The following is a 144,179-nucleotide window of genomic DNA, read 5'->3' as shown; positions in this document are numbered from 1 at the left end:
GGCACAAAAATCATGGAAAAGTTCAGGGAGGAGACTGGATGTGATATGTCTATTTTTGACATCACTATTGGGTCACTATCATGAAATCTTCACAAATAATTAATTCTAAATCATAAAATGTGTTATGTGTTTGCTAAATCAAAAATAATTATGTTATTCCAAAACCACTTTCAGCATTGTAGTTTCGTAAGGCTTGTGCTTTCATAATGCGTGTCCTGTACTGCCTTGAAAAGTCATGAATTTTGGTTTAAATTACAAACATTTCATAAATAAATGTGGAATGTATTGTTAATTGAAATTCAAAGAGAAAGTGACCATCCAAACTTGTTAAAGACAGGCATTCAAGAAGGAAGCAATATATCAGATCAATAATGGGTGTTTGGAGGCCAATGGAAGTACTATGACTACCACAAACAAAATTGATGGATACAAATGAAAACCCAGCCCATCCCCAACATGCCATTAAACCTAGAATCCGTACCCTAAAAACCCAACCTGAATTACCTTAAACCCCAAACAGTACCCTTAAACCCAACAAACACGTACCCTTAAAGCCTAACTACTTGTACCCTTAAACCCTAACACGTACCCTTAACCTCCAAAACGCAGGACTAACCTTAAACCCCAACACTTACCCTTAAACCCAAACATGTACCTTTAAAATTCCCAACAAGTTAGCCCTAACCTTTAAACCCAAACCCAACCTACCTGTACCCTTCCTTAACCCCCAACATGTAGGCCCTGGTCCCCAAACTATATGTACCTATATGTCCAACAAGCCAGACCTACCCTTTAAACCCAAACCCAACCTGTAGGCCTACCCTTAAACCCCAACACGTAGGTACCATTATTCCCCAAACTGCACCTTTAAACCCCAACACGTAGGCCAAGGCCTATCCTTAAACCCAACCTGAACTGCCTTGAACCCCAACCAGTCCCTGAAACCCAACATACAAACATGTACCCTTAAAGCCCAACCGCATGTACCCTTAAACCCCGACACGTACCCTTAACCCCCAAACGTAGGCATACCCTTAGAGCCCAACATTTACCCTTAAACCCCAACATGTACGTGTACCTTAAAAACTCCCACAAGTCAGACCTGCCCTTTAAACCCAAACCCAACCTGTAGGCCTACCCTTCCCTAAACCCCAACATGTAGGCCCTTGTCCCCAAACTGTAGACCTATACGTAGGCATAACCCCAACATATGTACCTTTAAAACTCTAACCTAAAGTCAGGCTTGCCTTTAAAACCCAAACCCAACCTGTAGGCCTACCCTTAAACCCCAATATGAAGGCCCTGCCCTAAATCCCCAACCTGTACCTGTAGCTGTAAACCACAACACATGCCCTTAAACCCCATGACATCTACGAAACTCCAACATGTACCCTTTAAACTCCAAACCAACCCCTGAAACCCATGTAGGGCCGCGTACCTTTAAAATGCCCCCATCCATTACCTGACACACAATGACAGGCCAGATCATTTTGGAATTTGGAAACCGCATAGGCTTAATTCTGTGGCATAGTTTAAAAAACACAGAAATATTGTCTAAAACGTGACAACAGCGAGCAGGAAATTGTGCATACTATTTGCCACCGTTTTTCTATTGTTTTTCTGTGCCTTTTATGAAGTATAATATTGCAAGATGCCCAAAACACACGTGCCTCCTATTTTTCTGTAGGCCAATGCTCTTTAGCCTGGCTTCAACATTTTGTTTGAGCTTGGTCATATCAAGACCCAAGCGTGTCTCGCACGGAACGACCATTTAAACAAACAAACGAAAGTAGGCCTAAATATTATACCACCTATGGTTAGAATTTTCTTTGGATGTGGGGATCCAAATTTACAAAAAGTGAGCGTCAATGAAATTGCGACCCCCCCTCACCGATAGGCCTACACCTACTTACCCCTACGCTAAAATTTTATTGAAATCAGTCTTTTTGAATAAAATAAACACACTATCTGTGGTCATTTGTGACTCTCTATATTTTGGTCATCAATTTGTTTTTCTTTAAAACCTCCCCCGCCCCCCCCCCTCCGTATAATTGGGACCCACCCCCTTTCCGAAGAAAATGAGAGCCCCCTAAGCCCTAAACACAGATCCCATGCAAGTATCAATCCGGAGCAGACGCCAGTACCAATCTGTTAAATACAGCCTTGGATACCTTCATCAAATGAACGGGTTATTTTCTCCTAACATTATGCAAATACGAAAATACCAACATGCAAATTAACCTCAATGCACACCGAGTGTATATAAGTACTATCACCATGATATCATAGTATACTACGACTCTGTCACGGTCAAAACGTGATGAACCACTGGTTTTTCATGGCAACGGGATCATCGCGCAGCATCGGTGAACATGGTGAATAAGATCTGAAAGTGAGATTCGTCAAAAGAACATTATTAAAATCGGACCGAACGCTAATAGAGCAATAGAAACACTTGCATGGTTCAAACCAGTGAGCTGTGGTTTGAAAAGAGGTCTTATCGTATAATTGCTTGAGATATTAGGGATTATAATGTATAAACTACGAATAAAAGTAATTATTAGGGATTATTGCATAAACTACGAATAATATATAAACTACGGACATAGGTGTCTGTTTCAATAATTTTGTTTCCTTCAGTGTTTTTATGTGCCCACCATTATTGTTCACTGCTTTACAGTGGCGTTGCATGCTCTGCATGCTCTGACTAGGCGTCAGATCTTTCCTTGATCAATCTGGTTCCACTCTCTGAGAAGAAGTCTTCCAAACCGTTCAACAAACAATGTTTCAGCAAATTTATATTTTTAATAGATACAATTGTGCATTTTGCCATTTGGATCTACTGTGGTCGCTACAAAGAATTTGACTGGAAGAAGGTCCAATAATTTTAGTAACAACAAACTGGCCTCTTCAAGCATCCACATATTAGACTTCTGGTTGGGGATTCTTGGCGCATGGCTAATTTGTGCCCTTTTTATTGTAATTTTAAACTCAATTGCGTTCAGCATGGTGCATCAATCCATAGTAAACAATGACGATATTAAAAGAAGAATCGTTTTCGATTCCGATCAAGGAGTCGGTACTGCAAAATACTTTTGTAATTTGCAGCATAGTTTAGGAATGGCGGCATTGTCAATACATTTGAGGGCCAGATCGTTTGTTTAGTGGCTGACGGTAAACTGCTGATCATCTAACAGCATTTCTGATTGGTTGAGAACTTAAAATGCTCATTTCAATATTTCAATTGCCAATTATGACTAGGCCTTAAACTATTTATGGTTAAACTTGCATTTGCAGACAATCTCATTAATATTTGATTGGTTCACAATTGGGCACAATATTCATTTTGGCCAATCTGCAGGTAGTTCTCATGGGGTTAATTATTTCTTCTCAGGCAGCGTCGCACACTTGTGAACAATAATAGTGGCAACACAAGATGCTATTGGAAACAAAAGAACAAAATAATTTTAACAACTGAAACAAAAGAAACAATGACATGAAATCAGTTGTAAAAATTACAGGAGATGAAACAAAATGACACAAACACATACTGCTTTAATAAAGATTGACCGAAGAAAATGTGTTATATATATATACAAATGTATCTCTTTTTTGCGCTTGTTGAATAGTTTCTGAATTGAATTTTAAAAGATGCATAACTAAGAGATTTGGTCCACAGAAGATAAAACGTTTGTATTCTTCTGCCTTTACACAAAGGCTATAAATATTGAACTTTTTTTACACAGCTGTTTGATGAATATAGAATTTGCTTCATTATTAACTAAATGCAAACTATAGATGGTGCTATTTAACCTAAATCAGATCTCTTTATTTGCAAGGGGTAGATGATTAATACCCAGCAAACACAAAACGTTTTCGACATCATTCGCAAAAGGTTACAGAAGGTTATCAGAAAACGTTTAAATGTCGGGTTATATAAAGGGTACATTAATGGTATAAAACGTTAAAAAACATTTGTTGATAATCTACTGCCCAGCAAACACAAATGTTTTACAGAAAACATTTAAATGTCGGGTTATATAAAGGGTATAAAAACGTTTTAATAAAATTTTTGAATTTTTGAAAACTTGATACAAAACATTCTAAACAGAATGTTATTTTGGGGTTGAAAAAATATTTTGCAGACATGTGTTATCAAAATATTTGCAATAACGTTTTAAAAACGTTTTCATTACCTTTATATAACCCGACATTTAAATGTTATTAAAACGTTTTGAAAAAAATATTTTAAGAACATTTCTGTGTTTGCTGGGTGCAAACATTTTAACATAATGTTATTGAAGTGTTGACAAAATATTTGGCAAAAATGTTTGCAAAAATAGTGTATATAATAACAATTCGAAAACATTTAGGTGAAACAAGCAAGAAGGAAATTGTATAAACATATTTTATCAAACAATAAAAGGAATTATTTGTAATAAAAGCTTGAAAGAGTAATTTCCAGTTACTAAATACCGCCACCAATTTTGTCATCAAAGATACATTTTATATCTGAAAAAGCTTTAAAAAATGCTATAAAAGTGAATAATTGTTAATAAGAGGGGAAATCACAAAGTTGAGAATGACAAAAGCATCTGTATACATTAGCATGATATCACATTTAGCTGTTTAAGCCTAAAATTTGGTTGTGCATGATGTTTTGTTTGAAAAACTAATAAATGATCCCATCAAACAACAGCTGTGTTTACAATATTGAGTATGTTTTCGATTTAAAAATAAAAAACACTTGAAATGGACATTTGGAAATTCTTTACGTCGCTTTTGGTCCAACATATTTTTATACGATACTATTTTAATCATAATTTTTAGGCAATTACTCGTATTAAACTTATAGTGGGACTTGATCGAAGAAGGATATCTTACCTCTCAGTAAGTAATCACCTTTGCTCAAGATTCTTGGTTCTGTGAAGTGTCATGTACAGGTTGCCTCTACATGTGATTACGCAAGCGATAACTGTATCTGACTTAATCACTTAAGCCTCGATTAGAAATGTTAACATATTGTTTTTGAGGGATAAATTGCAGATGTTTCACATAATTGAATCCTGTATACACGGCGTTATTGCTATATATACAGGGTGAGTCAAAAAAACTGCAATAGAGCAAAGAATCGATATTTATGTAAGAACCAAATCGAACTTTCCCAATATTGAAGGATTCTATAAATGCTACACTCAATGGCCACCTTCTAAATATAAAGTGAATCTCAACTACCGTTCAATTTTGATGAGTCCTTTTGTTGCGATACCCAATTTCGTTATTTGTCCACGAGGTACCATGTATTTTGAATGAGAGCACACAGTGCGCGGTAAAGGCAACATATCTGAAACTGACTTTAACTTAAATAAGGTTGATTTTTGCGTTATTTTAATTTCTTTTTTTTCTGTTCAAACAAACTTTCTAACATTAATTTAAGTCCTTCATACCTCACTCGACTCCAACTCCAGTTTTTGGGCGAAAATCGCGAAGCGATTTTCGACCCATATTGCGCTGGGTTTTGTACTACTTACTTCTTCACGGCGTTTCAGAATAAAAATGAAATATTCGTGCTGTCTATGTAATCAGGAAACTACAGAGGCGATAGTGTCCATTTAAATTTGTCATTACTACTTCATGTTGATATTCAAACAGTGCTATAAAGTTGTCTTACCAAGGAATATGTTTGTATTAAACGAAATAATTGTTTTACAACTTCCATGAACTAGCATTACTTTTATGCAAATCAGAAAATTGCAACAGATATTTCTCATTTCTCTAAGACTGAGCGGTATTGCCAGATTGTACGTACAGTTGGGCTACATAATAATAGCCTCATTATAGTTTTATTGATACTGGCAAAATACTTGCTTGCATGTGCTTGTTGTTAACTATAGCGTATAGAATCTGATAATGATACTTTAACCCATGAACCACACAGTCAATTAATTTATGTCAACATGACCTTTTCACGAGGCTGTGTTTATATAACTGAATCATTTATACAAACACAACCTTGAGTACTTAAGGGATCTAGAATGGGCGTTTCGATAGTATTTTTTGGGGGGACATGAGAGCACATATCAGACATATGGAATTGCATTCCTAATACGAAGAATGTCTTTCTGATATCAAATAATTTTCATTTTTTGAAATCACGATGTAATAGGCCTACAAATTTTATGACAAATTATTAAAATTTGATATTTTTCATATTTTTGATATATAACAGTCCTCGAAGTAAATGTTATAAATCTAATGACCTATTCTTAAAGTGTATGTAGCTGGGAGGAAAAGCCGATCAATTGAAAAATTTTTACCTATCATATTGAAAATATGGATTTTTTCCCAAAATGACCTAATTTTTTTGTGTTTTGGGAAAGAGATCCATATCTTCAATACGAAAGGTCAAAATTTTCAATTGATCGTCGGCTTTTTCATCCCACCTACATACACTTTAAGTAAAAATCATCATTTGCGAATTTCAAAAAATCAAAATTATTTTATATCAAAAGGACATTCTTCGTATTTAGAATGCAATTCAACATGTCTGATGTGCTCTAATGTCCCACAATAAGTACTATCCAAACGTTCATACCCCATCCCTTAAATGGGGAAACTTGGCGATAAAGAGAAAATATATTTACTTTAGCACTGAGCCCTGTGCAATACAAATCGCCCGGACTTATTTGCTCATGCAGACCATGAGTGTTTGCTTATTGACCAATTACCAGGAGAAAAGTCAATAACTGGTTGCCCTTTATCTGCTAACTTGGTTGAACCTGGTATGGTGGTATACAGCTGTATACGTTGAAGTCAATGTTCAATAAATGCCATATGTTGCTAGCAGTAAAATAATTAAATAGGCCTACTACATGCAATGACAATAAATAAAATTCCTTTAAAAAGGAATGGGGCGCCCAATGTGCATGTGAGTTCGGACGTGATATGGTGAATTCCATGGCATGGTGTTTAGATTTGATATTATAATGATCTACTCAGGGAAGAGTAGAAGATGATCAAATGCAAATGTGTTTGATTGGGGAAAGTGTATCACAGGACCGTTTTGGATGAAATATTAAATTTGAATTGGAATGAAGCTGTCGTGTCAATTTGCGATTATGTGGGGTGGGGAGTTCTGTTTTGGGGGCATATTGTAGTGATGATATTACTTCTACTTGCTTATACACTGACAATCTAATAGAGATGAATTATGATGTCGTCATGCATAGATCTTAAGGTGGTATTTGCGGCATATTCTAGAAATTAATAAATGGCTGAGACAAAACCGTTTGTCTTTCAGAAGATTTTAAGGTATGTAATTTGAAAATAAATTATTTGAGTTTGATTTGTTATAGGTCTAATTCGTTTTAGGCCTAACTTTTTCATTAATAGTATACTCTTTATAATATAGATATTTTATTACTTTCAGAAGATTTTATTTTCATTTTGATTTTGAGTTAATAGTTGATCGCCACATCTCTAAGACGGAAAATAAAGTACTAGCCTAGTTTTAATAACCAGAGTGACATAAAAAGTAGAAATACAATGCATGGGGAGGTACATTATTGGCATTCAACATGTTCAAAATAAAAGAATTTTATGCTGAGGGTGAACTTGTTCAACTGATAAATAAATTTTGTAGATGTCAGCATGAAATTATTTTTAGGTATAAATACTTTCGTTAACGAATAACCGGAGCAACATGAAAAGTAGACATATGGGGGAGACTCACTATTGGCATTCAACAGAATGAACTAATGGATGTTTTCATTCAAGTGCAAATTATGTTCTAAGTAGCTTAAACTTTAATAATTGACAAGAACCTATTCATTTTTTTAATCAAATTTGATTCCTTACTACACCTTTATCTTGACACTTCCTCATTTGTTCGCCCTGTTCCTTTTTAAAGGAATTTTTATTTTAATCTCAACTTACTGGATATTTTGTAATTCATTCCATTTCAATTTACGCGCATTTCATTTTGACATTTGAAAAACCCGCCTGCAAATTTGTATGTTTTTGATAGAGAATAAACATCTTTAAAGTAAAGGTAAAATGAAAATAACAACAAATAATGTTTCCCATTTTATTTTAATGCCAATGAGGTTAAGAAAATGACAGTTGTTCCAAATCTACCTTACACAGACATTCAAATTTTAGATGTCTCTTGGACAAACATTAAAATTGGGTAGCGCTATAAAATGTGTCATAAAAACATAACGGTAAATGCTAATTCCTTGATTTTTCCATGCAAGGTCGCTGATTGATATACCATATATAAAATGTTTTCAAACCTAAAAAGTTCAAATCGGTTCTTTAGTAAAATGGATTCTTTTCTCTATTGCACTTTTTTTTTAACTCACCCTGTATATATAATAGTTCAGAGTCATTCACCATTCACTTGCAGTTTTGCGGTGTAATCATGAAGTCCATCTGGTTAGTACTTCTACTGTATTTTTTTACCTGCTATTTAGCAAATGGAAGTAGGGAGAATGAAGAAGATACATCGACTGACAGTGAAGGTCCAGGTATGTCAGCGAATACCCCCCACCCCGCTCCCACCCAAATGCGATTGAACGTAAAGTCGTTGTAGAACTTTTGCATATAATTTACCAGGCATATGTCTGGGGAAAATGTATGAGATAAATAAAAATAATATTGCTAATGCTATGAATTCAAAGGCGTAAAAACAACTGATAACAATTAACACAATTGTGTTTATTAAGTGTTATCAGGTTTTTTGTTGGTTTTTTTTACAGTGAAACACGTTTATTTTTTTATTTTACATGTAAAAGTATAGGAGGCGTTGCATACGATAAACACCAGAACACGTTTATAGATATTTGTGTGATCAAAAAATATTGTGATGTGCCCTGAGTAATTTGATTTAATTTAATTATTTAACTTTGTTTACAAGCTGAAAGTATTTCATGAGATGGGAAACCCCCTGTATTTTGGAATTCCCCCAAATTATTGTAAACAAAGTCAGATCTATGTTTGGAACTTGGAAATTCCCAGTTCAGTATATTGCACTATAGTCAGGAAAACCCCCCAGGAAGTGATGTAATGTGAAAGGTGAATGTGTATAATTAATCTTGGGAAATCCCAAGATTGCAGCAATGTTGTGAAAATGTGATTGAAGTAATGGTTTATTAATAGATGATGGGTTTTTGCATGAGTACTGATATAAAAAGTTGAAGGCTTTTGTTAGGACTTTACAGAATGCCATGTGAGATTGAAAACTCCACATGTGTGTGATGGTCTTCGTGCTTCAAAAAAGAAGTACATTTTAACCAGTTTATATAGCCAATAATTGAGCTAAGTTTAATACAGCAACGAAGAAGACAGCGAGCACACAAAAGTGCTCTTCCTCATCAAATGATTAAAAGTTCTTCTGTCAAATTGCTGGAGTTTGCTGGGTTTGTGAAGGCCACACATCTGTCAAAAAACAGCGGAGCTGTGTTAAAGAAACCTGTTCCCTGGAAAAGAGTGATTGGTGAAAGAAACACCATTTTTGGAGAAAGCAGCGCAAGGAGATATATTTGTGGATAAAGCAGCGCAAGGAGATATATTTGTGGAGATAGCAGTGCAAAGGAGATTGGAGGAAGCATCATCATTTTCGTATGAGGATTTTATACGCAAGGATTTATAAATGCAAGTGTACTATGGACTTCGCTGATTTTCGCAGGACAAGTGAATAAGGATATATTACATCAGTCGTCCAGAACATTGCAAGAACTCTAGAATCACCAACAAGAAGACCGCTGGTTGAGTACCTATAGAATAAAACTGATTGTGTGATTTTATTGTAATTGTTGTTATATGTACCAAGCATACTTTGTTTTCAATTAAAGACTTAGATTATGTTAGCTTAATCAAACAGTGTATTTGTGTTGTGCATCCGTGTGAGTTCGGGTAAAAGGTGATTTTGGCCTTGAGTCAAGTGCGACTCGTAACAAAATTGGGGGCTCGTCCGGGATATACACTGTAAAAAAGTTGACATTCATTTACTGAGTCTTGAAAGTGAAAGTACAGTATGGCAGAGTTTAAAGCAGAAGACTTTCTTGAAACTATAGATTGGGAGAAGTTTGATAAGTTGAAGAAACCTGATTTATTAGCATTTGCAAAATACTATGAATTGGATGTAAAGCAAGTCAACAGAAAACAAATAATCAAAAATGCCTTGATTGAAGTTTTGGTTGATGAAGAGTATTTTGAGGAATCCATTTTGGACAAGAGAAAAGAGGTCAAAACTGAAATCGGGGATGCAGTTAAGTTGAAAGAACTAGAAGTTCAGGTGGAAATGGAAAAAATGAAAATGCATGGAAACCCATGTAGAATTTGCTAGAGTAAAAGAACAAATGTTTGACAGGTGGCTTGGGTCAAAAGAAGTCAAAGATGATTTCGGCCAACTTAAGCAATTAGTTCTTATAGAAGAGTTCAAGAAATGTGTCCACGTTGACATTAAAACCCATTTGGATGAAAGCGCTAGCAAAATTAAGACGCTAAACGAAGCGGCGACAATGGCGGACGACTATGGCTTAACTCACAATTGAATGGGAGTAGATTTGGTCATAACAGAAGTTATTCAAACAGGTTCAGCCACAATCAACGTAGAACAAATCAGGGTGGTACACAAGAAGTGAAATCTCAGTCTAATTCACAGCATAGTGCTGGTGGTAGAGGGACCCCAGGGAGTTCAGGTAACAGAGCAAAATTTGGGACTGAATTTAAAGCCAAAGTAACTTGTACTCATTGTAAGAGACCAGGGCATACGATGACCCAGTGTTATTTCTTAAAAGGCAGACAAGATGCACAAAAACAGCAGCAAACTGCTAGTAATACTGTGGGATGTGCAGTGTCGCTTGAGTCAAAGGAAAAAGTCAGTCAAATCAAGAAACAAGAATTCCCACAAAAGGGAGGTGAGACCGACAAGGTGTGTGAAGAATTTGAACCATTTGTGTTGGAGGGAGTAGTATCACTTGGTGAGAATGGTAGTCCAAAGCCCATCAAGATTGTGCGAGATACGTGTTGTGCACGGTCTATGATTCTGGAAGGAACTTTGCCCTTTAGTGAGGCTAGTTCAGCAGGTAATGCGTTGATCCAGGGTATTGGGATGGAAATAATTAGTGTACCTCTCCACAAAATTAACTTGACATCTGACTTGGTTTCTGGTCCTGTAACCATAGGAGTTAGACATGAAATACCAGTCAAGGGAGTGTCCATGTTGCTAGGAAATGATTTGGCAGGGGGAAGGTTTTTCCTGACCCAATAGTCTGAGATAAGCCCTGTATACAGGATGATAATAGTGAGGAAAAGGAGATATTTCCTGCATGTGCAGTGACACGGGCAATGAGTAAGAGAGCCTCATTAGAAACAATTGAGGACAACCAAATTGATGACTTAGGCTACAATTTGGAAGACACATTTGTGTCACAGTTGAATGAGAAAGAAGATAAACTTCCTTCTCCTTGGGGATAAAAATACCCCTCAAAATGACACAGCCTCTGAGCATGAACACATTGGGGAAACCATGAAAGACCCATTAAGTCATGACAAGCTGATTCTGGAGCAACAAAATGACCCAGAACTCAAAGAGATCAATCAAAGGGCATTGACCCTAGAAGAAGCAGAACAAAATTCTGTCTGTTTTTACAAGCAAGATGATGTGCTAATGAGAAAATGGCGCCCCCCTGATGTACCTGCCGATGAAGAGTGGAAGGTAGTGCACCAAATTGTGGTACCAAAAGTATACCACACTGAAGTAATTAACATAGCACATGACAGTCCAATGGCAGGGCATTTGGGTGTTAAGAAAACTCATGAACGAATTCTGAGACATTTCTGGTGGCCCACTCTCAGAAAAGATGTTTCTGAATATTGCAAAACATGTCACATATGCCAAGTAGTAGGGAAGCCAAATCAGAAAATACCTCCTGCTCCATTGAAGCCAATTCCAGCCTTTGATGAACCATTTAGTAGGGTTATTATTGATTGTGTAGGCCCCCTACCAAAGACTAAGTCAGGTAATCAGTACCTTCTGACAATTATGTGCGCGTCAACACGCTTTTCTGAAGCCATACCCTTGAGAAATATTAAAGCAGTGACAATAGTGAAAGCTTTAACCAAGTTTTTCACATTTGTGGGGCTCCCCAAGTCCATACAGTCAGATCAAGGATCAAACTTTACTTCTGGAGTATTTCAGCAGGTCATGTATCAATTAGGTATAGAACAGTATACCTCAAGTGCTTACCATCCAGAATCACAAGGTGCACTAGAAAGGTTCCACCAAACATTGAAAAACATGATCAGAACAAACTGTTTGGAATTTCAGAGGGACTGGGATGAAGGAGTACACTTGTTGTTGTTTGCTGCTAGGGAAGTTGTTCAGGAAACTTTAGGATTTAGTCCTTTTGAGTTAGTGTTTGGACACACAGTGCGCGGGCCCTTAAAGTTGTTGAAAGAAAAGTGGCTCAATGAGAAATCAGATATCAATTTATTGGATTATGTCTCCAATTTTAAGCATAGGCTTAACAGAGCAACTGATATCGCCAAGGAAAACTTGAAACAGGGTCAGGCCAAAATGAAACAATGGTATGATAAGCATGCCAAAGAAAGAGTGTTCAAGCCAGGTGACAAAGTTCTAGTACTATTTCCAATTCCAGGACACCCATTACAAGCCAGATATCATGGCCCATGTGATGTAGAGTCAAAAGTGGGTGAAGTAGATTATATTATCAAGACTCCTGGTAGACGCAAGAGCAGGCAGTTATGCCACATAAATATGCCCAAAGAGTATGTTGAAAGAAGTGACAGTGGCATTTCAAAACCTGTGTGTACAGTAAAACATGCTGATAATGTAGACAAACATGCCGATGTAGACAAAATCGCCAATGTAGACAAGAGTAAAGATGACAATTCTGATGTCACATTTGATCAGAATAAAGAGCTGGAGCACAAAGAGTATAATGTAAAATTGAACAATTCTGATGTGCTCACTAATTTGGACTCAAAGTTAGGTCATCTTTCTCAAGATCAACAAAGTCAAATTGCAAATTTGATTCACAAATTTGACAATATATTTCCTGATACGCCAAGTAGAACAAATGCTGCATTTCATGATGTAGATGTTGGTGATACAAAACCAATCAAGCAGCATCCTTATCGAGTCAATCCATTGAAAATGGAACATCTCAAAAATGAGATCAATTATATGCTAGACAATGATATCATAGAACCAAGTAGTAGTGAATGGAGTTCACCGTGTATACTGGTTCCCAAGCCTGATGGTTCATACCGATTGGTCGCAGACATGAGAGCTGCAAATGTACATTCAAAGACAGACTCGTACCCAATTCCAAGAATTGATGATTGCATAGACAAAATTGGGAATGCAAAATTTGTTAGCAAATTTGATCTTTTGAAAGGGTACTGGCAGGTTCCACTCACAGACCGTGCCAAAGAGATTTCTGCTTTTTGTACACCATTTGGTCTTTACCAATACAAAGTCATGCCATTCGGTTTGAAAAACGCCCCAGCAACATTTCAGAGAATGGTGAACCAAATTGTGGCAGACATAGAGGGATGTGAAGCGTATGTAGATGATTTGATTGTTTATAGTCAAACTTGGGAACAACACATGGAACAACTCCATCAATTGTTTAAGAAGCTGTCTGAAGTACAGTTGACAGTCAATCTGGTAAAAAGTGAGTTTTGCCATGCCACAGTCACATACTTAGGATATGTTGTAGGTCAAGGTCAGGTGAAACCTATCAAAGCCAAAGTTGAAGCAATTGAGCAATACCCCACACCTGTAAACAAGAAGGCACTCATGAGATTTCTAGGAATGGTTGGCTATTATAGAAAGTTCTGTCCAAACTTTTCAGAGATAGCAAGTCCTTTGACTGATTTGGTGAAGAAAGATGCAAAATTCATTTGGTCAGAACAAAGTCAAATCAATACTCATGAGTTCACCAGTACTTACTGCACCTGATTTTCAGAAGCAGTTCAAGTTGACTGTTGATGCCAGTGACATAGGCTGTGGAGGTGTTGTGATGCAAGAGGTGAAGATCAAATATATCACCCCATTTGTTACTTTTCAAGGAAATTCAACAAGCACCAGAGAAATTACTCCACAATTGAGAAGGAGTGTCTAGCTTTGCTATTAGCACTGCTACATTTTGATGTGTATTTGGGTACCACAGTATACCCTGTGATTGTTTTCACAGATCACAATCCCCTCACCTTCATCAACAGGATGAAGAACAAAACCCAAAGACTGGTGAGGTGGAGTTTGACCTTGCAAGAGTACAATCTGGACATCAAACATATTAAGGGGAAAGACAATGTAATGGCTGATGCCCTGTCCAGAATTGCATAAAAAGGGCTGATAAACAAAAATTCCTTTTAAAAGGGAACTTGTGTGACGAGTAGTCACTGTGTATGATGAGTTAAATACTCAAAGTTGATAATATGTTGAAGTTGATGTAAAAGAAGAAAGCATTTAAGAAAGTTTTCATTACATTCGAACTTTCTTCTTTTAAGGGGAGGTGTGATGTGCCCTGAGTAATTTGATTTAATTTAATTATTTAACTTTGTTTACAAGCTGAAAGTATTTCATGAGATGGGAAACCCCTTGTATTTTGGAATTCCCCAAATTATTGTAAACAAAGTCAGATCTATGTTTGGAACTTGGAAATGCCCAGTTCAGTATATTGCACCATAGTCAGGAAAACCCCCCAGGAAGTGATGTAATGTGAAAGGTGAATGTGTATAATTAATCTTGGGAAATCCCAAGATTGCAGCAATGTTGTGAAAATGTGATTGAAGTAATGGTTTATTAATAGATGATGGGTTTTTGCATGAGTACTGATATAAAAAGTTGAAGGCTTTTGTTAGGACTTTACAGAATGCCATGTGAGATTGAAAACTCCACATGTGTGTGATGGTCTTCGTGCTTCAAAAAAGAAGTACATTTTAAACAGTTTATATAGCCAATAATTGAGCTAAGTTTAATACAGCAACGAAGAAGACAGCGAGCACACAAAAGTGCTCTTCCTCATCAAAGGATTAAAAGTTCTTCTGTCAAATTGCTGGAGTTTGCTGGGTTTGTGAAGGCCACACATATGTCAAAAACAGCGGAGCTGTGTTAAAGAAACCTGTTCCCTGGAAAAGAGTGATTGGTGAAAGAAACACCATTTTTGGATAAAGCAGCGCAAGGAGATATATTTGTGGATAAAGCAGCGCAAGGAGATATATTTGTGGAGATAGCAGTGCAAAGGAGATTGGAGGAAGCATCATCATTTTCGTATGAGGATTTTATACGCAAGGATTTATAAATACAAGTGTACTATGGACTTCGCTGATTTTCGCAGGACAAGTGAATAAGGATATATTACATCAGTCGTCCAGAACATTGCAAGAACTCTAGAATCACCAACAAGAAGACCGCTGGTTGAGTACCTATAGAATAAAACTGATTGTGTGATTTTATTGTAATTGTTGTTATATGTACCAAGCATACTTTGTTTTCAATTAAAGACTTAGATTATGTTAGCTTAATCAAACAGTGTATTTGTGTTGTGCATTCGTGTGAGTTCGGGTAAAAGGTGATTTTGGCCTTGAGTCAAGTGCGACTCGTAACAAAATTGGGGGCTCGTCCGGGATATACACTGTAAAAAAGTTGACATTCATTTACTGAGTCTTGAAAGTGAAAGTACAGTATGGCAGAGTTTAAAGCAGAAGACTTTCTTGAAACTATAGATTGGGAGAAGTTTGATAAGTTGAAGAAACCTGATTTATTAGCATTTGCAAAATACTATGAATTGGATGTAAAGCAAGTCAACAGAAAACAAATAATCAAAAATGCCTTGATTGAAGTTTTGGTTGATGAAGAGTATTTTGAGGAATCCATTTTGGACAAGAGAAAAGAGGTCAAAACTGAAATCGGGGATGCAGTTAAGTTGAAAGAACTAGAAGTTCAGGTGGAAATGGAAAAAATGAAAATGCATGGAAACCCATGTAGAATTTGCTAGAGTAAAAGAACAAATGTTTGACAGGTGGCTTGGGTCAAAAGTAGTCAAAGATGATTTCGGCCAACTTAAGCAATTAGTTCTTATAGAAGAGTTCAAGAAATGTGTCCACGTTGACATTAAAACCCATTTGGATGAAAGCGCTAGCAAAATTAAGACGCTAAACGAAGCGGCGACAATGGCGGACGACTATGACTTAACTCACAAATTGAATGGGAGTAGATTTGGTCATAACAGAAGTAATTCAAACAGGTTCAGAAGATAAACTTCCTTCTCCTTGGGGATAAAAATACCCCTCAAAATGACACAGCCTCTGAGCATGAACACATTGGGGAAACCATGAAAGACCCATTAAGTCATGACAAGCTGATTCTGGAGCAACAAAATGACCCAGAACTCAAAGAGATCAATCAAAGGGCATTGACCTAGAAGAAGCAGAACAAAATTCTGTCTGTTTTTACAAACAAGATGATGTGCTAATGAGAAAATGGCGCCCCCTGATGTACCTGCCGATGAAGAGTGGAAGGTAGTGCACCAAATTGTGGTACCAAAGTATACCACACTGAAGTAATTAACATAGCACATGACAGTCCAATGGCAGGGCATTTGGGTGTTAAGAAAACTCATGAAAGAATTCTGAGACATTTCTGGTGGCCCACTCTCAGAAAAGATGTTTCTGAATATTGCAAAACATGTCACATATGCCAAGTAGTAGGGAAGCCAAATCAGAAAATACCTCCTGCTCCATTGAAGCCAATTCCAGCCTTTGATGAACCATTTAGTAGGGTTATTATTGATTGTGTAGGCCCCCTACCAAAGACTAAGTCAGGTAATCAGTACCTTCTGACAATTATGTGCGCGTCAACACGCTTTCCTGAAGCCATACCCTTGAGAAATATTAAAGCAGTGACAATAGTGAAAGCTTTAACCAAGTTTTTCACATTTGTGGGGCTCCCCAAGTCCATACAGTCAGATCAAGGATCAAACTTTACTTCTGGAGTATTTCAGCAGGTCATGTATCAATTAGGTATAGAACAGTATACCTCAAGTGCTTACCATCCAGAATCACAAGGTGCACTAGAAAGGTTCCACCAAACATTGAAAAACATGATCAGAACAAACTGTTTGGAATTTCAGAGGGACTGGGATGAAGGAGTACACTTGTTGTTGTTTGCTGCTAGGGAAGCTGTTCAGGAAACTTTAGGATTTAGTCCTTTTGAGTTAGTGTTTGGACACACAGTGCGCGGGCCCTTAAAGTTGTTGAAAGAAAAGTGGCTCAATGAGAAATCAGATATCAATTTATTGGATTATGTCTCCAATTTTAAGCATAGGCTTAACAGAGCAACTGATATCGCCAAGGAAAACTTGAAACAGGGTCAGGCCAAAATGAAACAATGGTATGATAAGCATGCCAAAGAAAGAGTGTTCAAGCCAGGTGACAAAGTTCTAGTACTATTTCCAATTCCAGGACACCCATTACAAGCCAGATATCATGGCCCATGTGATGTAGAGTCAAAAGTGGGTGAAGTAGATTATATTATCAAGACTCCTGGTAGACGCAAGAGCAGGCAGTTATGCCACATAAATATGCCCAAAGAGTATGTTGAAAGAAGTGACAGTGGCATTTCAAAACCTGTGTGTACAGTAAAACATGCTGATAATGTAGACAAACATGCCGATGTAGACAAAATCGCCAATGTAGACAAGAGTAAAGATGACAATTCTGATGTCACATTTGATCAGAATAAAGAGCTGGAGCACAAAGAGTATAATGTAAAATTGAACAATTCTGATGTGCTCACTAATTTGGACTCAAAGTTAGGTCATCTTTCTCAAGATCAACAAAGTCAAATTGCAAATTTGATTCACAAATTTGACAATATATTTCCTGATACGCCAAGTAGAACAAATGCTGCATTTCATGATGTAGATGTTGGTGATACAAAACCAATCAAGCAGCATCCTTATCGAGTCAATCCATTGAAAATGGAACATCTCAAAAATGAGATCAATTATATGCTAGACAATGATATCATAGAACCAAGTAGTAGTGAATGGAGTTCACCGTGTATACTGGTTCCCAAGCCTGATGGTTCATACCGATTGGTCGCAGACATGAGAGCTGCAAATGTACATTCAAAGACAGACTCGTACCCAATTCCAAGAATTGATGATTGCATAGACAAAATTGGGAATGCAAAATTTGTTAGCAAATTTGATCTTTTGAAAGGGTACTGGCAGGTTCCACTCACAGACCGTGCCAAAGAGATTTCTGCTTTTTGTACACCATTTGGTCTTTACCAATACAAAGTCATGCCATTCGGTTTGAAAAACGCCCCAGCAACATTTCAGAGAATGGTGAACCAAATTGTGGCAGACATAGAGGGATGTGAAGCGTATGTAGATGATTTGATTGTTTATAGTCAAACTTGGGAACAACACATGGAACAACTCCATCAATTGTTTAAGAAGCTGTCTGAAGTACAGTTGACAGTCAATCTGGTAAAAAGTGAGTTTTGCCATGCCACAGTCACATACTTAGGATATGTTGTAGGTCAAGGTCAGGTGAAACCTATCAAAGCCAAAGTTGAAGCAATTGAGCAATACCCCACCTGTAAACAAGAAGGCACTCATGAGATTTCTAGGAATGGTTGGCTATTATAGAAAGTTCTGTCCAAACTTTTCAGAGATAGCAAGTCCTTTGACTGATTTGGTGAAGAAAGATGCAAAATTCATTTGGTCAGAACAGTGTGAAAATGCTTTTCACAAAGTCAAATCAATACTCATGAGTTCACCAGTACTTACTGCACCTGATTTTCAGAAGCAGTTCAAGTTGACTGTTGATGCCAGTGACATAGGCTGTGGAGGTGTTGTGATGCAAGAGGGTGAAGATCAAATAGATCACCCCATTTGTTACTTTTCAAGGAAATTCAACAAGCACCAGAGAAATTACTCCACAATTGAGAAGGAGTGTCTAGCTTTGCTATTAGCACTGCTACATTTTGATGTGTATTTGGGTACCACAGTATACCCTGTGATTGTTTTCACAGATCACAACCCCTCACCTTCATCAACAGGATGAAGAACAAAAACCAAAGACTGGTGAGGTGGAGTTTGACCTTGCAAGAGTACAATCTGGACATCAAACATATTAAGGGGAAAGACAATGTAATGGCTGATGCCCTGTCCAGAATTGTATAAAAAGGGCTGATAAACAAAAATTCCTTTTAAAAGGGAACTTGTGTGACGAGTAGTCACTGTGTATGATGAGTTAAATACTCAAAGTTGATAATATGTTGAAGTTGATGTAAAAGAAGAAAGCATTTAAGAAAGTTTTCATTACATTCGAACTTTCTTCTTTTAAGGGGGAGGGTGTGATGTGCCCTGAGTAATTTGATTTAATTTAATTATTTAACTTTGTTTACAAGCTGAAAGTATTTCATGAGATGGGAAACCCCTTGTATTTTGGAATTCCCCAAATTATTGTAAACAAAGTCAGATCTATGTTTGGAACTTGGAAATTCCCAGTTCAGTATATTGCACCATAGTCAGGAAAACCCCCCAGGAAGTGATGTAATGTGAAAGGTGAATGTGTATAATTAATCTTGGGAAATCCCAAGATTGCAGCAATGTTGTGAAAATGTGATTGAAGTAATGGTTTATTAATAGATGATGGGTTTTTGCATGAGTACTGATATAAAAAGTTGAAGGCTTTTGTTAGGACTTTACAGAATGCCATGTGAGATTGAAAACTCCACATGTGTGTGATGGTCTTCGTGCTTCAAAAAAGAAGTACATTTTAACCAGTTTATATAGCCAATAATTGAGCTAAGTTTAATACAGCAACGAAGAAGACAGCGAGCACACAAAAGTGCTCTTCCTCATCAAAGGATTAAAAGTTCTTCTGTCAAATTGCTGGAGTTTGCTGGGTTTGTGAAGGCCACACATATGTCAAAAAACAGCGGAGCTGTGTTAAAGAAACCTGTTCCCTGGAAAAGAGTGATTGGTGAAAGAAACACCATTTTTGGAGAAAGCAGCGCAAGGAGATATATTTGTGGATAAAGCAGCGCAAGGAGATATATTTGTGGAGATAGCAGTGCAAAGGAGATTGGAGGAAGCATCATCATTTTCGTATGAGGATTTTATACGCAAGGATTTATAAATACAAGTGTACTATGGACTTCGCTGATTTTCGCAGGACAAGTGAATAAGGATATATTACATCAGTCGTCCAGAACATTGCAAGAACTCTAGAATCACCAACAAGAAGACCGCTGGTTGAGTACCTATAGAATAAAACTGATTGTGTGATTTTATTGTAATTGTTGTTATATGTACCAAGCATACTTTGTTTTCAATTAAAGACTTAGATTATGTTAGCTTAATCAAACAGTGTATTTGTGTTGTGCATTCGTGTGAGTTCGGGTAAAAGGTGATTTTGGCCTTGAGTCAAGTGCGACTCGTAACAAAATAAACACTCCAACACGTTTATATCACCGATATAAACATCTTAAAGTGATACTAATTCATCAATAAATCCTTCTATAAACGTGATATTATGTTCATACATACTCACGATATAACGACGTTTCTGATTGGATTTGGGCCCTTTTTTGCCGGTCATAAATTCCGTTTATGAGCAGTACGCAGGGCATAAACAAGCTGTGTCACGCAGCGTTGGAACCCAATTAACGTGATCAACGATTTGCTAGTGTTGCGTACACGCGCATGTCACCGCGCCCATCCGACGCGGAGCGCAAAAGATGAACGCGTTGACTCCCGGCCGTTGACCTTATGAGCCGAGCTGCCTGTAAGTAGGCCTACTCAATTTTTAGAAGGAAAACGGTATGGAAATGTTATTTAAAACGTATAAACCCTTATTATTTTCATTTGTTTTGAATTGCTAACAATGTTCAGAATGTTGGGTATGTATGAACGGGATTCATTCATAGGATTTCGGGCATGATCGTTGATTTATGCCCTCGGCTCACGCCTCGGGCATAAACAGCGATCATGCCCTCAATCCTATGAATGAACCCCTAATTAATCGTATGCAATGCCTCCTATACTTTTACGTGTAGAATATAAGTATAAACGAGTTTTAGTGTTTATTATGTATTATCCGTTGATTTTTTACAGTGTATACACTTTGCTCATGCACACGTTATTTAGTTCATTGGGAATATTGTTGTGTGTAATAACTTCACACGCAAGCGTTGTTCGCCTGAAAAATATTAACATGCGTACTGCGAGAAAATGCTATAATGTCATTAGCTATTTATATTCTCGCTATAATATCACTGACTGAGCATATTGCGACCGCGTAATTATGCTAAAAAGCATTTAATTTTCATTTGATTTGATATCTGTTTTTTTATTATGCATTGATGTGTTTTTCTGTATATTTTGCCTGGGAGAATACGGGATAATTGAAATATAAGTATGTCAATACGAATTTGATTATCGTCTACACTGAAGAATGTGGTATAAGATGTGTCAAAACGATAATGTTTCATACATTAATTAATATTTAATGAAGTACTTCATAAGCGCAATTACGTACGTAAGTCCATACTCGAAATTCTGACGTTTATTACATACATATATGTGACCGTACGCCACAAATGAACTGTAAAGTTCAATTTTGTTTTATTTCGTGTTTAGAAAATATATATCATAAGCTTTAAAATGATATATCATTTGACTCCAAACGATATCCAGAAGAGGAGTTATGGTTTGTTTAGATTTGCTCCTTCAGCAAAAGGGTATCTTATTTCGGTGCTACATATGTCTCCTTTTCCACATTGCTGATAATAAATATCAAACAGTCATAATTGGCGGTCACTTCAAATCATCTCCAAGTCAACGAGGTCCAGGAATATCCTCTCATTGTTAACACATACCTAAACAAAATACATTGCTTTGTACCCCACCACTTGAACAGGATTTAGCCAATGCAAACAAAGACTAGAGCTATTTAAGAATTCTATACATAGGTAGAATGCACATTTTGCCCTGTAACTCAGAATACAATTTGCCGAATTTACGGCTCATTCGTGGCGTACGATCACGTATTGCCTTCCATACCAGATCAATTGTGGTGCAATTGATTGTCATGACTCTTTATTGTATGATACAGTTAATATCCATATTTTATACATTGGATGCTAACATTTTTACACAAAAATATTTATTGATACAATAGATACACAATCAATTCTGATAATTTCAGCGTATTTGATGTTTTATTTGTTTTTATTATTTTAAGGTCGAATTGGTACCACAGGAAAAGAGTTCGTATTTAATATTCCAACACACTTTCGAACAGGCTACCAACCAGTAGTGATAGTCTCTACTTCATCACACTACCCAGTACTATTCACAGTAAGCGTACCGTATAATGGCTTCAATGCAGAAAACACCACAACGCAATATGATCACGCAGAGATAAAGCTACCAGAATCGACGTGTTTGGATCTAAGTAGCGATGTTCAAAATAAGACGGTCGTCGTAAGAGCTGATGATTACGTTTCTGTCCATGTCTTTCCATCTACGTATCATCATAGACTTGACGGTTTCTTAGCATTACCTACTGATGGGCTAGGGAAAGAGTATCTTATTGTAACATACGAGCCCCTCAGCTTTTCAAATCCATCTATGTTTTCTTTTTCATCTCTTGACGAAGCGACTGAGGTTTACTATCAAGAAAGTTCGAGCTCCCCATGGCATTATATAAATCTTCAACCATATCAAAGTTACCAAGTACATGACTCTTACAAAGATCTTACTGGTACCTATATAATGGCTAATAAACCGGTAGCAGTTTTTGCTGGAGTTACGAGTGGACCACTGGAACAGATGCTCCCAATTGACAGCTTTGGATATAGTTTTGTTATTTCTCCCTTCAAGGGTTTTCAATTTTACCCGGGATACTTTTATCGCATCATTGGAGCCGAGCAAGCAAGTATAACCATAACAGGAGACACAACGTTAAGTACCAAACTTGAAGCGCGCCAAATCTTTGAAGGAATTGTCTATTCAAGCTCATCGGTTACACAAATTACTTCAGACAGCCCCATTCTAGTGATGGAGTACGAGATATATAAGGACACTGCGGACTATTCAATGGTTATTGTGCCTCCAACGGAAGCGTTTACTGGAGATGTCACATTCTCGGTATATAACGTAATCGCTCCTCCAAACACCCCATACACATATTATATCAATGTTATAACTCAGTGCTTGAATGGACCCTATCTCATGTACGACGATAAGATCATTGGTAAGTCCTGGCAAGAGATATCTCAAGATGGTATGTGTGTCTATCGTTCTCCTGAGATTACACCTTCCACTCATCGTGTTACACACGCCGATCCTGATGCGACATTTTCTGTTACAGTATACGGTGTTTCTGGGGGATACGTCATGTCTGCATATTTGGCGGGATTCCACGTCACAGCAGGTGAGATAATTTGATGTTTTTGTAGTCTCTGTGGTATAATTTAATTCCCTGCGCAACAGATAAAAAGGCGTTATTCGTCTTCATATTTTGGAACACATAATAACGACAATAAGAAACAAACCTCGTTATTTGGTTAAATGGTTTATTCCACTTTTTGAACCAGATCAAATGCGACAATTAAATTGAGATTCAGGCTAATAGACTTTTTCAAACCGAGTCATTTCGATAAAACCCGAAGCTTAAAATAATTTCCCCTATCGCGTGCGCATGAAAGCACCTCTTCACAATCATATACAGTGCGAAGTTCCAATGTGTAACAGGTATCATAAACTACGATCAACTTTCGACGGTCAATTAAGGATGAGAGAGGTACTTTTGCCAAGGATACTCAATGTGTGGAAGCGTGTGGAAGAGACTGACTTGCGGAAGAGGTGGTGCATGAAAGAAACGTTCTGTAAAAAATATTAATTGACAAAATTTGCGAACATTTGATCATTTCTTTCCATTCGTATCTTATTGTGAAAGGCCAAGTAGCTGAGGTGTTAGCTCAATATGCTAGATAAATATTTAAACCGATGAATCCATGTTGACATTGGCTTTAAGCTGCATTTTCGAGCAAAAGGATACCGTAATTCATGATGGTTCTTGTCCGATAGTTTGGATGCAATTTGAACCCCTAGATTACTGAAGAAATAGCGCGGTTTTCCGAACTTTTCCGATATTGATATGAAATGGTCTATACCGGGAGTAAATGACAAACATATTGGAAATTTGACATTGTAATCAAGTCTGCTAGTGATATCAGGATTTAAGCCCAGCAAATTTGGTTTACTAGTCACAATACAATCATTCACAAAATTGCTTCCTTTTGTAATGTTGGATCAGATCGTATCACAAATTTACAGACGTAAGCTAGACTATCTGTGAAAACAAAAGTTTAATTTTCTTTTAAGCTGGGTACTATTTATTTTATTTGAAGAAACAAAATATCCCATGTAAAAAGTTATCACTTTTGAATCAAGTTTAGTGGGCGCCACCGAACTTTTGAAGCATAGACTAATCTACCTAGACTCCTGAGAGACCATCACTAACCACGGCGGTAGGTGAAGCCACTTACTCATAGTGATTTTGACGAGATGACCGGAGTTATCATGCGAGGAGAAATAGAAGTACCTCAACGCGTACATTTCTAAAATGAAAGACGCCCTTGTTTGCTTATTAAATTGCCGAAGCTATTGCTATGCTGTGTCGACTTCACTGCGCCCATCAAAGTCGGTTGTCTATGTACTTATTTTTCTTGATTTATGACCATCGCCTATAAAATCAGTCATTAACTACTTGATTTGTTTGTTTGTGCTTTCTTTATACTGATATTATAGAAGAGCACACCACACCTGTATCAACATTGGAGCCGACACCCACGCCTACAACTGGTAAATCAAAATATACATACCAGTCTCTAGATTTATTCCTATTACACTTTCGTGATAACACTACCCCGTTGAAAATCTACACGGGAGTAAATGATAGAAACATTCTTAAAGCCATATTATAACATTTGCTGAGGAGGACGCCCTCACTGAATTTTTCAAATTCTTTTTTTTACATGATTATATTGTACTTTATTAAACCAATATACCCTGCAAAAATCAAGTCTCTAGGTGGTGTAGTTTTGTCAAAATCAGAGATTTTGAATAAAACGACGGAACCGGCGCTTTATTATTACGATGGAATTATTAGTCGAACGCATACACGATGTTCATAACACACAGTACGTACACGGCGTGCGGGACGGTGATATACACAACAAAGGGTCGTACCATAACATGACCGAAGGAGTGGTACGTTTTGGCGATATGTGCGCTTGTAGTAAATTCCAATTTTCTTTGCTTTGCCGTAGTTGTGCGGCTCAAAAATAAAAGGGATATATATGACAGTAAAACTAACATTTTATGGCAAAGAAATGCTAATCTATTTTGTTTGAAAATGTTATAATATGGCTTTAATGGATATGATTTGTTTTCACTTTTTGTAGGCGATTTATAAACCATGTTTTCATTCCAACCTGCTACTAAAACTTCTTTAAGGTTCTGTAGTAATATTTATGTGTATTTGAACTAGTACCTTTATCAGTTAGTTTTTGCCAAGGTTCACCATACGATTGGTGCAAATTTGAAATGAATTGAAGATAAGAAGACACACCTCACAATTAAAATTACGTCCAATATTTAACTTTCCTTGTTTTTATATCAAATCTAATCGAATGTGACTATTATCTAAAAGTGGTTACCTGGATCCTAAAGCAAAAATGGCATTGTATTGAAGTCTTTAAAACTGATGAGAAAAACATAAATTTTATCGTATTAACTTTTTAACGCCATTTAAACGCTTCACTCGTTCTGCGAAGTGTTAAACTCTTCAAAAAGTATTGCACAAAAGACGTAAACAACACATCTTGCTCACTCAGCGTGTTCAAGTGACGAAGGCCAGTGTTAAAAAGTTGAACACAAACAAGCGTTTAGATTCTAAATCAAAGACAAAACAAGGATCAAATGGTGATACAAACAGACGAGACTGCATTGGTGTTGAAAAACTTTTACATAAAAACAAGAGGCGTCAGTTTCAATTAGAGTGTTGCAGTTAGGAATGTACATCTGGCAAATAAACTTATGATTGGACAAATTGCTAATGAACTAATAACGTAAATAAGCATTATGATGTTATGTCTTTAACATAGCATTAGATACACCATCAAATGCTGATAATATTCAGCGTATGTTTTATTTGTTTCTATTCTTTAAAGGTCGAATTGGAACCACAGGAAAAGAGTTTGTATTTAATATTCCAACACATTTTGAAACAGGCTACCAACCAGTAGTGATAGTATCTACTTCATCACACTACCCAGTAGCGTTCACAGTAAGCGTACCGTATATTGGCTTCAATACAGAAAACACCACAACGCAATATGATCACGCAGAGATACAGCTACCAGAATCGACGTGTTTGGATCTAAGTAGCGATGTTCAAAATAAGACGGTCGTCGTAAGAGCTGATGATTACGTTTCTGTTCATGTCTTTCCATCTACGTATCATCATAGACTTGACGGTTTCTTAGCATTACCTACTGATGGGTTAGGGAAAGAGTATCTTATTGTAACATACGAGCCCCTCAGCTTTTCAAATCCATCTATGTTTTCTTTTTCATCTCTTGACGAAGCGACTGAGGTTTACTATCAAGAAAGTTCGAGCTCCCCATGGCATTATATAAATCTTCAACCATATCAAAGTTACCAAGTACATGACTCTTACAAAGATCTTACTGGTACCTATATAATGGCTAATAAACCGGTAGCAGTTTTTGCTGGAGTTACGAGTGGACCACTGGAACAGATGCTCCCAATTGACAGCTTTGGATATAGTTTTGTTATTTCTCCCTTCAAGGGTTTTCAATTTTACCCGGGATACTTTTATCGCATCATTGGAGCCGAGCAAGCAAGTATAACCATAACAGGAGACACAACGTTAAGTACCAAACTTGAAGCGCGCCAAATCTTTGAAGAAATTGTCTATTCAAGCTCATCGGTTACACAAATTACTTCAGACAGCCCCATTCTAGTGATGGAGTACGAGATATATAAGGACACTGCGGACTATTCAATGGTTATTGTGCCTCCAACGGAAGCGTTTACTGGAGATGTCACATTCTCGGTGTATAATGTAACCGCTCCTCCAAACACCCCATACACATATTATATCAATGTTATAACTCAGTGCTTGAATGGACCCTATCTCATGTACGACGATAAGATCATTGGTAAGTCCAGGGAAGAGATATCTCAAGATGGTATGTGTGTCTATCGATCTCCAGAGATTACACCTTCCACTCATCGTGTTGGACACGCCGATCCTGATGCGACATTTTCTGTTACAGTATACGGTGTTTCTGGGGGATACGTCATGTCTGCATATTTGGCGGGATTTCACGTCTCAGCGGGTGTGATAATTTGATGTTCTTGTGGATCCAATAATAATGAATATTCTTTGTAACAGATAATAAGTCAGATATTCGCCTTTTTATTTTAAAACTCGATGGAGACGATGTAAAAAAACAAATATTTACCTTGTCATTTTTGGTTGAATAGTTCACACCACTTATTGAACAGGGCCAAAAGTGACGATTGTAAAAGTCAGATACGTGCTCGCCTTAAATACAAGCCGAAAACCTTGCGAACTTTATTCGCGTTAAAACAGATATAGAACAAATGGACAGCTATGTTGCAAAATTCCATCTAGGCCTAATTGCGGCCCGAAGCTACGATGTCTTTGTACTATATTTTATAGCACAGATATTTCAATTAACTTAATTTACTTATTACAATAATTGCCACAAATGAGCTCACACTGTTTATAACGTTATATAATTTATTTCGTAAAAAGATTTCTTACATGTAACAGGGGATAAACACACACATTTTGCAATGATGCTTTAAAAGTACCAAAAACTGGAAATAATTTATGATATTTTTTTCAATAGCGATGTATCTTGATGCAAATAAATTACGACGTATGATCATGACAGCAAACCTGTTTGATATGTGTTTCATTATTGAATAACTGGTGAATTACGTAGGTGACACAATTTTACCCAATCAGCTTGAAGGAGGCAACACACGTGTTATTAACCAGACACACTTGCATAGTAACTTAGATTACGTTTGGTGGAACCCTTACAGCCTGGCATACTTGCTTGCAAAGTTAAGAGTTTATGTAAAGTCGATTTTCTTTTTGTATTTTTTTATTTTAGACATGTCCATTTTTCCCTTATATCCCAAAATTCCACTAAAGTCCTTAATACCTCATGTTCACAGTTGTTGAATGTTATGGAACCAGTATGTTTTACCTTCAAATTATAATCAGATATCTGTAATAACATATGTGTACAACAAAAGATCGACAATACACTAAACCGATTCACCATATGACCTAAAATGACCCAACACTATATGTGATGCGATCAAGCAAAATCAGTCGGAACTCGGAAATATTAAATTTTCAGTTTTTTATCGGATAGTAAAAAGCATTTACAAAGCTGGATTTAGCAGAAAGCCTCATCGAAATTGAACAACCAGTTCCAAACATATGAGCACTAACAGAGTTTCCAAAACAAAAGGAAATAAAAGGAAATAGTTCCTTTGTTTGGCTATATCTCAAAATCAATATTCCCGAGTTCCGACTGATTTTGCTTGATCGCATCACATATGACTACTTTTGAAAAAATAAATGAAATGACACAATAACCCAGCAAACACAAAATCTTTTACAGAACACGAACCCCCCCATGTCTATACCACTGCCGCTGTTTGGGTTATACAAAGGGTATAAACACGTATTAACGACATTCAAAAATATTTTTGAAAACGTGATGCAAAGCAGTATAACATAATGTTATAACTGTTAACAAAACAAAATATTTTGTAAAACTGTTTGTCCAAACTATTTTGCAATAACCTTTTAAAAACGTATTCAGGGCCTAATATATACCCGACATTTAAATGTTATTAAAAAGTTTGTAATAAACGTTTTAAGAAAATGTTTGTGTTTGCTGATACAGTTCTGAAGTTAATTCATCCCCTGTGTTATACACTGCTTGGAACCTCACAAATTGTCATTTTGAGACATTTAACTTTAAAGTTCACAAAGATGCATTTTGTGTGTTAAAAAAAAATTCAATTAAAAAACATAGATAAGTGGGGTATTTTTTTATTCTTCTACAAGTTGAGTTTAGGTTCATGATAAGCGGGGGCATACCCCCCCCCCCCACATACCACCCAACTCCCACCCCAACCCCATGTTTATACCACTGCCGCTATTTGGTACGTCAGCGTAGAATTGGTAATAATCGAATGCTAACACTGGGGGTGCTATCTAGTTTGAACTTCTTCGTACATGTCCAGTGGTAAAAACGTGTATAGTAAATGAAATAAATTAAATAAATGAAACAATTATTGACATTTCATTGGACCAGCCATCTAAATGTAACGAAACATATATAATGAATAACATTTATCAATATTGTGGACATACTATTCGTCGCTGAGCAAGAAACCCATCCTGTAAATAAAGTTTGCACTTCATATAATTCGTTATGAATTCGGCAAAGTGACGAATCGAGAATTTTGAGCAAATTTGGTTTTTGTATGCTTATAATTATGTTTCAGGTTATCTTTTATTTCCACCAACAATGAATATTAAATCTTACTCCCCGACGTAGTTATTGAACTTTTGATTTGGACTAATCGCGTAAGTGCGAATTCGGCAGAGAGACGAATCGTATACTTAGCTGTACAAATCAGGTTGATCTATAGTATTGTGCAATTTTGCGTATTCGGCACTCTGCCGTGTTCCAAAAAATGTAGTAAAATATCCAATGACGGGAATTACATAGAAAATGGCGATGGTTATTTGACTGTTTGCAGACGCTTATACAGTTCCCCATTGTGAATCACCGTTTAACAATGCGTCTGCGTTCGGCAACTGCGTGGCTTACATCATGAGGGCAGCTTCAGCTGTCCATGCGAAGTAAACCACGCACACGCACCGGGCGCAGGTCTGTTTCATTAGGAATATCAGTTATATAGACATATCACCTATAGTCTATATATCTACCTCGAGTCACGGCACTAGCTTTGAAGTTCCGCGTGTGCTGCGTTGGATTAGCGTAGTTTCTTGCGTGTACATATGCGGCACGTTGATCGCGCGCGTAAAAGTAGGTACACGCACCAAGTAAGCTAAGTTAACGCAGAACACGATGAACTCTAAAGTACTTAATTCAACTTCTAAGCGTGTATACGCACACAGGTTCCAGGGATGACGAATTGTACGCGCTTACGCGTATGCGCAATTGCATTTACCGTAAAATCGTGGATTTCCTCACGGATTAACAACCTAGAGGTATATATCTTTTTATTTTTTCGGAGAAGAGCAGATAGGGCAACTACTTGATTATATTTCTACATGTCCATATTACATACTCTGAAAATGTTAGATAATTAGCATGTGTCATTTTTTTAAAATCACATTTTTGTTACTAAACGGGCACTTTCTCCATAGGTCTACATGTAAAGACCAGTTATAGAAAGATGGCCCTATAATAAAAACGCCCCATTCATTTCTCCTCAAATTTTGCATATGGTGTAGATTTAACATCTGGAAAGTAATGCAAGTGGTATCGTTGCTGCTCTTCTAAATTCATTTATAAAATGTCCGACAAAATATTATTCTTTTGCCAATAATTCCATAGCCGTACGTCGTAGATAAGTCAAAGTATACTTTTTCTGAATCCTTATTACCAGTGCATTACGATGGTGTGAGTTTTGCAACGGTCTGAGTATTTTTGAACTTGACCCTCTGTTCAGAATTCATTGTAAATTCATTGACCTTTTTCTACTAGAACGAGGGTACTGTTCAACTGCCTCCATAACCTAGATTAATTAGCACTATAAGTACTATTCATCTGCTAAATATAGCAACTTTAACATGATTTGCACGATTGCAGTGCATGTAAACTGAAATCAATTTCACTAGAGCACCGTGATCGATTTTAGACACTTTTCTAAGGCTGTGATCACATAGAAGTATACGGTATACGGTATTCGCTATTCGCAATACGAAATACGCTCATTCGACCAGGCTGAGTTCATATAGGAGTATACTATACTATTTACCAACATTATAGGTGCACACAAGCAAGTTCATTTTAACTTGATATGTTTATGGGGGTACTCATTTTTTTACAAAAGCACACTCAATTTGACAGTATAAAAACAATCACATTCAAAAGTTGATCTTTGTTTTTGTTTTGTGACGCAATATTGTCTTTGACACGTCTCAATTAAATTATAGTTGAAGACCAAATTAAAAATACTAGTTTGGTGTGTGATGTCAGGGCGAAGGTGCGACGTGATTGGTTGCTGACCTGCACAGTACAGCATTTTTGGTCTGGGTGACAGGATGTCATACGCATACTAGTCTTTTTTAATTCGGTCTTCAATTATAACCAGTTGTCAAGCAAATGAATCACTGGTGCTAAATACGTCCATGTCCAGCATGAAATTACAACTTAATGTAGACATTGTATGTTGTATAAATACGATCCAAATAAAAATAAAACGCTTGTTTACATTAATCAAAAATGATACTCGGTAGTTATAAATAAACAATACCACAGGTTTACAACATATTAAAAAATGACAAGTCTGATGAAAGATCGCTCAGTACCAGTTTTGCAAACGAACAGCACATCGTCTCATGCGTTGCACAGCTGCGTTGTTCCCCACAGACTTTACGTGTGTATTTGCAATCAAATCACACCAATAGAGGTTATTATCCGTGTTCTATAAGTTACATATCCTATCAGCGACTGCTATACTTGTGGACTTGTAAAAGAAGTACCTACATGTGCAACCATGACTGTTTCAAAATAGCCCGCCAAAATCATGCAGGTAACTCCAAGGTCGTGCATTGAATTGTTTTGAATGAGGAATACTACGGGAACCAGCGCCTTTTGTTCGAAGTCACACATGAGTGGATAACCTCTATTGATTTAGACAACTGCTAGTCGTGGCCCAGTTAAAAAAAATGCCGATACTAGGTCAAAAACAATAGCATCGACCGTTGATTTCTGTCAATCAGTGACCTATGTATACCAATATATATGTGTTACTTCAATATGTTAAAACACTGGTGACACATGATGCAGTGACTCATCCGTTGCAAACTTGATGAAAATATGACATAAAACATTGCGATATCAAACATAGCCATGATCACATCATTCTCAATTGCTATATGAACGGGATCAATGGGATCCACACATTATACAAAATTGTTAAGAGTCATTGGTGACATTTGTAAGATAACGTCTAAATTTGGTGAATTCTCCTGTACTATAGAAAGAGCAGCAAAGTTGATATCACAAACACAAATATCCAGTTTGTACACCTAAGTGAAGATCCGCCATTGCAGTTATCCTTATTACAAAAACACACTGTTCCATTGTACTCAAACTTTGATCCTATTGGATATTCCTCTTTGAAGGGATTAAGATAGTTTAATGCGGCCACGTCACGGTAACATGTATGACTGTCGCCATCTTGAATCGGGTTTTTGTCGAACATTCGCAGGCATAATCTCTTCTTAAGAATCCGCGTTTCACTGACATCTGTATCTTGAAATAAGAAGAGATGAGATGGTTACTGACAATATTTCTTTAAATATTTGTGCATTTGTGCATTTGTTTGTTTTGGGTTTGTATAATTATATTACTGCTAAGCAATATAAATGGTATTAGAGAACGTCTTTCAGTTTCTGTTCATGTGCATGTTTTGGAGTGTGGGTTGACCTACGAGGTGTGTGAATGTGGTTACTTTATCCAATAACACTACATTGGAAACGGTAGAATGAACCTGCGACGTCGTCTGGACGTCTCCGCAGTTCAACCACACCCGTATCCTAATAACTATAAAATGCTAACGACACACAACGTACGCTGTATAGGCGCTTATGTAGTATCTTAAGAAATTATCTTGACGACCAAGTAAAATTAAATTCAATCAAAAAGTGACATGTTACAAAAGTTTTTGTTACAACCTGTATATATCTACCTCCAGTCAGCGGCACACACCGACATCGCCTGGCTAATAATTATTTGGTGCAGCAGAGACACTAAAATGAATACACGGGATCGATACACGTAAATTTCTATGCACGATTTTGATATCAGACGAAAATCTTCGGATACCGGGTTAGAAAATGATGAATATCTCCCGTAAATGATTTCGTATAAAGAAACCAGATGTGGTTCCTTGCACATGAATATATATTTTGAACAGATATGATAGTCGTTAGCTTGCGCTTTGAGACAGTAGCTTGCGTCTTGAGTGAAAAACTGACAATAATTCCGCAATAATTCTGATTTATATGTGCCGAATTATATAGCGCAATGTATAGGCCAATCGTGAAGGTTGTCTAAAAGAATATGACCTATGGCATACCATGCTTGACTGACACACAGCGAGGTGAGTCACCGAGCTAATCGGGGCTATTGTCAGTAGCCTTAGTCAGATGTCCTTCGGCCTATTATATTTAACAGGTCGATATGTATAATGGCTATGTGTGGCGGTGGATTCAATCTACCATGGCGATTTCTGCCATGAAGATATCGGGGCGATGACACTGTGCGGCACTAGCTTTGAAGTTCAGCAAGTGCTGCGTTGACTTAGCGTTGTTTCTTGCGTGTATATATGCGCCACTTTATTCGCGCGCGCAAAAGTATGTACACACACCAAGTAACGCAAAGCGAACGTAAAACACGCTAAACTTCATAGCTTGTGCCGCTGACTGGAGGTAGATAGTCCGTCAACTTAGAAGTACAAAGTAAATAGACCTCGGAAACTGGAGGTATGAGAATAATTATTTCAATGCAATTCATGTGTAAATGCTTCTTTGGCGCGCCAACTGCCAACTCACCCCACCTACTTTTTATGTTGGAAATGCGATGGGTAACGAATGATTGTTTAATAATAAGTAGCCCCGGGGAAATTTTCCTCCGATTAAATATTTATTCACATTTTTATTCATTCATTTATGCAATGGTTTACACTATTATGCAACTGTTAGGAGAACATTAATCAGACTACACTCTAAATTTCAAGGATTTAAAATAAATCCCAAGGGAATGTGATTAGGGACCAATCAAGTGTTAGATTTATAATTAAATCTTTAAGATTTAAAATTAAATCTTTAAGATTTAAAATTAAATCTTTAAGATTTAAAATTCAAATCTATAAGATTAATTTTAAATCTAAAATTGATTGGTCCCTAACTACAGTCTTAAGGATTTATTTTTAAATCCTTGTAATTTAGAGTGTACACACAATGACTTCATCTTACGTGGGTGACTCATTGTTAATAAGCCATCTACTTTGGAACATAACACCGTCCAATCCATTCTGAAACTTCCTGATTTTGAAGTTGGTGGTGTGCAAGTAATGAAAGGCATGTTAGCGCAACTAACTTCTTTATGCTTGGAGTCTTTTGGTATTGCACTATCAGCAGCATCGGAGCACCGAACACATTCAAGAGCGCCACCTATAAATAAACATCATTTTCAATAATTCAATTAATATGAAGTAACATTAAAATATAAGATATCTTAGCTTACCAATGGTACTTATAAATATCAGTAGCATGGTGACACTTTGCAGACAAAATGTTCTAAATATGTAATTCTACTAACTGCTATAATGGTTATCTGGACTAGCGCCATCTATGGAGACATGTCAGCAGCAAACCATTAATACACTGAACAGTTTAATGGAAGGCATTATTCTAGCCAACGTACCGCATGCAGTAGACTGATGCAAATGCAGTGTTCAAAAACGACGGCGTCATCTATCTCCCGAATTTAGTACAAAGCAATTATCGACATTGTTTCTAACACATAAAATAGAAATGTGGAAAATATTGCCCAGCATTTCTAGGTTGTGCGGGCTACTAACATGCATAATCTATATTACCCGGTGCATAGGATAATTTTAATAACGCCGGGCAGTTATTTCTGTTCACTCTCTAAACTTTACCTCTTCGAGTACTGATCAACATCACGATAACGCTGAAACCGAGGACATCAACCTCTGTAATAAAACAGACAAAAACACAGATATTACGGTAATTTCTCAGTGATATTACATTGCATTTATTTGTAACTATACAAAGCCACAATGAGGCATTGTGAAGTACTAGTGGTCCTTAGTTCAAACCCCGCAGCGTTGAGCATAATTTATCCAACGACGAGACGTTATTTTTTTCCTTTTTTTCGTTTTAATTCGATTATCAGGTGCAATTATAAATGTACGTCTTGTGTAGACATATTAAAAGAAACCTTTCACTTGCAGCCAAATTAATAAAATAATTTCACAAGAGCTAAATAAAAATCGTTGGGGCCTCCACCCCCCCCCCCCATGGTAATCTTTGATTGTCAGTCCTACCCCTGAGTAAGGTGCTTAGGTAAAAATGTTATCACCAAACTGAGCGCAAAGGATGTATCTAACATTAGCTTGGGGCGTTTGGGCGTAAACGTGTGGTTTTTTGTATGACGGATAAAACACTTTGCGGGGATGGTACCCCCTTCGTAGTTATAGGGCTAACTGATATACTGGTAAATGCCTGCAAAATCCTGGTGTCAAACATCTTATGCATTACTGTACATTTATGAGTGGAAAAAGGTGTTGCTCACGAATTACAAAATGTCCCCTTTAGGTTCAACAATATAGATCCCAGCGAGAAGACATTGAATATCTTTGAAATCCTTGCATTAGTGCAAGTGGGACAGAAATATGCCAGGAAACACTCAGCCCCCAGCTGTGCTGTATTGTATGCTAAAGTTACATAAGTCACGTTCTGCTCTGGCATTCTATTAAAAGCCATTGTCGTCGACGATTAAAGTGTCTCAGAGAATGTACAATTCATGTGTAAGATCTAAACCAATAACATGTCTTTGTTTTGAGATTATGTGACAAAAGTACCGTGAAATATGTTCGAAGCACAAAATTAATGCCTCTTTTAAGGAAAGGGGATTTGGAACATTTTTTTCGGATGTCCAAAGGACGAATAGACTTATGTACTGATATCTATGAAATGTTTCATTATCACGTTCATTACTACTTTAATCCTGCATGATGACATGGAGGAACATCACCTAAACAAGGACCGAAACAGGTGTTCAGCTCTAATATCCTGCAAAGAATTAAACATTTGCACACATCATAGTCTGCAACTTTCTAGGGCCATTTCATGCTATGAAGAACGTTATTATTTAAATTGCAAGCAGCAAGAATGATCGTTACACGATGTAAACACCATCTAATGTCAATATCGTCTTCTTGTCATATGTGACGTGTCATGTCAAAGGCAGACATTTTTGGGCAGGATCGTAAATGGAGAAATAGCCAAAAATCAGTCCGGGGGGATTTTTTCACAATTTGGGTTTGTTGCGAATTTGTGATGTTATTAATGTTTAAAATATTGTCTGATAGTTTCAGACTGGAATCTGGTATTTTTTTAGACATTTTTCAAGATAATTCCTACTCTTAAGGGAAGGGGTATGAACGTTTGGACAGTATTTATTGTGGGACATTAGAGCACATCAGACATATCGAATTGCATTCTGAATACGAAGAATGTCCTTCTGATATCAAATAATTTTGATTTTTTGAAATTCGCAATGTAATACACATTTTATGGCAAATCATTAAAAATTGATATTTTGATATTTAACAGTACTTGAAGTAAACTTAATAAATCTGATGATTTATACTTAAAGTGTATGTAGGTGGGATGAAAAGCCGACGATCAATTGAAAATTTTGACCTTTTGTATTGAAGATATGATTTTTTTTCTCAAAACACAAAAAAATAGGTCTTTTTGGGAAAAAAATCCATATCTTCAATATAAAAGATCAAAATTTTCAATTGATCGTCGGCTTTTCCTCCCAGCTACATACACTTTAAGGGTACTTGCCCATGAATTTCATTCAGGAGCGTGTTTGAAAAACGGCACAGCGTATTAGTAAAAAGAATAAAACATACTAAAATTTACAGCAGGGTTCGAACCAATGCCGATACACTATGCTGAACAGTGAACGATGCCACTGTGCCACGGCGGTACCTGTGGTTAATGTCTGACGATTTTCAAAGATATACATATCAACACGTTTCTAGTGTATTGAAAAGCAGATTTTGGTAGTAATATAGTCATAGTAAGACATTGGACTCTACTTGTCTGTTTGTTTTTCATTTAATACAAATTAATTTTGATGAATTGAACTGGTATGACTCTTAGGACTCGTAATAAACGACGATTAATTTTCTAATAAATAATAAAAACGCTGGGTCATTCAAGACGTCCTTGTAATTTATGTCAAAACCAGGGGAGCGACAACACACCTCTACGTGTATAAGCCTACTTGCACGATCGATACTCAATGATCCAGACAATAGCATTTGAATATACCGCCCTTATGTATGCATCTGCTTGACATGCCTGGTACCATAATAGCTTCCAATAGCCTACCCCACCGTAAATGGCTCTCGTCATTTCCTCGCTGTGCCAATATATACGTGTCATGTACGTAATTTCGAGGCATATTTTGTTCAAAAATGATAGGAAGGGACTGTTTTCAGCCAAAATATTGGCTGTCACCAGATGCGCAATGGTACCGGGAAGTGTTGCAGAAAGGTAAGCGTACTCATTATTAATTCAAAATATCACATTTTAATGAATTCGGATGCGAAATCCGAAAAGGGATTGACAGGTCAAAATTCTCACACTAGAAATATTGTGAAATAAAATCAAATCAAATGTAGGCTCCGCAAACAACGTCCAATTATTCCCATTGGTGTTTGCTACACGTGTATATAATAAATTATGATTTGGGGCTAATTTGAGAAGAGTTATTGCCTCGAATTTCAAAATACACCGAGTGACGTTTTTTGATCATAAACCTCGTCAATTCAAGACTCTGTAAAAACAAATCAAGAATTTTCTGGGATAATTGCAACTAAAGTATATGAAAGTTATGATCTAAGCTACCAGATGCATCATTAATTTCCTGACTATGATATTTAGTTGTGGGAAAAGATTACTTTAATATTTGTGCGGGATTATTTCCCGCCAAAACTTTCAACCAAAAAGAGCATGTAGCCTTAAGAATATATCATTAGATTTATAAAATTTATTTCGAGGACTGTTATATATCAAAAATTTGAAAAATATCAAATTTTAATAATTTGTCATAAAATTTGTATTATATCGTGAATTTCAAAAATGAAAATTATTTGATATCAGAAAGACGTGCTTCGTATTCAGAATGCAATTCGATACGTCTGAGGTGCTCTCATGTCCCACAAAAAATACTGTCGAAACGCCATAAACGCTCATTCTAGATCCCTTAACATTGTCAATAATATTTTTTTTAAACCGATATCTGAATTTCCAATTTTATAATACCATAACTTACGAATTCAATATCTTCGCTTAGGAATGTCCGATTTCATTGGGGAAAACGGCGTTGTGGAGCAAAATATCTCTTTATGTAAGATATGTAAAAACTTTAAATTGATAACCTGCCCAAAAGTGTCTGTTTTTGGCATGACACGTCACATATCTTACTTAACAAATTCCTCCAATTTGATCAGATTTGGTTAATATCCTGTAATATTGGCCCCACACAGTGGCCGACTTTTAAAGAAAATTATGAAAATTAAAATCTAACAGGTGGTTTGCTTAGCTAGCTTTCGCCATACTCCGGTTACTCACAAACCTGATATAACTCTTTAAAAGGGTTCAGGCCATATTTGGCAGTCGTCTTAGGGTATTTAAATAAAGGCACTTAATTTAATGCCCACTTGCCAGATGGGCGCTAACATTACAGCTTCTAGACAGGATGTCTGGAAAAGTGAACTTTGGCACAGCGGGTGGTCTTCCTGTGTATTTCAATTCGAAGCGCGGGATGTATGTCCAAATTTTCTAGCAAATTTGTCACTTTTTTGCAACTTTGTAGTTTTATTGTAGGAGTTTCCGTCGATACCTTTTTTCCGTCGGTAAAAACTTCCAATATTTAGTTTTTGAAAACATACTAAAAAGTAGAATCCCCAATGTGTAATTAAGTTGCCTTATACATTTTCAGCAATCTCTTAGCATTGTAGCACATCTAACTGATCACTTGGTGGTCATGGTATGGTTGTGCCCACGGGTCACGTGGGCATTAAATTTAGTGCCTTTTATTAAATGGCCTATGGTGACTGTTTGGTATGCAGTCAACAAGGGTGCCACTTTGTTTAGATTGTTTTTTAACTTAATTTAGTTCCCAAAATGTGTAGTTTACTGCACTGAGTCAGCGTCAGTGCAGTCACAGGATCAGGTCAGTTACGTAATCCAATTAAAATGTGCTTAACAACATGGGACTTAAGGCCTGCTACCTGCAGACTGATACTGATTAATCTGTGTCCTGAAACTTGGAAGCAGAGAGATCAGTGTTATACAGTAAGCCAAATAATTAAGGTACCAGTTACGTTCAGCCCTGTATATCCTAAACAAAGGCAGATATGTCATTATTGGAACCAACAGCCAATAGCTGCACCATTTAGCTCGAATTTTTCTCATTTGTTGAAATTGTTCAAGCAATAAAGACACGACGATCAAAAACCCAAGGAAGATTAAAATTTAAAAGTTGCAGTTAGCCACATTGTATGCCCTATTGATTTGTACACAAAGCGTTCGCGAACAAGAGATCTATCGCCGCGCTTTCATTGATTAAAACACAGAAGTGCAACATTTTATTTCATATCTTCATTAGGTTTTGGATCACCGTTTCTTTAATTCTCAACCAATTTCAACAAATAAGGTCTTAAATCAGCGCTAAAGAGTACAGGCATCGGCTGCTTGTTTTAATTTTGACACATTTGTCTATATTTAGGACATACATGGGTGAACACAACTGCTACCTTAATTCTTTTGCTTACTGTATATAGTTTACATTAATTTATCTAAGTTTATTTAAGTTATTAATTTATTTAAGTTTAAAGGAAAGTGCTTTAGGAAAAGTTGGGTTCATAGTTAACTAATCAATATGACTTGTGTAAGTTTGAATGTTTTAGTTAGAAAACATAGGGACCAAGTGAATGATACCGTAAATTTGGGAGAAAAGTTCAGCGGAGAGAGATATACAGCCTGTCTCAAAAAAAATTGTGCAAGTGAAAAGCGCCCTCTCTGGCAATTAGAAAATACCGTTGTGACATAATGCTTACATCAACGTCAAGGCCGTAGTCTTATCTCTGAAATGCCGTTTGCTCTGTTCAATTGCATGTTTTAATCTCGAGATATGTTTAGTTAAAGACGAAAGGGTAAAATCAAAATTGTGCCACTTTTACTAGGGAAGAAGGCTTTACATGTAACAGTGATAGCATCAAGGTTATCAAGAGTTCCTTCGTGAAATCAAAAGAATGCATCAATAGCACAATACAAAATGTTTTATCATGATGCAGGAATGATGATTCTCCTTTTCCACTTAAAAGAGATTAAAAGATAAATAAATATTTCACATTCTGCTTTAAAAATTAAATACATGTGCATATCAATGATTTTATCATGATTTTATCATGGTAAATGCTGTTCTCTTAGTCACTTAAGACATGTTAAAAGACAAACAAATATTGCGCACACATGTTATAGGTTAATGAACGCGTATTACTTGGGAGATATATTAGACAAAATAATGCACGCGTGCTGATGTTGATGCGTCTAATGCATGCGCCCGAAAGGAGGAGTGCAATAGACGCATTAACATCAGCTATCATTGATTTACATATACAGCTCTCTTCCCTAGTAAAAGTGGCACAATTGTGATTTTACCCTTTCGTTGTTAAATAAACATATCTCGAAATTGGGACAAGAAAATTGAACAGAACAAACGGCATTTGAGAGCTAAGACTGCGCCCGAGACGTTGATGTAAGCATTATGTCAGAAATTCTCTAATTGCCACAGAGGGCGCTTTTCACTTGCACAATTTTTTTTTGAGACAGGCTGTATACTATACATGTTTTGTGTTTTCTTTGTCAAGACGGATAATTTGAAACTATATATTTAAATTGCATTAGGAGCATTTTAAAAACGTTACCCCTATACAAGACAAAATAACCCAAATAGTGTAAAATTACATTTGGAGCGAAAATGATCTAAACAGTTAAAATCCCTTATATGAACCTTAACCTGATTGACAGCCTTATCCCCAACTTTACCCTAATGCATATTTTGGTATCAGGTGAAAGCTCCTATTTTTCTCATAACATATTGAAATTAGGCGTTCCAAATTGGTATTTTTCCCGAAGAAATCGTCAAACAAACTGTCGAATTAGTCTCAACTGTGGTATACCACGTTTTTGACTAATTGTGCAGTTTTTTGATGATATCTTCGGAAATACACGGATTCGGAACTCCTAATTTTAGTATGTTAATGAGAAAAATAGGATCTTTCATTTGATATCAATTTATTACATGATCATGATGATTATCATTAATAAAAACACTGTAGATTACATGATCATGATGATTATCATTAATTTAAAAACAAACACTGTAGACTACCAGTTGTACGCTGTATTAAATGTCAGTAATTCCATAAAGAATTAGTCGCATTTACAAGGAACATTTACATGATCTTTTTGCATTTGCCTGAAAGGGACAACGTTTTATGTTACACATAAGTTTTAGAGAATTTGATTTTCCAAATATATCAGGTCACATTCCTTTAATAACTCAATTTACCCAAGTGTACGTGTTTTGCACCCGGGGGATTCGTAATCTACACAACCTGGTTGTTACTGAAAGTCAATAAATTTCATTAGTACACAACTTCACACCCGTACGGTCATTTTCTTTAACTAGTAAGCATGATGGGGCGATAATAAAAAACGTGACATGTTTAAAATAAAGACAAATTCTATCTTTGAACCTAAACAGTGTTAGCAACACGAACATAAATGGATTGCATGGTCATGTTGATTTCCGGACGAGTGAGAATTAGTATTTCAGTAGTATACTGACATACCAAGTAGCATGACATACCAAGACCAGCAAGCGTGACCAAATCCTCATACATTGACCACTATACAGAAAGTGATAGTAACCATCAAATTTAAGAATTAATTGAATAGCATAATTATTACACATGGGGGAGGGGGAGGTTGTGAATTTGTAATATGTTATCAAAAACAACATTGTGAAAGTATTTGACGACGTAAAAAATATTCAACGACGGAAACGTTTACAATATAATCATAAAGTTGAACAAAATATACAATTTTGCTGCACATACAGTTGTATCATGTTGTTCCGCCTTTGTATTCAAATATATAGGAAGACTACCCGCTGTGTAGAAATTCACTTCAAGACTGTCTACAAGCTGTTATGGCAGCATGGAGGTGGTCATGTGCGTATTTATAAACAGGTATTTATAAATACAGCCGAAGCATACTGTTCAGTCTCGAAAGAAATCAAACCAAAAAGATGCTCTTAGTGGCTGCATTCCCTATCTTGACATCCCAGCAAACACAAAACGTTTTTGACATCATTCGCCAAAGGTTAGAAAAGGTTACCAGAAAATGTTTAATTGTCGAGTTATATAAAGGCTATAAAACGTTTTCATAACATTTAAAAACATTGTTTGATAACTTCCTGCAAATATTATAACATAATGTTATTAAAGTGTTGACAAAATATTTGTCAAAAAATGTTTGCAAAAATTAAATTTACAATAACATTTTTAAAACATTTTAAAATAGTTCTGTAGTGTGTTTTCATATATAAGGATTAAAACGGTTTCATGACCTTTATATAACCCGACATTTTTATGATATTACAATCAGATAAAGAGGCTTACGCATCATACACTGGAACATGGAAATATGATCAAATTAATGATGCTTAATCGTTATTCTTAATATATCAATATACAAGGGAAAGAAGAATACGTATAGCACATTTAAACATGAATTTACAAATGAAATCATAACATGCATAGGCAGATATACCAGAGTAAGAACTCCGGGCATACCTGCCTGTGCGGGGACTTGAACCCCAGACCTGTCACTGAGCTACACAGACTGTCCCTGATAAACAGGACCCAAGTCTTATGGATACTTTGAGGGAAATTATGTGTGTGAAATATTCTTGATTTGGTCAAACCTAAAATTATTGGATGGATGGGATTTTATTTCCCTCCAAAAAGTCATGTCTTCTCAAATCGTGCCCTAGAAGTCATATGATTGCTACACTACCGGCAACATAGAAGGTTTTACTATGGATGAAACATTTACCAAGTGTATAATCTAAATCTTGCAGAACTTACTATATAAAAGAATGAAATGTATACGTGATTTAACGCAACTCTAATTAATTTATAAACGCCAAACAAATTCACTCTATTTAATGAAGTGTCATAATGTGCATCTATTAAACAAAATTAACACATATGGTTTAGTTTTAAAATTCGGAGGGTATACGCCGCACTAAAATCGAACGCGCACGATTCCCACTATACTATACGCAGGTTATACGGCCTTTTATTCGAATAGTGTCCTCTTATGTGAGCCGGTATCATGAAATTAACTTGTTCGTCCTCGAATAGAATACTCATATGGAAACTCAGCCTGAGGAACACTGATCCGTTCGGAACATTCAAGATATGAATGACAATATCCTGCCTTACATGATCTGTGTTGATTGACTCGAATCATAAACATAATCGGTGATACTAACTGTAGATTCGTCGAAGCTGACAGTGGGATTCTTTATACAGCCCACGTACACGAACCCTTAAACGGAATCTTTTTATTCTGACTTCATTTTGAAATATGAAACCAATATATCATTGTGAATTTGTGCTCGCATGATCTATATATAATGATTAATTTCTTTTCCGCAGTTCAAATACACCAAAACATACGATATTGAGCGTAAAGATCACGAGTTGATATAGCAACATCCATTTTGTGATGAAGATAACTGTAATAATAATTAGGTCATGAGGTAGCAGAAGAAATGCTGTAGCATTATTAGTTGCCGTATGGCTCTTCAGCTGTGTGTGATATAACTATTGATTTGTTTTTAAATGTAACGGTCCTCGAAGTAAATTGTATAAATTTAATAATTACGTACTTAAAGTGTATATAGCTGAAAAGCTGTCCATTATATGGCCCTGTTGGCCATGTGAAGCACTGAACAAGTTCTAAGCTATTTTGTACCTCAGTTGAATATCACCACCTTGCTACGATACAAAAAAAAATGGTTCAAACATGCATTTAAATGCGAGCATGTAGAAGAATTCAAATATCACAGATATACTTTTGTAGGTCCTGTGGTTCTTGAGTTATGTTGTAAAGAGGGCTGAAACAACAACACTTTTGTAAAATGTACATAACGCATTAGCAACAATAAATTAAGCAAGTTTTCAAAGTATATGATTTGTAGAATGAACTTTTGCAAAACACCAAAGTGCTATTTTTCAATAATATATTGCTTCAGATAATGATTTTTTTTGGCTGCTTCGATCAACAATACCTTGTATACCCTTAAAGGAAATAACACAAATACGTTGATTAAACGGATGCATGCTTGAACCATATTTCGTACTTGTCATGAAAATTACAAAAAAAAAATACTTTAATGGCAATTATCGTAGAAGGGTGACGATATACTTTTTCATGATGCAGATATCAAAAGTGTATCTATATTAAAGTGTTATTAGTTAACTTTTTATAATGTTCTCTTAACTAATCGGTAAAATGATAACACTTGATCATGTTGATGCCTACAGGAAGTGTGTTAAATATTCAGGACTCTTTGAAACCGACAACTATAGAATGGATGGGATTTCACTTCCCTCGGAAGAAAATCACGTCTTCTCAAATCTTACCCTTCAAGTCACATGATTACATTAATACAAAATATGCTTTGTTTAACTATATATGGAAACTTTACAAAGTGGATCAATTAAATCATTCAGAACTCTATACATGAAGGAATGAAAGCCATCGTGATTCAACATATAATTTATTAATTTACAGACTCAACACAACTTTACTTTATGTAATGATATGTTGAATGGATAATTTATGGTAAGGTGATATTGATATTTGATGATATTGATAGTGTAACAAATGTTTTAGTAATTGTTGGGTATTATTCCATTACAACGTGTCAATGCTTTAATGATATCTTTTTTTCAATAGCGATGTATCTTGTTGCAAATAAACTATGAAGTATGATCATGACAGCAAACCTGTAATTTGATATGTGGTTCATTATTGAATCTGCTAGCAAGACACAACTCATTGTTTGATGCTCACATATTAGCGGAAATGGGAAAATAAAATATATGCATAGACGTACAAAGTAGTCACAGTTGGGTAGAAGCCCACTATGTTTAGCTAGCGGTGGTATTAACACAAGCAAACAATAATATAACTATAATATCGCTGTATGGTTTTTGGAATGAAGGAAGGTGTAATTTTGGGTGTTGATTTTGTTTCTCCTTACTTTTAAACACAAATTCACACTCTTCTAAAACATACTCGCATGCCGAATTAAATGAGGTATTGTTATAATTATTGCTATATATGTTGCAGCATACAGGGTGTCCCATAAAAAAAATTACCGGGCGAATAAATTTGGCCGTAAGTCGAGAAATAGACATCAGAATCCAAAAATGGCCTTTTTTGCCCAAATTTGACCTCACAGATGAACTTATCAAATCTTTGCCATTCTAAATATGTATACTTTTATATACTTTAGACCAACAATTTAGAAGTTCTGAGGCCCGAAAGTTTCCATATTTCCAGGGTTCAGACCAACCTTAAGGAAGCCCCATCATGCACTGCAAAAGTGTTATCACTAGAGTTTCAACTGCCACTTTACTTTTCAAATCCCATTGAATTCTGTGCAAAAGATGTTGTTTGAGAATTGTGTGTGTGTCATTATTACTTGGTCGATTTCAGAACAAAAGTGATGTATGCATAAATGATAATTCACACCTTCTGTAGGTAACATGAAATGTGAAATCGACCGACATTTTGAATGTGTTTTTATTGTAAATATATCAGTCCAAATTCAAATTTAACCATGCATGTCTATGCAGTGGTGTCATGTTCACTCACACAGCTGTGCTAACCGCAAGTCAACACAGTGGCGTGTTGGGAAGTGCTTTTATCATCCTCTGACGTGTAGTGTATTGATTGGTATGGCGCTATATTAAAATGCAAAATCTACGACGGTGCTGCACATTGTGCGGATACCTGATCGAATAACTATGATAACTCTTATAACCCGTAAAATTCATAGCCTTCCGGATGGTCCGACTGAAACTTGCTTGATATTGGGAAATGTTGCGAATGGGGTTTCTTATTGAGCTACCGATCTTTAGGTCTAACTCGGGTTTGCAATGAGCAAATACAGCAATTCTTTTTTTTTTTCAATTTAGACGTTCAGAATCTGCTCTTTTCAATAACATTTGTATTTAAAGCAGATTTCTTCTAGATTCTGTACAAAAACGCAACAAACATTAGTTTACTTCATTTTGAACCACCCTGTATTACTACATATTGCGGTATGTTGCAATCCAGTTAACTCAATCGGTAAGGCGCTGTACTCAAATGCGTGACGGTGAGAGTTAAAGCCCACGCAATGGAAATGTATGTTCTCGTGGGTAATAGAGCTTGCATTTGTTCCCTATGAATAGGGAAAGTGCTGCTAATAACCCCTGTCTACCCGTACAAAACTCGGGGAGCCGATCCGTGTTGCGCTTGTTATTTAATAACGTATTACAGATCTATGCCTGTATAGTGCTGTATCCCTGGATTATGCTAAAATGGTTTAAAAAGCGTGTCTTGGGTCGTTTTGAAGATATTTATAGGAACATTTGAGAACAATTTTGACAGCATTATATTCATTAATTCGTACGTAATCGGATATTGTGCTGTCAGCCATGAAGGGGAACTGGGTATGGTGCCTTGTAGGCCATGTGGAGCAATGAGCAAGTGCATAGCTTTTGGGGCGAGAACGCTCTGCGTTTCTCGCCCTTTGCACTGGGTTTTGACATACATATTGGTCACAGCCTTGCAGAAAATATTCGTGCTGTCTATATACTCGGGAAATTACAGAGGCGATAGTGTTCATGAAAATTTGTAATTATTACTTCATTTTGATATCAAATCAGTGCTATAAAGTCATTTTAGGCAGCAACGTGTTTGTATTAAAAGAAATAATAAAACCTGTTGTTGTAGAACTAGAATTACTTGTATGCAAATCCGAAAGTTGCAACAGATTATTTTCATTTCTTTGTTTGTTAAGCATGATTGCCAGTTTTTACGTAACGTTGGGCGCAAGGTACCACAAGGGCGAAAACAGATTAATTTACCGTGCCCACTGATAGGTGGTCACCGAATCAACTATTCACACACCGGATTTATTTGTCAACCTCACAGTCAATTAATTTATGTCAACATGCCCTTTTTTGAGAACACATGCAAACATTGAACATCTCATTTACATAATAATGAACTCATGTCTGTGAGCCCATTTTAGTGGCCATTATCTTATTTACATAATGGTTTTGACCTCAAGTCATGAGTGGTGATTCAATGTTTAATTGGCCTACTCCTCTAAATATTTTACCGTAAAGTCATATGGTGGAGGGCTTTTTTGTTGTGTAGTCCTACAAAGGTGGGGTGACTAAAAAGTAGCCTGCTGGTACATGTTTTACCGTACAGTCCTATGGTGTGGGTTTTTTTATTTTTTTATTTTGTTGTCCTAATTTGATTGCTATCCTTGGTCTCTTCGTCATTTAAATTACTTCCAACACCAACCTTCCTAGTTTAATTCTTTCAATAAAAATGTCACTCCTCTGCTAATGATGACAAGTGAAATAATACTGCAATATCAACATGGAAGTACACCTTTATCTTGACAATTCATTTGTACCTCAGTTGAATACACTTTTTCCTGATGCAGATTTCATTTTTAAAAGTGTATCTAAATAAAAATGGTACTATACTCCGATCAGCTCGTAATCGGCGGGACTTATAACATCGTGGATTGATATAGTATAGCGTACAAACAGCTTGGCGTACCACTTACGCGAACCGCGCTTTGTGTATTGTTTGACTGACGCGCACTTTGTGAATTTACGCAGGCGTAAGTTAGGAATTTATTGACGTGCGCAGTAACAAAAACCGTTTGATTCTTGCCTATTACGAGCTGATCATAGTATAGTTAACTTTTATAATGTTCCCTTTACTAATCGGTAAACTGATAACACTTGATGCCCACAGGGAAAAATAAGTGTGCTAAATATTCAAGACTCTTTAAAACCTACAACTATAGGATTGGTGGGATTTCACTTCCCTCAGAAGAAATCACGTTTTCCTATCCTAGAAGTCAAATGATTACATCAATACTTACATAGAAGGTATTGTTTAACTATGTATGAAAAGTGGATCAATTAAATCATTCAGAACTTACTATATGAAGGAATGAAAGGTATTGTGATTCAACACAAGATTGATTAATGTATAACCGCAACGCAAATTCACTCTATGTAATAATATGTTGAATGGATAATTTATGTTACGTTTTTGGATAACATTGTTTTTGTTAAAACTTAAAGCTGTAAGCACTTGTTCATTGTCATTCTTGGCTGAAAATGTTCTTTGGAAAGTTAAAATATAAAATATTTGCACAACCTAAAGCATTTTAATTGGAAGCTTTAAAAAGAATTGGAAGCTTTAAAAAGCTTTAAAAAGCTTCCAATTGCCAAAATCAGAGTTTGCTCGGACAAGCTGTTATTCATCTTCAGTGAAAGCATGAATAACATAACACCGTCGGATTATAAAATAGATAATGTTGACTAAATTTAATGAGCGAGTATGAAAAAAGCGCATGTTGATCAAACTTGGAATGAACTACATTGATGCGCGCATTATGTAAATGGTTATTTCTTCGCAACCATTCAACTGAATCAAATACATGTTTTGTATGTGATGCACAATAAAATAGGCTATGCGCCACATGTTATTATTTTTTTAATTTGATGTCTAGTTGTTGACTTACGTTCACTTTTATTCACTCGGTAATTTTTTCTGGGACACCCTGTATAATGATATTGTGGTATGTTGCAATCCAGTTAACTCAATCAGTAAGGTGCTCAACTTTAGTGTGTGACGATGAGAGTTAAAGCCCACGCAATGGAAATGTCTGTTCTCGTGGGTAAAAGAGCTTGCGTGTGTTCCCTATGAATAGGGAAAGTGCTGCTAATTGCCCTGTCTACCCGTACAAAACTCGGGAGCCGATCATTGCTGCGTTTGTTATTTTATAACGTATTACAAATCTATGCCTGTATAGTGCTGCATCCCTGGATTATGCTAAAATGGTTTATAAAGTGTGTCTTGGGTCGTTTTTTAGATATTTATAGGAACATTTGAGAACAATTTTGACGGTATTATATTCATTAATTCGTACATAATCGAATGCCGTGCGTCAGTCATGAAGGTGAACTCCAACGACATTGGTATGGCGCCTTTTGGCCATGTGATGCAATGAGCAAGTTAGTGCATAGCTTTTTTTGTACCTCAGTTGGATATACTTTTTACTGATGCATATTTCATTTTCAAAAGTGTATCTAAATGAAAATGGTACTATACTCTGATCAGCTCGTAATCGTTGCGATTTATAACATCGTGGATGGATATAGAATAGCGTACAACCAGCTTGGTGTACTACTTACGCAATCCACGCTTTGTGTATTGCTTGACTGACGCGCGCTTTTGTGAGTTTACGCAGGCGTAAGTTAAGACTTTATTGACGTGCGCAGTAACAAAAACCGTTTGATTCTCGCCTATTACGAGCTGATCATAGTATAGTTAACTTTTATAATGTTCCCTTAACTAATCGGTAAACTGATAACACTTGTTGCCCACAGGGAAAAATAAGTGTGTTAAATATTCAGGACTCTTTAAAACCTACAACTATAGGATTGGTGGGATTTCACTTCCCTCGGAAGAAATCACGTTTTCTTATCCTAGAAGTCAAATGATTACATCAATACTTATATAGAAGGTATTGTTTAACTATGTATGAAAAGTGGATCAATTAAATCATTCAAAACTCACTGTATGAAGGAATGAAAGGTATCGTGATTCAGCACAAATTGATTAATTTATAACCGCAACGCAAATTCACTCTATGTAATAATATGTTGAAGGGATAATTTATGTTAAGTTTTTGGAAAACATTGTCAAAATATATGAGTAATTGTTGGGTATTATTCCAAAACAACATGTAAATGTTTTTTGATTTTTTTTTTCAATACCGATGTATCTTGTTGCAAATAAATTATGAAGTATGATCATGACAGCAAACCTGTAATTTGATATGTGGTTCATTATTGAATCTGCTAGCAAGAAACAACGCATTGTTTGATGCTCACATATTAGCGGAAATGGGAAAATAAAATATATGCATAGACGTACAAAGTAGTCACAGTTGGGTAGAAGCCCATCATGTTTAGCTAGCGGTGGTATTAACACAAGCAAACAGCAATAGAACTATAAAATCGCTGTATGGTGTTTGAAATGAAAGAAGGTGTAATGCTGGGTGTTGATTTTGTTCCCCCTTACTTTTAAACACACATTCACACTCTTCTAAAGCATACGCGCATGCCGAATTAAAAGGGGTATTATTATAATTATTGCTATATATGTTGCAGCATACAGGATGTCCCATAAAAAAATTACCGGGCGAATAAATTTGGCCGTAAGTCGAGAAATAGACATCAGAATCCAAAAATGTAGCCCATTTTATTTTACATCTTATATGCTAATTTTACTAGAATCGGTTGACTGATTGCGAAGAAATGAGCGATTACATAACGCATGCATCAATTCATTTCATTCCAAGTTTGAAAGAAAGATCATTCAACACAATGCACATTAGTGGTTAACTGTCAAGGGGCTTCATATTTTGTACCGTAAAATCCATTTCGTTCTTTTTAAATAATCTGTTTCTTGCAAAACATTTAATTATAGGTTTTGTTCATTTTTGACAACCTGCATGATATTGAAAATGAAAGCTTGCATGTAGGAGTGTACATATCTTTTTTCGTAAATGTTGCTATAAATGTTGTATAAATAATTATTGCATAATTAAAGAATTCTATCTCGCTTTAAAAAGCTCACACACATTAATGTTTTTGGAATATTTTCAAGAAATTGTAATACAAAGTTTAAATCTTTTAAAACTTCACATTAATGTTGCATGGTTTCAAAAATCACACGTAAAACTGTAAGCACTTGTTCATTGTCACTCTTGGCTCAAATGTTCTTTAGAAAGTTAAAATATAAAATATTTGTACAACATAAAGAATTAAAGCTTGCATTTGCAGATATCAGAGTTTTCTCGGACAAGCTGTTATTCATCTTCAGTGAAAGCTTGAATAACATAACACCGTCGGATTATAAAAAAGATATTGTTGACTAAATTTAATGAGATACACAAACTGTAGGAAGCGGTGAGCGAGTATGAAAAAAGCGCCTGTTGATCAAACTTGGAATGAACTGCATTGATGTGCGCATTATGTAATTGTTAATTTCTTCGCAACCATTCAGCTGAATCAAATAAATTTTTGTATGTGATGCAAAATAAGATATTGCGCCACATTTTAATTTTCTTGAATCTGATGTCTAGTTTTTGACTTACGTTCACTTTTATTCACTAGGTATTTTTTTTCTGGGACACCCTTTATAATAATATTGTGGTATGTTGCGATCCAGTTAACTCAATCAGTAAGGTGCTCAACTTTAGTGCGTGACGGTGAGAGTTTAAGCCCACGCAATGGAAATGTCTGTTCTCGTGGGTAATAGAGCTTGCGTGTGTTCCCTATGAATAGGGAAAGTGCTGCTAATTGCCCTGTCTACCCGTACAAAACTCGGGAGCCGATCATTGCTGCGTTTGTTATTTTATAATGTATTACAAATATATGCCTGTATAGTGCTGCATGCCTGGATTATGGTAAAATGGTTTATAAAGTGTGTCTTGGGTCGTTTTTTAGATATTTATAGGAACATTTGAGAACAATTTTGACGGTATTTTATTCATTAATTCGTACATAATCGAATGCCGTGCGTCAGTCATGAAGGTGAACTCCAACGACATTGGTATGGCGCCTTTTGGCCATGTGACGCAATGAGCAAGTTAGTGCATAGCTTTTTTGTACCTCAGTTGAATATACTTTTTCCTGATGCATATTTCATTTTCAAAAGTGTATCTAAATGAAAATGGTACTATACTCTGATCAGCTCGTAATCGTTGCGATTTATAACATCGTGGATGGATATAGAATAGCGTACAACCAGCTTGGTGTTTTACTTACGCAAACCGCGCTTTGTGTATTGCTTGATTGACGTGCGCTTTGTGGATTTACCTGGGCGTAAGTTAGGATTGACGTGCGCAGTAACAAAACCCGTTTAATTCTCTCCGATTACGAGCTAATCATAGTACAGTTAACTTTTTTATATTATTCCCTTAACTAATCGGTAAACTGATAACTCTTGATTCCTACAGGGAAAAATAAGTGTGTTAAATATTCAGGACCCTTTAAAACCTACAACTATAGGGTGGATGGGATTTCACTTCCCTCGGAAAAAATCACGTCTTCTTATCCTAGAAGTCATATGAATACATCAATACTTGTTACATAAAAGGTTTTGTTTACCTATGTATGAAAAGTGGATCAATTAAATCATTCAGAACTCACTGTATGAAGGAATAAAAGGTATCGTGATGCAACACAAGATTGATTAATTTATAACCGCAACGCAAATTCACTCTATTTAATGCATATTGAATGGATAATTAATGTTACGTTTTTTGATGATGTTGTAAGAATATATGAGTAATTGTTGGGTATTATTCTATAACAACGTATAAATGTTTTATGATTTGTTTCTTTCAATACCGATGTATCTTGTTGCAAATAAATTATGAAGTATGATCATGGCAGCAAACCCGTAATTTGATTCATTATTGAATCTGCTAGCAAGAAACAACGCATCGTTTGATGCTCATAACTTTAAGAAAATGAGAACATAAAATGTGATGCGATCAAACAAAATCAGTCGGAACTCGGAAATATTGATTTTGAGATATAGCCAAACAAAAGAAATATTTCCTTTTGTTTCCTATTGTTTTGGAAACTCTTTACTTGCTCATATCTTTAGAATTGGCTGTGAAATTTCAATGGGGTTTTCTGCAAAATCCAGCTTTGTAAATGCTTGTTACTATCGTATAAGAAACTGAAAATGTAATATTTCCGAGTTCCGACTGATTTTGCTTGATCGCGTCACAAATGTACCCAAAGACACAGTACATGTAGTCACAGTTGGGTAGAAGCCCATCTGGTTTATCTAGCGGGGAATGAACAAGTAAACAACAATATAACTATCTCTGTATGGTGTTTGGAAAAATTAGAGAAATCATAACTGTAAAAAATATAGCTTAAACTCAGAATTTGGTGGGGATTTTTTAAATAAAATAGTTCTATTTAAGATTGCATTCATTATCACTCTAAGTTGGAAATGTTAGACATTGTTTTGAATTGTATTTTTACAGGTAATGATGATATTACATAAAAGTATACATTTTCAGAATGGAAATGATGCAAAAAAAACAAACAAAAAAAACAACCAGCATGACAGAATTCTGAAAAAAAAAAACAGATTATCATTTTTCGAGAAAAGCGCTAAATTTGATTTTCCATGTCAATTACTAACACCCCATACCGATTATTTGCATTATCTGCAAAGAGGCTACAAAAAAGGGCCTGAAGTCTTTCATAAAGATAACTGGAAACAGCGAAAATACTACTGGATGTCAGAGATCACTTGAAAGTGTCCACTCAGCTTGTCTGAATCGTTCTAATGCATTTAAGAAAAAACAATATTGGGGAAGAAATGTCTGAACCACCCATCGGGAAGGAAACTCGATCGTTCAGGCTTTTTTGCAACTTTCAGTCAGTACAAGAAGACACGGTTGTTTGACATGATCATTTATTAATATTTCTATCAAAACATTACATAATTTTCAATTCTAGACATTTACAACACCAGCAGCTATCAAACTAATATACGCATATATTTTTAACTATTCTTAACTTAGGTTTACTTTTCTTTATGATTGTGAAGATTATCATTCATCCAGGTAATAACAACTATGAACTTGAGATTATAATCTGATCTACTTTTTTTAAAATCTTTTTCTGCCTTTTTGTGGCAATTTGTATTCTATAAACTGAATATTTGTATTGAAATAGAGGGCACTATTTTAAATTTAATTTAGCCCAGTATTATAAGTTATTCCTTTAATATCATGATAAGAAGTAATTTCCTTGCTATATGTCACTTATTTTTATGATGTTTTAATACCATTATAGATGTTTCTACTCCTTGTAAAGATGTAAACAAGATTTAAAATAAATAGCGCTATCAGTATTCAATTGTGCCTGAAACTGAATACAGTTCTATATGCCACAGAACAACCGTGAGAAGTGTGCTTGGAGAAGAATGTATAATTATCCTGTGGGAAGACTAAAAGAAAATTTCGTAGAAGTATGAACCGCTCAGCCATTGTTTGACTTAAGATGGGAAGATTTAATTGTAAATGAAGCTAAATATCATAATTCTTATTGCCGTTCCGACCTAAAGCGAATGAGGAAGATCCGACGACCAACCAACAAAGCATGCTGAAGCCTTCCTAAAGTCCTCGACCGGGACGCAAGATACTTTGAAAAGGATGTCAAGGAGTCAATCTACATCAAAGTTAACCAACCATCACTCGATTTATGTTACTCAGAGTATACGACCAAATTTTGGTGTCAAGTTTCTAAATTGTCACTGATCCCGAACTTGGCATGCCAGTCCTCTGATGAAGGTCAAATTCGTGACCGAAAATTTCTTTTAAAAAGTCTTAATTGTGTGTTATTACTTATGTAATCTACACACACAGATGAACTTTCATGCTAACTTCCTAAATCCCCAATCTTTCTTGAGAACGATGTCGTCAAGAACACAATTTCTATGTTGGCATCAATAATCTTCAAAGAATTCTTTTTTTTTCCAAATCAAAATTTCGTCGGGTTCATCACATTGTAACGTATCGTGATATTTGGTCAAGTTTATATAAGTTTTGAATGTCACCTGTGAAACTTATGTTTTCCTGTCCATTTTAACATTTAATACTAGTATTTCATAAGAACATTTAACCGTTTAGAACTTTTAATTACATGACCTACGTTGATTAACTCGAATCATAAACATAATCGGTGAGATTAACTCTAGACTGCTCGATGCTGACCTACCTCGCGCATACGAACCCTTAAAATAAAGTTTTTATTCTGACTTCATTTTGAAATCAATAAACCTCTACATAAAATATGCTTAATTTCTTTTCCGCAGTTCAAATATAGCCCAACATACGATATTGTGTGTACAGATCACGAGTTGATATATCAACATCCATTTTGTGATGATGATATCTGTAATAATAATCAGGGCGTAGAAGAAATGTTGTAACATTATTAGTTGCCGTGTGGCTGTGCAGCTGTGTGCGATATAAATATCACACACGCTCTTGTTAATACCACAAATTAGGTTTTCATTATTAAAATAACATTAACCATAAGGTTTTTATGGTGTTCTTCGTAATTGCAAGTTTAATTTGGTTCAATAGAGCTATCATTGACCGTGCATTGATCATGTTGATTGCGCATTTTATCTACAAAAGGGAAACAAATATGGAACATTATTCCGGTACTTCGTTCACCAGTTCTATATTGATATGTAAATTAATAGTAACAGGGAGTTGGGGTGGGCCTTGCACCACTTTGTTCCTGGGTTCAAGCTCCGGCCGGACCCAAGGACAGTATGTGCACATGGTTTATCTCGATCCATGCTCGCTTCCGCAGGTTTTCTTCGGGATCTCCTGTTTCCTCCTGCTTTTAAAATTGCTGATTAGTGATTTGGTTATCAAAAACTTCCTTTACCCAATGGAATTTTAGGAGCTGCATAGATAATTGACGGATGTTACAATCTAAGTGCGGATAGGTTTGCGCTGGGCTTGGCTGCAACCGACCTAGTTGATGCAATCTTGTTGTGAATGTTTCACTAGTTCCAAGCGAAATTACAGCGATTTGAACCCTATGGAAAAATGCGCTTTAAAAATTCAAATTGATTTAATTTTATTTACAGAATCGATAAGGCTAATTTACTTTTTCAAATTATACACTTTCAAGTGCAAAATATTTATTCGCTATAACATAATATGATATTAATTAAACCAGAACAAACAGAATTATTTTTATTTTTTTTTTTTTTTTTATGTCGGGTCGGGCATATCTAGGCATTAACAGCTGAAATCTAGGAGATAACGCTGACGAAACTTCGGCCAGGCACAAGAGACCTGGTGAACGAAGGGGGTCGCCGTAGATAGCTGGTCGGGGTATTTTTACAGGCCAGGCAAGTGTAACCGACAATCGGGCGTTACCCTGATCGGAACCGCCTGTAAACGAGGTCTTTATCATGGATCATCTGCCCCGCCATTACCAGATGAACCACGGGGAGAGCTGAGATTTTTTTTTTGTCCTGCGGGGAATTGAACCCGGGACCTCTCGCACCAAAGGCAAAGACCTTAACCAGTGTGCCACGCTGCTCCCGATTTATGAGTGGCAATCCTGGATAATATTAATATTATTTCCGAACTGGATAAATGAGATTATGTAACGGGTAACTTAATTTATCATCAATATTATTCAAAATTTAAACTTGCAATATATCAAAAGGAATAAATTAAAACCAATACTGTTTGCAATCCAGGATTTCCTATCCCTTACAACGGGTATATTTTATATTTTACACATGAGATTTTAATAAAAGTATGTTAAGTTGAGGAATGCAATTATGCCAAATTTTACTTTGATATAGACGAAAGAGATAACAAGCAGCTCAGATACAATGTCAGAAGTAGCGTTGCATGCTTAAAAAATAATACTGATAACAATACTATTATTACAATAATGATACCAAAAATATTAAGCTCAATTGTTTTACCAGAATTGAGCAAATCAGGAGGGACGTTGCTAAAACCACATTTTCTCGGGAGGTTATACATGGAACAATCAATTTGGCATATGTACACACAAATTTACTTACTCTAATTGTGGGGTAATTCGTTGTGATAAGCTTGGTGAATAGATCGTTGCGATAAGTCCCGAAAGCCTTTGCAAATGAAGCTACGTCATTGTCAATGTGCAGATCGTTACTGCATAGTAGAACATGCGCACTGAAGATTTGCAAATCGACAAACATGAACTTTGCAAAGGATTCTGGGACTAATTGAGAAGGAATATGGCCTACTTACCGGTTGTGAAAATAACACTTTTTCTAACGACGTCGCTCTTTGTTACAATAATATAGTAACATGGTTATAGGTTACAATAATATCCTAGATTGATTAGGTGTAGAATTTGAATAGGTTATTCAACGGGTTGCAATATCATTTGAATGAACACAGCTTCCAACAGCTGTTCGCGATCCAACTGTGATCGAATTTTTTTAATACAACGCAAACGCACGACTTTACACACTTAATGAAAATACCAACCAATCACGAGTGAGTTGGATTCACTTTCGTGATATACACAGTGTATACAAAGAATCGTCACGCTGTTGGCAAGTAGATTCATATGAATGCTTTTTTTACTTCAGAGTATGAGAGTAATGTAAATTTTGTTTTGCTAAGTCAAACGAGTATGCACATTTTGAAGACTAAAAGCTTCCTTTATTATACCTTTATTTAGGGCTCATCTTAGTTCTAAGACGTTTCAAAAGTGTTAATAAGAGATAATTATCAATATGGCAGCTATGTTATTTCCCACCCTTTTGCCATATCGATATTGCAATCATGTACGGTCATTGCAACGTAATAGTATCCTCAGGCACTGGCAAACTTACATTGTTATTGACAATCCCTTAAATGCGCGGGAAGTAATTCACAGACGACAAAAATATCAGCTAAAAGACTATTCAAAGAACATCATAATCTGTATTAGTTTAATGTTTATGCTTGGTATTGACATGAACGTAGATATAGTGAGTACGAACGTGCCTAGAATTTAGAAGTTCTTGTAATAGAACTATAATATCAAAATAAAACAGCAACCCGTGGATACGGAATAGTACTTCGTAGAAAAGGTTATTACACAGAACGCCGTATATCATTTGTCAAACACCCGATAGGACTTCTATATACTATATGAGATTAAAAATCAAATTAATACCAACTATACCGTGAGGAGCAAAGAAAGAAACGAGATTACTTTCCGATATCTGTCATACAATGCCACGTAAATGTCAACGAACCACAGTATTCAATCGGTTATTTTATCATTAAATTACTGACTATCTATTTCCTTCAATTTATATTATTTGAACTGTTGAATATAAAACATGAATTCTATATAAGTTTTTTAAATGTCTAATGCAAGATATATTTTTGAAAATTAAATTAAATTTGTACATGCAAATGTTCACTGAAATTAATAATTGTGACTAGAATAGATACAAATTGAATCCTTCAAAAATCATATCTAATTAAGTCAAGCAAAAGAGTTGGTTTTGTAACAAGGCTTATGCCACCGTGACATTTTCAGGCATGTACCGGTTGTTTTTTAAATTACTGCAAACATGAAAGGCATTTAATGATGCAATCAGTTAAGAATAGGTCGCCAAGTTTGTGCATGTAAATTCAATTACATAATAATGAAGAATCTATCATGTTTATTTATTTCAAAAACCTTTATAATAGAGACAAGAAAACCATAAATAAAAGGGGAGACACGAAATCGATCACAGTTTTAAACTTGGAAAGAGACTTAACCATGTTCAATGTAATTAATTATGACTAGAATGGATAAAAACTTAAATCCTTCAAAACTGTAAAATGTAGTCAAACAAACTGAGAGCTGGTTTTGTAGCAAGGAGCTTATGCCACCGTGACATTTTCAGGCACGTGCCGGTTGTTTTTGTGAACTACTGCAAACATGATAGGCATATAATGATGCAATCAGTAAAGAATAGATCGCCCAGTTTGTGCATGTAAATTCAATTACATATAATGAATCATTTAATTACAAATGACATTTTTGAAAGATTAATGATCTGGTTCTCTATAATTTGGAATACAAAAATAATAAATGGGAAATGTGGGTCTTGTTATAAAGGACAGTTTTGCATTTTGCCTATAAAGTATGTATTTAAGTGTGTGTAGTCTGCAATCATATCCTCTGTTACTGCATAAATGACCTACTACCACAAAATGAGGAAAAAAGTCGCCAGTTGGTAGTTCCTTGCTGCTGAGTTGATTTTCTATGTTTGCCGCGCAACTGTACAAATCAGCAGTATGTCCTTCGCGATCGCGAATGACCCATTGTGCCCCCATTCACGAATGACTTACAGACATACTATTGGCTTGCACAGGTGTGTGTGACACAAAGAACACCTACGCAGGTGCCAGGACGTATCGAAACTACCAACTTGCGACTTTACCCTTATTTCGTGGTAGGCAGATCACACATCTTTGCTCTACAGTTACTCTTCTTCAAACAGAGATCTCCCTAAGATCAAGATATTTTCTTTTCAATCCGTTAAGTGCCCCATGCATTCGCGGTGATACATTGTACTAATGATGAGAACAAAGGGAAAGGGTACAAGTCATACAATAACCGGAGTGAAAAGACTGAAACTATTCACTCAAGAGGGGTGACGGCGCAATATCTATCCAGTTTTAGTCACTTAACTAAAAAACAGCAGTGTAATATAAATAAATTTACTGATCTTATAGTAAATGAGTCTTGCATTTAATTATCATCGATATTTCCATAGGTATTGCGGTTCTTGAGTTAAGGCCAATGACATATCAGAAGGAAATTATTGGGCGTTTTCTCCCGGAAAAGAAATCTTGCATATGAGGCAGAAACGACACCTTTTAAATCAAGCTTTGCGATTTCCTTCATATTGTGTGTCAGCTTTATTTTTGTCTCAATATTATTTTGACTCACTGTTTATGCCCTTTATATAACCCGACATTTGAACGTTTTCTGTAAAACATTTTGTGTTTGCTGTGCAGTAGATTATCATAAAATGTTTTTTAATGTTATGAAAACGTTTCATACCCTTAATATACCCTTCATATAACCCGACATTTAAACGTTTTCTGACAATCTTTTATTATCTTTTGCGAATGTCGAAAATGTTTTGTGTTTGCTGGGAATGGACTGGTCCATAGCTCTACACACACATTTCATTGGCTTAAGGGTCATACAGACACTGAGTATTTGACAAAATATATTTGATGTAATATGTCTTCATTATTTAATCTATTCCCATTTTATTTCCAGTTATGTGTAACTTCTAATGAATGTTTGATTACATAAAATTGATCAAATGTGGAATGTCTGTTAGGAATATTATCGATTTTACATCATCAAACATTTGTTTAAGTTTAACATTACTGGAAATAGAATGAGAATAGGTTAAATATTATGTACACATGTTACATCGAATATTCAACCGTCACTAAAGAGTCTGTAGCGACCTTTATCTGCTATGTTCACTCATATATCTGGTTCATTATAGCGTGACATGCATTCAGGGCTGTTTTGAAAAGGTCCTTTTTACCAAGAACAAAGGTTTCTACATGTAATTTCAACTTGAATAGTCTGATGATAGGAATAGATCAAGGTCAAATGTTCAGAAAACTATATCACAGGTATACAACAGTCAACACTTTGCCTACGTAGAAAATTAACCTATTACATGACATGTAAATTTGTCAGTTTTCAGAAGGGTAAGTTTTTGGTACAATGCATATCACTTAATATTTTGTAATGTATAGCAATAAAAAATGAATATCACACACACTCTCACCCAATCACTTATGATTAACTTGGCATCATATCTCATTTACCTATTTTGTGTGTGTCAATATTAATCAATGGGACAATCTACATGGTGGAGGCATGGTTGCATTGAAAATGTTTATACTGAGCACCTAGCATTATTGCGCTTACACCTTCACCTGCATTATTAGTCCTCTCACCGTCATTGGGTCATTTTTACTGCGCTATAAATGTGGGGTAACAATTCACTACTCAACGAATCATTACTCAAATTCACTACTCACATAATCAGATAATTGTGGTAAGGGCGGAAATCATGACAATATTTTTGTGACCTTCAAAGTCAGATTTTGACTGCTAAACCTGTATTGTACTAGGCTAACTTCTGATGTCACCTGCAAGATCGTCAACCGAACTATTTCTACCGCGATAGGTGGTTGCGGATGATGGTGAGGTTCACTCGGAACATCCTGTATTCCCTTCACCTGATCTGCCTCTACTGGTGCTGTTACCACATCCTCGCATTACACTGAATCATTACTCGAATTTGTTTTTTTGGGGGGGCTTGAGGGGACATTTGTCAAGAGGGGCCAGCATTGTTGTTTGCATAACCACACTTATTCTTGTCTCATTCTTTACAGCGAATCTAATAATGGATGCATTTGGACGACATGTTCGCATACAAATACAACAAGGTGATATTACTAATGCAGACACTGAGTCTTTGGTGAGATTTATCTACCCCGGTGCTGATGACCTTGATGGATTATTGGACTCGGCTGGGGACACCGTCCGAAAAGAATATGCCCAAGAAAAGGCAAAAGGTGGACTTTATGTGAATCGAGGTGTTGTATGTACATCTGCAGGGAACATAGGGCAAAACAAAAGGCTATTCCACGTAGAGGTTCGACTGAATGAAGGTACCGCAAAATTTAGAACTGCTTTGCATACGACACTAAGGTCTGCAGATCGACAAGATCTAAGATCAATTGCATTCCCTGGATTGGCATTATGCTGTGATGAGTTCCTTAATGCATATATGGGAGTAGTCTACGAGTTTGAAGAATGTGAAAATCCAAGATGTTTACAATTAATCAGAACAGTGATTCCAGCAAAAAGAGTTCAAACAAATAATGCTCTTCAGATGGAGATGATTCAGATGGTGAAATATGTAGACATAAGTAAAAAGAAAATTGAGAATACCTATTTCCAGAGTAAACAAGGTAAGGGTGACTTTGGCAACATAATTATTGTTATTTGTTTAGACAAACGCAGTGTAATACCACATGAGTTGTTACACCAATCTGCATATATAAATTTTCCCAATGCGGTAAGTATCCAGTCCGCTTGTATTTCTGCATGTATATTTGCCAATTTTGTGTATTTCCTTATTTACTAACTTCGGAAATGCACTGATCCGCTTGCATTTAACTTGGCGCAGATACAAGTGGACTGGTTAATTTCTGCATAGGGAAATATGTGTGGGTCGCTATTTATTAGTAATGACAAAATGGAGAAGTTGGATGTCATCAGTGGCGTTCCCAGGTCGCTCTTGCCAATGGGGGCTGGAGAATTGGTTGACCCATTTTTTTTGATGGTTTGAAATAGTGAAGAGAGAGAAAAAAGTTTTTATGTATAATTCCATTTTTTTTTTCACATTTTAATAATAATTTGCTTTGCTGACCCTTCCCTTTGGAGGTAGGCCACATGATGTTCTGATTTGCCAACAAGTGAAGCAAGTATTTCTATAAGAGCATTGGCAGTCTGGTATGCAATAGAACCGGTGTAGTCTACTCTTTGTCAAATGGGATTGTGAATTTTGGTGGTTCAATACATTCTGTATTCTTTACTGTTGGATAAAGTAACTTGTATCGACTCTCCTCAAACTTCTAGGTGTTTTGCATCTTCAAGATCTCCAATAGATTTTTGTCTAGTCTGTACGTTCACTAAGCATCTCTTCTACCTTATTTTATTGTATTCACTTGCTGATTGTACCACTATGCATTTTCCCCCGGGATTTTCCCTTGCATATATCAATAAGTAATTGTTGTCATTTTAAGCTTTTAAATAAATTATGCACTTCTCATCTTCTTGCAATTATAGGCCTTAAAAATGAAAAGTCAAAATCAATATTCTATGGTTTTTTTCTCTCTCTGAAACATTATTAATTTTGTAGGCTGTATTTTGTATAACAATATTTACAGTGGATGGAGAATAACTTTAATACCGCTCATAGGGCCTACAAAATGCTGTTGTTTTTTCTTACAGTTTGTCATTTTTCTTTTTCATTTCCCCCGTCTGGTCCTATAGCAGACTAAATATGTCACATTTTTGGAATTTGCCCTTCTGGCCGTAAAGCCTCTCTATTTTCCCCCAACGGTGACCCTGTGGACCCGCACCCCCGAATGCCCAGGCTTGTCTAAACCAATAAGGTCATCTCCCTTTAATTGCGGCATCGGAAAGTAAATTTTTTTCATATTTATGCAAAAGATGCTGTGAAGCCTAAGATACATGTTGAAGACAGTTTACCAATGATTTCAGAAGACAAGGAACCAACCCAAGCAGGCAGCACTGTAAAGGACTCACAAGGTAACAGAAGTAGCTTATATAGCAAATTAAGTGGGCGTAAACATAATAATAATCTTTAAGGGATTTGGAATTAAAGGTGATGATATCTGTCCCAGTTTTCCGATAAAATAGTTCATTTCTTAAAAAGTAAAAATTGCAACTAATAACAAAAAAGTGTTAGAATAAAAGCCATTTTCGGGGGCTAATTACGGTATCATTATAACGGGTCTGACACCAATTTAAACAATTGTTTTGGGGTCCCAATTTCATACCAACTTTAAGCTCACACTCTTTTGAACAGATGTCATCAATAGCCATTATATCTGCTCTGTCTAAATATCGCGTAAAAAGAACTAAATCACGTGATGCTACACTGCTTGACCAGCGAATAAGGCACATGAGGCACGTGATTCAATTTAGTCAATCTGAACCCCACTTCCGTATACGCCATAAACTGCACCAAATTGACAGACCACCGAAGAACCCTGCTGAAAACTATAACACAACAGAGTTGTTATTTTGGCTAAGTAATAATAGGACCACCTCAAGTGATATCACCTGTGGTTATATCACCTGAAGAGCATATAGAACTACATCACATCTAATCAATTTCCATGTTGTTTTCAATAAAGTAGTGTGTTCCTACAATGTACATTTCAAGAACATTTTGTGCTATTTTTCAGGACAAAATTTGATAAAAAATTATTGAAAATTCCGGTTTCCAACAATCAATGTTTTTATGCAACCTGAAATAAGTGTTATTGTAAGAGTTTCCATTTTTTCCGTTAGTAAAAACTTTCAAAATTTAGTTTTTGAAAACATGACAAATTCAAAAAATTAATCTGTTTGCATATTGGGGACTTTGTGGTAGTCATCATCTGATCACTTGGTGGTCTTGGTATGGCGGTACACATGGGTCATGTGGTTATTACATGTGTAAATATGTGCCCATGGGTCACATGGGTATTACACGTGTAAATATGTACATATGGGTCACGTGGGTATAACATGTGTAAATATGTGCCCATGGGTCACATGGGTATTGCATGTGTAAATATGTGCCCATGGGTCACATGGGTATTACATGTGTAAATATGTGCCGATGGGTCATGCGGGTATAACATGTGTAAATACGTGCCCGTGGGTCATATGGGTATAACATGTGTAAATATGTGCCCAGAGTCACATAGGTATACATGTGTATATATATTGCCTTTAATAAAAGAGCTCAAGCTCACTATTCATTCAATCACTGTACAAAATTTAGGGTAATAAATAGGGTTAAGAACCAATATATTCACAGCAGTGGTGTCATTCATTCATTCATTCATTCATTCATTCATTCATTCATTCATTCATTCATTCATTCATTCATTCATTCATTCATTCATTCATTTATTTCATTCATTCAATCACTCCCTGGATTCACCCCTCAATTCATTCCTTACTTATTAATTAAATAGTATTTCAATTGCTGTTATTACTTCACATTTCAGGGTTGGAATGGAAGTTTAAGCATCATATTGATTCTTGGGGAGAACTTAATTTTGTGGCTAGTGACCATCTGACTATTTGTAAGCTACAAAATGTGGAGGTGCATCATGTGAACAGGGAGGAGACACGTCTACTGTACACCCTGGCATCCGATGAGTGGAGAGGTAGTGTGTATCCATGTGATGTAGCAGTGAGTGAGTCTATGCCAGGTTGCATATTGGTGATATGTGACACAATCCCCTATGTGTATCAGTTCCAATGCCATGATGCATCAAACCATGTAAAGAAATATCAGATTCATGATGGGAATGTGGTGCCATGGTGTATTGCAGCTAATGCCAATACAGCTGTGATAGGTTTAATTGATAGGAACGCATTGGTAGTTTGTAGTTTGCCAGGGTTTACACAGCAAAGGATCGTAGACCTTAGTTTCACTCCATGTGATCTCACCATCAGTAGAGATTATTTGGTGGTAATGGGTTATCATGAAATGGTAATCAAACCAATGGGAGATCTGGGTCAGGATCTGTGTAGAATAAAACCACCTGATGGTTGGGGATTTAAATCTGTATCCTATAGGAATGATGCAAGGCAGCTATATGCTGCATGTTATCATTGGAGTGATGGGAAGGGGCGTGTGTGCAAGTACACCTGGGACAGAAATGACACAACAGAGTATCACAACACTGGATGTGTCATTGATAATGTGAGTGATGTGCGGTATAAAGGGTTGTCAATCACATCATATGGGCTACTTGCAGTAGCTATACATTACCCATGTAAAATAAAAATATTTAGTTTGGAATAAGGTTCTTCATAATTGATTTTTAGTTTACTGTTTCCCTCCTGCATCAAAAATTGAGAATTGCAAAATATAATTAAAATTATTTGATTTTAATTTTACATTTTCTCTGTTAAATTCCATTTTAATTATATTAATTTGCTTTCTTCCTTTGATCATCTTAACTATGATGCTGAACAAATAACGAACACCGCTGCATTATTATCAACGTATAAAATCAGCCATAATAACCATAATTGCAATATAATTTAATTCGCAGTGCCAAAATGTACTGTTGATATTGTGCTGTGGTCACTCGTTTCAAAATAAAGAAAATAGAAAGTAATTAATAATTCAAAGTTACCTTGTGCATTTTTTAAATCTAAAAGAGTAAACTAAGAATTAATTGTGAAGGGCCTTAACAAGGCATAATTTTTACTAAACGGACAGATACAAGACAACACAACAAACTAGAAGGAACAAGCCGATATATTTTTGCTTAAATAATTTAAATATTTGGTGAATAGAAACAACTTTAACCATAAATCATAACACAGTAAACAATAAATAAATAAATGGGCATGAAACTAGGTGGGTACAGTCAACATTTAGAGCCAAATTTTTGAAATGTCTTTTTGGGGTCACCAGGGCTCATCTGAGGTCAAATTACTAAAAACTGACGTATGGGCATGAAACTTGGTAGGTACAGTCACCATTTACAGCCATTGTTTTACTACGTTTACTAAAAGCGATCGCGAAAACAGGCGGTCGCGAAAGCAGGCAAGACTTGTGGTTCGAGAACCGCCTTCTTTTAGCATGTCACTGGGAAGATTTTACAGACAACATTTTCTGGTACTTACATGTCAGCGAGTATATTGGGCCAAAATAATACACACTGGGAACACTTTGGCTCTAAGGTCATGTCTGTACCTTTTATCTTTGTAACTTTTAGCTCAAAACTGAGAAAAGCTGTTTGAAAATGCAACAGAATCTTGTTGAATCAACAGAATCAGTTGTAGAAGTAAAATAAGCAAAGTTGTTTTCATTAATATGCAACACAGTATCCTTTGTATACTTGTAACTTCTAAAAAGTCTAAACTAAGAAAAACTGTTTTCAAATATGCAACAGAATCTTGTACTTTGCACAATGTTTTGTCAATTATAGAACTGGAATAGGAACAGTTGTTTTCATTGATATGCAATACAGTATCCTTTGTATCTTTGTAACTTTTAGAAGAGCTGTTTCCAAATATGCAACAGACTCTATATTTTGCTTTGTAAATTATAGAACTAGAATTAGAAAAGTCGTTTTCACAGATACCATATGTATGCAACAGATAATATTTTGTAACTTCTAGATCTAATCTATATATGAAAAGACAATAATCTGTATACTGTACATGTACTTTGTAACTCTGAACTCTGTATAAGCCATGTAACTTAGAACAAGAATAAGACAGCTCAACCATATACCAGGTGTGCTGATCAGCTGAAACATACTCCAAATATGCTGATTTGTCCTGTTTCCTTAGTAAACCTGGGGAACGGATTGAGCCCCAAAAATCCATCATTTGGACACACATTTGGGCACACATCTGCTCTCAGCTCAATTGGTCTTTTAGTCTTTGAGATTTCAGCAAAATGAAAAAAAATTGGAAATTTGGATTTTAACACAAGAATCACATAAGCTGTAAACCTGCTAGTTTAGTATTCAACATTGGCCCTCTGAGAAGTACTTGTCCATTTTCAATTGTGGTGAGATCAAGCAAAATCATTTTGTATTCGGGCATATTCAGTTTTCATTTTTTCACATGGTTGTATGAAGTATTTGCAAAGCTATATTTTGCAAAAAAATCTCCATTGAAAGTGAACATTTAGTTCCAAAGATTTGAACAGTGGAAGTTATGCAACAAATGAAATTATTGTCTTTGTTTGGCTATATCTGTATATGATATCTGAAAGTAAATAGCCAACTTCTGACTGATTTTGCTTGATCACATCTATTTTGTACTGATCAAAGTATACACTTAAACCAATCAAAGTACCCCAGGCTCAGAGGATGTTTAAAGACATTCCCATGACCCAATGGGGTTTCTGACCTTGGTATGTCTGGTTTTTGTACACATGTGGCAAGTTGACCATACTTTGCATTGGGATTGTGTGCAAATATCTGATGTTTTCATCCTATTATTTAACATTGAAAACATCGAGACTTAGGAATAAAAATTAATGCAGTGAGATAATATGAATGTTTCCTGTAAGAAAATCAAATATCAGTCCTAAGTCTCAACTATTAGCTTGTTGGCTGCAGTTTTAAAATGACCATTTTGTGTGTGTGGCAATAGGGACTTTGCTCTAAAATTAGGTCATATTGGTCAAATTTCCCAATCATAGTGCATTGTAGGAATGCCTTTAAGCCTCCTCTGGCCCAGGCTAATATGTTATAAGATAAATGCAATTTTAGAACCTCTTATGACAGGATGTCCTAATACCGGTAATTGTGTGAAAATCCAAATCTTGTCTATTTTGCACCGAACAAAATATAATCAACCAAAGTATGCCAGGCTATTGTGTTATGTACGGAGCCCCGAAGTGGCATGAAAGAAAATAAAAAAATAGCTATCTCGGGGTCCGATATAGTAACTCGGGTAGCGAGAATCGGTATCTTCATGAAATCTTCAACATCAAAAATGACATCTGTATCGTAAATCCACGAGTGAGATACACATACGTATTGGATGGGTGACTGTGTTGTTTTCGCATGGAAAGCTGATGGCATTCATCTATACTAGTAAAAGGAACATTGCTGTGGGTTACATAAATGTTACTGATCGGAACAATATACGGCTATAGGCATGATAGGGACAATATACAATAGTTAACCTAACCCTCAAACGTGCAGAGCAATATTAATTGTAGCGTGTTACCAACTTTGCATACATAGCAATTTAGCATGTGATATTGATCTTGTTTTGAGAAAAAAAGGCTCATGAAACAAGCTACTTAAGAGAACCCGTACATGGTATACTGTAACATTAACATTTAAGGAAGTGTCAGTTTTCTTAAATGACAATGACGTGTTATTGATACTTTCTTTGGGAATTATACGAATTTCATAGATACAGACCCGGGAGATATAGACCACCGTGGAGCTGAACTAAGGTAATCAGACTTTGTCGAGTTGACTGCACTCCCTTTCGCATGTTTCATGTGGGAAGTATAGAAAAACACAATATTGGCATCTTATTAAATTATATGAATAAAGAACCAGACACTCATAATTAATTCGTGTAAATGTAGAAGAAAACAAATGCTGAACTATAAATGTTTTCAATGATAATTTATTGGCTCTGTTATAGGAAGCACATATTCTACCATCAGCTGTAATACTTTGCTACTTTGGTATTGATACATTAATCATTGTTCAAAAATTGGAAATCAAACCCCGGCAAGCAAATATAACATTAGAAACTAGAGCTATATGTCTTTCATGTATATTTAATTTAGATATTTGTATATAAAGATATATGTTACCTAGATATAAAACATATTATTGTCGTCCACTCCTACTTTATCAATATTAATCATTAATACAGTGTAGGCTTATAATAATTTAATATCTAAGTCGTAGCCCATTTCACAAGGATTACTTATTTTTATTGCATTTCAAAGTAAGGAGTGAAACAGGAAAGTGTATCTAACCAAAGAAACAATATAATATCGTGAACATATTCCTACGGCTTGAATATATATTATTGTCTTCGAAATGTCAACTTTTACAGACCAAATGGTTTTCATAAATTTGATGTAAGGTGATTGCCATTGCTTTCTTTGGAAATTCAAATAAAAGTCTGTTGATTATTAAGACAATTCGAAGTAATAATAGTTCATTAAAAATTTATTTGAGAAACAATATATTCGCAACAATATTTACCAGTATATTTCATAAAATCGTTCTGAAAAGAACCCATTTATGTGTTTACTTCCTTTTTGAATTTGTTTACTTTGTACTTTTGATTGCTCTGACATAAACCAACCACCGAAATAATGACAGCATGAACAATTATAGTCACATTCTTCGTTTGCTGTTCATTAAGTCTTTTTTTTGGATGATTAAAAAGAATAATATTCAATTACTTATGATTGTCTTTACCGATTCCTTTTCGATAATATACGCATTTTTCTTTTCTAACTGTGTTTATTTGTACTTGACTGTTCGAACAAATGAAACAAAATGAAAAACATGAACGTAATATTAGATGTTTTTCCGAATTGATTTGTTAAAAGGATAGTTCAGCTCGAGGAAATGGCGTAAGGAAAATATACGTTAGTGACGATGATTGAATCTGTTCAGAATGGATTTATTTTCATTTATGTGTAAGTATAATACGATGGCCCTCTCCTCCGCATCATCATCATCATCATCATCATCATTTTATCCCTCACCTTTTTCTCCTTGGTCTTATTTGCCCTTGCTCTTGTTTTTTTTTTTGCTTTCTGTCCTACTTACTTGAGGGACATTTCAAACTCGAATAAAATACTTTCGACATGATGATTTACACACATACAAAATTCTAACGTCCCATGTCCCCCTTCACCGTCCCGGACAAAAGGTTGACCAGACGGCCTGGTTTTAACGTTTGCTACTCTCTCGATTTATTAGTACACTATATTTTTTTCTTGTGAGTGTGTCGAGCTATTGCCAGTTCATTACAATAGAGTGTGCCTTGGTTTATGTACTTCACATATTGTAACCCAGAGGGATTGTCCATTACCACGTCTCGTGAATTCAAGACATGAATATGATGAATGAACATTAAAATTCCACGTCAGAATTAATGCCGATAGAAGTTCGCCAGTAACAGGTTACATTAAATGTAAATTAATGTAACAGCTTAATTTAATTAATTAAACAGGTTACATTAAATGTTCGCCAGTTACAGGTTACATTAGATTTTAGATGTTACTGGTCGTATTTTTATTTTTAGTACTTTTAGTATTATTTATTGGTCATTATCTTGAATTGAAGGTCCCCGGCGGCTGAAGTAACTGATACTTGAGGTAATAATAATATTGTTCATTGCTGATATATTCGTCGATCACGGAATAACGTCTTATATATTTCTCTGGTCAGATTTATTCATTTCAAAATAATGATCAAATTAGTCAAACATTTTCATCAGCGTTCAAGCAGGTGCTTAAACTTATTTTAAAGCTTATTTTTGCACATTGTCATCATCATCATCCTAAGCCATCGTCGACCCACTGCAAGAAGAAGGCCTCTCCAAGGTGACGCCACTCTGATTTATTCCACGCCTTTCTTATCCAGGTTACATCAAGAAAATTTGTAATTTCATCCCTCCATCTAACTTTTTGTCTTCCTGGGTAATTCTGTAATTCAATTCTGAACCCAGTTTAGTCCTTCGTCCCCTCTGATGTTCTAGCTAGGTGACCAGCCCAAGACCACTTCTTTGGTTTCACAGTCTGGATGACATCGGCGACATGTGTCATGCTTCTGATCCACTCATTTGTTTTTCTTTTTGTGATCCCTAGCATGCTCCTTTTCAAACTGTGTTAAGCTACTCTCAACTTCTGTTCCATTTTCTGAGTCATGGCCTAAGTTTCTGACGCATATGTCATGGCTGGGAATGTGCACATTGTAACTAACACACAATCTAAAATTTGAAAATAGCAGCTGTACACCTGGTTCGTTGTAGACGTTTACAAATAATAAAAAATACAAAAAAGAACATAAAGAAACACAACGAAACATACTGAAGTAGAACCTAACAAAAGTAAATAGGGAGAAGATAAAGTGGAATAAAGAATTGGAAGTATAAAGCAACAGTAAAGAAGGAGAGAAAGCGAACAAAAATGTGAAAAGGATATCTGACTGCCAAGGGACCCATTATTAAAACTGAATTGAACTTTAGACATGTTATTTTTGTGACATGAGCCAACATTTTGTACTTGACAATAATACATTAGGCGACGAAAGAAAGCCTGTTCTACGGGATCCTTTTAGGGTAATTTTAGCCTCCAGAAAAAAAAGGGGAAAAAAAAAATTCCCGACCGACCAAGCCTACTTGAAAGGTCTGTCCGCCCGTAGAACAGGGTTTTTCGTCGCTTTTAATAATGCATTTAATCTATCCTTGCACTCAGTCGTTGGCATTTTAACGAGTATTCAATGATCCTCCTTTGATAAACACAAGGTGCTTATAACAATACCCGCTCTTGTAGCAGTATAGTTATTTTGCGATGACTTCTCAGGGAAATGACATGAATATAAACAAGGGAATCCCTTTTTACTTGAGATAATGGTTGATGTCCTCGTGGTATTGTCACTGCCGAACTTCATGGTCTTGTTTTGTTTGGCTTTGCTTGATTGCTCTTCATTCTTTATGGTCTCTTTTACATATATCTCATATCTTCCAATGGATACTGAAGACAAGACAATAGGAGTTGCTGTAACTTTCAAATCTTTGGTTATATTCCTTTAAATGTACGCTGCGTACCATCGCAACAAATGAGGTGTCATAATATGCAGCAATAAATGTTGCTTCGAATGCATATCCCAAATTTGGCTGTTTTGGAATAACGGTCGATTCATTATAGGGGGTAATTACAAGTTGGTATGTGTTTAGCTCAAACATACACAGAAAACACATACAAGCAAAAATTACACATAAATCGCATTTTGTTGATTAAGTAATGAAGAATTTTGGATAATCAGTATCTTCACCAAAACTTCAAAATTATGAATGGGATGGGTTAATGAGTTGTTTTCGAATGCAAAGCTGATGGCAGTCATATATACTAGTAATAGGAACAATGCTGTGGGTTACATAAATCCACGAGTGACATACCAAGATTTTCTGTATGGGATGGCTTAGTTCATCCGAAGCTACTGCCATAACCTATGTTACTGATCGGAACAATGTACGGCTATAGGCATGATAGGCATGATAGGGATAATATACAACATATACAACCCTCAAACGTACAGAGCAATATTAATGCCCTCGACTTGCAGTATGTTACCATCTTTGCATACATAGCAATTTAGCATGTGATATTGATCTTGTTTTGATAAAAAGGCTTGTGAAACAAGCTACTTAAGAGAACCAGTATACTGTAACATTAACATTTAAGGAAGTGTCAGTTTTCGTTAATGACAATGACGTGTCATTGATACTTTCTTTGAGAATTATACGAATTTCATAGATATATACCCGGGAGATATAGACCACCGTGCAGTGGAGCTAAACTAAGGTAGTCAGACATTGTCGAGTTGACTGCACTCCCTTCCGTGTAGGAGGTATAGAAAAACACAACATTGGCTTCTTATCAAATAATATGCATTTTGATATAATATGAATAAGGAACCAGACACTCATAATTAATTCGTGTAAATGTAGAAGAAAACAAATGTTGAACTATGGATGTTTTCAATAATAATTCATTGGGTCTTTTATAGGAAGCACATATTCTAACATCAGCTATAATACTTTTGCTACGTTGGTATTGATACATTAATCATTGTTCACAAATTGGAAAGCAAACCCCGGCAAGCAAATATAACATTAGAAACTAGAGCTATAGGGCTTTCATGTATATTTAATTTAGATATTTGTATATAAAGATATCTGATAGATAGATATAAAACATATTATTGTCGTCTACTCCTACTTTATCAATATTAATCATTAATACAATGTAGGCCTATATTTAATTTAATATCTAAGAAGTAGCCCGTTTCAAAAGGATTACTTTGGTTTTTATTGCATTTCAAAGTAAGGAGTTAAACGAGAAAGTGTATCTAACCAAAGCAACAATACAATATCGTGAACATATTCATACGACTTGAATATATATTATTGTCTTCGAAAAGACCAAATGGTCTTCATAAATTTGATGTAAGGTGATTGCCATTGCTTTCATTGGATATTCAAATAAAAGTCTGTTGATTATTAAGACAATTTGAAGTTATAATAGTTCATTCAAAAATATTTGAGAAACAATATATTCGCAACAATATTACCAGTATATTTCATAAAATCGTTCTTAAAAGAACCCATTCATGTGTTTACTTCCTTGTTTACTTTGTACTTTTGATTGCTCTGACATAAACCAACCACCGAAATAATGACAGCATGAACAATTATAGTCACATTCTTCGTTTGCTGTTAATTAAGTCCTTGGTATGACTGTTCGAGCAAATGAAACATTAACTAAAATGAAAACATAAACGTAATATTAGATGTTTTCCGAATTGAATTGTTAAAAGGATAGTTCAGCTCGAGGAAACAGCGTAAGGAAAATATACGTTAGTGACGATGATTGAATCTGTTCAGAATGGATGACTTTTTATTTCTGTGTAAGTATAATACGATGGCCCTCTACTCGGCATCATCATTATCATCATCGTTATTTTATCCCTCACATTTTTCTCCCTTGGTCTTATTTGCCCTTGCTCTTGGTTTTGTTGCTTTCTGCCCTTTTTACTTACTTGAGGGACATTTCAAACTCGAATAAAATACTTTTGACACGATGATTTACACACATACAAAATTCTGACGTCCCATGTCCCCCTTCACCGTCCCGGACTAAAGGTTGACCAGACGGCCTAGTTTTAACGTTTGCTACATGTAGTCTCTCGATTCATTAGTACACTATATTTTCTTCGAGCAATTGCCAATTCATTACGATAGAGTGTGCCTGGGTTTATTTACTTGTAACCTAGAGGATGTGGTCATGCTAGTGAATTCAAGACATGAACATGATGGATGTACATTAAAATTACACGTCAGAATTAATGTCGATAGACGTTCGCCAGTAACAGGTTACATTAAGATGTTACTGATCGTGTTTTTATTTTTAGTATTTTTAGTATAATTTCTGGTCATTTTGTTGAATTGAGGGTACGTTGCTGGCGGCTGAGGTAATTGATACTTGAGGTAATAATAATATTGTTCATTGCTGATATATTCGTTGATCACAGAATGACGTCTTATATATTTCTCTGGTCAGATTTATTCGTTTCAAAATAATGATCGAATTAATCCACCCTTTTCATGCAGGTGTTTAAAACTTATTTTAAAGCTTATTTTTGCACATTGCAACTAAAAAAATAAAGCGCCGTGATTTATAGTGCGCTACGCACATGCACAACGCCTAGACGTTGATCCACAAGCCCTAAAACAAAATCTTAAATTTGAAAAAAGCAGCTTTACACCTGGTTCGTCGCAGACGGTCACAAATGATGAAAAAATAACAAAAAGGAATATGAGGAAAAATATTAATGTAGAACCTAACCAATAGGAAGAATATAAAGTAGAATAGAGAATTAGAAGTAAGAAGTAACAGTAAAGAATGAGAGAAAGCGAATAAAAATGTGAAAAGGATAGCTGATTGCAAGGGACCCATTATTAAAACTGAATTGAACTCTAGACATGTTTTTTACATGAGTCAACATTTTGTAGTTTACAATATTACATTAGGCGACGAAAGAAAACCAGTTCTGCGGGATCCTTGTAGGGTAATTAAAAAACAAAACCCGACCGACCAAGCCAGACACGAGCCAATCCCAGCCAATCCTGTCTAAAAGTGGGTTTTCTTATTTCTGAAGATTGGTTGCGCATTCATGAGATGCTAATTTCTATTGTGTTAATTTCTGTTGTGAAGAACACGCATCTATTCAATTTTCTCTCACTTGGTGTATAGAAATGATAGCCATCGAGGTCGCGTCACTGAAGTCATGAAAAGATTGCGTGTTTTTTATTGTTCTCAGAAAAACCCAAGTTTTCTACCTATGGCGCTCTAGCTAAAATACAGCAAGATAATGTAAGATAGTAAAATGTAAACCTGTATTTTCGATAGAGTATCTCGAGCTAGACCAAGCCTACTTGAAAGGACGACCGTCCGTCCGTAGAATAGGGTTTTTCGTCGCCTTTAATAATGTAATGTATTTAATCAAGCCTTGCACCCAGTCGTTGGCATTTTAATGAGTATTCAATGAGTGTTTCTGTTTAGAAAGTGGCATACATGAATTTCAAGGGATTTTTCTTTGATAAACACAAGGTGTTGATAATAATACCCGCTCTTGTAGCAGTATAGTTATTTGGCGATGACATCTCAGGGAAATTACATGAATATAAACAAGGGAATCCCTTTTACTTGAGATAATGGTTGATGTCCTCGTGGTATTGTTTTTCATACTTCTAAAGCCATTTGCAGTGTGCTAACCTTGGAGCTACACCACATTTCGCCATACTGCATTTTAGAAACGCTTGCTGTTAGAATAAGAAAAATTTTAATTGTAATTATTCACGGCGACACTGCGACCTTTCCGGAAAAAGCCGAGTGGCAGGTTTTTCAAATAAATATTTTCTGTGTAAAAACTGTACCATCAGATAGGTAATGGAATATATGAATATTAACTGTACATCTATCACAACAATTTTTGATAACAACTTGCGTCACAATTGATCTAGTATAGAAAGTAGAGAATTTATTTCAATCTTATATACGCCATTTTTGTTTTGGAATTAAGTGAAAATTAATTCTGTAAAAACTGTAATTTTTTAATGTAATTTTCACATTAGACCCGACAAAAGATTACCGTTTTGTTGTTATGATAATCTAATCTTTTGATTTCGTAAATAAAATTAGGGGTCTAATGTGGATTTAGGATGCAAACTGGATCCAATGCCTTTCAAAAGCCCGGGGGGGTACTCAGTACAAATGACCATACGGGGACGTGCCGCAAACATGGGTAGCATTTTCGGCCTTCTGGTATATCAATGACCCCTTTTTCAAAGCCTATTTTGGTATATGAATGGGTCCTTTTTTCAAAATTTTCTAAATTTTTTCGGAAAACAGCCCAATTTTCCCTTAATCTAGCCAAAATTTTCAAAACTTTCCCAAAATTTTGGGAAAATTTGTAAAAACTAAGACAATTTTGGTTAAATTCGGCCGAAATTTGTGACTTTTGGTATATCAATGGGTCCAAATTTCTTGAAAATTTGGTATATTTATGGGTCCACTTCCAAAATCTTAGCGGCACGTCCCTACCAAAACCAAACTTGAGTACCCCCCGGGGTCAAAAGCATTTGCTTCAAAATGGAGTTCGGATGCACTTCGTAATACAACTTCCGCCACTGCGGGAAACCACATGCACAGCAGAGCACGTGGCCGATATTAAAATCGATTTTATGTATTGTGTATGTAGGCCTATTCATAGGACCCTCGTATTAATTGTCTCTATGCGCTTGAGAATTCAACAATATAAATAATGGTAGCTTTATTATAATACACATTAATGTTTTAAGCAGATAAAATTCCAAAATATGATGTAGTAATGAAGTTGCGATTTATTAATATTATATGTTTAAATTTTCACGATGACACTATCAAGTCCTTCGTGGTCGAGCGGTCTAAGGCGCTGGTCATATGGTATACGTGATAGCGGCGCAGTGCAGCGTGGGTTCGAGCCCCGCCTCTGCCTAATTAAATTTACTTCTTTTTTTAAATTTCATATTATGTTAGGGAAATGTGGCTGGGAGAATGTATGTATGGCGAAGAGTGGTGTGCCTTGGAGCATTCTCTCTCGTGTGAAAACAAAGGCATGATATAAATACAGAGTATCCTTGCGAGGGCACGGAATCCACGCTACCCGCGCTATTGACTTGTAAATTAAGGTTAGCAACCATTTTTTCAGACTGTTTCAGTTTAGATTTTATTTGTACATATAGGCCCTTGGCCCTTTGCACTACAAATATAATAATTACATATGAGGAAGACATATAAATAACATGAAGAAATAATTACATAAATTCAATCATTTCACGAAGTTTCATAGCGTGAAAAACAAATAATGACTGTTGCGATTTGGTAGTTCACAGCATCTTGCGAATGTAGTGAGCTAAATTGGCAAAAACTGCTTTGATCATTTCATAGTAAGTGTGTAGTAGAAGGATTCAAATATCACAGATATACTTTTGTAGGTCCTGTGGTTCTTTATTTATGTTGTAACGAGGGCTGAATAACAACACTTTTGTAAAACATACATAACTCATTAACAAGAATAAATCAAGCGAGTTTTCAAAGTATATGATTTGTAGAATGAACTTTTGCAAAGCATCAAAGTGTAATTTTTCTCGTATATTGATTTAGATAATGAAAATCGACATTTTTTTCTGCTTCGACTAACAAAACCGCGTCTACCCGTAACCTAATATAAGTACCTCGATCCATTATGCAATAGCATTATGGTACTTGTAATCAATGAGGATTTAATAATCACGGAGAGACAAAAGATTACGTAACGCATTGTTCCTTTTAATGCTGATTCGATTTGCTATTCATCCAGTGGTATCGCCATTAAATTGCTAACAGACCTGACATCGTATTAACGCTTTACCAGGCAGGCTACTGATAAAAAGAAACTTATGTGAAAGCGCCTACTTGATCAAGTGGTACCTTTTCTTCTCTACTTTCTAAGAATGTCCTCAAGAATCGGTAATACATTAATGATCAAATACAATCAATGGGTCATTTTGAAATTAATCCTTGATAATACTCGCTTATCACTTCTCTCTACGTCATACATAAATTCGCCCAGTCCCATTTCCCTAATATGAAATTTTTTTAAAAAATGGAATTTCAGTTCGGCAGACTGAGAGGTGAGTCTTGAACCCATGCCGCTGCTACATACAGAACACTCAAGTCCAGCCCGCTAATCCACATGGACCACATAACTTATTGGTAGCCAAATTGGATTTTAAACATATAGGCTATAGGCAACTCCAACATTGGTCGGGTATAGAATAGAAATACCACTATACATTCACAATACATAATCGATTTTGAATTCGTGCATGTGATCTGTGTGCTCATCGCGTTGGTTTGCAAGGTAAAGGTAGCCAGCCTACCATTTTTCTTGTAAGATGGTCTTGATTTTTGCAATTTATAGTAAAAGTCCACATAGGTCCCCAAAGTTTCTTTCAGATATTCAAAGATTAAATTCCCATAAAGACTTTTCATAATCTTTTCGGTATTTATTTTTGCTAAATTCAGAAAATATTTTGGTGTATATAAAATTTGAAATAAAATTATCTGCCTTCTAAGCGACACCAACTGTACAACAAATGGTTATCAAGAATCGTTATATGTGTTGTGCAGTTAATATTCATATATTCAACATAGCATGCTTCAGTTTTTACACAAAAAATATGTCATCGAAAACCCGCCCACTCGGCTATTTCAAAAATGATAATCAGACTTCCTCAGAATGTGCAATAATTAGCATTAAAATCAAGTTGTTTTTTACGCATTTTAAAAACATTTGGCCCGATGACGAATGCCGCCGTGCTCGCTCATGTAGCAGCTCATACGTTGACAACCAGGTGATGTATACCCGGAAGTCCCCTCCGTTCAACACGGCGTAGCCTTCCTTAATGCATTAAGCCCCCATAACTTGGTTCGTATGACCTTTTTGCAGTCATACAACATAGCCAAGCCTAAAGCTACCATCTTTGATATTCATTCTCTGTAAAGGTTATTCCGTATCGACAATTGCTGATGGTATAGAGGCAGATGTCTCACACGCTATTAATGACTATGCATTTGTGCAACCATGAACGTTAAAAACGAAGAAGCCTGATAAGATCGATCTCTGAATCTAAACGCTGATTATTCATCTCTCTATTCAATGAACCAACCTATCCATGATTTTCTATAATCGTGTGTACTTTATCACTAGGTTAATCAAAATGTTTTACTTTTACTCCATTTGGCACTTGTGAAATATACACTGAATAACGGAGGAAAGCATTTGGTTACCTGCAAACGAGGCAACAAACTGGAAGAAAATAATACACACTAGAATATTAAAGAAATGTTGATGGTGCGTATCAACTTGTGCGTGAAATCGATTTACTTTGAAATCATTACCAACATGGTTCAGACGTGCTGCAAGCCATTTTGTACACACATCATTTTTATGACAGGAAATAACAGTCACAATGATAGCAAATAAACCCCGAATATCATCAAACAAACGCATAATAGTAAACTATTCCAAAATAAAAGGATATAATATGCTCTCGATATGTAGGCTTCGTTTTTAATTTGTTTATTTGCATTTTGGTAGTTCACAGCATCTTGCAAATGGCAGTGAGCTTTGGCAAAGCTGTGTAGAAGTGTGTAGAAGCTAGGATTCAAATATCACAGATAGGCTTTTGTAGGTCATGTGGTTCTTGTTGTAAAGAGGGCTGAAACAACACCCCTTTTTAAAACTCTTAAACAACAATAAATCAAGCAAGTTTTCAAAGTATATGATTTGTAGAATGAACTTTTGCAAAACATCAAAGTATTATTTTGTAATAATATATTGATTTAGATAATGAAATTCGATACCCTTAAATAACTGTACATCACCAAGATGTATCTCTATGCAAGCATGGAATAATTGCAAGCTTATCTACATTATAGACTGCAATGCATCCACTGTTCCATCTGCTGTTTATCCAGTAGAACTAATTAATTAATTTATCATATGTATTTATTTGGTTTTGATAGCAAAGAGAACTAATTAAGATGTCACTGCGGTGCGCTAATTATTAACTGAGACGTTCATTAGGTATGTAGTTCGTTTACCATTTATCGGTCATAATTGAATGAATACTATATTGCTACTATTCTTTTAACTGAGGCCACGAGGGTAAAAGCACACTTGATAAACCAATGTGTTGGATGAATAAGATATTTGAGTATAGTAAGCCATACTTGTATCGTCTGTGTGTTAGGAAACCTAAGGATTAAAAATGAGTCTAGTAACGTTGTGTATATAGATCATGTTTCAAAATAAAGATAGTAATAATTTGTTCTAAAATACATCAGTGTTATTTAACTAGGTTACTAAAACTCATATAAAATTGATGCCATATCCATGCAGTTATTTTTATCAAATCACAATAATTTGTCATAGGGGTTCGTAGTGAACAATAAATTAAATTATTGTTTCAAAAATACGTCTTTCATGATAGTCATCTTCACTATAAGCAAATATTTTTTTATCTTCATTCCATAGTGTCGTAAAATGATTTTTTGGTATTGGTTTTAATTGGCACATGTTTTTAGTGTTTTTCTCTTTCATTTTGCTCAACAGCCACAATGAGCTTATTAATTATTAATTCATTCATTAAATTCGGCGTAAGGTTACAAAGTGTAATGTTATGTTTCCCATAATAGCGTATCGACCTAGGGAGGATGAAAATCGACTGTTCACGCTAGACATGATGTACCTTGTGAAAATAAAGGGAGTAACATGAAGAGACATGATTCAAAGCCCTCGGTGTTGAGTTTTTCATCTTAGACAGAGGCTGCATTATTTTGGCCACATCCAGAATCCCTCCCACACGCCTCCCCCAAGATGGCTTTTGAATGCCTAATCCATAAAGTCAGAACCAGAGGAAACTACGACTGCAAAAAAAACAAAAAAACGATAAACTCAAGAGTAAATGCCAGCCATACAGGATAACACAATTTGGGCTGGACACTTAACTCCCTAGATCTGCTTAGGTAATGACGTCATAGTGACGTAATACTTCTCATTTTGGTGTTGATGCGAAACTAAGTTTGATATATTATTTAATTTTGAATATGTTGTATATATATTGTGTAAGGATATTGCTAGTTAGAGGTATCACTATAGTTAATATTAAGTAAGATGGTGATCAAGAAAAAACCACATTCAAATCTTTTTACTAATGACAGCCCTTGAACGTAAAACCACTTTCGAAAAAAATCACATACTGGAAATATGAACCAACGCATGAAATAATAGAAACCTTTCCATTAAAGGCATAATTACATATTTTAACACCTCGATCTGCTGCCGATTTCGCTAAGAAATATAATTTCCACGTACATTTAATATGACATATTATAATAACAACATTAGCCATTAGCCAATTTTAAATTAAAAGCTGTCTTTTGTAAATTTGTAAGAAGACACATTAGTCTAATCTTGACATTTAAATGTGACTTTTAATCAATTTAAATGCACGTTTAGGTGAGTATGTAGATTATATTTAATACAGAGAAGGCTAATGATAGTGTTATTTACGACGCCATTATGAATAGATAAAAGTAATTGCGTTTTTAATGCAAAACATACGACTGTGTCAGGGATACGATTAGAAATCATGTGGAACGCTAAAATCCGGAGAGGATGTTTAAGATGACACTAATGTGCGTTATTAAGGTTTTTAATTATTTTAAACTGTTATGATTTGGTAGTTCACAGCATCTGACGAATGGTAGTGAGCTTTGGCAAAAACTGCATTGCCCAATTCATAGCGAGTGTGTAGAAAAATTAAAATATCACAGATATACTTTTATAGGTGCTGCGGTTCTTAAGTTACGTTGTAAAGAGGGCTGAAACAACAACACTTTTGTAAAATGTACATAACTCATTAACAACAATAAATTAAGCAAGTTTGGAAACTATACGATTTGTAGAATGAACTTTTGCAAAACATCAAGGTGTTAATTTTCAATAAAATATTGATCTAGATAATGAAAATCAATTTTAGGTTGCTTCGACCAACAATACCTCGTCTACCCTTCATACACCCCAACTCTATGTGTTTGTGTATCAGCAACTACAAAACTTGGAGTGTAGGGTATTCTTTGTGTCACTGTATCTGTGGATATTATGTGGGTTTTTTTGCCCTCATGAATGTTTCGTCTTCTTAGTCTTATTTGAATGAACTTTCTATACATATTTTACCTGAATTAAAGTTGCAATAAGTAAGTTGCATTACTGATACAAAAAAACTTATAATGGGCCTTGATATCAAACTATTACGATAAAGAACGAGATATATTTTGTTTCCCAAGTAGTATTAAGTATCTGCGATAAAAAAATCTGGAATATAATCAAATTGAGCTCTAAAGAAAGGCTTTAAATTTGTGAAAAGGATATGTGATTATAGCAAGTCTTTAAATAATGGATTGTCAAACCAACCATAATTATGACTTTGTACTACTTCTAGTAATTAAATGAATTCATCAATCAAATTAACTGAGATAGACGAGTGGTCTTGTCGCAGCATGTTGTATGAGTTGTGACTTTATGGGCCTTATTACGTATTTTACAGCAGTTTATTAATTCTAGTTTATTCACAATCTTCTGAACCGTTGTTCAACTCAGTATCGTTTAAATGTGCACATTCAAACTACTTTTTAGCTGATAACTGTGAAATATTGTGACTTTCGAGGTGCTTATACATATGACCATTTACAAGAGCAGAATAACAGGGTAAAGCAAAATACTCTTTTCCCAATTTAAAGAGAAATTTATTTATGGTCTATTCTCACTTTATGTCTAAATGCCTTTTAGTGTTTTCTTTCTAAGGTTTGTGGTTAATCAAGATAAGAGTAGAGTGTCCTTTAAAAGACACACGCGATATACTTTTTAGCCGTGAGTGTGGAGCTGGGCCGGGTTTGGTGTGTGCGTAGGTGTAGGTGGATGTAGGCTTTGGTATGGGGGTGTATTTGTGGATGTTGTTGATATAGTAAGGGTGGTGCAATGTTATTATATTATGTGCAACCCAGTGTGTAGAATTATGGGAGGCGGCAATGGTATTTGACAGCTAAAAGGGGAGACAAGCGAATTTTGGGAGACCATTTTGATAATTGGTACATGAAGAAGCTGTTGTACACATAATTATTACACAACTTCTTGATGTACCATGTAATCTGATCCCATAACGTCCTAATGGCCGATGCAAATGATTAGGAAACTCACCCCCATTACGTCCAATGACGATAATGTACTCTAAGAATTGAACGGACTCAGCAATCAAACTATCCAATATCAGTCTACATGCTGCTATCTAAGAGAGGTTTGACGCTATACAGCAAAATGAGCTGAGATGGATTGATTTGAGAATTGATATGGAACATTTTGTCAAATCGGTTGCATATTGATCATTATCTATAAATAAAGTAGTATAGCATAGGATACCGCTTACAATTTTACATTAGATCCAAGGCATTCCTGGTACTGCGAATAAGGGCTGTACCATCTCAAGGTTTTTAATGCGGCATTAAAAACGCGCGTGTTTACTGCCAAACGACTTGAGCTAATCGTAGATTCATCCTTTGAGCTATTTTTAATGATATTTTCCCCCAGCACCTTATTCGAGGTTATGGCCGACCATAGGGAGGGTTGATGATGCCCGCCATAGGTTTCTACAAAATCGCATGTTTGTAGATTTTTAACTGAAAATTCATTTTGCCTGTAAATCCAAAATGTTACATTACGACACCATATCAATATTATGTTACTTATTATTACTTATACCAGTTGGTATCACTGGATAGGGATAGAGGAATCTCATGGCTATATAATATTGGTAAATCACAAATTAGGGTATTCACAAATCACGTAGTTTGTGTTACAAAAGGTATCACGGTAGGACTAAGACAAACATGTATAACACAATATTTGACAAAGCGAAAAGGGTTAGACATCGACCCTGTCTGGGACAACCTCCTGCCCCCACGAATCAAGGGGGCGACACAGCAACTTGACGTCATCTATATATGTGACGTCATCGGAGGTTACTCAACATCACTAGCAATAACAAATCTTCAGAGCAATAACATCCGATGAAGACGCCGGTTGATCCGGTGAGAGCACTCCGGTGAGTGTACCAAGTTTGAATAGCGTAGAAGTTTAATTTTACTTTCTACAAAATATTTAATTGCTATTTTTTTAAAGCTGGATAAGTTGAACATTTTAATTACTTTTGAAGTGATCCGGCCTAATTAAAATGTTATAATGAGTGCTGATGATGAAAAAGACACAGAGATAGAGTGACTTTTATGGTATTTGTCATAAAAAGCGTTTTAAATAAGTTATATTTTGGCTTTTGGTTTAGGTAAAAACGTTTTAATAACATTAAAATGTCGGGTTATATAAAGGTCGTTTTAAAACGTTTTGTATGAAAACACACTACAACAATATTTTTAAATGTTTTCAAAAAATGTTATTGTAAACTATTTTTGCAAACATTTTTGCCAAATATTGTGTCAATACTTAAATAACATTATGTTAAAATATTTTAACCCAGGAAACACAGAAATGTTCTTAAAATGTTATTTTCAAAACCTTTTAATAACATTTAAATGTCGTGTTATATAAAGGTCATGAAAACGTTTTTAAAACGTTATTGAAAATATTTTGAGCAAACATTTTTCGCAAAATATTTTTTCAACCCCAAAATAACATTCTGTTTAGAATGTTTCGTATCAAGTTTTCAAGAATGTTTTTGAAATGTTATTAAAACGTTTTTATACCCTTTATATAACCCGACATTTAAACGTTTTCTGTAAAACATTTTTGTTTGCTGAGCAGTAGATTATCAAAAAATGTTTTTTAAGGTTATGAAAATGTTTTATACTCTTAATATACCGTTTATATAACCCGACATTTAAACGTTTTCTGACAACCTTTTATAACCTTTTGCGAATGATGTCGAAAACGTTTTGTGTTTGCTGGGTATGTTATAAAACGGTCACATTTTATTTATCAGCAAAAGCAGACATAATAAGCCATGAACATTCAACGCGTATGTCTATAGTCAATCCCAATGACATTTAGGACTTGTAGGTATGCTACAGCAGTGCGTTTGATCTACAAAGGCAAAGCAAATATAACAACTATACTTGAAAAAAAAGGAAAACATTGAACTCCTATTGATTGCAAACGACATTTAAAGTATACCAAACTGTATCAGTAAAACAATGACATTCTGGATATACATAACTGGCTTAGTGATCAATGATCTTGTCATTCTAAATGAATTTTATTTTATTTAACGACTTTTAAGAAGGCTTGCAGCTACAGTTACTTTCACAATCTAAGTTGAATTAACAATACTCGTGTAAGCTTGAAGCATAATAAGTCATCACAGTTAACCGATAAATTGTACATGAAACATACGTATTTCATGCTTGCGCATACAATGGTAAAATGTATAGCACAATGTCAAATTTTAACTTTTCTATTCCACGCGTCAAAGCCAACTGAAATGAAATAGTCAAAATTGACAATGACAGTTTTATACAATTGCACAAATAAAGGCAGGCCATATAATTATTATGTTTTATATAATATGATAAGAAGCAAATTCTTTTCCAGCCACTGAGCAGCACAAACTATAAAACAGCTCATTTCAATGTCATTAATATATAACTATAATTATTTTCCATTACTCTGTATATCTACTCCTAACACTCTTCATATGCTCACAGTATACATCAAGAATAACAATAAAGTAAGAATACTGTTTAATCTGACTTACCAATTCTCATTTTGGTATTCCTCTACTCGTCTAGTTCATATTATTCCAACACAACATCTGTACAAAGAATCAAACATAAATGTACAATCTATGAATTCCAAATGTGCAATTCTCGAACGGTGTAACTATACCTGCTGTCACTGTTAAATGCAGACTCATACACACATTACGACATATTTTGGCGCGCTTTATAGAGAACGACTGACTCACTCAATCGTCATCCCAAAAGTGAGATATACAGTGTTACAAGCGTCGAAGATGTAGTAACCTCCTTGTGGTAAACCTGGTTGGTGATGGGTTTAAAATAGGAATCTGGGACGAGTAAAAAAGAGTTAAATCATTTTTGAAAGAAAAGTAACTGTCTTGTTTAAATTAAAACTATCCAAATAATATGAGTTCTACCTTACATTTCATGATAATTTTTTTTTGAAAATTCCCCTGTCATTTGTTAGTCTGTTTACTGATGTTCAAATACCATTTTATAAGTGTCTACCACTTGTACATGTTGTAAAGATGCAAACAAGATTTTAGATAAATAGCGCCATCATTGTTCAACTTTTCTTAAAAATGACTCAATTTTTACACGCCATGAAACAATCGCGTACTAAAGCATCGATTTAACCCAAGGCAGCTATATTCCATAGCGCCACTATTATAATACCGGTAGTTATCAAATCAAAGGCATTTCCTCATTTGTTTTTTAACCTACCACCTTATAAGCCTAGAACTTACATCAATAAAGCTTTAACTATAACTGTACTTAGATAATACTAGTTTGTAAAAAGTTCTTGAACAATAAAATATTACAAATTACAATTACATAATACTTAAACCAGAAAAAGGTGCACGTATGCCATGAATCCAGATAATGTCTGCACCGTTAGGCATACAAACTCCGTCATGTCGTATTTGATCGCTAATATATTTCCCGAGGAAATATGTTGCCAATAAATTTGACATGTCAGAATATGTGAAAATGAGGCGAAAATAAGGGGCGGAACAGATATCAGTGGTGCTTTAAACAACATGGAGATGCACAAATATGAGGTCCTATTGATATAGCACACTAGACATTCAGAGAGCATTCCATTTCTTTACTTACCAGAATAATCTGATCTTAGACTACAGGCCACAGTTTGTTTGAAATTCTGAGACCCCTTCGGTATCTGATGACAATATTTATTTAGAATACGTATTGAATCTATCAATCCTGCTCTTTATTTATTTATTTTTTTAAATTACATTTTAGCATGTTATTACACATTAAATCTGCGTTCCTCTATAAAATTGACAATCACCGATACTTGCTATAGTGGTCATTTCTCCAACTTGATTAGTGCTGAAGACTCCTTCATTTGTTTTGGTGAACAGGGGGTGTGTGTGCGGGTTGTGTCAATACTAATAAAACATAAAATAAATGTAGATATTTATGCCGTAAACAGCCTCAAAGCGCTTTACATTTATTCCGCCGTTATTAGAATATGTCGGAACCACGTTTGCAGCCTACAATTGGCGCAGGGTTCATCAGTACAACGACTGTGACTACCCCTAACAGCTTCCCATTATACCTGGGTGGGGTGAGGCAAGCGAGGCAAAGCGCCTTGCCCAAGGGTGCAACACGGTGGTGGGGCGGGGACTCGAACCAACGCACGTCGAGCAAGCTCTCAGTTTATGAGTCCAAGGCCGTGACCACTGAGCCACCGTGTCCAATATTATCAATGTACAAATGCCGTTTGGTAGGTGAGTAGGCTCCTCTGTTGTCCACCTACACACATCTATAGGCGTAACTCCCGGGGTCATGGGCGTCAATCCCAGAGGACATGGGGGACGTGCCCCCCACACACAAACCTTTCAGCAAAAATACCCATGTTTTGTTATTTTTAGCCACTATTTAACAATTTTCGCCGCTCAAATCGTTAATAGACGGAGATATCCCAGAATCAGAATTGCACAAAATATGAGCCCTCCTTATCATTATTCCGAGATAATTATGTTGAAATAGATATCATTCATATACGGTAATTACATTTTGAACTCTTTTATGACTATTTATTGAATACGTATGTTAAAAATTTCGATTTTAAAGGAATGCGTACAACATGATTAATAACATACTTTTGTCTTAAACATCGAATATGCATAGTCTAGTAGGTGAGACGTATCTTGCATTACTAAACACCAGATGGTAGACTGTTAAATGTCAACATGTTAAATAATAATTGACGCTGATTTCAAATGATCAAATTTCGAATTAGTGACAAATCATTTTCAAATGATCGGTTAGCACGATTTCCCTTCATTTGCTACTCTACTGACTGCTATTTCCATAACAGAACAACAGATATCTAAAGGTAAATAACAGATACCAGCCAGGGATAGAATGTTTGATGGCATGTAAACTGTAATCATTTTAAAGAAAAGGTGAACAATGATGGCGCTATTTATCTTAAATACTGTTTGATTCTTCAGAAATGGTATAAAAGGGGCTTAAAACATCAGAAAAAACTAACAAATGGCAAGGAAATTTTCAAAAAGCTTTATATCATGAAATGTATGGAATAACCCATATTTTTTGGCTAATTTAAATTTAAAATGTATGTAAAGAGCGCCCTCAATTTGCACACAAATGAGCCATTTATAGAATAAAAATTAGCATAAAAAGGCAGAAAACGATGAAAAAATTGATAAAGAAAGGAAAATCTATGTTTAAAATAGCTACAAAATATATGTGTATATTATATGATAGCTGTTGGTATTGTCCCGGTCTAATATTTAAGATTATATAATGTTTTGTTACAAAAAGTAATAAATGATCACATCAAACAATCGTGGGATATTTGACTCAAGCGAAAATAAGACTTCATTAATGAAAACTAACACAGTCCTAGGAAATGATTAGAACCTTCTGTATCTGAACTTTATACTGTGATGTTCAGAGTACGGTTTGCAGATTCACTGAATGCTTACCTTGTTGCTTGTAGGTTTTATATCATGAAATTTGATATACAACACTCGATAATCGAGATTTATTCGATATGCGTTTCTACATGTCTACAAGTCAGCGTTATTAAGAAAGATTGTGATAATTGGCTGGAGTTCCAAGATATGGATATTTACCAATCGAAATGTATTTTACAAAGACTGTTTCTAAAACGGTCCGTGATTTGGTATGTAAAATTTCAATAAAGTAATTAGGTTCCTTTCCCCTATAAGATACATAACTTTTGTTACCAGTGTTTTATTGTTTTTTGAGAAAAATTCAAAAATAGTCACAAATTTATCAAGGGGTGTAGTACCCCTTATATAATGGTCAATCATGATGCATAAAATCTTATCTTTTGGTAGACTCGTTGTTGTTTCCCTTATGCTCCCTTCTTGCTTCCTCTCAGTAGTAGCTGAAAAGTCATGATGTTACATAAAACATGTATTTTCACTATGTCACAAGTGATTACCCATTCATACTTTTAAACCCGACAGTAACACCCGGAAGTCCATCTATCAAAATGCACGGTTGTTTGATGTGATCATTTATTAGTTTCTCAAACAAAACATCATGTACAACCCAATTTTAGGCTTAATCAGCTACAAACGATATCATGCTAATGTATACAGATGCTTTTGAGCCATTTTCAACTTTAGTTTCACCACTTTTTACCAAATTATTCACTTTTACAGCATTTTTAAAAGCTTTTATGACAAAATTGGTGGCGCTATTTAGTTACTGGAAATTACTCTTTCAAGCTTTCAATACAAAAAATTCCATTTATTCTTTAATGAAATATGTTTAAAAAATTTCTTTGTTGCTTGTTTCACCTATTCCATCTGTTTTAAGGGCAATAATGATCACCTACCCCTTGCAAATTAATAAATATAATATAGGATAAATAGCGTCATCTATAGTTTGCATTTACTTAATAATGAAGCCAATTGTATATACATCAAAGAACCGTGAATGGCTTACAATGCGGCGGGAGGATTTACATTTAGGCAGGGTGACTGAGGATAATGTGCCGATCTATCAAGTACATTTGTAAATGTCTGATTATTATAGTTCTACAGTAAGTCGCATTTTTGTATTTTGATGAACCTATACAATATGGCTAAGCGGGCAATTTATAACAAGGATAACCTCTACTCTAAACAGTGCATACCATTGCCTTTGAATAGCAGTATTTTGCAATAATTATTTGCATACAATAGCAATTTAGCAAGTGACATTGATCTTGTTTGGAGTGAAAAGGTTGCATAACAAGCTACTTAAAGGAACCCATACACGGTACTGTGTAACACTAACCTCTCAGAAAGTGTCAGGTTTCTTGAACGAAATTTAATTGAGTTTATGCGAATGCCATAGAGCTCAGAGCTTACCAGAAAGTGAGATATGCAATATCTCTATGGTTATATCCCAGATATCGAATAAAGTTCACAATCCCTATCGTGTAGGAGGTATAGTCAAACACAATCTTAGCATATAATATTATTAAAATTACATGTATTTGATATTTGTCAAAAGAGTAAGGAAATAGATATTGATATTATTTCCATGTAAATTTAGAAGAAAACAATCAATTCATGATGAAGTAGGTTTGTTTTCACTTTTTCCTGATGATAAAACGAAATTAGATATTCTGACACAACTTATAGTATTTGCAATTTTAGTGTAACTATACATTATATATTATTAAAAATCAGATGATTAACATAAACATTCGACGCTGATGAAAGATCTACAGGGGCCTTGTGTCTATTTATTTGAGATAATGGTGTTTAATTAAGAAATCTGTTTAAATAGATATTGTTTTCAAACGTGATCTAGATACAAAACATAATGGCGTCTACTTGAGGTTAGCAATCATTAATGTATGTAATAAGACGTATCACAATTCACAAGGATTATTATTTTATTGTGTTGCAAAGTAAGGAGTGCATCGTGGAATCTAATTTACCTAAACGAAACGTACAAGATTGTCAAATTATTCTATCTCTGGAATACATTATATTCAACGTGTCACACTTTCAAAACAGTAGAATGATTTTTTAGCATTAGAGTTTACAGTCATAAGTTTTAGATTATTAACACTCGTCCGACGAAAGGAGAGGGTTGTGCTAACGCTCCGGTAAGGTTTTAATTGTGCATACTAAAATATTAGTGTGATTACACCAACATGACTTACGGTAGTCGTATACAGGGTGTATCAAAATGATTGGTACAGGGCTATGTGACATTTTCAAACATATATCAAAAATATAAAATTGCTAATTAGTATAGTTTTTGTACTATAAATAGAAAGGGGTATATGTTAACTTATTGCTCTTATAATCTGAAGATAATAGGTTGATATATCTGGGAACTAATGTCATATAAGGTAGACTGACAATATTATTTATAAGGTTTCCTGCAGTAGAACGGACCCGCCGCATATCGCGAATCCATTGTTTTTTTTATACCGCAGGCCGCCGACCCAATTAGTTGCTATCAGCTAATCTGTTTGATCACGAGAGTGTGAGACTGATCAATAAACACCATCGCATCAACTCAATACGAAGCCTTCCGCGGTAAGCTGCAAGCACAAATCTATTTACATGTACCTAGTTGGCAGCAAGGAAGAACAAACATTGTCACTTGTGTTATCACTGATTTGAAACTCATGTCCACTTAATATCTTAAATCATGATTACATTGTGAAGTTGATAATTTACATATAACTGTATGATGTTGTGGAGTTGATAATTAACATATAATTGTATTTATGTTTAGTATGCTAGCGATTACAAGGTGTAGGGGGTGTACTGTGCTCAGTGTCCGGGTAGCTCCGGTACGGGTATCGGTGTTCCGAGGTTTTATACTTATTATATTAAAAGGGCATTTCGAGATCCACAGCCTCATCCCCCCACTTTTCTCAAAAAAAGTTGAGATGTTTATATCACTGGAATACTCTGGCTACATAATGTTTATGTACAAAATATTTCTTGCAGATTAATTCGTTTAGCAAAGATATCGCGAAATTTTAATTTCGTTCTGGTGCACCAGAACGAAATTACAACGTATTGTCTATGGAGCAGTGTAATACACATAATCATGCATAACTCGCAAACGCAAAATCGGAATCAACTGAAATTTTGGGAATATGCTTTTTTCGTGGATATGTACTGAAAAATGTCATAAAAAGAGGATCATAATAGCCAAGTAAAAAGTGAACTCATGGCATGTCGTGATAAATATTTAGTTATTGTTATCACCATCCTATGGTTGTGGATATTACCATCTATTTTAGTGAAACTATGCAATTTATGATATATTTGCGATAAACTTTAATTGAATTGAATATTAATTTTATGACATCCCAGCGATTTCTTCTGAAACAAAACGGAAAACTGAACAACATCAATTCAAAACACATATAGCGATCAAAATAATTAAAAAATCATGATAGGCCTATAATTATTAGTTATTTTCTTTGGACCTCGCCTCTTAAGGGAAAAAGAAAAAAAAATTCTTGGCTCAAATTTACTGTTTGTTGTTATGTGGTTCAATACTAAAGTTTGCGTGTACCCCGGCATCGAGACCAGGGACTCGTGGAAGCATCGACAGCACAGTCCAGTGATACAGATGGAGGTCGCGCAACCCCGGCCAGCTGATGAGCTGTACATAGCGTAGCGAGCCTAGAGAGCGGCCTGATGCTAGCGGGCCAGGTAGCCAAACTCTTCAGTCGTGATATATTTTCGACGTGTTGAATCTCCACTCGCTGCACTCTAGTAATGCTAAAATTAAATAAAAATGAAAGCAGTTTCTTAAATGGTCCTATTGATGATTCGACACTTGAAGGTTGAACAATAATTTGAATTCGATCGACACATCGTATCGTGTAGGTCTACCCGCTTTAAAAATCAACAAGAAGTTCAACTTGAAACATCAAGGGATCAAGTTGAAGGTAAATTTATTTTGGTATTATAGACATGTTACGTCTTCATGTGCAAGATATAGGTCTAAATTATCACAAGACTTGTGATAATTTAGGCCTATAGGCCTATCTTGCACATTTCTTACCTTTGCTTGTATTGCTTTTTTCATTTCAAGACATAATTTTTGTACGTTTCAGCAGTGTTTTTCGTATTTTTGCCACACGTCCCAACTACATTTTTTTAGTCGTCCGATGACAGCATTTTTTCTTGTCAGATACTTGTCATGCTTGTTCTCCATCTCATCATGACAACACAATGCACACCGATGTATAGGGTCATTAATTTATTTTTTCCATAGACCCTAGAGTGAATGTTGCATTGTATTTCCATTTTAAAACGTAGTCATCGTTTTATCTTTGGTATATCTATGTCCAAAAAAGCGTCACATATGGATAGAGTCTACGAGTATGATGGACCATGCATGGACGCTCAAGGATCAGTGATGGTATCCCTTACGCGATCCATGGATATTGCCCTGCACTGCTGCTCGCCTGCCCGATGCCTACTATGAGCCGAAACATCATCCATCTTGTTGCTAACCTCACACGAAGCCTATCGGATATCAGTGACAATCAGGGTGAAGGAGGCAGCGTTGTTTCGCCTTTGTGCTGATATAATTTTTCCAAAAAGTTCGGATCTCTAATATCTAGAAAATTCAATTCAATGAACACAGCCTTGACATAGAATGATAGATCCCGCCAGCGCTCAGCGCGGTGAGCCCGCCAGGGAATCCCAATTCACTATCATTCAGGTACATCATCGGATATTAACATCCATCGCAAAAATGGCTTGAAATTTTGAAATGCACCCCGGGAACCAGTACAGCAGGCCTCACTTGACATGCTTGCAATACATGTACAATTTAGTACCATGGCAACAGCTGGAATAGTGCCAACAAGCCCATACCATTGGTACATGTACTATGTACCATGCATCGAGTTGTAACCATGGTAACGCCGGGCGGTGGTCTTTGTGGTCGATGTCTGGTATATCCGGGACGTACAACCAATCACAGTGTGGGAAACGAGTTCATATCACTACATGTATTATCAGGGGCTGTGCCAGACCTGGCCATGGGCTGTGCAAATAGTTATGAGCCGGGGGGGGGGGGCGGAGCCGGGGGCGGAACCGGGGGGCGGAGAATGTTTCGGATTCACTTTACTTCCAATAAAATATTTTTTCCAATCCCATTAGCAATCTATTCCACCATAGGCGTAGATCCCGGGGGCTAAATATTAAAATTTGACTTTTATTGCTAGTTATGACTTTAGGATTAGGATTTAACTATGTTTCATTTGGTAAAACAGGATAATATTAATATATACAAAAAAATTAGTTCTGTATTTATCTGGAATGGGAGTACACAGTGGCGTGTATATAGCCAGTTTTTCGGAACGGATAGGGGATGGGATGGCCACAAACTTGCTATATTTTTTTGTCAATGGAACGGCAGTTGTAAACTCCAACTTTGGAGGTGACGCGTATGTAGGGCTGTTAAGACCCCCTTTTTCAACATCGCTGTCACCCAAAGACCCCATATTTTTTTACGAACACATGCTCTGTCACCCGAAGACCCCCTATTTTTACATTTAATCTGTCACCCAAAGACCCTTTAATACAAGTTTGAACAGCAACTTTCATTTATCACTGATTTTGTTACTTATTTTGGCTTATTATATTCAGCGAAACGAAACGAAACGAAACGAAACGAAACGAAACGAAACGAAACGAAACGAAACGAAATGAAGTTCTCACGGCTATTGGACATTATGCAGATTGTCACAGCTCATCTTGTGATACCAGTTGTTCCTCACGGGTGCGCATTGTTGATTAAGAAACACATTTCTCACGGCTATTTCTGAATGAATTATGAATTGATTTTGATTGCAAATTATGCAGATAGTCACAGCGGATGTTTTGATACTCATTTCGAAAGTTGTCATTCACCTAGCAGGTGCAGTGACCCGTTTCGAAATTGATTATCACTTTTGCTGCATAATTTGCAATCAAAATCAATTCATAATTCATTCAGAAGTAGCCGTGAGAATTGTTTCGTTGATTATCACTTTGGCAAAAAGTGATAATCAACGAAACGGGCTCACTGCACCTGCTAGGAATGAATGACAACTTTGAAATGGGTATCAAAACATCCGCTGTGACTATCTGCATAATTTGCAATCAAAATCAATTCATAATTCATTCAGAAGTAGCCGTGAGAACTTCGTTTCGTTGATTATCACTTTTGGCAAAAAGTGATAATCAACGAAACGGGCTCACTGCACCTGCTAGGAATGAATGACAACTTTGAAATGAGTATCAAAACATCCGCTGTGACTATCTGCATAATTTGCAATCAAAATCAATTCATAATTCATTCAGAAGTAGCCGTGAGAACTTCGTTTCGTTGATTATCACTTTTGGCAAAAAGTGATAATCAACGAAACGGGCTCACTGCACCTGCTAGGAATGAATGACAACTTTGAAATGAGTATCAAAACATCCGCTGTGACTATCTGCATAATTTGCAATCGAAATAAATTCATAATTCATTCAGAAATAGCCGTGAGAACTGTGTTTCTAAATCAACATTCCGGGCTCATTGCACCTGATGGGAGTGAGTGACAACCTTGAAATTGGTATCAAAAGATGCGCTGTGGCAATCTGCATAATTTCCACTCTAAATAGATTCCATAATTGGCTAAAAAAAGCCATGAGAACTTCGTTTCGTTGATTATCACTTTTGGCAAAAAGTGATAATCAACGAAACAAACTCACTGCACCTGCTAGGAATGAATGACAACTTTGAAATGGGTATCAAAACATCCGCTGTGACTATCTGCATAATTTGCAATCAAAATCAATTCATAATTCATTCAGAAGTAGCCGTGAGAACTTCGTTTCGTTGATTATCACTTTTGGCAAAAAGTGATAATCAACGAAACAAACTCACTGCACCTGCTAGGAATGAATGACAACTTTGAAATGGGTATCAAAACATCCGCTGTGACTATCTGCATAATTTGCAATCAAAATCAATTCATAATTCATTCAGAAGTAGCCGTGAGAACTTCGTTTCGTTGATTATCACTTTTGGCAAAAGTGATAATCAACGAAACGGGCTCACTGCACCTGCTAGGAATGAATGACAACTTTGAAATGAGTATCAAAACATCCGCTGTGACTATCTGCATAATTTGCAATCAAAATCAATTCATAATTCATTCAGAAATAGCCGTGAGAAATGTGTTTCTTAATCAACAATGCGCACCCGTGAGGAACAACTGGTATCACAAGATGAGCTGTGACAATCTGCATAATGTCCAATAGCCGTGAGAACTTCATTTCGTTTCGTTTCGTTTCGTTTCGTTTCGTTTCGTTTCGTTTCGTTTCGTTTCGTTTCGTTTCGCTGAATATAATAAGCCCTTATTTTGAAAAAACAAAGAAAAACTAGAAATTCGCTTTTCGAGGTTTCTGTGGAGTTGTTTCGGTTCTCACCCAAAGATTCCATTTAAAAAAAAGTCATGTTCTCACCCAATGACCCCATATTTTTTACATTTTGCTCTCACCGAATGCCAAAAATCATGCTCTCACCCAATGACCCCATATTTTTTACATTTTGCCCCTTAGTGCGAAAGTGCCAGCCCTATCAGTGGCGTACCGTGGCCTCCCCAACCCCGGGGGCTAACGGTTCAATTTTGCCGCCCCTTCCTTAACAGCCCGAAAAGGTTGAAAAAGTGAAGAGCAAAAAAAAGGGTTTCAGGCGCTAGCGCCCTAAAAGCAGCACATTTTCATGTATAGTACCATTTTTTCACAAATTTTTATGCTTTTATATCAAATTTTTCCGCCCTTTTTTATTTACTAATTCTTTTTGCCGCCCCCTTCGTTTTTGCCGCCCCTGTTTTTGCCGCCCCTTCTTCTTCCGCCGCCCCTTGTTTTTTGCCGCCCCCGTCTTTGACCCCGGGGGGCTGGCGCCCTCAAAGCCCCCCCAAAAAAAATACGCGCCTGCCTATCCATTTCAAATTGAAGTGCCCCTCCCCCCGGGTCCGTACTGTTACGTTTTAATTTTTGAATATCGATATTGTTACTTCACATCTTTCATTTTGTACCGAAAAAAGTTTTTAATTGTTTCCTCTGATCGAATTAACTTATTATACCAACATACAAGGATGCGATATAGTTTTAGATCTAGCTTCGAAAAAGGAAAGTCCCATCATTGGCAGGTACTATGCATCGAGTTGTAACCATGGTAACGCCGGGCGGCGGTCTTTGTGGTCAATGTGTACAGCCGTCCGGGACAACCGTGTGGGAAACGAGTTCACATCAGGGGCTGCGCAGTAATTATGAGCCGGGGGGGGGGGAGGGTGAGAACTTTTGGCCAGCTTGAAGGAGGGAAACCGGGGGGCAATTTTTGGCAAGCTGGGGAGGGGGAAGTTGGCACACATTCATAATGCTCTAAAAAAAGTTGGGTTTTTTGCAAATTAGGATCCCAACAATTTTGGCATGTTTGGAGGAGGAGAAGGCAAATATTTGTTGGCAGGCTCGGGGTGGGAGTTTTGGCACCCCATTTGAAAACTTTTACCCCACTCCCCCGGCTCAAAATTATTGCACAGATTGTTATTGGGGTATCTTATATTAATGGCGGGGGTTGGGTGGGTGAGGCAGTCACGTTGTCACAGTTTCTCAACAATATTGCTGGCTAATAATATGTAATAATAATGTCTAGTTCATTTGTCTACTACACAGTGGCGTAGCAAGGTTTTCGGGACAAGGGGGGGGGGGGTCACTCCCATTGCGGCCTGTACACCATCCGCGATAATCAACTTTTGAAAAGCACCCTAAACAAGGATTTAACCCTTGGCTAAAACGATACCCTAAACAGGGATTTTATTCCTTGCATCCAATTTCATTACCTAAATGTTATTTCCGCGTATCTTAGCAATTGCAATTTTGCTACCCTTTTTTCCAATATGTCATGTTTTTGACACCCTAAACGCGTTACGCGCGTATCGTGCCTTCCCACGAAAAACGACCCTTTTTACGCGTTTTCATTATCGCGGATGGTTTACAGGCCACAATGGGAGTGACCCCGGGGGCACAAACTTAAGATTTTTTTGCTGACGGAAGTTGTGAATTGTTGACCCCGATTTTTGTCCCAGAGCGCTCAAGTACAGTGCAGTGACGTAGCGTGGGTCATCATATGGGGAGGGGGGGGGGCACAAGCCATTTTTCGGCCATTTCCCTATGGGATTTTTTACAATTTCAGATCGATTGAGGAACGTACCCCCTATGACGCTACGCCACTGCTCAAGAATCTAACAAGTGCGGGGGGGAGGGTTGGAGGTGCTGAGGACAACTTTCCTCTGCAAGTTTATATAGCAATATCTCCCCCTCCCTCCCTCCCTCCCTCTCTCTCTCTCTCTTTTAACCTTAACTTTAACATATTGACTTTAACTGCCAAATCTAATGTGTGAACTAACTGCAGATTATCTGAGGTAGGCCTAATTGACGTGGCAAACCCAATGCAGATTATTATAATCTTGGCAAAAGTAATGTGTGAAGTGACAAATCTGATATGTAATTGACATGGCAAACCCAATGCAGATTATTATAATCTTATTGATTTTACCTGGCAAAAGTAATGTGTGAAGTGACAAATCTGATGTAATTGACGTGGCAAACCCAATGCAGATTATTATAATCTTGGCAAAAGTAATGTGTGAAGTGACAAATCTGATTATATGTAATTGACGTGGCAAACCCAATGCAGATTATTATAATCTTATTGATTTTACCTGGCAAAAGTAATGTGTGAAGTGGAAATCTAAGTGGGCAATTAGGGTAGAGTAGGCCTAGACACAGTTCCGATCAACCAAGTTCAATTCACACACTTTGCCAGTGGTAAACAGAATTAACAGATTAGCCCATAAGTTAATAGATGTTAATATACGGCGGCGATTCAATCAGGGCTGTCAACTTTTGGGTGTCCAGAGTCCCGATGTCCATTTACAAGAATACACATCTATCGGATCATGACATATGAAATGGATAATATTTTGAGTCTCTTCGAAAGTTTTTTTTTTTCGCGGCCTTCTCAATATTTGGCCTCCTTGGAGTGGAGATGCAAGTACCTCGGGCTATATTTCCCGGGGCTATATTAATACCAAAGTGTTTTTTTTTTTTTTTATTTGTACTAATATAGGCTGATACATTTCATGGTTCAGCAAAAAAAGAAAAAAAGAAATACCACCAAGATTCATTCAACTAATTATAATGAACACCTGTTTGGGGAGTTTCAAAACATGCAATGTTGGTGGAAAGTACCCTATAAACCTGACTTCATAATAATCCAACCAATTAGATCACAGTATGAACATGTTGACGACAGCTTCATTCATAAAACGATAATTAGATAAGTCTTTCCTACGTTGTGATTGGTTGTAAGTACGGCAGCAGTACTGCACAAAGGTTCACCGCCACGTGTTTCAACCACGCCGTCCCATCAACTGTTACCATGGTAATTGGTTTTAGGTATGCACCATTAAGACGGGGCGGGGGGGGGGAGGGAGTAGTGCCTGGCTAATGTATTTTTTTTCTTTTTGAATATTCATGTTTTTGTTTGTTTTTTGTATCTGCAGTTAGGGGACACCCCAGTTGACTTGCCGGGGTCACAGGCTTGAAGTTTTGAACCCGGTTTTGAAGGATAAAATTACGTACTACATACTACTATCCCACTAGGCCTAGGCCTATATAAACAAACCACCAACTCACACACTCACACACGCGCAAAAAAGATAAAACAAAACAAAACACTTGACCAGCCTATTAAACCAGGACTTATTCAGGGGGGGGGCATTGCAACTTTCAATGGGGGATTCGACAAAAATCGAATATCAATACTTCTCAAGCCAGGGGGGGCGCAAGCAATATTTGGCCAGCCGAGGGGGGGGCAAACAATTTTTGGCATGTGCAAGGGGGCGGGGGCAAAGATTTTTTGGCGGGCCGAGGGGGGAGGAGGCAGGTGATTTTTGGCAAACCGAGAGGGGGGCAAGCGATTTTTGGCGTGCCGTTCAGAAAATTCTGAGGGGGCTCATAATTATTGCACAGTTTTAGTGGGCGACATTTTGTTTTTCTTCAAATATAGTCCAGCCCCTCCCCCCGGGAAATATAGTGGTGCTTCCCATAGTGTATAACGTCTAGTACATGGGCCTATGCATAAATTATGCTATGTCATTTTGTACCGTATATACAGTGGCATTTTCTCACGGTAAAGTTGTAAACAATCACAGCGACTCATGATTTCTACAAATGGGGGACTATACATGACCTTCCGATTGATGATGGAGCAATCATTGCTTAATTATTTGTCTCATCAGATTCAACAACGAATTCAAGTTGTACTGTGTAGGCCTACGAAGGAAAATTAAAAGCAAACAAAGTTCTGGAATTTTGGTGTACGCAATATTGAAAATAAGAACTGTTTGGCCCAGTACTGTGGAAAAGACATTTTTGTTTTCCTGATCGTCGAAGTTTGAGCAAATGGATATCACTTTACAGATGTTTACGGTGGATGATCATTAACTTGACTTCGGGGACCATGGTCACATGTATTTCTCCAGGTATTTTCACTCGGGTATTTATCCCGGTATTTATGACTTGAGCCAGAAAATATGAGAATATATTTATTCTCATCTTCTCTGCTTGAGCATATTAAAGGTCCCGGAAATGTTTTTATATGCAAATACTGGGTCCAAGGGTCGTCTTTTGCATGGAAGGGGCGGGGTTAATTGGTCGATCAAGTCATGGTGCGCGCTTAATGGGGAATTCCAATGTCATGGTATTTTTATAGCTCAATCACAGGTATAAGAAATTCACGCAAAAAGCGTTTGTTGCCGCGTAAATCGTTAATAATTGATTTGGATTTTACTTGCAATATTGAACGATAATTTTTGATTCAAAAGGGCACGGTGACAACGCGGTCAGAGGGGCACGGCAACCTGTACCGTCGAGTTAACTTAATTTTGGGGCATCTCGGCAACAATTGATGCCGTCGATTAATTTGAGGCCTGCCGTCAACATATTATGATAATCATTTTTTTTATTAAAGTTCAGACGAATAATTTTGTTTGAACAACCAACTTTTGGAAGCCTCCAGTAAAATCAAGGAATAAACAAGTCAGAATGTAATGCGCCTGGGAGCATCATGCATGTACCCGTAAGGCCGCGCCGCCGTGAAATGTTCATCAGTCTGGTGATTTAAAAAAAAAACTTTAATCGACCGGCCGCAAATTTACTCACCACTGGCGACCGGACGGGTGTAAAATTTCATGCCTGCTTGTAGGGACGAAAACGTGATATTGTGCATTTTGGGGTAGCAAAACCTGAGACGAAAAAAAAAAGATATAGACATAGGCCTAGGTACAAACTAATGATATTAATTGTTGTGCAGTGCAACTGTTAAAATTATAACCATGATAACAATCATATTGAACTCTCACTCTCCTGATTGTATCCCGGGATTGTATCTGTATGTCCTACCCGTAAAAAAACCGACGTGCAGAATACAATCGGTAAATATAAGAATGAAACACAATATTCGAACCCATCCTATAAACCACGAAACAGGGCTCCACTGATACCACGCCGACGCGATCATCTGGAAAGTGCTAAAGCAAAAATCGCTAGATACCGTCAACAATAGCTGGTTAAACAGTAAACAGTTATATTCATCCATTTATCACACATTCACATCTCCCTAGAATATTTTATCAGTTATATTGACCCATGATTTAAGCCAGAGTAAACACTGCCAATTGTTTATTCAATGTGCACGGTGCAGAGGTCCGTCGAACTGCAGCGTACCGCGACTGGTGCCACTACTATTATTGACCATTGATTTTATCGGAACACCTACGAGGTGCTAATTGCCACTATCAGACATGTGAAAAAATGGGACGAGGTACGCCCCACTTTGCGGGATCCCGCTGAAAGCCTTAACGAGACTGGGTAGGACGTATAAATAATATTGTCAGTCTACCTAAAGGAAGATCGACGTAATCATGGTTTTACTTACACAGCACAAGATGAATAGGTTCACTGCTTGAACTATTTATTGCATACATGCTCTTCAATATCTCACCTCAGTCTACATAACATAAAATTGCTTTATACATGCTTTTAGAAAGATCGTTCCTGAAGTCTCTGCCTTACGACTCTGGCAGTGTGAGGTGAAGCCCTATCTTGAATGACCTTAACACCTGGGATGGATCCATTTTGTAACTGCCCATATCAAATTTTGAAACATTGCAAGTTATAGCATGTTTTCATGGGATACTCCTTACTCTTGGAAACTGTCTTCTAAATCTTCTGCACTTCTCCATAACTTCGTGTCAACCAGTAATTCTTTACTATGAATACACGCTGAAGGGTGGAATACTGTGGAGCCATTCCAATAACTTTTACCAGGTCTAACCTAACATAACACTGTCTACAGTCTATAGCCATTCTGTCACAACATCTACTTAGTAATCTCAATGCATCTTGTACTACAATTAAATTACCGCCCTAGAAGGTGTTGACACACAAACTTCTTTCACCCCACCTAAATTATTCAAGTCAATAATATTACTCTCAACCAATAAATATTGATTAGAATATGTATATATATTATGAATGAAGAAATATGCAAGGAAAAATTAAAACATTTCAAAGATTTTCAACATATCATTCTCACAAGGTATCTGTAGTAAAATAGAGGTTTGAAAATGGTGCGCTGCGCTGCTGATCCAGCGTTACGATGAAAAGTGTAAAATCACGTACTTTCCTTTAGAATCATTTAACTTCTGAACAGAATGACTTTGTGCTATCTTTATGATCTTAGAGAAGATAAACCTACTATAATTTCAAATATTAAAACTAAACTGGTACAAAAATAATAGTCATCCTTTGGGCTCATCGATTCTACTGTAGAAACCTATCGTGTACCTCATTCCCTTTTAATGGTCGACTTTGATATTCGACCGTACCCTAATCTAATTCGTATATCCATCCTTTGCGCTCATTTAGTGATACAAAATCTAACCACCATCTCATATTGGAGTACGGTCGAACATCAATGTCGACCATTAGAAGGGAATGAGGGCCACGATAGGTTTATACAGTAGAATCGATGATTTTAATTTTTGGACGTCTTTGAATGGATTTTCTTTTTCATTCCAGTCCCCAATTTCTCCTCGTTTTCTTCTAATTAAATAAACTCCTCAAAAAAATAGTTTGGAAACTTTCAAAAATGGCTGTATATCAGAAATATTTGAAATATATCTCCATATTGTTTCATATCAGTGAAACCATTGTTCTTTTCTGTTAACAATGACACCTCATTTGTGACGATAACTTATTTCATGGCTGAGTAACTTTCTTTGAACGACAGAGAGGTCTCAAAGAAAGTGTGCCAAACTGACCATTGTCTGTGCATCTCTTTGCTTTGAATGAATAAACGAGTGGTTTAAATTCATGCATTAAACTTTAATGCATGAATACAAAAATGAATGAAAAGTTATTTGCAGTATATCATGTTGTATGAAAAGTGATAGTATGGGATTAATAATTCTACAGGTGGATTCAAATGGATCAACGCGAGTCAATCTCTCTTGCTGGTCACTTCTTCATATTGGTCATTTGCAAGAAAGTTCTAATCAACCATGGGTCGATTATCATGAGGCTGGCATACCTCAGACACGTACTCAACTTTAGGAGTTTCCGCAGTATGATCTCCAAGCTAAAAGCCAAGTTTCGTCAGACCGGAGATGTCAAAGACAGACCCAGAGGTGGCCGCCCAAGAAAAACAGCGCTTGCAGAAGACCGGTACATCAGGCTGGCAGCTCTTCGATACTATATATTTAAATGAAACAGTGTGATATTCCTTACTCATGTTTACTGATGCAAATGGCGCAGACAATGGCAGATTTGGCACATTTTGTTTGAGACCTCCTTGTCTTTCAAAGACAGTTACTCAACCATGGAATAAGTTATGGTCACAAATTTGGTGTAATTTTTGACAAGAAAGAGCAATGTTTGTATTGATATGAAACAATATGGAAATTTATTTAAGATATTTCTGATATAAAGCCGTTTTGGAAAGTTTCCAAACTTTTTTTGATGTATTTCCACTTTAAATCAAATTAAAGGCGTCATCATATGTCCTAACACTTCGATCAGTTCAGATTTGCTTTTCAAATTAATTTTATAAAAAGATAATTTTCATGTATATTTGACATGACAGAACACTATAATAACAACACTAGTTGTGTTTGATTTAAAACCTGACTTTGATAAGATATTTTAGAAGACACGTTAGTATAATTTTGACATTTAAATGGGACATTAAATCAATTTCAATGCGAGCTTAAAACTAAGTAGATTGATTATACAGCCTAGCGAACTAATGACAGTGTTCCGACTCAATAATGTATAAATCCGGGCCAAATAACCGATTAAGTTAATTGCGTTTAAAAGTAAAATATAAGAAAGTGATGAGGAATATTATTTGGAATGCTGCTGAACGCTTAAGTTGAAGTATATAAGAGATGAAATTACTTCCAATGTTTTACCACAGACTGTGGTTTTACTAATAAAATCACTCTAAAATAGTGACCTGCTGGTGTGTCAACAACTGTATAAATTGCGCAACTACAAAATACACAAACGGAGGGACCTCGAACAAGGGGTAGTAAGAGAAAGGGCAAAGAGACAGAGAAATATAGCAGCGAGAGGGAGAAAGGGAAAGAGAAAAGAAGATATTGTCGACTCTGTTATTATGCCTTAATAAAAATAAGTAAGAGATGAGTCTTTACTCAACAGGTCATAAAAAGATACAATTAACTATATTAATGATCTTAATAGTTAGTTGTTTTTAAATTTATTGTGTTTTAATTTGTTTTTTAAAGTAAAGTAAAACTTTGTGTAGGTTCGCCTCTCCGGGTTCGCTTTGTGTGTGGAGGAATCCAAGTCGCAAAGTCTTAATTTGGATTTCTGTATAACTTGATCTAAATTATATTAATGCCACCAACTCTGATCACATACATGTTCGCATAGCGTGCTGTGCAGTAAGCCCCAATTAATTCAGGAAACTGGGGATCAGATAATAACATAACGTGTATGAGCACTATTATAGGTGAACAGATTTATATCAGCCTCACCTTGAGGATATTGTTATTGTGTTATAAATGATAAAGGTATAGTTCGTTTACATGTTTATGAAGTGTCTGTATAGTAGTCATATATTGAAATTAATAATAAAATCTAAAAGCGTAAAAATGTACTTGTCTCATTTATTTTGATCAAGTGTATGTGCTAGGTTGTCCCGGGTAGGTTGTGAACGTCTAAATATTAATGCATTTTGTAGTATTATGGGTAAATTAAACTTAAAAGCTTTTTAACATGTGACATCATAGGTCATTTATAGATCCCTGCTAACGTTCTTATATACGGTATTGGTGTTTACATTATTTTCAATAGTGAATAGTGTATCTCAAACAATTATCTCATATAAATGTAAAATTGTGTATATGGGATTGGTTTTTGACTGAAAACAATAGTTAAAGGTCATTAGTTAATGGTAAGATTATGTTTTTTGTTTGTTTGTTTGTTTGATTGATTGTTTTGGTGGCATCATAAAGTCATACAGGGGTCACAAAATGTATGCTCCGATTACCGAAATAATCATTGTTGAATCAATAATTCTCAACCATTTTCTTTGGAACTTATCAGACTGATTTAGGTAAAACAATAGCCCAATCAAACATTTTGCATAAGCATTACAATGTGTGTGTGTGCATGCTTGTCCTTTATATTATGAATTATATTTCGACAGATACTTAGATAAGCGATTTAATCTTCAGAAAATTCGGCTGTTACAACACATGCAAAATACACTAGGGTATATTTCATGTAGCGTTTAACAAAACATATGTTTCCATTTTAAAATAGAAAATACTTTTATTTAAAAAATAGTTCATGTAAAGTTCTTGAACAAAAATGTTCTCTTGGCGCAAAAATATTTTTTTCATAAGATACTATTTAAGCATCATTTAGTTTCTCCGATTCAGAACTACAAAATTCAAGCAATTCAAATTCAAACTTCAATTTTACATACACATATTCAATACATTTGTTAACTTTACTTCGTTCTCACATTTATAATAATATTTTATGCCAGTAAATATTCTTTAGGGAAAAAAATGCCTTCAATCTGTAAAATTGTATAATTAAAAAAAATACTAATAAGAAAATCTCCTTGGTTTGAACAAGGCAGAAGTGTCGTTGAGGGCAAGATATTTTTTCGAGTGCAATATTTACTATAACCGCTTCGACTTAGTTATATTTACCCTTAACGTCGAATGTAATATTTGGAGGCACCAAATCAAAGTTCTCATCAGAAACGTAATTCATACCATACATCATTCAGCAAAACCTCTAGGTAATTCGAGATATATGCCTAACGACTTTATTGGCATTTTCGTGCTTTTGATTCTGAAAGAGTATTTTGACAGCATATGCTGAGATGCGCATTTCCGTTGATTTGAATGAAAAAGGATATAGCTTATCCCTTACTTGTTAACCAGATGTCACAACCCACCGCACAAGCTGATACTAATTATTTCGAACATAATATATTGTCACTCTTAATCCAGGATGGTATACAGGAAAATATTAAGCTACAATTTCTTGAAACAACATTTCGCCACCATGCACAGCGTCATCATCCCTAAATCTTCGTGTCAAAATTTGCCGTGATAGTAGGGCGAATCCACTAGTTCTTCAACAGCTACACCTGGGGATTTTGTTCGAAATATGCCGAGCGACTCAGACTAAGCACATAACCCTGGAAACAACTCATTTTGTTAAACATTAGATAACCAACAATGCGAAGACGAAGGTCAATCCATTCCTTGTAACTATTATCTTTCTCAACTTTCCTGCTATTATACAGCATGTCTCAAAAACTTGTGCAAGAGGAAAGTGCCATCTTTGGCAATTAGAAAATATTGTTGTGACATGATGCTTACATCAACGTCAATGGAGCAGTCCATACCATTTGTTTCACTCATTTTGGTTTCGGCAATCCAGAGATATGCTTCACTAAACACAAATATAGGAAACCATTATGTGCTACTTTTTTAGAAAATTGAATAGAATGTTATATTGAAATACCTGAACAGTGCAGTTAATAAAAGAATATTCATTTATAGGATTAGTAATGATTATGTAACAACGATTTAGTAAAATTTCAAACAATTACGATATGCAATATTTCGATGGCATGATTTTAATTTTATAACAGAGTATGCAATATTGTCTGTCTTTTAACATGTCTTGAGTGACAAAGAGAACAGTATTTAATCATTGACATGTACATGTATTTAATTTTGCAGCAGAATGTGAAATGTTATCTTATGTAGCTTCTGATTTACTTTAATATACTATTTTAGAAAAACAGTTGTCATATAATTAAAGACCGAGATAAAAAGAATTTATCGCGTCTGATGTCACTGTCAATTACGATCCTTGATTGGTATACACAGGTTAATAGCGCGTAAATGGAAGAGCGATCTATCTGGTGCTGATCGGAAAAAAGGAATAGCAGCAAATGGCGAAAAATACGTACTTTTACAAGTCAAAAGCAGCTTTTCTAGGCATTGTTGACATGGTGCCTTCGCCAAAGAAAGTTTCCTACTATAAAGACCTAACTTTTGAGATGGTTTGCATGTTTGAAGGTGCAAAATTAACAATAAGGCGCCCGGTTATACCGCCGCGTTCACCAAGTCATCATCACGACACTTGTAAGCAAACCGTGCTCGAATTTGATTGACAGATGATGTCAGACGCGATAAATTCTTTTTATCTCTGTCTTTAATTATAGTTATTAGTTATTATCTTATAAAAGATATAAGCTGACTAAAATGCTTGATTTATCTCATAAATTACCTACTTGCAGCGTGTCGAGAGTTCACGCACATAATCAGCCAAATACATCCGATCTAATCTAATATCCAAAGAACTGTCTAACCAACGGGACGAATAGAAGTGATTATAACATAATTATTTTTCATGTTTTGATTTTAATAATGTTTACCATTTATTCATTAAGACTGTTTTTGTTTTGTTTTGTTTTATTTCTTCTTTTGCCTGTGTTACTCATTCAGTGGATGTTGTAAGGTATCCTCTGTTCTTCCATGAGGCCCAGGGGTCACATTAAAATATACATCAAAATACACATTAAAATATACATCAAAATAATTTAACAAAATATTTTAATACATAGGATCCATAAATATATATAGGCATACACACTCATGAACTTAAAATGGGCAAACTAACAAAGACAGCGCATCAAATTTAAATACAAAGCACCTTTATTAAATATAAAATTCAAAACTGTCTCTGTCAAGATGTTTTAATGACTTGTTTATTGGCATCGCTATAGTATTAAAAGTAACAAAACAACGGGCCATGCCACGTTAAATATTTATATTGCTCTAAGGTATCGTAAAAACTCGATAGTTAGCATATGTGCTTACTATCGATCGCTTTTGAAAACATCAAATTGTACCAAAGTCCATCGCTTTACCAACTGCGCTAATGGGGTTGAGACACACATTTGCAGGTTTACTTGTTCATAATTCGTTATGAATTCGGCAGAGTGACGAATCGAGAATTTTGAGCAAATTGAGTTTTTGTATGCTTATGATTATGTTTCAGGTTATCTTTTATTTCCACCAAAAATTAATGGTAAATCTTACTCACTGACGTAGTTATTCGAATTTTGATTTGGACGAATCGCGCCAAAGTGCGATAAATGAATTCGGCAGAGAGACGAATCGTATACTTAGCTGTACAAATCGTGTTGATCTATAGTATTGTATAGCGGGAAACCCCGAATTTTCTATATTACATGGCCTATACTAATATATTTGATACCAACGTAGGTATATCCTATCCAGTGATACCATAAACATTCCCCACATGATATTGCTGTGGTTTAATAATGTGAGAGCGCGCCCGTGAAATTGGAAAATCCCGGAAAATCATATGCAAAATATAGGCCAATATTGTTATTAATTTGCTTTTAAATCCTCGAGTTTTTGCTAAATATTACAGGGATGAATATTTATAACTTATATAGCAAGTTAAGTCTACATAGATTCAGGACAACCAGTAATTTCTATACAAAAGCCGCATATCAAGAATGCGTGCTATGGTTTGCACGTAGTTGAATGCGTATTCGACCTCTCTCTGCGCAGTGGTAGAGACATTTTGGATACAGCATAAAGCCGAATAGCTGTTAAAACGCGTTTTGAGGGATATATCGATTATTTCAGAACATGCAAGTATTGCCAATAATTCGTGTACATTCACTTGTATAATATACATTTCAAATGAGTGCTCACGAATGTTCTAAATTTTTATAAGGACCAATGGAATGGTACCAAGATTTTCGCCATTTACTCAGAACAGCAATTTTGCGTATTCGGCACTCTGCCGTGTTCATAACGATATATAACTGTGTGTATCGATGATTTGCTCAAAAGCCTTTACACTTTTGTGGATGGGGCTCTTTATGTTTACATGTTTTAAAAGCACAGTAGTAAGCACATAATTATGCTAACTATTGAGTTTTTACGGAATTCCAACATGCCAACATTTATTGTTCTAGTCTTTGAAACTGTTACAACTTTCAAATCTTTACCTAGAATATCCACAATTTGATCAATATAACCTAATTTTAAAGGCAATGTCCCCATTGTCACACACACAAAATGGTAATTTTAAAACTGCAGCCAACATTCATATTGTCCCACTGCATTAATTTTATTCCTAAGTCTCGATGTTTTGAATGTTAAATAATAGGATGAAAACACCAGATATTTGCACACAATCCCAATGCAAGGTATGATCAACTGTACCACATGTGTACAAAAGCCAGACAAACAAGGTCAGAAACCCCATTGGGTTGTGGGAATGTCTTTAAACATCCTCTGATTTTACACTAATTGACGGGTTCTTTTCTTGGAAGGTCACGTCGCACTGGTGAATGAGAAATAATTTTTGAATAATAAGTAACATGGTCTGAAAAGGCTGTTCTGCTTTAATATGTCATGTATGTGGTAGTACGGGTCCAGAATTTAGCACAAACGAGATATATCAAATGACATTTCCTTTGGTTCAAGGTATAATGACATTTTTATGGCATTTTTTATGAAACTGTTTTGTATTAGTTTGTTTACAAACATGGGAGTAATTTCTTGTAAATCATCAAAACTCATACCAAGCTCATTCATAGCATGCTCATTCTTCTCCAGTTGAATTTAACATAGACTTTTCACGGTTGTTTGATGGTATGTAAAACGGAGTCATTTTAAGGAAAGTTGAACAATGATGGCGCTATTTATCTTAAATCTTGTTTGCATCTTTACAAGGGTAGACATGTGTATAATGGTATTAGAACATAAGCAAAAAGACTCCTAAATGACACGAGATTTTTCCAAAAAATTTTTTATCTTGAAATGATATCTCGCAAAATATTTTTTCAACCCCAAAATAACATTCTTTTTCGAATGTTTTGTTTCAAGTTTTCAAGAATGTTTTTGAAATGTTATTAAAACGTTTTTATACCCTTAATATAACCCGACATTTAAACGTTTTCTGTAAAACATTTTTGTTTGCTGAGCAGTAGATTATCAAAAAATGTTTTTTAAGGTTATGAAAACGTTTTATACTCTTAATATACCCTTTAAATAACCCGACATTTAAACATTTTCTGACAAACTTTTATAACCTTTTGCGAATGATGTCTAAAACGTTTTGTGTTTGCTGGGATAATGTTTCAGTTTAACAGTTTCCTAAAAGGTAATTAAGCAAGCTGGAGCCGATTTATTTTCTTCTCGATGTAACTGTTCTTTCGTCTCGCTAGTAATAAGCGGTTATCCTGTATTAATCCTGTATTAATATATGAAGTACTTTGATTTTGAGAAAATATGGAGATGAAGCATTTTCAAAATATTTTGATAACAAAGATCAATCATTTGCAATATACGTCCCGGTGTTTAAGTTCACTATGCTAGTGCACAACCCCATGTTATTCGGTTCCCATTTCATTAGTAAAGGGAAAGTTATATTTGTGATGCGATCAAACAAAACCAGTCGGAACATAATAGCCAAACAAAGGATATATTTCCTTTTGTTTCCTATTGTTTTGGAACCTCTTTAATTGCTCATATCTTTGGTTCAATGGAGTTTTCTGCAAAATGCAGAGCTGTAAATGCTTCTTACTATCTTATAAGAAACTGAAAATTTAATATTTCCGAGTTTCGACTGATTTTGCTTAATCGCATCACGTATTATTTTAAAGGGGAGTTTCAAGATTTCGGACGAACATGTGTATTTTTATCACGTTTAAACTGATATATGACTTTTTACTAATACAATGGGAACGGAATGTAAATTTTGGGCATCATGCCATACACTAATAATTAAAAATTCTCTTTAAGAATCAATATTGGTTGCGATGAGATTGAACGAATATTTTTATATTAAATTCGCCCTTACAAAAACGCTAACTCTAAAATTAGGAGGTTGTTGTGTGAGGAGAGAGTGTGCTATAATCAGCTCTTTGTAGACGGGTGTCATGGATTGGTTTAAAATGGCGTGCACACACGGCTCAGCACTTACGTAAACGACGCTTTGCGTGACTGACTGACTGACTGACTGACTGGAATAAGTTAGGTGTCATAAGTCGATGAAATATTTCCCTTTAATTGTCTTGTTAATAGTATATTTATAGCTTGAGCTTGTACGATCTTCTTGTGTCAACTTTTGAACCAACACATTAGATTGTTTGTCATCATCACCATCACCTAGGGTGTTTCATCCTCTGTAGTATGAAGCCCTCTTTAAGAATCGTCCATTTCTGTCTGTCTTGCGCATCATTGCCCAAGTAGTGCCGCTATATGTTGTTATAAATCATCTCGCCATCTTCGTCTTTGCCTTCCTCTTCTACGCTTTCCTGTTCTTGGTTGCCACTCGGTGACTCTTTTTGTCCATCGTTTTTTCTTGCCACATGTCCTGACCATCTCCATTGTGCTTCACCAATCCTTTCTATGATGTCTTTGACTCCAGTTTTACTTCTTATGTCACTATTCCTGATTCTGTCACGTAAAGTTTTGTTTAGCATGCGTCTTTCCATGGCTCGCTGTGTCGTGGTGCGTTTTTGTTCCAGATATTTAGTTGTCGACCAGGTTTCAGCGCCATAAGTCAAGGTTGGTAACACACATTGATCGTAAATGCGCCTCCGCAATGTCATTGGTAGCTTTACATCACAAAGAATGTCTATGTATCTGCCAAAACAACACCAGCTAGCCTTGATTCTTAGTAAGACTTCTTAGTAAGAGCTTGTTTCTCCCTAATATTCAAATCTGATTATAGACCATATAAAATCTGATTTAGTGGCAAAAGTCATTTATCTATTACAAATGATTCAGAATGAAAACTCTTGATTTAGTTTCTCATATTATTAATGAACGATGATCATCTTTCGTCAAATTAATGCACTTGGTTATTGCCTTTGCATAATTATGCTTATAATGTAGGTTACCAGGCGGTCATAATAATTTAATAACTGGGTGTATCAGAATTATCGCAGTTATCCCTCCCTGCTGAGTTGAGTCAATGCCCGGGTTGAGTGATTTTCTCGGCATGATTTGTACAAGGAAAGTATCCTTTAGAGGAGGTATGACCCCGTCCTAGTAAACAAAATGATTGCACATTAATGATGTCACCAAAGAAAATACTTTCGGACACTGCTTTCGACTTTGCTTAAGGCGAATCCACGGTATAAAAGCTATGGAGAAACAGAGTTGTCTTAAACAACACGTGCATTAACCCAGCACCAATGTATTCACCTTGCATAAAGTGGCGTTGAAATTAAAAGCCTGTCTAACATTGTAAGTACACATTTCAAATCATTGACCTCAAGCTAGCAGACAGTCCTTTTTCAGACATGGGGAGGAAATATTCATGCAATGCATGTTGTTAGATTATTCAGTTTGTAAGACGAAAAACAATTGTTATTGTGAGAGATTTTGCATTGGGCCGTATGATGCTTGCAGCCTTTGCTGTCGAAGGTTTTCTATGTCGAAGGTTTGCTATGTCGAATGTGAAAGTAAACGGTTGCTATGTCAAATATGAAATGAATTCCAAAGGACTTTGTGAAGATAATCCTTGATATGAGTGGAACCTAAAAATGGAACTGAGGTCATCTGAGGTCGAAGGTCAGTTATGGGTTACATGTTAAAATTCCTCCATTTGGGCTTCAAACTTGACCATAATAGATAAGAACAAACACATAATTGAGAGTAATACATTGTTTTTAATGGTTGGGGTAAAATGTCATGCAGAGTTTGTCAAAATCAGAAACCACCAACTCTTAAGCCACAGTACCTCTAGTTCAATGTTATTGTTGTTGCACGTTGTTCTCTGCGTTGTTATATTGAAAGAACGAATCTCAAATCATATTGGCTATGGTAACTCATGAAATCTGGAAAATAATTTAACAATGAAAGCATCTATAATAACCCACAGAATGAAGCCTTAATGTACATGATGTACCATGTAATCTAATCTAATGATTTCCTAATGGCGCATGCAAATGATTACTCTCACCCATTTAGCCTTGGTTCAAGGCTTCTGCCTTTTTCCTCTTCTTTCTTCCATTGAACATGAAACCTTACCCAATTGAATATAAATGCTACGGTTTATATAGGCCTACATTGCTTTTCTATTTCCATGTCATTCCTTGGTGTAATTCTATCCATGCACTGAGCATGCTGGTTTTGACCACAGAGGGGCCTGCGGGTTCATGTGTCTGACCATGGTCTGACCAGGGTTTCACTTCCCTGATCTGACCTGGGAATCCCTGCTGGCTGCTTACAATAGCATCAAGCACACTGTATACAAGAGACAGGGTATTCTCACACTAAAAGGACATTCCCTTCAGTTAAAGCAGATGGATGATGTTCTATATACATGTACTAGTATGTTGTGTGGCCATGGTTAAAATAGGTCTTTATACCAATGGATATAAATGAACAATTGATAGAAAAATGCATCATTCTATAGAAAGCCTGAGGACTTGGAGCACGTCTATCACCCATTACGTCCAATGATGATAATGTACTCGTAGAATTAAACTGATGCATCAGTCAAACTCTCTCAGTTAGTCTGGACAATATATACAGTAAAGTGAGCTGTGATGGATTGATTTGAGGATTGATATTAACATTTCACAAAATCGGTTGTATTTGGTGCACTATTAAAGCCAAAATTGTATCCAATGCATTGTTAGAAGGTCACAGTTATAGACATGAAATATTTTATAGCTCGCTTCATTTCAGACAAAAAGTCTGATTCTACATAATACTTTATAAATGCTATTATAACAGATAATTATTACGATGCGCTAGAAAACAAGACAATTAATTAAGCACAGTTTAATTTATCAAAATGTACATACAATTAAATCTCCGTCAGGTCGTCATACCATTTTAGTGCATTGGTCTTGATGCCCAAATGTAAAAGTAAAGTCGAAGTTCGATTGTCTGTCTGTACAGTTTAACCTTTAACGCACGAACAAATTACCCACGTAGTTACTTCAGACACAGCATATTTTAATCTTAAATTATGCAAACAAGTCCAGGCGTAGTCATAACCGTGACACCTTTGAGTTTAAAAAAGCTTCTTTATATAATATAGCCACATATTGCCCAACATGTTTCACTTTCAAATACAATCGAGAGTAAGAGAGTTATTGCCTCACATCAATTCAGATACCCATCTATACTTGATCAAACACTTCTTACCAATTTAACAACTTTTTCTATACATCCGTTATTCCTTAGTCCTCCTAATCCTAAGGCCCGCTAGTCCTAAGGTTAACTAGTCCTAAGATTCACTAATCCTAATGTTCGCTAGTACCTTAGTCGTAACTCTTAACTTAACTTAAACCTACACTGAATACTAAAATTAACCCTAACTCTAAAGTAAACCGAACCCTAACTCTAAACCTAACCATTATCCTTAACCCTAACTTTCGGACTAGTGACCTACACTGAATACTAAAATTAACCCTAACTCTAAACTAAACCGAACCCTAACTCTAAACCTAACCATTATCCTTAACCCTAACTTTCGGAATAGTGACCTACACTGAATACTAAAATTAACCCTAACTCTAAAGTAAACCGAACCCTAACTCTAAACCTAACCATTATCCTTAACCCTAACTTTCGGACTAGTGAACCATTGTTGTATTTCGGATTAGCAAACTTTTTTTCGGCTCAGCGAACCTTAGAACCAACGGTCAACCCCCGTTATAATGAGTGCTGGTACTAAAAAGTCGTCCATGTATGTCACATACAATTTTCATCCGTAATAGCAGACACAAAACCGTTATTATAGCAGTGAAACTATTTGATTTACTAAGGCGCAGAGCAAACAAAAAATATTGAACTTTTATTTCAGTTCAAACGATATTTAAACAATACTACCACAGACAATTTGGTAAAAATCTGAGTGCTCAATGACCTTGTCGTTCAAAAATTGATTTTATTTATCATAGAATGCGTTTCAAGAAGCCATTTGCTACACTTAATATTACATTTAATATTTAAGTTGAATAATAACAATACTCAATAAACATAATTTGTCATTACGATTAAGCGGTTTGACAAGGAGCTCATCCCACGTTATTATAATAAACATCTACCAAAAAGTATTTACCCCCACCCCTATAATTATGTCCATTATTCCAAAACGGTTGATCGTATCCAAATGTGGGATATGCATTCGATGAAGAATTTATTGTTGCGTAATATGACACCTCATTTGTAGCAGTGGTTCCGATATTAATATTGATGTCGTAACGTACATTTAAATGACAGTAACCAAAGATTGGAAAGTTGCAGGCTTTTTGCATCAAAATCCCAAATATTGCCTTGTATTCAGGGTCCATGGTAGGAATTGTTTCAGCTCTCAATGGATTTGTTTTGTGAATTTGGACAAAACATGTGATAATCAAAGAAAAAAGAATATATCATAATTCACATCAGTGGTCATTGTTTACTCAATCCCATATTAAAACATTCAATGTTTCTGGGTCTAAAAAGGTCACAAGTGGGAGACATCTGTTGGTAAATTTTGAATCTAACTTTACCACTGAAAGGACAACTTGCAATAGGCAATAATGTCAATTGTGTTTGACGATGATGTTTTGATTCCCTCCAAGAGCATGAAACAAAAAAGGATAATCCTGTGAGCTGAACAGGTTTTCGACAATGGATACTGAATACAAGGCAATAGGATTTTACTGCAACTTTCAAATATTGGGATACGTTCATTTAAATGTACGCGGTGACATCAATATTGGGACCGTTGCAAGAAATGAAGTGTCATAATGTGCAGAAATAAATAAATTCTTCCAAATTTGGCATACAGTCAACCATTCTGGAATAATGGTCATTCGTTAAGGGGGGGGGTGATTACGTTTTGGTAGATGTTTATATAGTTTCATTGTACCACTCTTAATATACGCAAACAGTGGACATTAAGAATAACAATAAAACTTTAATAATATATATTTAATCTGACTTACCAATTCTCATTTTGGTATTCCTCTACTCGTCTAGTTCATATTATTCCAACAAAACCATCTGTACAATGAATCAAACACAAAAGTACAACATATAATTTCCAAATGTGCAATTGCCCAATGCGTCGACCAACCCACGAAAACACACCATGGCCGTTTGCTAGTTGCCTGTATTTAATGCAAACTCTATGCACGGATCAAGCAATTTGTTCGCGCGCTTTGTAGAGAACGACTGACTCGCACAATCATCATCCTCATAGTGAGATAATGTAATACGGTGAGGCTTTAGTCGCAGGACGTTTGTTGACATGCGCTACTTCACAGTGGCGTACATTTTGTTCGACATTGGGGGATGGGGTTGGAAAAAAATTCAAGAAGTATGGTGGTTCCAGCTCCTTTAGGCGGCAGAATAAGTTTATGGTACAAATGCTCGCGAAGCGCGAAACATTTTGCCATATTGAAGGTAAATTATGGTGCAAAAATGGAATAAATTCGCGGGAAGCTCGCAAAAATGAGTAAAACAGTTTTTTTAAATATTAAAAAAGGCAGCTGTTTTGGAACATTGCATCCGATGTTACAATAGCGAAAACTAACAACACTAAACATAACCACCCAGCAAACACAAAACGTTTTCGACATCATTCGCAAAAGGTTATAAAAGGCTGTCAGAAAACGTTTAAATGTCGGGTTATATAAAGGGTATATTAAGAGTATAAAACGTTTTCATAACCTTAAAAACATTTTTGATAATCTACTGCTTAGCAAACAAAAATGTTTTACAGAAAACGTTTAAATGTCGGGTTATATAAAGGGTATAAAAACGTTTTAATAACATTCCAAAAACATTCTTGAACACTTGATACAAAACATTCTAAACAGAATGTTATTTTGGGGGTGAAAAAATATTTTGCGAAAATGTTTGCCTAAAATATTAGCAATAACGTTTTTTAAAACGTTTTCATGACCTTTATATAACCCGACATTTAAATGTTATTAAAAGGTTTTGAAAAAAACATTTTAAGAACATGTGTTTGCTGGGTTCAAATATTTTAACATAATGTTATTTAAGTATTGACAAAATATTTGGCAAAAATGTTTGCAAAAATAGTTTACAATAACATTTTTGAAAACATTAAAAAATATTGTTGTAGTGTGTTTTCATACAAAACGTTTTAAAACGTTACCATGACCTTTATATAACCCGACATTTTAATGTTATTAAAACGTTTTTACCTAAACCAAAAGCTAGAATATAACTTATTTAAAACGTTTTGAAAACGTTTTTGTGTTTGCTGGGCATACATTGATGAAGTTTAAAATCGCCCATGAGGCAGCTATATATTACTAAAGCTACTATTTAATATCAAGATACAAAATAATACTGCTCCTCGATCCCTCCATGGCAAAAGGGCATAACTGACACTTTCATCAGAATTTAGCTAGAAACGCAGATCGGGTCTGGTATAATGATGTCTACCCAAATTACATAATATTAAATTCCAAACCATACATTTAAACAATTTGATGTGTACAAGTAGATAATTACAGTGCTGTAATAGATTCTTTACAATAGTCCAAAAATAACCAGTTACTCTAATCCAAAACAACGCCACCAACGTTCCAATAGGAAGCAGACGATGAGGAGTGGGAAAGTTGGTTATTTATAATTGAAGACCGAGAGAATACACCTAATTCATAATTTTATATGTATGCACTTTCACCTTTTTGAAGTCCTACGTCATTATACTACCTTAAGCGGTGTTTAGACATTAAAATTATATATTAATGATTAAAAAAGTGACCATAAGTAGGAAAACCAAGAGAAGGGGATGTTAACAGACGCAACTTTAAAACTGAAATGTTCTTCTAGATGAGTCGACATAGTCAGACACTATGACTTTTATGGAAAGTGGCGTATATGCATGTCAAGGGACTCTTATCTCATAAGTACAAGTAGCAGTATAGTTATTTTGTAATTAGATATTTTGGAAATGACATGCATATAAACCAGGGAATCCCTTTTTACTTTAAGATAATGATTGATACATTTCCTCGTTATCTTGTATTTCATACATCCAAGACCAGTGAGTACATTACCTGTAACCGTGGGGCATTGTCTGTAATATAAAGAGCCAAGTACGATAATACTCGCTCATGTAACAGTTCATAATTTGAAACCCGTGTGGCATACATGTTTCCACGGAAGTTTCCTTCCTTCAAAATGGCGTAGCCTGCCTTGATGCACAACGTCCCCATACGGTTCGTATAACCTTTTTGCAGTCGTACAACATTTCGAAGCCTAAAGCTGCGTGGTTTTAAATTCATTCTGTGTAAAGATATCGATAATTGCTGATGGTTAGAAGTCAATGTCTCACATAATGCATGCCTGTGCATTTATGCAACCTTGCAAGTAGAAAGGAACAAGCCTGGCAAGATCAATCTTTGACACTGAGCGCTGAGCGCTAATTCCTTTTCTATTCATTGACACAACGGACCAAATCATCTTATCATATACGAGTCATAAACCGAGTCGTTAAGGTGGTACTACATCCCGTGATAAATTTGTGACTATTTTGCATTTTTCTCAAAAAAATAATAACACACTGGTAACAAAAGTTGTGTATATTACAGGAGCAAGGAATCCAGTTACTACATTGGAATTTCAGTGACACAAGACAATCGGTACGTAATTTATGATAAGAAAAGAGGTACCGCTAGAATGTACCTCATTTCTTAAGATAATGAACCAAATCACTAAAATTTCAGTGAAGTAATTGGATTCCTTGCCCCTATAATATACATCACGTTTGTTACCAGTGTGTAGTTATTTTTTGAGAAAAATACAAAATTAGTCACAACATTTATTAGGGGTGTAATGCCACCTGGAGGACTCAAAGCCGAAACACCTTTTATCCAGATTCACTTCAGAATGCACAACAAAACACATTATTTGATTAAGTTAACAATATCTGAATCTTTAATCAAAATAAAGTCTGCTTTGATAACAATCTTGTCAGTGAACATCCGGTTGAATATAAATACATATAATCATTCAGAATCAATCAAAAATATATTATGTTTAATGATGTTGCTTGGCCAACAGCCTTCTTCTTGTTGTTGATTTCAAAGTTCTGATGTATATCCTGATTCGCTTGTCCTGCGAAAATCACTATTCGACGAAGTCCACTGAAGACATTTATATCCTTTGCATAAAATCATCGCACAAAATCTCGCAATTGGTGCTCTTTTTACCTTTCCCAAATTTATAATGCAAAACGGGAGATATTCATCAATTTGTACCCCGGGATCTAAAGATTTATCGTCTGAATATCAAATCGTGCATAGCAAATACACGTGTATCGATCCCGGGTATTGATTTAGTTTCCCTGAGCACTGTACAATGTAATTATTTACCAGGCGATGTCGATGTGCCCCCTACAATGGTATTGTTTGAAATCGATTTCTGTTAAGAACTATTATCTTCTCGACATGCTCAATCCATTTGATTTTTGCGTTCGCTGTTTTTTGCTGTTGATTTCTTTCTATGATATGGTATACACGGTATTTTACGGTATAGCTATCTGCACGTGATTGGACGAGAGCTAACATGCACAAATAATTGCGCTCGAGCAAACACAAGTTAACGAGACAGAAAAAGCAACAAAAAAAGGCACCAGTGGGAGATATGGTTTCTGCCTTAGTACTGTATGAGTCCAAGTATTGATTTCCCCAAACCCGATTGAACGAGGCACAACGTCTGCGCTACTCAATTGTCACCCTGGGTGATAATAACAAGTATATACAAGGACAAGATTAGACTAATACATGCAGCAATAACCAATGGGGCATAGAATCGTCCGACGAACGCTGCTTGAAACTGGAAAACTGTACAGCTCAACTGATCATACTTTTCCTACATTCGACCTTGCATGATTTTTGAGTTGAAACAGTCATGAAAATAACTATAGATACTTGACAGACCATTAGTAGCCCAGTTCTGAACCGTTTCATTGATCATTCATAACAATAGGTATCTGATGGATCAGTGAAGATAAGAAGGGATTATAATATATCCGTAACCTTGATATTATAGTACATCTCGAGGAAAAAGTGCAATGGACATGTTTTCATTTTATGTTTCAAATATCCCGCGCATGAAAATTGAGTATTTAACCCAAAATGGTAAATTTATTGGAAATCTGTTTAACAGATTTTTTTGACATCTTTTTCTGCACTGTATTATACCTAAATTAAGAAATTTGACAAATATTCAAAGAAAATATAGGTCATCCAAAAAATTTGATTTTTACACATTTTGGGGCAAAAAAGGAAAAATAAGCAAAAATATCAAAATCTGTTTTAACAGCTTCATTCATCAAGTCATAACAAACGGCCTACATGCTTAATTTCTAATAAAATATTGAAATTGTGAAAAATATAGGTATTTATTGATTTTCATGTTTTTCTTGCAAATATGCTAATAATATGCAAATTATGAAATTGCAAAATAAAGTTTCTACATAGCATACATCTTTCAAGTGTGATGTTCAAAATGACAGACATCAAAAGAGATTCGATGAAATGTAAAGGTGTAGTAACAATTTTGGCATGGACTGTCTGGTTAGGAAAAGTACGGTAAGTTGAGCTGTAAGAGTTGACTCTTTATGGACATGTTCATGGAGAGTACTGGGTTTAGCAGAAGTCAGATGGCTAAAAAACCTGAATATTTATAACGGAAGTGAAAATGAGTTTCACCAGAGCAATGAGCAGCTTTTGTGGTACACAACTACATAGCTATGGAAGTCATTTATACCCGGAGGCACTCCCACTTTGAAGGTGACGCGTATGTAGGGCTGTTAAGACCCCCATTTCAGCGTCGCTGTCACCCAAAACCCCCATATTTTTGTTTACGAACACATGCTCTGTCACCCGCAGACCCCTATTTTTTCATTTGATCTGTCACCCAAAGACCCAAACAAGATCAAATTGAACAGCAACTTTTATTTATCACTGATTTTGTTACTTATTTTGAAAAAACAAAAAAGAAATTTGATGTTCGAGGTTCATGTGGCGCTGTTTTGGCTCTCATCAAGGTTCCATTTAACAAAAGGTCATGTTCTCACCCAATGACCCCATATTTTTTTTACATTTTGCTCTCGCCGAATGCCCCTTACTGCGAAAGTGCCAGCCCTACACCTATATCCATTTCATATTGAAGTGCCCCCTGCCCCCGGGCATTAATATAGCATGGATAACCTAATGCAATTAACTTAAATACCTGGCGTTGTTGAGCAATTAATCAGCTATTACATACTTTTGTGATTTTGAACATTGACAACACCGTTCATGAAATAAAAGAATTTTACGAAACTCCGTCATTTTCAAACCTTTCCACGGATTCAAATATCAATCGAAGCATATATTGTCATTGACAGATGTTTAAATCCGTGGGACGGGCTGAAAATGAGGTACTTTCGTAAAATTCTTTTATTTAAAAAACGGAGCGGTCAATTGTTAAAATGCGAAATGTGATAGCTGATATATTCCTCAACCACATCAGTTATTTAGTTATGTGTAGTATATGCGTTACAATACCCAAAAGATCAGTTTCCAACGATATAGTTCTTTCATGGTTGCCATGTATCCCAAGTTTCCAAATGTAATCCACAATAGAAGACCTGAGCGCAAAAAGACCGCTTGGCCCCTCAACATGTATACACTAAAGTTGCGTATAGTTTCGTATAGTTTGGTAATGTTTTAAACATGTTCAGGGGCCAAAATAAATCTTTCACAACCTCTCATGATGTTTCACCCTGGAACATGTATTAATCATAAAACCCTAAGAAACTATACGTATTAGCTTTAGTGTATACATGTTCAGGGGCCAAGTGGACTTACGGTCTTCTTGCGCTCAGGTCTTCAATTACTTCCCTGTAGGAGGCATATAAATCACAAAGCACATTATCGTAAGAATAAGGAAACATACATTCATATTGACATATAAATGAAGAAGAGAACAAATATTTAATGACGTATGATTGTTTTCACTGATTTTGTTGCGTGGATAAGGTACGTTTTTGACATAAACTACAGTATTACTTCCCACTCAAATATATTACTGTAAAGTATACATAATACAATATTACGAAATCAGAAAGTAAATATAAGCTTTCGATGTTGATGAAAGGTATATATGTGATGCGATCAAGCAAAATCAGTCGGAACTCGGAAATATTGATTTTGAGATATAGCCAAACAAAGGAAATATTTACTTTTGTTTCCTCTTGTTTCGGAAATTCTTTAATTGCTCATATCGTTGGAACTGGTTGTTCAATTTCAATGGTATGTTCTGCAAAATCCAGCTTTGTTAATGCTTTTTACTGTCCCTAAAGAAACTAAAAATTTAATATTTCCAAGTTCCGACTGATTTTGCTTGATCGCATCACATATGTGTTTCGTGTCTATTTATTTTAGATAATTGTGAAAAAACATATATATTTAATTTGATATATCTACAAGCCCATTTCCCAATGATTACTATTTTATTGAGTTGAAATGAAAGTAGTGAGGCGGGAAATTGAACTTACCCAAAGGAAAACTACAACTCGTGAAATTATTTTTCGACTGGAATAAATTTGTTTCAAAATGTCACACTTTTAATAGAAGAAGACAATCTTTTTAGAATTTGATTTCAGTTGACTTCACGACTTTTATTTTCATTTCAAATAAAAATGTAACTAGTGTGAATTTCAAATTGGATTACCTGAATTTGTGGTTCTATTTAAAATCTACACCCCCTTTGTGTGAGATTAAGGTTATGTCTTCCACAGAAGGTATATGGATTACAACTAGAAAACCCAATAAGTAGTTCAATAATTTGCACATTCAAGATACCGCTAATTTATTTGAAAGGAGAGTAATTGGGTACCTTATCTATAGGACAATATTTCACTACCAATACCATCAATGAGAAGACAAGACACGAATAAACACCAATATGGATGTCACGTTAGAATTGCTTTATGGTAATAGAAATGAGTCCATAAATCAGAAGTTCGACCGTAACAAGTTGCATTTAAATATTGCAATTATAGCATTTGTTGTTGTTTTAATTGATGTCCGTTACTGTCGAGTGTACATGCAGAAAGTATAGCACAATAAAATACTCCTAATTGCCAATATATGCATATATATAACAAAGAGATATTCCACTTTCATTATTAAGATGGACATATTTATTTATTTATTTATTATTTATTTATTTATTTGTTTGTTTATTTGTTTGTTTGTTTGTTTGTTTATTTATTTATTTTATTTTATTATCATTATTATTTCTTATTTTTCCAGTGTACATTTCACAAGCATAATATTATCTCAGATAAAATACAGATATTGATTTTTATGCACCGTTTTTTTAAAATATTAAACAATACAAAAACAGTACCACAAGTATCACATACATACGGTATTTACATAGTATTTGAATTATCTAGCATTTAAAATAAAAACAAAATATTTAGTGAAAAGTCCCTTCCAATCCTGCCATTTATTTTGATAAATTCGGTGTTTTGAATTAAATTAATCTTTCTAGTTTATGATTTTTGACAAAATTTATCAGGGAGTGTAGTACCACCTTAAGGACTCAAGCCGAAACATCTATATATGTGACGTGTCATGTCAAAAGGAGACACTTTTGGGCAGGTTATGAATTTTGAGGTTTTTACATATCTTAAATATAGAGATATTTTGCTCCCAAACGCTGTTTTCCCCAATGAAATCGGACATTCCTAAGCGAAGATATTGAGTTCGAAAGTTATGGTATTATAAAATTGGAAATTGAGATATGGGTCTTTAAAAATATTATTTACAATGTTGAGAGTAGGAATTAACTTGAAAAATGTCTCAAAAAATACAAGATGCCAGTTATATGTTGGTCTGAAACTATCAGACAATATTTTTAACATTAATAACATCACAAATTAGCAATAAACCCAAATTGTGAAAAAATCACCCACCGGCAGATTTTTGGCTATATCTCCATTTACGATCCTGCCCAAAAGTGTCTCCTTTTGACATGACACGTCACATATTTCCTTCTGAAGAGGTATAAAAGAAAGGGTTGAATTTTGACATCTTTTTCTGTATATATAAAACTTAATAGTATTGTAGCAATTGTGTGTAATAAAATGAAAGTCACCCCTGAGATCATTAGCATTTATATAGTCTCTATGGAATTCAATATTTTCCAAAACCTCTACGATATAGTTTGCGAAAGACTGCTATAATGTAGTCTTTGCACGAATTTATAACACTTACATACGTGTTTGTCCCTTTGAAATAGCTGCACATCACCATTTCTTAGATCTATACGAGTTGTATAGGTCGCAACTTCAATGTCCAATCGGCTATTTAACCAGTAGAACTAGTTAATTAATTTGACATATGTATTTGTTTGGTTTTAATAGCAAAGATAATGAATTAAGATGCCACTGCGGTGCGCCAACTATTATCTGAGACGTTCATTTACATGATTAGCAATAGTTCGTTTACCTTTTATCGGCCATCACTCATTATACAAATATTAACTGTCTATGAGTGTGATGGTCGAAATATAATCACGAGGTGAAAGAGGGATTGTTCCATTCCACGAGCCGGAACGGCGAGTGGAATGGAATAATACATCTTTCACCGAGTGATTATATTTCGACCTTTATACGAATTTAAGACAGTTAATATTTGTTTTATATCACTCGTACATGAATGCTATTATTAAATACTATTTAAGGTAGGAAATACATTTTTTCATCAACATAACACCATGTTTTGCCGTGATATACTTCACATTTTGGGGTCCACCCCATAACTAAATCGGCGAGTCTAAGAGTCAGCGCACGGCTTGGTAAAAATGATAAATGGTAATCTATCAATGAACTGTCTAGAATTTATGTATGAGTGATATAATATTAAATGAATAACGATATTGCTACTAGTACTATTCTTATTATTCTTTATTATGTCTTATTATGTCTAATTAATGATAGGTATTCTTCATAAACAAATACCGTATTGTGACATTTCTTGGCTAATAGGGATATCAATTTTACCTACTGAATAGAGTATTATGATGCTGCGTGTAATGGAAATATACGTATTTTTTGATCCTCTAATACAGTAAGCCAAAAAATTAAGGTACCAGTTATGTTCACCTCCTATATAACCTAAACAAAGACAGATAATGTCATAATTGGAACCTGCAACCAATAGCTGCATCTTTTAGCTCGAATTTAAGACCTAGTTCGTTGAAATTGTTCAAGAAATAAAGACATGGCGATCCCAAAACCCAAGGAAGATACCAATGTAAAAGTTGCAGTTTCCTTCATTGCATGCCCTATTGATTTGTACACAAAGCGTTCGTGAACAAGAGAACTAGCGCCGCGCTTCCATTGATTAGCACGTTAAAACTAGCGTCGTGCTTTCACTGATTATAACACAAAAGTGCAACTTTTGATTTCGTTTCTTCATTAGGTTTTAGATCATCGTTTCTTTAATTCTCAACCAATTTCAACAAATAAGGTCTTAAGTCCGAGCTAAAGAGTACAGGCATAGACTGCTTGTTTTAATTTTGACATATTTGTCTTTATTTGGGATATACAGGGGTGAACACAACTGGTACCTTAATTCTGTGGCTTACTGTATATATGACGACATAGTGACGATATATTTTCCATATTTATTCTAATGTGACAATAACATTTATTCATGTTATTTGTGTTTGAGTCTGTCGATCACGTAAGGATGTCAGATTGTCAATAGTCGATTGTCAATATTAAAGGCCCTTTCAGTGATCCTAGCGAAAGTGCAACAAAATTAAAATTGTTTATAAATTGCTTAAAAGTGTAGGATAAACATTCAAATTGTCATTAGGTATTTTTGAAATGAAAAATTGGCAAAAAATGAGGAAAACAGCAGTATTGACAAAGTTGAGGCCCCTTTCAAATACATGTAGCTAATTTATATACTGTCAGTAAATTAAATATTCATGTAAATGCCTTATTTTGTCTTAAATACATGGCTTTCGGCTGAACCACTAGCAGGCAGCGATTTACTATCAGAATGTTGATGATGATTTTTTACGATCGGATGAGCAAATCACTGAACTGCCTTTAAGTAAAATAGTGAACAAACAAGAACCGCATCAAACAAGGCAGCATATCATTATCAGCATAAACAATGTTCACATCATTTTTTAATGACAGCCTTTGGATGTAAAACCACTTTGGAGCAAATTACAGCACTTGCAAAAAGAACCAATGCATGAAATAGGGTAAGCCTTACATGTATAATTATATATCTTTACACTTCGCTCTGTTGTAAATTTAGTTTTTAAATGTCAACCAGAATAATTATAATAACATTATTAGACGAATTAAAAATATGTGTTTTTAGAAGACACATTTAATTTTGACATTGAAATGAGACACTGAATCAATGTTAATGCCCGTTCGGAGTAATTAGATGGATTATAATATGATATAGAGAGAAAGGTAATGATAGTATTACAACTTTAATGAAAAGATGCGGGCCAATGAAACGATTATAAGTATTTGCGTTTCTGAAAGAAACAAATATACGATGTTGATCAGGGATATGGTAATATGATGTCTACCGCTAATGTTGAAAGATGTTAGAGATGATTTTACCTTGTCTTATTATATAGGTAACTTAAAGTTATGACGTTTTTTTGATGTCTATTTTCTTATGCATTTTATTGTTTTTTACTCCATATTTTTGTCTTTATCTCAGTTTGGATTGCTGCATAATTTGATCTAAATTATATTAATATCATAATAATATTACATATAATTTAACGCTAAACGTTCATCATTCGGGATCAAGGGATCAGATCGTGACATTTGGAGGAAATGTGTATGAATACTAACTGAGCATAATGAAAACTATTAGTATTTGTTAATATTAATATGGTAGTGATAGGAGCATAGTTCCTTTTAAATAGTTAACGCTCTGCGTATATAGCCATACTAGGCTTCAACATAAAAAGTACAAGTTTTGAGATATTTTTTTTTCTAAATATCAAGAGCTATCTCACAACTGAAGCAATACTGGGCTTGTTTGTACCCATTTGAATGCATTTTTATGCTTATTCCAAATATGGTCATATTAATTTACATTTCAGATATATATTTTCAATTTTTAAAACAAAATTTGGAGGAACTTGTCATCTTCAGTCTAGAGGGTTAAATATGAAGTGTCAGTGATGTAGTCATAGATGGAAATTAATAATAAAATCGGAAAGCGTAACAACTTTGTTTCCCTTTTGTTTTTATCATTATTGCATGAGCTAGGTTGTGAACGTGTGAATATAAATAATGTAAGCCAATATTAGTTTAACTCTACAGGGTGGTCCAAAACAACTTTACCCAAATAAAAGGTTCATATCTCAAAATTGAACAGTCTGCTTCAAATATTGTTAACATATTCGTAAAGAACATTTTCTTAAGAGTATTTGGTGAAAAAACTATCCAAAAACATATTACATTAAAAACGTGACGCTAGTTTTAAATCAAAGGGTCCAAATTAACCTTGTCCACACGAAGGCCTACTGTCTGTCGCGTCGCATCACTTGCAATAGCAAGTTCGATAGAGAATGAGAACCACTCAGTATACGCACAAATTGGTTCAGCAATTTTATATAACACAATCAAATAAATCAAACATAAACAATTTGAATGTCAAGCTACGATATTTCGTCATGATATGCAGCTTTCATGCTGAAAAGATATAAAAACAATTTTCTTCAAATATGTAACCTCAGATCTCATTTTTTGTCATTACGAAATGTTATCTACGAGAAAGTTTGAAGTTATTGCACTTGCGTTGGTGGCATGGTTGCAAAAATACAATACTTGAAAAAGGTAGTAGGACATTCTGAAAAATCCCGGTTTGTGTTAAATGTGACAAACTGAACGTAAATTTCGAGAACACATACATTGAAATATTGAATTTTATAAAAGACTATGATAAGCCTCATTGAGTCTCCAATACAAACCGTGAGTATTCAAAAGTCAACCAGTAAAAAAACATTACAGATTGACAAGCACATTGTCATATGAAATAGGTTGGTTTACTTTTCTTTGTTGTAATACGTCTATTCGAATATTGTGAATGAATTTTTTTCTGTAAAATTTATAATTAAATTGCAGCGCCTAAATGTTACAAATATTAAAATCTTTTTTGTTTGAACATAGCAGAAGTGTCTTTTTGTCTCGCTCGTGAAAACACGATACAATATATTTAGACTAACGTATATTTACCTTTAACGTTGAATGTAATATTGGAAGTCCAGGATTTGAAGACACCCAATCACACAATTTCATCAGCAACGTATTCATACCGCACGTCATTCAGCAAAACCTTTGGGTAAACCTAGACATATGCCTCGCGACTTTATTGGTTTTTCGTGCTTTTGATTCTGAAAGAGTATTTTGACAGAATATTGCTGCGTTGTGCCTTTCTGTGGGATTTGATCTTACTAGCAATAAGTAATCACAAGATTCTAGGCCTCCGAACTTCCATGTTCCATGTACAGGGTGATTCTGAAAGATTGGTACTGGAGCTAGTTCGGGTCCCTTTTGTTTACTTGCAAGGATACATATCCTAATTGAAACTCAGAAACACAAAATAAACCTATGTGGTTTTATCAATACTATTCTTTCTTAAATCATCTAGTTTACTTGTCATTTCGGAAATGCAGCGATTTCTCCAAATTCATAACTCTGTTTGTTGAGGTAATGGAGTATTGAAGTAATCCTGTGTGCAATTATGGTTCATATTTCTTTTTTGAGCCCAGTTTATATACATACGTAGATTATGCATGATGAAACCCCATACCACTTGTGTTGTTGTGTTTCAATATTTGGATGTTGCCAACTACCTCTGGTATACAACTACCTCTTGTCAGAAACAACCTGTATTGGGCTATTCCAGAAATTAAAGCACTCCCCCTAAAGAAGACATGGGATTCCTAAAATTCTTCACCATTTTGCTCTGGGAATTCCCCCACAAAAATGGTCATTATTTTCACAACCCTAAAGACGATATGGGAATGTATAAGAAAAGGACACCTTTTTATTTTAGGCTTGAGAATTCCCAAAAATTTTGGCAAAAATGTGCCTGTCTTTTTTAGGGACACTGGGAATTCCCAGTTTATTAATCATGTCATTGTCAAAATGGGAATTCCCATTTTTTTGGATAATATTTACATGTCTTCTTTAGGGGGTGCCATTAATTTCTGGAATAGCCCATTGTAATACAATATGCTACACGTGCCGTTACGAATGTTATGATTTCCCTGGTATGTTTTTGAACAACTTCTCATCTTCTCATCAATAAGTATCATTACAAACTTTTTTGTCATTACAAACTTTTTGGACAACATGTTACCAATGACACTGAATTGCTTCATTGCCCATTACGTTTGATACAACATTGATATTGCATATTAAAGCCATATTATAACATTTGCTGAGGAGAACGCCCTCAAAAAATTTAAATTCTGGTTTTACACGATTGTTATGTACTTTAGTCAATAAAGATACTCTGCAAAAATGAATACTTTAGGTGCTGTAGTTTTGTCAAAATCTGAGATTTTGAATAAAACGATGGAACCGGCGTTTTATTATTACGATGGAAATATTAGTCGAACACGTATGCACAGTACGTACACGGCGTGCGGGATACACATACACACACACCCCGAGGATCGTACCGTATTACAACCGCGGGAGTAACATGCATGGGCGCTAGTAGTAAATTCCAATTTTCTATGCTTTACCTCACTTGTTCGGCTCAAAATTAAAAGGGGGCATTATCTGACAGTAAAAGCTAACATTTTATGGAAATGAAATACTAATCTAATTTTACAGAAATGTTATAATATGGCTTTAAACGTAACGAAATTCAACGGACAATGTAGCGTTAAATATTTGTCTTGTGTTATAGTATTCCAACATGCCTCACTTAACTTCTATACATTAGGAAATTGTTACAATTCTCAGACAGTCGCCTAAATACCTTACTAATGTTGATAAGAAGGAAAGTGCATAGACTTTTAATTAGTAATGAAATGAATAAATAAATATAAACATATAAAAACATATACCGTATTGGCATTTAATGAAACTAAATTAAGATCAGCACCCAAATGTAGGCTCTTCAATGGAAGTTTACCAGTGCCAGAGTTTTAAAGTGTAACGAATTAAAATTTTCATTAGTGTTATGCATTTCTAATTTCTGCATGTGTTCACTGAATGTTTTAGTCTGAGGGTATAGACAGAGAAATAATGACCTTTTTAGTTTCTGACGTATGTGTCATACGTGTAACGTGTTAATATTTACTGCCCCTTGTCTTGAAAAACACATTGTTCTCATGTTTATTTTAATTTTCAATTCATTTGTTTCAAAGATGGTTATTAAGTTTCAATAACAGGGAAGTCAGTTTTGCATATGGTCGTACTCTTTAGAATGCAGGTGCCTAGTGGACACAATTGAATGAAAGAGTGTGTTGCAATAAAAGGCTCATAAAATAAAACTGTTGTAGGGACTATTGAACATAATATATAGCATTAACATAAAGCTTCAACAACTAAAAAATCCAACTTAGTTTCAAAATAATTATTTGCCTTATAGCACTTTTTACTTACCCTGTAGTTAACACATGACGTATATTGATTTTGAGAAAATATTGAGGCAACGTATTCTCATAATATTTTGATAACAAAGATCAATCATGTGTCATATTCGTCCCGGAATAACGCGTTTGGATAACAGTTATATTGGGCTATTCCAGAAATTAAAGGCACCCCCGCCCCAGACATAGGATTCCAAAAAAATTTCGCTTTTTTTTTTTGCTCTGGTAATTTCCAAAAATGTTGGCAAAAATTAGCCTGTCTTCTTTAGGGACACTGGGAATTCACAATTTTGTAATTATTTTATTGTCAAAAAGGGAATTCCCATTTTTTCTTTTGATAAAATTTTGAGAAGGGAATTTCCACAAATTTATGGTACAAACTTATGTGTCTTCTTTGGGGTGCCATTACTTTCTGGAATAGCCCATTCAACGTGAAGCAACATTGAACAAGCATTTCATTTCGGTTTGCTGGGAGGTTTCTTAATACTGTTTTAAACTGTGATAAAAATAGAGTGTTGAGGTTTATTTTGCTAATAATAAACATTTTTCATTAAGATTTCATGGACTGTGATGAAATTAAACCAATATTATTATATCGAGTCAATAAGCTTTTTTCTTGAAGTCAAAAATGACAAATCAAGTCGTGAAAATTGGATCAATTGGAAAAAATTATTGGTATTTCTATTTTATTATTCAAAAAATAATTGGTATTTCTATATTATTTTTATCTTACAGTTTTTGTCTTGCTAATACGTGCTTTATCCTAAAGCTAATTTTAATACACCCTTCTTGGAGTTACATGACTCAAAATTCGGTTATTTATTCCTGATGATTCAAAAACTCTGGTATGATACTTAGTGTTATTATTGATGAATGACGATCATCTTTCATCAAATAAAAGGACGTGAGAAGTGTCTGCGCTTAATGGAGGCTGCCAGACAGTTATAATTTAACAATTGGATGTAGCAAAAGTATCACAGTTATCACTCCCTGATGAGCTGAGTGATTTTCGCAGCATGATTTGTACAAAACAAATATCACAAAAGTACTCATGGGAACAGACTGCATGCAGCTCAATCGCGAACATTCAGTTTGGGGATACTGGAACATAATAAACTATGTTAAAACTGAGGTAGGTGCCACCTGGAAAATAAGAATTCTAACATGGTTTTACTGAACCAGTTAGAATTTATGTTGTAAAAAGTCTGTAACCTGAGAACTTACATGTGAGGATGCTGTTTTTTGTTTTATTTTTTTTCGGGGGTTGTTGTTGTTGTTGTTATTGTTGTTGTTGTTGTTTTTAAAATAGCTACCAAATCATGTGAAAAGTAACTTTATGATTAATATAGTCACGTAAGAGATATAATTGACCAGATTAAGGTATTAATAGGAAGGCACCACAATAATAAGAACTTGATGTATACTAAATCTCTCACATAAAGTCTTAATGTACCCTGTAATCCAATCCCATGACATCCTGATGGCACATATAAATGATTAGAAAACTCTCAGCCATTACGTCCAATGATGATAATGTACTCTTAGAATTGAATGGATGCATCAATTAAACTATCTCCGATAGTCTGGACGCTATACAGCAAAGTGAGCTGTGATGGATTGATTTGGGGATTGATATGGAATAGTTTGCAACATCGGTTGCACTTTCTGCACTCTCTGACAATACATTATAAGGACGGTTAAACATTTACTGCAGCATAGATAATGTATTATTCGTCTAACGTCGCTTGAAAATAAAAATGAAAGTATGATCCTACAGAATACTTTATAAATACTTTATAAATAATGTCAAACAACTGAAACCCTATTAAAGTATCATTTAGCATAGAATCGGATAATTTTACTGCTCTAGAAATCAAGGCAATAAAGCATAAACTTTTAAAATATTTGAGCTATATTAATTTGCACAATACAAACCATAGAAATGAGCAGCATTAGTAAAAACTGCATAATAAAACCACCGGGACAAGTAGTAACATTTGTGCTATTGTAGTTTTTGTAAACTTCCCTGTGGTTTGTATTCTACATTAATCTTTTTTTGTCCTTGCCTTGTTCTCTACATCGAGTGGTATATATTTATGTTTTTTATATATCCGAGGCATCGTCTTAGTCCTCGTCTTGTACCATGCACCTAATGATCTTGCTTCTTTGTACATCGACTGTTGGATACATCATTACTTGCTTTATCAACAGGTACTTCAGTTATATTTATAAATGCGCTTTTATAAATACGCACGTGACCACCTCCGCGCTGCCATAACAGCTTGCAGGCAGTAAGTCTTGAAGTGACTTTCTACATAGCGGATGGTCTTCCTATATATTTGAATGGAAAGGCGGGACAACATGAGACTACTGTGCAGCAAAATTGTCTATTTTGTTCAACTTTGTGATTATATTGTAAATGTTTCCGTCGTTGAATATTTTTTTCCGTCGTCAAATACTTTCAAAATGTTGTTTTGATAACATATTACAAATTCGGAATCCCCCATGTGTAATAATTTTGCTATTCAATTAATACTTAAATTTGATGACATTTATCTACAGGGTTCCTATCCTTTTCTGTACAGTGGTCAATGCATGAGGATTTGATCACGCTTGCTGGTCTTGGTATGTCGTGCCCATGAATCACGTGCGTATTTATAAAAGCGCATTTATAAATATAACCGAAGTACACTGATCAACATTTATATAAAATTAAAGCTCTATCATCGCATCGTCAAACCATCTTGTATAAAGTGCAATAATATTGGTCTAGATGCCAACATTTTAAAATAAAATTGAAAACCGACTATATGGCTACAGTTTTACATTTACCTTATTTTGAAATACGATCGAGAATAATGCCTGGTACTTTTAAGTGAGTTATCAGCTCACATCAATTCAAATACCCACACCAGTATAAGTATGAGTGATAACTCAGTTATCAAACTTCCTAACATTCGCTAGTCCTAAGAGTAGCTAGTCCTAGCCATAATTTTAACCGTAACTTTCTGACTGGCTAACCTTTGTTTTGTTTTTTATGACCAACGAAGTATACTAGCAATCAGTTGCCGTTAACATGTTCTAATGTTTTTTTTATTATAATTACGGTCAATTTTATATTCTGCATCATAAAATACTGGAACCCATTCCTATATCATATAACATTTAAATTGAATAATAACAATACTCAGGTTAAATAACAAGTCATGACGGCTAAGCTGTTAATTAGACACGGAGCGTATCCCACGTAATTATATATTTTTCATTGTAACACTCTGTAAGCACAAACAATGTATTTCAAGAATAATAATAAAACATTAATAATTCTTAATATGACTTACCAATTCTCATTTTGGTATTCCTCTATCCGTTTAGTTCATATTATTCATGAGCAATAACAGACATAAAAGCCGAATGTTATTTATGAAATGAAACCATTCTACAGCAGTAAAACTATTTGATCTATAACTGTATATCAAACATATCAACCATACCTACCTAGTAGTTTGTAATTGAGGTGACAAAGGTGCCAAATACAAATAATATGCAATATGCAAATAAGCTCATTAATATTAATTAATATGCAAATAAATGACACACAAATATACAGCACATCAGGCCATCATATTCAATCACCAAACCAAGTTTGAAACTGATCGACAGTGGATTAATGAATTTGCATTTGCCCAGACAGCCAGCCAAACAAACAAATAAACAAACAAAACAAATAAACAACCAGACAACCTAAGGTGTGAAACCGTAGCCTCTCAAAAACGTCAGTGCAGTTGAATGGTTTAAAGACTATTTAATTATACCTGGATTAATGACAACCTTCACAAACGTTACCAGACAACCATTTGGATAATAACATAAGCCCCACATAATGTGTGGGGCCAAAAATGAAAATATTGAACTGATATTTCAATCCAAACTTCATTTCAACCATCCTATAACCGTCAGGGAACCCACGATGGCATTTTGGATATATAGAATAAATTTAGCAATGACTTGGTGATCAATGACCTTGGTTCTAAAATGCATTCAATTATATTTAATGGATTTCAGTAGCTAGAGTTGTAATTTCATGTAACATCTAATTTTCGTTAATAATACTCATGTAAGTATAATAATTAACCGGTTTATTGCAAAATGAATATAACTGTTCATCCCCTTTATTTTTGCTCATAACATTCTTCATACTCTTTTAAAATGTATTTAATTATATTTAATGAATTTCAAGAAGGAGAGTAGCTAGAGATGATATTTTATGTAACATCTAATTTGCGTTAATAATACTCATGTAAGCATAATAAGTCATCACAATTAACCGGTTTATTGCACAATGAACATAACTGTTCAACCGGTTATCTTTGCTCATAACATTCTTCATACGCAAATAATAAACATTACGAATAATAATAGAATATGAGTACAATTAAATTGACTTACCAATTCTCATTCTGTTATTCCTCTACTTGTCTAATTCACATTATTCCAACATAACATCGTACAGTAAATCAAACATAATTAATGTACAACATAAGAATTCCAATTGTCGAATGGAGTAACTAACCCGCGAAAACACACCACCGTTTGCAGGCTGCTTCTGTTAAATGCAAACTCATGCACGGATCAAGCAATTTCTTCGCGCGCTTTGTAGAGCCCGACTGACTAATACAATGGGCTATTCCAGCTGAATTCCAAACACCCCTATGAAAGATATGACCTTACTTTCCCATACAGTGGTGTATATTTCAAATGAAGTCACAAAGTCTGGTAACCCCGGGATTAAGGTGATGTCTTCTATTGGGGTGTATGGATTTCAACTGGAATCGCCCAGGTCGTCATCATCAGAGTGAGATATGTAATACGGTGATTCTTAAGTCGCAGGACGCTCATTGCCAACCGCTATTATGACGTTGTAATAGCTCCCCTGTGTTAAAAGTCCTCGATGCTGTTTAAAACAGTTTTAGTCTCTAATGAGGCAGCATTTGATGAAGTCCTCCATATCCCATTGCGCCACTAGCCTATTACAGTGATCTATGACCCATTCGTCGAAAATGTCTTCACATTTTTTCTTAAGCTACCAGCTTGTATCTCAAGTACTTGATAAATAAGCTACAAGCAAATTGTACTATGTTATTATAGTTCTGCGTTACACTTTACAATAACATAATGGGTATACCACTAATTAGAGTTAGGCAGAAAAAAAGAGGAACCATTTTTTTGTATGGCATCTGAAAAAGATGCTTAAAAATCACTGTAAAATACTAAATGTGCAAATGTCAGAGAAATATGCATAAATGCGTAAATCGTGATTCAAATTACCTATAAAACTGTGTTATAGATATAATTAGTGGTATTTAGCCTATAGTAACAGCGTTCGAAATAAAGTGCGTCCTTGCGTAAAATTCCGGACCCACAAATTTCCTACGTGACCCGTAAGAATTGAACCAAGAGCAGAAAATCCTAGTTTTGTTGTTCCACTGGAAAATCTGGTTCATAAATACGTCCCTCTCCCTGAGTATACTTTCATTTTAGTTTCCCATCAAGTTTTCAACCCGGGTTTTCAATTTTCTACAATCTACATACCGTGATCGCCGTAGCTAATTCTCTCTCTTGAAATTTTACAGGCAAGAGTCCGGGTTCGGACCCTTGAAATTTCAAAGGCAAGGGTCCGGAGGACCCTTGGATTTTTTTTCTTACTTCGAGGCCTGATAGTAACGTACTCGCAGTACATGGTTAGGCTATTCTTCTGTATAATTGGTCTTATCGCCAGGATCTGTAGTCGTGCAGACATAAAAAAAAAAAAGTGTATCGTAATGGCGTATTGGTTCTATAATGCATTGCCCGAAGAAATATTATGTTGCCACAAATATGACATCTCTCAGAATATGTAACAATGAGGCGAAAACAAGGGGCGGTACAGATATCAGTTATTGTTTAAACAACGTAGACTTGCACAAACTATGAAATTCTGTAGTTTTATAACACACTGGATAATCTGAGAGCAAATTAGCATACCATTTTTACTTATTCCAATGTTCTGATCTGTGACTACAAACGATGGATTTCCATAAATTCTAGAGATTTCTCTTTGATGTTTGATGACTAATAACTATAACTAAATTTACTCAATATATAGAGCATACCCCCTTCCTCATGACTTTGTGTTTATTTTTTTTGTATGTTTATAACGTCTGAAAACATGTATAAACAACAACTATGACAACAATAACAACAAAGATTTGCGTCGAAATGCTACTCAATTTCAAAAGCAGGCATTTTGGTGCACATTAAGACTACGCACCAGATGCAATTTTCGAAAGCGTAAAATGTGCACCGTTTTAAAGTTTAAGGACGTTAAAATAAGCCTCAGCACATTACAACATATACAAAAACAAATTTGTACATCCCACAGTTTTCACTTTTGACAGCATTGCACGATTATGAATAGCTATAAATGAAAAAATGGGTTACCATAGGCTTTTTCGACTCGTTTCCTTTCCGAAAATGTATAGTTTTATAATACTTTGGACTTGAAGACCTGAGCGCACGACAACCGTAAGTCATATTTGGCATTTTGAGATATGATCGTTTAAACTTAAAAAAAAAGATAATTTGGAAACCAAAAAAGCCATAATATTGTTACTTCTCAGGTACACGGGTATAGGCAAGAAAAATCATTTTGTATATCAACCAAGTAAATATCTGTAATATTGATCTATATTGATCGATTTATGATTTTTGGACTTACGCTCGGATTCAAACAAAAGCTCATGACTAAAAACTGAATGCAGATGTTGGAGATATTTAACCACATTGGTAACCTATGTGCAAAGACGAGCAATTTGACGCCTTGTTTGTTGAATTTGAAGGTTGTTTTAAAATTTGACCTCAGTTGACCTTTAACCAGAAGAGACACTCTACTCATTAACCGAGCTCAAAGTGTATGATAAATTATATATTTTCGTAATCGTTGTGATGAGACGAGTAATTTGACATGTCTCTTGACGACATTGGACATTTTTTTATTTTTGACCCCTCTTGACCCCTCACGTGACCCCTATGGGGAGGGGGCAAAATGTCAAAAAAAATGTCAAAACTTTTGTCTTCATCCAATAGCTTCAAAACCACCTGTAACTCAATTTCGTTAAAAGTGGACTTTTTGCGCTCAGGTCTTGCGCTCGTTCTCTCCCATTACTCTTCCCTTAATCAGGGTTTGCGTCCAAACAACGAATTTCCTTCATGCTGAAAGATTGTATGTGTTTATACTGCAGTCAATATTGTTGAATTTGTACAGTTTTAATTGGGTAAAACTGAGTTGAGTTCCGAGCAAAGGAAGGGAGGAAGGCTGAAACGGACGGAAGAAATATTTCTCAACTAAATTAAACAAAGTGAAACGTGAAGTAGATTTAATATTTAAACATCCAAATGACACGCAATGTAACAATTTTACCCGGGGGGCACTTAACGCAAATGACCATACGGGTATGTTCCCCGGAAAGACCCCCCCTTTTTTTTCTTTGGATGTCGCAGCTCCAAAAGACCCCTATATTTGACCAAATAGAGCTCCGAAAACCCTTGATTTTGGTAATTTCAGCTCTCAAAGACCCCAAAATTGCTCATTCCTCATATTCTGGGTTTTTAAGGCGATTTTCAACCAAAAAGCCAAGAAAGACCCTTGATTTGAATGTTCGCAGTTCCAAAAGACCTCCTTTTACTGGTACGCCATCAGCTCCCAAAGAACCACCCCCTCGAAATTCCAGGGGAACATACCCACCAACATTTTTTGATGGGCCACCTGGGCAATTTCATGACGGTGTAAAACGTGTAACATTTTGAGTGAGCACCACGGCATTAGCATTAATTAGATACATGGGCCCCATGCCAAGCTGTAGAGTTACTGACATTAACGATTTCGCACCGAAACATTTAAAGAATAAGGATTTCCAATTATCATCAATCAGACGTTATCTTAACATATCTGATCAGTAAACAAAAACGACGTGCACTTTATGCAGGCAGTTTGAATTATGGCACAATGAATAAAATAAAATATGCTGTGACCAATTATCGCCACAACAATCAATGTGGCAATACATACACACCATGGTAGGTGGGGCTTTAAATTACCAAACACTAGATGGTAAACTGATACGTGGCAACATAATGAATTAATGTTGACCATGTTGACATTCTTTTAAAAGGGCATTTTCGTGATATGATCCACAGCCTTATCCCCACTTTTCTCAAAAAAAGTTGCGATTTTATACCAATGAAAACCTCTGGCTACATAATGTTTATGCACCAATAATTTCTTGCAGATTAATTCGTTTAGCAAAAATATCGTCAAATTTGAATTTCGTTCTGGTATACCAGAATAGAATTACAACAGTGGCCTATGGAGCACAGGAGCAGTGTATTATACATAATCATGCATAACTCGCAAACGCAAAATCAGAATCAGCTGACATTTTGGGAATTAGCTTTTTTTCGTGGATTTCTACTGAAAAATGTCACAAATAGATGAAGTGCTAGGATCACGAAATCCTCCTTTAAGTGGCAACATGGTGAATAAATGTTGACCATGTTGACGTTCTTTTAATATACTATTAGGATGTATATAGCTTGCAATGTTGTTATATCTGAAACTAGTATAAAAATAACTTTTCAGACATTTTAAATTTCCATGCAATAAAGAAAGCAGCATGTATTTTTTCCTAACCGTTATGGAAATAATACCTTTTGAAAAACCACACAGACATTAAATGTGATGCGATCAAGCAAAATCAGTCGGAACTCGGAAATATTGATTTTGAGATATAGCCATACAAAGGAAATAGTTCCCTTTGTTTCCTGTTGTTTTGGAAACTCTTAATTGCTCATATCTTTGGAACTGGTTGTTCAATTTCAATGGGGCTTTCTGCAAAATGCAGCTTTGTAAATGCTTTTTACTAACCTATAAGAAACTGAAAAATTAATGTTTCCGAGATCCGACTGATTTTGCTTGATCGCATCACAAATGTACATGTATCAAAGAACAACCAGCAGCGTAGCAGAACCCTATAATTGATTAGTCTCAGGTTTCCAAGTAGTCGGTATGATTAACAATAAAATCGTGAATGTTCCCATATTCCAAGCACGTGTTTCAGCATTCAATACATATTTTATTTCATACATGGTCCTTGGGGGAAGAAATCCCAGTTTTAATTACCAGTTCTAGAGTTTTCGGGAACTTTTTAATTCTTTTTAGGAAACTTTAGTGCATGTTGGTAACAAGCACTGAAATATTGTAAATCATGACAACTAGTGACAATTTTCACTTTTCACAACGTCTCTTTTTAGTATGTAAATTGTGGTCAATCATGACACATCAATTATGTTGGTAGACTGTTCCTTACTATCCTCTACCATGTGATAGATGACAAACGTGTCCAATACGGTATTTCGATTATAGTGGATGCCATCATCACTAATTTATTCAATCATTAATTTAATCAATAATGCAATCAATCAATTTAAATAGTTCATTTATACTTTTAACATGAGTAAATGGAAGACACAATTGAGTAGTCGCTACTTTATTTATTTATGTAAAAAAACTATCAAGCTTATTTTCATGTTAATCAATTTGTTTTCGGCAAGATGAATGTTAGTATCATCTTTCGCGGAAAATAATAAAGTAATCTTGCAGTTCAGCGCGTGTGTATATTCGTACTGATGCTATTAGAACTCAACCAAGAAGCTTGGATTTCAACTTAATTATTCATATGATTTTTATATAGGAATAATGGCTGTATCCTAACCATTTCATCTGATATATCTGATATATGTAATGTCTTATTTAGTAGTATAAGCGGTTTTTTTTTTAAATTTATTTATTTTTACGATCTATTAACTATTTCCTATTCTGATACAAGTAAAATTGGATATTTATACGTAGTCGAAGGCTACCTGTTCCAGATCTGCTGTACATGAGCATATTTCCAGGAGTAAGTACTCCCATCAAATAGACTGGGAAAACGTAACCCGAAGAATTGTCCAGAAGAGTCCTAGAAGCCATTCACATCCGGAAAAATGAACATTAGTCCTGGCCCTGTCCTACAGACCCGTATACAATTTTTCAGGGAGAAAGTTTGAATGTTGATTCGAGTAGGGTATGCATAGGTCTTTCAAATTCTACTAGGTGGAAAATTCCAAACCCGGGCAAACTCTGTATATGGCCGTTTTTCAAAATGGCCGCCAAAATGTACTTATGAACCAGGTATAATGACAATAACTCTGAAACTATTTGACCTAGAGGGGTGATTGAGGTGTCTATCCCCACTAAATCAAGGCTGTCTGATTGAATGAAGGGGGTTTCATGGTTGTCCGAGGTCTAGGACACCTGAAATCCAAGATGGCCGCCCGTAGCAACCATAATCATCATATTCGCCAGATGAAATGACAATAATTCGGAATCTGCTTGACCTACAAGGGTCATTAAGGTGTCTATCCCCACTAAATCAAGGCTTTCTGATTGAATAAAGGGGTTTCATGGTTGTCCGACGTCTAGGACACCTGAAATTCAAGATGGCCGCCCATAGCAACCAGATAATCATCATATTAGCCAGATGAAATGACAATAATTCGGAATCTGCTTGACCTACAAGGGCCATTTAGGTCTCTATCCCTATGAAATCAAGACTGTCTAATTGAATGAAGAGGGTGTCATGGTTGTCTGACGTCTAGGACCCCCGTGACTAGGACAACCACAATCTAAGATGGCCGCCCATAGCAACCATATAAATATTCACATTAACCAGGTGAGATGACAATATCTCAATAATTATTTGATCAGAAGAGCAATTAAGGCGTGTAACTTCGCTAAATCAAGGCTGTTTGATTAAATGATGTGATATCATGGTTGTCTGAAGTCGAAGTCACACCAAACCAGATGGCAGCCATAGCAACCACTATTAACCAAGTAAAATGTCATCAATTAGAACCTCTGTAACATAGAGGCTGGATTAATGCCGCCAAAATATGTTTTTTCACTAAAAAATGGGTTAGAGTGTCATTGAAACAGCATTATAAGCAATAAATATTCAAAATAATCGATGAAAAATGGCTTTGAGGGTTATAGCAGAAACGTTTCTCCCTAAATGATGTTGCTAATATGTTTTTAATCCAAAATGGCGCCGATTATGAGGTCCAAAATGGCCTTCAAAATACATGATATAAACTCAAAAAATGGGTTACAGTGGCATTAAAACAGCATTTAACACATTAAATATTCAAACTTATCAATGGTAAATGGCTTTGAAGGTTACAGCAGAAACATTTCTCCCCAATTGTGTTGTTAACATGTTTCAAATCCAAAATAATGCCGATTATGAGGTCAAAATGGCCACCAAAATACTTTTTTCACTCAAAAATGGGTTAGAGTGGCATTAAAACAGCATTATAAACATTAAATATTCAAAATAATCAATGAAAAATGGCTTTGAGGGTTATAGAAGAAACATGTCTCCCCAAATTATGTTGCTTATATGTTTTAAATCCAAAATTATATTTTTGATATTATGAGGTCCAAAATGGCCTCCAAAATACATTTTTTCACTCGAAAAATGGGTTAGAGTGGCATTAAAATAACATTTAACACATTAAATATTAAAACTTATCAATGGTAAATGGCTTTAGAGGGTTACAGCAGAAACATTTTCCCCCAAATTGTATTGTTAACATGTTTCAAATCCGGTATCCAAAATGGTGTCCATTATGAGGTCCAAAATGGCCGCAAAAATACATTTTAAGCAGCCATAAGTAGTATTAAAACAGCATTAAACACATTAAATATTCAAAATAATCAATGGTAATCCGTTTTAGGGATTACAACAGAAACATTTTGTACCAAACAATAGGTTGTTAACATGTTTTAAATCCAAAATGGTGCCAAAAATGAAAACCAAAATGACCGCTAAAGTATTTTTTTCATACTAAAGGCGACATTAAAACAGCATTAAAAGCTGAGAAAAATGTATTTGGCCGCTATTTTGGGCTTCACTTTGGGCGCCATTTTGAATTTGACACCTGTGAATGACACAATTTGGTTACAAATGTCTATCTGTAGCCCTCAATGCCATTTACCATTGATAAGTTTGAATATTTAATGTGTTAAATGCTGTTTTAATGCCACTCTAACCCATTTGTTGAGTGAAAAAATGTATTTTGGAGGCCATTTTGGACCTCATAATCGGCGCCATTTTGGATTTAAAACATATTAGCAACATAATTTGGGGAGACATGTTTCTTCTATAACCCTCAAAGCCATTTTTCATTGATTATTTTGAATATTTAATGTTTATAATGCTGTTTTAATGCCACTCTAACCCATTTTTGAGTGAAAAAAGTATTTTGGTGGCCATTTTTGACCTCATAATCGGCACCATTTTGGATTTGAAACATGTTAACAACACAATTTGGGGAGAAATGTTTC

The 144,179-nt window shown here is 35.5% G+C and overlaps 2 protein-coding genes across 5 annotated transcripts; one reads left to right on the top strand and one right to left on the bottom strand.

The window, feature by feature from the left end:
* Nucleotides 1-30,886: 30,886 nt before the first annotated feature.
* On the bottom strand, nucleotides 30,887-136,308 carry LOC140170381 (uncharacterized). Of its 4 annotated transcripts, XM_072193757.1 has the most exons (6): nucleotides 136,148-136,308; nucleotides 116,995-117,052; nucleotides 86,331-86,387; nucleotides 35,136-35,189; nucleotides 34,447-34,644; nucleotides 30,887-32,722 (listed from the first exon to the last, which is right to left on the bottom strand). In XM_072193757.1, the coding sequence occupies exons 3-6, from the start codon at nucleotides 86,338-86,340 to the stop codon at nucleotides 32,442-32,444; spliced, it is 543 nt and encodes a 180-aa protein (XP_072049858.1). In that variant the 5' UTR covers nucleotides 86,341-86,387; nucleotides 116,995-117,052; nucleotides 136,148-136,308; the 3' UTR covers nucleotides 30,887-32,441. The 4 variants fall into 4 exon arrangements, with proteins under 4 accessions (XP_072049858.1, XP_072049859.1, XP_072049857.1 ...); XM_072193758.1 differs by lacking the exons at nucleotides 116,995-117,052; nucleotides 136,148-136,308 and adding an exon at nucleotides 135,040-135,078; XM_072193756.1 differs by lacking the exon at nucleotides 136,148-136,308 and having other exon boundaries at nucleotides 116,995-117,236.
* On the top strand, nucleotides 60,976-66,014 carry LOC140169102 (uncharacterized). The gene is made up of 4 exons (XM_072192371.1): nucleotides 60,976-61,057; nucleotides 61,751-62,332; nucleotides 63,600-63,698; nucleotides 65,174-66,014. The coding sequence occupies exons 1-4, from the start codon at nucleotides 61,027-61,029 to the stop codon at nucleotides 65,977-65,979; spliced, it is 1,518 nt and encodes a 505-aa protein (XP_072048472.1). The 5' UTR covers nucleotides 60,976-61,026; the 3' UTR covers nucleotides 65,980-66,014.
* Nucleotides 136,309-144,179: the final 7,871 nt, after the last annotated feature.

Source organism: Amphiura filiformis, chromosome 14 (assembly GCF_039555335.1).
Source record: "Amphiura filiformis chromosome 14, Afil_fr2py, whole genome shotgun sequence".
NCBI classification, from domain to species: Eukaryota; Metazoa; Echinodermata; class Ophiuroidea; order Amphilepidida; family Amphiuridae; genus Amphiura; species Amphiura filiformis.
The sequence above is the reverse complement of the archived record's forward strand: the minus strand, read 5'-3'. Positions and strand labels throughout refer to the sequence as shown.

What these genes read in the sequence shown, in the direction of transcription:
- LOC140169102 (XM_072192371.1), top strand. Translation starts at nt 61,027, where the DNA reads ATGACATGTAAATTTGTCAGTTTTCAGAAGG. An exon ending in ATTTGTCAGTTTTCAGAAGG is followed by an intron (nt 61,058 to 61,750) that starts GTAAGTTTTTGG and finishes CATTCTTTACAG; the next exon opens with CGAATCTAATAATGGATGCA. An exon ending in CACTGTAAAGGACTCACAAG is followed by an intron (nt 63,699 to 65,173) that starts GTAACAGAAGTA and finishes TTCACATTTCAG; the next exon opens with GGTTGGAATGGAAGTTTAAG.
- LOC140170381 (XM_072193757.1), bottom strand. An exon ending in GTTGATCAGTACTCGAAGAG is followed by an intron (nt 34,645 to 35,135) that starts GTAAAGTTTAGA and finishes GTTTATTTATAG; the next exon opens with GTGGCGCTCTTGAATGTGTT. An exon ending in ATTAACAATGAGTCACCCAC is followed by an intron (nt 32,723 to 34,446) that starts GTAAGATGAAGT and finishes TCTTATTTCAAG; the next exon opens with ATACAGATGTCAGTGAAACG.